Source organism: Somniosus microcephalus, chromosome 6 (assembly GCF_052327205.1).
Source record: "Somniosus microcephalus isolate GS21.2 chromosome 6, FLI_Smic_1.0, whole genome shotgun sequence".
NCBI classification, from domain to species: domain Eukaryota; kingdom Metazoa; phylum Chordata; class Chondrichthyes; order Squaliformes; family Somniosidae; genus Somniosus; species Somniosus microcephalus.
Window position 1 is genome coordinate 256,466,074 of NC_140992.1, and position 135,734 is coordinate 256,601,807.

The 135,734-nt window shown below is 45.2% G+C and overlaps 1 protein-coding gene across 2 annotated transcripts; it reads left to right on the forward strand.

Moving 5' to 3' along the window:
* The first annotated feature begins 58,492 nt into the window (after positions 1-58,492).
* On the forward strand, positions 58,493-119,963 carry LOC147116679 (hepatocyte nuclear factor 4-beta-like). Of its 2 annotated transcripts, none has more exons than XM_085991783.1 (10): positions 58,493-58,884; positions 74,588-74,762; positions 88,494-88,588; positions 95,137-95,243; positions 102,693-102,848; positions 104,578-104,665; positions 105,750-105,902; positions 107,564-107,800; positions 117,650-117,772; positions 118,108-119,963. In XM_085991783.1, the coding sequence occupies exons 1-10, from the start codon at positions 58,770-58,772 to the stop codon at positions 118,245-118,247; spliced, it is 1,389 nt and encodes a 462-aa protein (XP_085847909.1). In that variant the 5' UTR covers positions 58,493-58,769; the 3' UTR covers positions 118,248-119,963. The 2 variants fall into 2 exon arrangements, with proteins under 2 accessions (XP_085847909.1, XP_085847910.1); XM_085991784.1 differs by having other exon boundaries at positions 58,797-58,898.
* The last annotated feature ends 15,771 nt before the right edge of the window (positions 119,964-135,734 follow it).

The following is a 135,734-nucleotide window of genomic DNA, read 5'->3' on the forward strand; positions in this document are numbered from 1 at the left end:
TTGGATGCCATTTTTAGGTTTCAAGAGATCTCAATCCCTTGCCTCCACCAAGCATCCTGTTTCATATTTGCCTCATCCAAAAATATTTTTGTCAGGTTCTTGTTACACTTAATCACCTTAAAGCCTAGCTTTGAAGAGGTTCCAGGTTAGTCTAGCATGCAAACCTGCTTTCGATGCATGTAACTTTCCCTTGTCTATCTTGACTTATGATCAGTCAGTAAACCACCAGAAGAGAAGGCGGAAAGTAACATACTAAACCTGCAACACTAACCATGTTACTGCCAAGATGGTTTTTACCGGACTGTGCTCAAAGGAAACATGTTTTTTAGAATACAGTTACATCTTGTTGCTTGTTAGTGAAAAACAATCCTACTTATTTATAAGTTACGTATAAATATCCTTGTCTGTGAACTGGCTCCCACACATTTACAGTTTATTAATTTATAATTACAATGACTATACTTTTATGATGGCAAAGTATTTATAATAAGGTGTGTAAGACATTTATCTCAGTGGTGGAGGCATTTTTTGCAGCATTTTATTTTTTTGTTATCTTCTGGTGTGGCACTTTCCCAACAAGGGCATACGTGTTACTTGTCATTACCTAAGGAGGTTGGTGGACAAAGAGGTGAAAACTGAGGGGAAAAGTATTGGTAGTGCCTACGGTCTGCTTTAACACAATTATGAGTTTTCCGCCCTCTATTAAGAGCTATGCCAATTAAGAGCTTGTTATCAACGCCAATTAGTGCTGTTTACCATTGGATATAGTCAACTTTCCACTTAAAGCACAGTGAATGACAATGGGTGTATATAATTCTTGTCTGCACCATGTCACCATTTTTATTTCTTGAGGTTTACCTGCCTTTCTTAGTTAGTCTGTGCTTTCCTTACAAGTAATAGCCCAGCTGAGTTTTCCCAATCTGTGCAGTGCTGCACTATTTGGTCCATTTCCACGTTCATTTCAATTGTCAAATCATATGAGGCCCACATAATGATGCAACAGAATACTTAGATTGCAAGCAGCTTGCTATAGCTTGCCTCACAAACTTGTATATCATTCGGCTCTGCATTTGCTTATTAATATTGGCTTACCTTTGTGCTTCTATGTAAATAAGCTTTCTGAGTACATGGCTGAGGCAAAGTTGTCCCAGAATCGTGTTCTCTGCAGCTTGTTTAGCATTGACAGGTATTACATATACCGGCCACATAGCTGTTTGCTACTTCAGAATATGAACCAGCATTGTCGGAGGAAATGAGGAATGCCAATTTCCCCATGTTGCAGTAAAACATTGCTCCCAGAAGAAAACGTGAGGGATTTCACATGGAATAATGTGAGGGTGAATAAAACCAAAAAAATAGGGATACCCTGTACTAACTTTCCTAGAAGCAAAAGTGAAAACACACCCTAAAATACTTGCAGAGTTAGTGAGAGTAATTTATTTTTATATCAATATAGTGAGTGCATTTCTTGGTAGTGCTAGCAGAACCCTGGTACAATCAGGTAAAATCATACAGGAAAGGATGAATCATAGCATGTTTAGGGTAAGGAGAGCCTGTGCTTGCACAACATTGATTATAATTGCTGTGATAACCTTGATACATTTTTGATTCACAATTAGTTCACCATAGTTAGATGCAATGAAAGCCTCCCTTCTCCTCAAGAGTTTTGAGGTTGGTTTTTGAAATGAGTTTGGGTAGCAATCTCATTCCAGCTCCAAGTGGACGAATGGCGATCCAGCACCATCATCAATTCAATTCAAATTTTTTTTTTCATAAACTAAAGAGTGGGGGAAAGGGGAATTTAGAAAGTCAAAGAGAAAAGAAAAGGTAATAGTGCAGGGTAGCGATAGGGGTAATGAGAGGGGTAACCAGAGTGTGACAGGAAGAGACAGAGCATCCAAACTTAAGAGTGCACCAGCAAATAGAGTCAGAGTAGGGAAGAATGGTAAAAAGACAAAATTAAAGGCTCTTTATCTGAATGCATGCAGCATTTGTAACAAGATAGATGAATTGACGGCACAAATAGAAATAAATGGGTACGATCTGATTGCCATTACAGAGACATGGTTGCAAGGTGACCAAGGTTGAGAACTGAATATTCAGAGGTATTTGACATTTCAGAAGGCTAGACAGAAAGGAAAATCAGGTGGGGTAGCTCTGTTAATAAAGGATGAGATCAGTGCAGTGGTGAGAAGTGATATTGGCTCAGAAGATCAAGATGAAGAATCAGTTTGGGTGGAGATAAGAAATAGTATGGGAAAGAAGTCACTGGTGGGAGTCGTCTATAGACCCCCTAACAGCAGCTACACTGTTGGACAGAGTATAAATCAAGAAATAATGGGGGCTTGTAAGAAAGGTACTGCAATAATCATGGGCGATTTTAATCTTCATATAGATTGGACAAATCAAATTGGCAAGGGTAGCCTTGAGGACGAGTTCATAGAATGTATTTGGGATGGTTTCTTAGAACAACATGTTGTGGAACCAACCAGGGAGCAGGCTATTTTAGATCTGGTAACGTGTAATGAGACAGGATTAATTAATGATCTCATTGTAAAGGATCCTCTAGGGAAGAGTGATCATAGCATGATTGAATTTCAAATTCAGTTTGAGGGTGAGAAACTTGTATCTGAAACTAGTGTCCTAAACTTAAATAAAGGCAATTACAAAGGTCTGAAGACAGAGTTGGCTAAAGTGGACTGAGAAAATAGATTAAAGGATAAGCAGTGGCAGACATTTATGGAGATATTTCAGAACTCACAGCAAGTCCCTAGTGTATTAATTATTCTTTCATTTAAAGGAAGTAAAGGGAGTAAATTAAGGGTAGGACATGGCAGGGCAGCTCGGCTGCATGGAGTGCTCCTCCTGTGCTATGTGGGAAGTCAGGGATACTTTAGGTGTCCAGTGCAAACACATGTGCAGGAAGTGTCTCCAGCTGCAGATACTCGAAATCCACGTTTCAGAGCTGGAGCTGCAGCTGGAGTCACTATGGAGCATCCGCGAAGCTGAGATCTTCATGGATAGCACATTTAATGAGGTGGTCATACCGCGGGTAAAGAGTGCACAGGCAGACAGGAAATGGGTGACTGCCAGACAGTAAAAGAACTAGGAAGGTAGTGCAGGAGTCCTCTGGGTCCATCTACCTCTCCAACAGATTTTCCGTTTTGGATACTGCTGGGGGGCGATGGTTTCTCAGGGGAATGCAGCAAGAGCCAAGTCCGTGGCACTACAAGTGGCTCAGCTGCACAGGAGGGGAGGAAAAAGAGTGGGAGAGCAATAGTGATAGGGAATTCTATTGTAAGGGGAACAGATAGACGTTTCTGTGGCTGCAGACGTGACTCCAGGATGGTATTTTGCATCCCTGGTGCCAGGGTCAAGGATGCCAGTGAACGGCTGCGGGGCATTCTGAAGGGGGAGGGCGAACAGTCAGAGGTCATGATTCGCATTGGTACCAACAACATGGGTAGAAAGAGGGATGAGGTCCTGCAACAAGAATTTAGGGAGCTAGGTAGCAGATTAAAAAGCAGGACCTCAAAGGTTGTAATCTCTGGATTACTCCCAGTGCCACGTGCTAGTGAGTATAGGAATAGGAGGATAGATCAGATGAATGCGTTGCTAAAGAGTTGGTGCAGGAGGGAGGGCTTTAGTTTCCTGGATCACTGGGTCTGCTTCTGGGGAAGGTGGGACCTGTACAAGTTGGACGGGTTGCACCTGAACCGGAACAGGACCAACATCCTTGCGGGGAGGTTTGCTAGTACTGTTGGGGGGGGGTTTAAACTAACTTGGCAGAGGGATGGGATACGGAGTGGAGCTATAGTAGGGGGTGATGCACAGCCAAATATAGAAGAAAAAACAAGTCAGCCTGGAAGGCAGAGCAAATATGTAACGGCACAAGGGAGTATGGCAAGGCTGGATGGCATTTATTTTAATGCGAGGTGTATTGCGAGTAAGGCAGATGAATTGAAGGTGTTGATGAACACATGGGAGTATGATATTGTTGCTATCACAGAGACATGGTTGAGGGAGGGGCAGGACTGGCAGCTCAATATTCTGGGGCATAGAATCTTCAGACGAGACAGAGAGGGGTGTAATAGAGGAGGGGGTGTCGCAATATTAATCAAGGAGTCAATTACTGCTGTAAGGAGGGATGATATCTTAGCAGGTTCCTCTAATGAGGCCATGGGCAGCGGCATCGGCAGCGGCGGGAGGAATCTCGGAGCGGCAGAGCGACTACAAAAGGCCCCAGAGGCTCAGGTAGGCCTCAGTGTGGCATCGGCAGCGGAGGGAGGAATCTCGGAGCGGCAGAGCGACTACAAAAGGCCCCAGAGTCTCAGGTAGGCCTCAGTGCGGCATCGGCAGCGGCGGGAGGAATCTCGGAGCGGCAGAGCGACTACAAAAGGCCCCAGAGGCTCAGGTAGGCCTCAGTGTGGCATTGGCAGCGGCGGGAGGAATCTTGGAGCGGCAGAGTGACTACAAAAGGCCCCAGAGGCTCAGGTAGGCGTACCAATCTCCAATCTCAGGGAAGGAGAGAGGTAAAAAGTATCCGAGGTGTGACGTCACCACAAAACAGGTAGGTGGTTGGTTGGAGTATTTCTCTCTCTTTTAAAACTTTAAGTCCGTGGTTTATAGTTTTTAAGGTCTCTGTGGTGTAGCGGGGACAGTTTGTAAACCAGGGCCCTTAAATATATCATTTAACTGTAGTGAAATTGGTGGGATTCATTTAATTTTAATTAATTAGTTAAAGGGTAAGTCATGGCAGGACAGCCCAGCCCCGTAGTGTGCTCCTCCTGCTCTATGTGGGAAATCAGGGATGTTTCCTGCGTCCCTGACGACCATGTGTGTGGGAAGTGTGTCCAGCTGCAGCTACTGACAGACCGCATTGCGGCACTGGAGCTGCGGATGGATGCATACTGGACCATTCGCGATGCTGAGGACGTCGTGAATATCACATATAGTGAGTTGGTCACACCGCAGGTAAAGGGTGTACAGGCAGGAAGGGAATAGGTGACCAGCAGGCAGAGTAAGAGGCGCAGGCAGGTAGTGCAGAAATCCCCTGCGGCCATCCCCCTCTCCAACAGATATACCACTTTAAATACTGTTGGGGGGATGACTCATCAGGGGAAGGCAGCAGCAGCCAACTTCCTGGCACCATGGGTGGCTCTGCTGCACAGGCTGGGAGGAAAAAGAGTGGAAGAGCTATAGTGACAGGCGACTCAATTGTAAGGGGAATAGATAGGCGTTTTTGCGGCCGCAATCGAGACTCCAGGATGGTGTGTTGCCTCCCTGGTGCAAGGGTCAAGGATGTCTCAGAGCGGCTGCAGAACATTTTGGAGGGGGAGGGCGAACAGCCAGTTGTCGTGGTGCACATAGGCACCAACGATATAGGTAAAAAACGGGATGAGGTCCTAAAAGCAGAATATAGGGAGTTAGGAGGTAAATTAAAAAATAGGACCTCAAAGGTAGTAATCTCAGGATTGCTACCAGTGCCACGTGCTAGTCAGAGTAGAAATAGGAGGATATTTCAAATGAATACGTGGCTAGAGGAATGGTGCAAGGGGGAGGGATTCAAATTCCTTGGATATTGGAACCGGTTCTGGGAGAGACCAGTACAAACGGGATGGTTTGCACCTGGGCAGGGCTGGGACTGATGTCCTAGGGGGAGTGTTTGCTAGTGCTGTTGGGGAGGGTTTAAACTAAAGTGGCAGGTGTTATGTCCGTGAATGATTTAGGCACGGACTAGCAGGAGTGAAAACAAACAGATGTTTACTGGTGGAAGTCCATAACGAATCTAAACAACAGAGGCTCTCTAGCGCCTTTTATACAGGGGTGGTCACTGCCGGTACTGCAGTCTGAGACCAGTTATTCTCTTAAAGGTACATACACAACAATTCCTCCCCTTTTAGATAAACAGTACATAACATTCATTTAACAACTAATGATAACAAATTACAATCACAATTACTGTTGCTAGATACATTGGTTAAGTTTAAGCAATTATAAGTTCAGTCTTTGAGGAGGCTTCCTAATTCTGTCTGGATAACGCCTCTTTGGAGTATCAGGTTCTTCTGGCAATGTTGAGTCGGAATCAATGTCGTTGTTTGGTTCATCTGCTTCCAATATTACCGGTTCTGCGGTAGCTGCAATTGGAACGTCGATTTCATTCCCAGGTGTATCAGATCGTGGTGTGGAGTTGACGTTTTCCAGTGACTCTAGAATCTGGTCAGCATGGCGTCTTACAATGCTCTCCCCAACGTCCACGGTATACATGAGAGGTCCTTGTCGTGTACAAATCGTTCCTGGCTGCCATTTCTCAGTGCGGTAGTCCCGGGCCAAAACTGGTTGACCTATCTTAAAACTCCTGGTCGGCCTTTCATTCATATTCTGAAACTGCCTGTTCTCCACATCTCTTCGGACGTTTGGCTTAACCAAATCCAAGCGGCATCGTAGTCTTCGATTGAAGAACATCATGGCTGGAGTTTGGTTGGTAACCGCATGTGTCGCATTCCGGTAGGCAAACAAGAAGTTGTCCACCTTGTGTTGTAGGGGTATATCTTCATTACACATTGCCTTGATAGCCTTCTTGAATGTTTGGACAAACCTCTCGGCCAATCCATTAGTGGCTGGATGATATGGGGCAGATGTGTAATGCTTAACACCATTGTTCTTTAAGAACCTCCGGAACTCTTCAGACACAAACTGTGGTCCATTGTCAGAGCAAATCTGTTCAGGCAGCCCATTCCTGGCGAATATGGTTCGTAAAACTGCGATCGTTTTTTCGGTGGTGGTTGAGGACATTTTTATTACCTCTGGCCACTTTGAATGTGCATCCACTGCAATTAAAAACATTGAGTCCATGAAGGGACCAGCAAAATCAATGTGCACCCTTTGCCATGAAGATGAGGGCCACTCCCATGGATGCAGAGGAGCTTGTGGTGGGGCGTTTTGGACCTTCTGGCATCCTGCACGGCTTTTGGTCATCTCTTCAATTTCTCTATCGATTCCCGGCCACCACACAAATGCTCTGGCTAAGCTCTTCATTTTTACCCCACCCAGATGACCCTCATGAAGCTCATTGAGCACTCTATCCGTCAACTTAGGTGGAATTACTACTCTGGATCCACACATCAAGGTTCCTCTGCACACTGACAGCTGTTCTCTTCTTGATGAAAATGCTGGCAGCAGTGGTTCGCCATGTGCTGGCCATCCCTTCACCGTTAAATCATAGACCCGTGATAGTGTCGGGTCATTCCGTGTTTCCTTTTCTATGTTTGCATTCGTCACAGGGAGACATTCGACTATGGTCAAGTGGAATAACTCCATTGGATCCACTGCAAGGTCTTCTTCTTCCACCGTCGGCAACGGTAGACGTGACAATCCATCAGCATTTCCATGCTGTTTAGTTCCCCTGTACTCGATGCCATATTGGTGTGCCCCTAGGAAAAGGGACCATCTCTGCAGCCGTTGTGCTGTCATTATCGGTACGCCCTTCTGAGGGTTGAAAATGGAGACAAGAGATTGATGATCGGTTAGTAGAGTAAATTTCTGACCGTGCAGATAGTGATTGAACTTCTTCACCCCCCACACTAGGCTGAGGGCTTCTCTGTCAATCTGGGCGTAGTTACGCTCGGCAGAAGTTAACGAGCGTGACGCAAAAGCTATCGGCCTCTCCAAACCATCAAGGAATTTATGTGACAGTACCGCCCCAATGCCGTAGGGAGACGCATCACACGCCAGCCTGATTGGCAGTGCTGGGTTGTAGTGAGCCAATACTTCCTTCGAAGTGATTAAGTCCTTACTCTTCTGAAAAGCACGCTTACAATCATCGCTCCATTTCCATGCTACCCCCGTTCGTAGCAGGGCGTTCAGTGGATGCAGAATTGTCGACAAATTCGGCAAAAACTTATGATAGTAATTCACCAACCCGAGGAATGACCTCAGTTGCGACACATTTTCAGGCGCTGGGGCCTTAACAACTGCTTCAATTTTGTCAGGGGACTTATGTAACCCCTCTTCATCAATCACGTGGCCACAATACGATACCTGTTTCTTAAAAAATTCGCAATTGGGGTGGTTGGCTCGCAGCCCATGTTCCCGTAGTCTAGTGAGCACCTGTTCTAGATTGTTAAGGTGTTCACTGTCATCTTCACCTGTTACAAGGATGTTGTCCAAGTAACACTGAGTCCCCGGAATCCCTTGCAGGACTTGTTCCATCGCTCTTTGCCATATCGCCGGAGCCGATGCTACTCCGAATACCAATCGATGATATTGGTAAAGACCTTTGTGAGTGTTTATCGTGAGATACTTCCTAGAGGACTCTTCAACCTCCATCTGCAAATATGCTTGTGCTAGGTCAATTTTTGTAAAACGCTTCCCTCCAGACAGTGAGGCGAAGATGTCTTCTATCCTTGGAAGAGGATATTGTACTGTGTGAAGGACAGGGTTCACCGTCACCTTGAAATCCCCACAGATGCGAATCTTCCTTGGCTCTCCGGACTTATTGCTTAACGTTTTCTTCATGACAGGAACGATGGGTGTCGCCCACTCGCTCCAGTCGACCTTAGACAACACGCCCGCCTTCTCCAGATTCTCCAGCTCTGCCTCGACGGCTGGACGAATTGCATATGGTGCCGGTCTCGCTTTGAAAAACTTGGGAACTGCATTCTCTTCTATTTTTAACAAGGCGGTTACGCCTTTAAGTGTGCCCAGTTCTTGTTGAAATACCTCTTTGGCGTTAGCTAAGATTGTTGACAATCGTCCAGGAGTGACGTCTTCATCTTTTTTACCGTCCACCATCATTGCATGAATGGAATGCCAATCTAAATTTATCTTCCTGATCCATTCCCGTCCCAATAACGTTGGTCCACCATTTGGCAGTATGTAGAGATACAATTTCCGTATTTTCTTGCCATTGTATTCGACAGGCACCCTTATTTTTCCTCTGGGGTATACTTTTTGCCCCGTATACATCGTCAAGATGATGGATGTCTCTCTCAAGGGTATGTGTGAAAATAGCCGCTCATAGTCTCGTCGATTCATGACGGTTAGCGCTGATCCTGTATCCAATTCCATTTTAACTTGGGACCCTGCTATCGTGAGGGTGACCCAAATGGTTCGGTGATCCTCTTTTGCGATTACATTGTGAAGTTTGAGACAGCTTAATCTCCTGTTCTCGGATTCACTATCGCTCATCTGGTCTTCGGAACTACTGTCCGTCATCTTTTGTACTTTCTTGTACGGTTCCTTAGTAGCTTTTTTGTTGTCGCTCGTCTTCTTCCCAGACCTACAAACTTGTGCAATGTGTCCAATCTTCCCGCATTGTCTGCATATTTTGTCTTTGGACCAGCAGTCCTTCTGGTCATGGTTAGTTCTGCCACAGCGATAACATTTTGCAAATCCCCGTGTCATTTCGTGGGTGCCGTATTCCTGTGGTTTTTGTTGAATTTCTGCAGCTCCCCTGGCTGCTGCTTCATACAATACTGCCACGCTGAAAGCCTTATCTAGCGTCAGCTCTTTTTCTGCGAGTAACTTCTTCTGTGTTCCTTTACTCAGGAGTCCACAGACAAATTTGTCCCGTAGGGTATCTGCCAGTCCTGCTCCGAACTGGCAGTGCTTTGATAGCTTGTGTAGTTCCATAAGATACTCAGCATTGCTCTCATCTTTGTGCTGAGTTCTCCTGTGGAATTTAAATCTTTCTGCTATCAACAGCGGTGCAGGGTTTAAGTGCTCCTGTAGAACAGCAACAATTTCGTTAAAACTCTTCGCCTTCGGTTTGGCTGGAGTAATCAGATCCCGCAATAGGCCGTACGTTCTAGCGCCCATTAAGTTTAGTAATATTGATGCATTTTTCCCCTCCGCTATTTCATTTGCCTCGAAATATACCTCGACTCTTTCCACATACGTGGTCCAGTCCTCTAATGTATTATCAAAAGCAGTGATACAGCCAGTCTTCGGCATCTTGCAAATCTAAAATGGCGCCTCCCGCGCTTTGCCTTCTTCCCCGATTTAACAAAATGGCGCCTCCCGCGCTTTGTCTTCTTCCCCGCTGTTGTTAGCACTGCTTTCCACGGTTTCCTGCATGTTAAATATTAATTCATTTTCTATTATTATCTTCCCGTCGTGGAGCGGACCCTCTGGGACACTTCCCTCCCTCTTCTGAGGTCCGAACGCTGCCCAGCTTTGAAACACCGGCCGCGCCCTGTATGCTCCACCCTCTCTCTCTCTCCTTGCTTCCCGACTCGCTGCCCGGCCCCGTTGCAGCCCAGGAAGGATCAGAGCACTACCTGCCACCAGCCCGATTAGCTGGGAAACCACGGACCGAGGAACCCAGCCTGGCTCTGGAAAGTCACTCCTGCAAAGCCTTGAACCCGATGATTGATGGTCGACGCCCGTTTCTCGAGTTTCAATGGCCTCTATTTTTTTTTTTTCTGGCTCCGACCTTCAACAACGTCATCGGAGCTGCTGCTGAGTTGCAGGTAAGTTCGTTTCTTTACTCGTCGCCAGTGTTAAGTCCGTGAATGATTTAGACACAGACTAGCAATAGTGAAAACAAACAGATGTTTAATGGTGGAAGTCCATAACGAATCTAAACAACAGAGGCTCTCTAGCGCCTTTTATACAGGGGTGGTCACTGCCGGTACTGCAGTCTGAGACCAGTTATTCTCTTAAAGGTACATACACAACAGCAGGGAGTTGGGAACCTGAGCAGGGAGACAGAGGAAAGTGAAACAAGGAAAAAAGCAAAAGACAGGAAGGAGAAAAACAAAATTAGAAGGCAAAGAACTCAACGGTTTAAATCAAACATGGTCACAGTAAATAATTTGCTATCGTAAATAATAATTCATGTAGGTCTGAGAGTGTTATAAAAACAAGCCTGAAGGCATTGTGTCTTAATGCAAGGAGCATTCGGAACAAGGTGGAAGAATTAGCTACGCACATAGAGGTAAACAAATATGATTTGATTGGGATTACAGAAACATGGCTCCAGGATGGCCAAGGCTGGGAACTCAACATCCAGGGGTATTCAATATTTAGGAAGAATAGGCAAAAAAGAAAGGGAGGTGGGGTAGCATTGCTGGTTAAAGAGAGGATTAACACAATTGTAAGGAAGGATATTAACTCTGATGATGCGGAATCTGTATGGGTAGAACTGAGAAATATCAAGGGGCAGAAAACGTTAGTGGGAGTGGTATATAGACCTCCAAACAGTAATACGGAGGTTGGGGATGGCATTAAACGGGAAATTAGAGACGCGTGCAATAAGGGCACAGCAGTCATCATGGGTGATTTTAATTTACATATAGATTGGGCTAACCAAATTAGTAAAATTACTGTGGAGGAGGAATTCCTAGAATGTTTACGGGATGGTTTTCTGGAACAATATGTCGAGGAACCAACCAGAGATCAGGCCATCTTAGACTGGGTATTATGTAATGAGAGAGGATTAATTAGCAATCTTGTTGTATGAGGCCCCTTGGGTCAGAGCGATCATAATATGATAGAATTCTTCATTAGGATGGAGAATGAAGTAGTTGACTTGGAGACTAGGGTCCTGAATTTAAATAAAGGAAACTACGATGGTATGAGGTGCGAATTGGGTAGGATTGATTGGGGAATGTCACTCAAAGGGTTGACGGTGGATAGGCAATGGCAAACATTCAAAGACCGCATGGATGAACTACAGAAGTTGTTCATCCCAGTTTGGGATAAGAATAAAACAAAAAGGGTGACTCAACCGTGGCTAACAAGGGAAATTAGGGATAGCATAAGATCCAAGGAGAGGGCATATAAATAGGCCAGAAAAAGCAGTAACCCTGAGGATTGGGAGCAGTTTAGGATTCAACAAAGGAGGACAAAGGGATTAATTAAGAAGGGGAAAATAGAATATGAAAGTAAGCTTTCAGGGAACATAAAAACTGACTGTAAGAGCTTTTATAGATATGTGGAGAGAATAAGATTAGTGAAATCAAGTGTAGGTCCCTTGCAGTCAGAAGCAGGGGAAGTTATAATGGGGAACAAAGAAATGGCAGACCAATTAAATGCATATTTTGGTTCTGTTTTCACAAAGGAGGGCACAAATAACCTCCCAGAGATGTTGGAGAGCATAGGGTCTGATGAGAGGGAGGAACTGAAAGAAATCAGTATTTGTAGGGAAATGGTGTTGGGGAAATTGATGGGATTGAAGGCCAATAAATCCCCATGGCCTGATAATCTGCATCCTAGGGTACTTAAGGAAGTGGCCCTAGAAATAGTAGATGCATTGCTGATCATCTTCCAAAATTCGCTGGAATCTGGAACTGTACCCATGGATTGGAGGGTAGCTAATGATACCCCACTATTCAAAAAGGGTGGTAGAGAGAAAGCGGGGAATTACAGACCGGTAAGCCTGACATCGGTAGTGGGGAAAATGCTAGAGTCCATTATAAAGGATGTAATAGCTGAGCACTTGGAAAACAGTGACAGGATCGGACAAAGTCAACATGGATTTACAAAAGGTAAATCGTGCTTGACTAATCTACTGGAATTTTTTGAGGATGTAACTGGGAAAATAGATAAGGGAGAACCAGTAGATGTGGTGTATTTGGACTTTCAAAAGGCTTTCGATAAGGTCCCGCATAAGAGATTAGCGTGTAAAGTTAAGGCACATGGGATTGGGGGTGAGGTATTGACTTGGATAGAGAACTGGTTGGCAGACAGAAAGCAGAGAGTAGGAATTAATGGGTCTTTTTCCGAGTGGCAGGCAGTGACTAGTGGGGTACCGCAGGGATTGGTCCTTGGACCCCAGCTATTCACAATATACATTAATGATCTAGATAAGGGAACCAGATGTAATATCTCCAAGTTTGCAGACGACACAAAGCTGGGTGGGCGTGTGTGCTGCGAGGAGAATACCGAGAAACTCCAGGATGATTTGGACAGGTTGGGTGATTGGGCAGAAGCGTGGCAGATGCAATATAACGTGGATAAATGCGAGGTTATCCACTTTGGTGTCAAAAACAGAAAGGCAGACTATTATCTGAATGGCAATAGATTGGGAGAAGGGGAAGTGCAACGAGACCTGGGTGTCCTTGTGCACCAGTCGCTGAAGGTAAGCATGCAGGTGCAGCAGGCAGTGAAGAAGGCAAATGGTATGTTGGCCTTCATAGCAAAAGGCTTTGAGTACAGGAGCAAGGATGTCCTGCTGCAGTTGTACAGGGCCTTGTTGAGACCACACCTTGAGTACTGTGTGCAGTTTTGGTCACCTTATCTGAGGAAGGATGTTCTTGCCATGGAAGGAGTTCAGCGAAGATTCACAAGGCTGATCCCTGGGATGGCAGGAAAGACGTATGAGGAGAGATTGGGTCGATTGGGCTTATACTCGCTGGAGTTTAGAAGAATGAGAGGGGATTTCATCGAAACTTATAAAATTCTGACAGGTCTGGACAAACTAGATGCAGGTAGAATGTTCCCGATGGTCGGATAGTCCAGAACCAGGGGTCATAGTCTAAGGATAAGGGGTAAGCCATTTAGGACAGAGATGAGGAAGAATTTCTTCACCCAGAGAGTGGTGAACCTGTGGAATTCTCTACCACAGAAGGCGGTTGAGACCAAGGGCTAGATTTTCAGTTGCTAGCGCCAGCAGTTAGCGCCTTAAGAGAAGTGATTTTCGGGCGCTATGTGTGTAGCGCCCGTGCGCAGCGCAGTTTGCGCCCCGCCCCAAATTAAGCTGCCCGTTAGCGCCGGCGCAAAGTTTAGCGCCCGCCCGGATGCGCGCGCAGAAAATGACGTCACATCCTCGTGCAACGCCCTTTGGCCGCCCCGATTCCAAACTTCAGTCGGACCGCCCCATTGTGCGGCTGGCGGCTGGAGCGTTTGGAAAAAGGAACGCAACACAACCAGCGCGGGCCCCGGGGGGCGCAAGTTAAAGGGGACGTGCTCTCCAGTATAAAGGCCAGCATTTTTTCAGAAAACACTCTTGTGCAACGCATTTCTGGAGACACAACAAGGAGGATAGCTAACTGGTTTCAAGCAGCAAGAGCTCAGGTATTTTTGGACTCAGGCCAGAGCGCTGCAAGTGGCCTTTTGGAAATTTGAGTGTTTGCCAGGATTTGATGGGGGTTGCATGGGGTGCCAACGCGGAGCTGCAGCTCCATGTCCGTAGGGCTCGCAGACGCATTGTGAGAGGGGCAGCCCTGGCTAGAGGCAGAGGGGGCTACAGGCGTCGGCCACGTAGGCCTTACCCAGTCAGGCTATACCGCCAGCAGCGCTCCTACCTAAACATGAGTGCCGCGCGATGTGTTAAAAGGCTCCGATTCCGAAAGGAGGTGATTGCAGAGATCTGCCACCTGCTTCGCCGAGATCTGCGGCCAAAGCTCAGGTGCAGGGCGTCTCTGTCGGTGGAAGTGAAGGTGACGGTGGCATTGAACTTCTATGCCACCGGCTCCTTCAATACGCTGCTGGGGCCATAGCAAACATCTCCCAGTACGGCGCGCATCGCTGCATCCGCCAGGTGACCGAAGCACTGTTCAGAAGGAGAAGCCAATTCATCTCCTTCCCCATGGCCCTGGAGAGCCAGCATCAGCGCACATTGGGATTTTCCAGACTTGGGGAATTCCCCTTGGTGCAGGGCGCCATTGACTGTACGCATGTGGCTTTGCGGGCCCCTCTGGAGCATGGCGAGCAGTATCGCAACAGGAAGGGCTACCATTCTCTGAATGTGCAGCTGGTCTGTGACCACAAGCAGCGCATCATGGCAGTCAATGCCAGCTTCCCAGGCAGCAGCCACGATGCCTTTATCCTGCGGCAGAGTACTGTGCATGACATGTTCCAGGCACAGCCTCCCCCAAGAGGATGGCTACTCGGGGACAAAGGCTATCCTTTGTGCACCTGGCTCATGACCCCGCTCCACGCACCCAGGACCGCTGCTGAAGAGGCCTACAACGAGAGCCATCAAACCACCCGCAACATCATCAAGCAAACTATTGGGGTCCTCAAGCAGCGGTTCCGCTGCCTTGATCGCTCCGGAGGAGCTCTCCAGTATTCGCCGGACCGGGTCTCCCAATTTGTGGTGGTTTGCTGCATGCTACACGACCTGGCTATCCGCAGGACTCAGGCACTGCCACCTGACGTTGGACCAGCACCTCAGGAGGAGGAGCAGGAGGAGCATGAGGAGGAGGAGGAGGAGGAGCAGGAGTACGTTCCCAGGAGGGAGCGACCAGGGCCAAGGGCCGCACGACGCCACCTTATTACACGGTACTTCTAAGCCCCCTGTCAGGGAATGGCCAGGGGCCATGAGGGAAGATGAATGCAGCCGCTCCGCAAGCCCTCAGCCGGCGAAGCCAACAAACACTAAGAAGAACAACCATGGAGACTGCATGAATAAAGATAATTATTTATTACACAAAAATGAAAAGCCCTTCCCACATGAATCCCCAAAAACAATAAACGGGCCCCACAAAAAGCCCAACAAACGACTCACTCCCACAAACTGGGGAGGAGTCACTCCACATTTCTTCAAACCGGGCCTCAACGTCGGCCTAACGCAAAAAATAAGCCCTCCAACAACACAACCATGGGCAAAATAAAGATGGCCACCGCCATATAAAAGGAAAGCTGGCCACACCCTCTACTGAGTGGCCCGCGAGGGCGAGACCTTGCCCAGCCTTTTGCCTCCCCTGCCCGGCCTGCTGCTCCTTCGCAAGCTCTGCCCAGTGGCTGCTGCGAGGCTGGGGGAAGGCGCCTGAGGCTCAGATGCCCTTCCGCCAGATGCCGCTGGGGGGCGGCCTACACGGCATTTGGGCCTCGAGGGGCCGTCTGCTGAGTGGCGCACCTGAGCCTGGCCACCATCAGCTGCAGCCGCTTGCCCTTGACGCCCCAGTGGGGGAATGGCGGCGACGGATGGCGCAATGTGGGCCAGCTGGCGTCTGGGATGCGCTGGCTGGTGCTGTGGCGCGATGGCACTCGGCCAGGCCCGCACTGCAGGATCCGCAACAATCAGCCGAGGGGCGGCTTGCTGGGATGGTCCAGCGCGGCGGCTGCCCTGGCGATGCCTGCCTGAGACAGCGCGTGTGGCAGCAGTGAGTGCCCCTGTTGTCCTGGTGTGCGCCCGCATCACATCCGCCAGGGTCTTGACGGCATCAGTCAGCATGCCGCCACTCGCGGCAGTTGCTGCCCCGAACTCGCGCACACTGGTCGCCAGCGACTCGATGGCCTCAGGCATGCACCCCACCACGCTCATGAGCTCCGTGTGGCGCCGGTCCGAATCCTCGGCCATCTTATCCAGCTTCCGCACCTCCTCCGAGGTGAAGGTGTCCGGACTGGAGTCGCGACTCTCCCGCTGGGGAGGAGGGGGCCGAACTAGGGGACCCTTGCCACGTTGGTGGCGGCGAGTGTGCCGATCAGCAGCACTCCCCTCTGATCCTTCCCCCCTGGGTGGCTGGACGCCACTGGTCCCAGAAGCTGCATTGCCCTGCGACAGTTCCTCCAGGCACTCGTCCAGTGAGGAGGTGTCAAGCATTTCCTCCTCTCCTGCGGGACGTGACTGTTCCCCCGATGGTCCGGCTTGCTCCTCCTCCTCCTCCTGCTCGGAGGTGCTGTCACTGGCAGCTTCAGGGTCCTGGTCGCCACCAGCTGAAAGCAGGAATGCACAAGAGTAGCTTCAGAGTGAGGAGACGGCGTCAGCGAGGGAGTTAGGACTGGTGGCATTCAGCGCATTGGTGGGACAGTGGCAAAGGAGGTAGCTCGGATGGGCCAGTGCAACGCGAGAGGGCCAAAAGGCGAGGTCTTTACCATTGCCGGGCAGTGGAGGGTCGGATACTCCGCACGCTGTGGGGACAATCACACGGGCTCCCATGAGAACACACACGCGCTCCTCCAGCCAGTGAGCTTCTGCAGCTTGGCGCGGCCACCCCTGGCATGGGCCTGGCGATTAAAGGCTACTTTAGCCTGCAAGAGAAAGGACGGGCTGTAAGTGCGCAGTGTAGCCCTGATGTAGTGTGCACTGCCTCCCATGGTGGAATAGCTTGGACAGAGTGAAGCCCTGATGTAGTGTGCACTGCCTCCCATGGTGGAATAGCTTGGCCAGAGTGAAGCCCTGATGTAGTGTGCACTGCCTCCCATGGTGGAATAGCTTGGACAGAGTGAAGCCCTGATGTAGTGTGCACAGCCTCCCATGGTGGAATAGCTTGGCCAGAGTGTAGAGTGCCGAATGGCCAATTGATGCTCATGACTGTCCCAATGCTGCTGGCTGAGGGCTGGCCAATAGGACTTTCAGCTCCCTTTGCCCATCATGTTCATGTCAGGTGTACATGCAAGAATGAGGAGGAGACTGGAAAGGGTACTCACCCTGACAATCCTGGTCAGGTCGTTGTATTTTTTACGACATTGTTTGTGGGTCCTGGGGGCATCGCCGGTGAACGTCACCCTCTGGGCGATCTGCTTCCAGGCTTTGGTGTAGTCGTGGTGGGTTGGATTCCTCCCACTCTCTGGGAACAAGATCTTGCGCCTCACCTCCAGAGCTGTGACCATTATGTCCAGATCACCCTCTGAGAAGCGCAGGGCACGCTGACGGGCCTTCTCTGGCGTTGCCATGACTCCCTGGGGCTGAGCAGCAGTGTTGAGGCCTCTTTGCAAGGCAGCAGTGTGCAGGGCGTGGCAGCAGACCAATTCGTCCCTTCCCCCTTTAAGAGCTGGTCGGCGCCACGGGGTCTGCTGTCAGTCCAAAAATGACCGCACCCGCGCTGCGCCCCGCCTGGGCGCTATCCCTCTGGACCGCCGGCTTAGCGCCTAAAGATAGTAGTGGAACGCCTCTTTTAGCGCTCCACCAACCTCTTAGGGCGAAGCCACTGAATTTCCGGCAACGGGGCGCTACTTTGGGGTGGGCGCTAACTTCGGGCGGGCGCTAAGGTTAGCGCCCCAAAACTGCCTATACTGAAAATCTAGCCCCAAGTCTTTAAATATATTCAAGAAGGAGTTAGATATATTTCTTAAGGCTAAAGGTATCAAGGGATATGGAGAGAAGGCAGATACGGGGTACTGAGTTTGGATGATCAGCCATAATCTCATCAAATGGTGGAGCAGGCTCGAGGGGCCGAATGGCCTACTCCTGCTCCTATCTTCTACGTTTCTATGTTTCTATATGGGTAGAACTTAAAAACGAAAAAGGGGCAAGCACTTTGCTGGGAGTGTACTATAGGCCCTCAAACAATTAGGGGGAGATAGAGGAACAAATATGTAGGCAAATCTCAGAGAAGTATAGAAATAATAGAGTAATAATAGTAGGGGATTTCAACTTCCCCAATATTAACTGGGATAGTCAGAGTGTGAAAGGCTTAGAGGGTGCGGAATTCTTAAAGTGCATCCAGGAGAGCTTTTTGAGCCAGCATGTAGAAAGTCCTACAAGAGAGGGGGCGGTACTGGACCTAATTGTAGGGAATGCAGCCGGGCAAGTGGTAGAAGTGTCAGCATTTTGGTGACAGTGGCCATAATTTGGTGAGATTTAAGGTAGTCATGGAAAAGGACAAAGATGGACCGGAAATAAAGGTTCTAAATTGGGGGAAGGCCGATTTTAATATGATAAGGCAGGATCTGGCCAAAGTGGACTGGGATCAGCTACTTGTAGGAAAATCCACATCAGAGCAGTGGGGTCTTTCAGAAAGGAAATAGAGAGAGTACAACGCCAACATGTTCCCGTAAAGGTCAAGGGTGGGATCAACAAACCCATGGAACCCTGGATGCCAAGGGATATACAAGAATGGATTAGGAAAATAAGGAGGCTTTTGGCAGATACAAAGGACTAAAAACAGTGGAAGCCCTAGAGGAGTATAGAAAGTGCAGGGGGTTACTTAAAAAAGAAATTAGGAGAGCGAAGAGGGGGCATGAAAAAACACTGGCGGGCAAAATAAAGGAAAATCCCAAGGTGTTTTATAAGTATATTAAGGGCAAGAGGATAACCAGTGAAAGAGTAGGGCCCATTAGGGATCAAAGTGGCAATCTGTGTGTAGAGCCGGAAGATGTAGGTGAGGTTTTAAATGAATATTTTGCATCTGTCTTCACTATGGAGAAGGACGAAGTAGGCATAGAAATCAGGCAGGGGAATTGTGATATACTTGAACAAATTAGTATTGAGATGGAGGAGGTACTGGCGGTTTTAGCGGGCTTAAAAGTGGATAAATACCCAGGCCCTGACGGGATGTATCCCAGGCTGCTGTGTGAGGCAAGGGAGGAGATTGCAGGGGCTCTGACACAAATTTTCAGAACCTCTCTGGCCACAGGGAAGGTGCCAGAGGACTGGAGAACAGCTAATGTAGTACCATTGTTCAAGAAGGGTAGTAGGGATAAACCAGGGAATTAAAGGCCAGTGAGCCTAACATCAATGGTAGGGAAATTATTGGAAAAAATTCTGAGGGACAGAATTAGTCTCCACTTGGAGAGGCAGGGATTAATCAGGGATAGTCAGCATGGCTTTGTTAGGGGGAGATCATGTCTGACCAATTTGATTGAAGTTTTCGAGGGGGTGACTAGGTGTGTGGATGAGGGTACTGCAGTTGACGTAGTCTACATGGACTTCAGTGCGGCTTTTGACAAAGTCCCACATGGGAGACTGGTCAAGAAGGTAAGAGCCCATGGGATCCAGGGCAATTCGGCACATTGAATCCAAAATTGGCTTAGTGGCAGAGGGTGATGGTCGAAGGTTGCTTTTGTGACTGGAAGCCTGTGTCCAGTGGTGTACCGCAGGGATCGGTGCTGGGTCCTTTGCTGTTTGTAGTGTATATTAATGATTTAGATATGAAAGTAGGAGGTAGGATCAGTAAGTTCGCAGATGACACAAAAATTGGTGGAGTGATAAATAGTGAGGAGGGAAGCCTCAGGCTACAGGACGATATAGACGGGGTGGTTAGATGGGCAGAACAGTGGCAAATGGAATTTAAGCCTGAAAAGTGTGAGGTGATGCATTTTGGGAGGACTAACAAGGCAAGGGAACACACAATGAATGGTAGGACCCTAGAAAGGAGGGAGGAGCAGTGGGACCTTGGTGTGCATGTACATAGATCCCTGAAGGCAGCAGGACAGGTAGATAAGGTGGTTAAAAAGGCATATGGGATACTTGCCTTTATTAGCCGAGGCATAGAATATAAGGGCAGGGAGGATATGATGGAGCTGTACAAAACGCTAGTTAGGCCACAGCTGGAATACTGTGTGCAGTTCTGGTCGCCACACTGTAGGAGGGATGTGATTGCATTAGAGAGGGTGCAGCGGAGATTCATCAGGATGTTACCTGGGCTGGAGCGCTTCAGCTATGAAGAGAGACTGGACAGGCTGGGGTTGTTTTCCTTAGGGCAGAGAAGGCTGAGGGGGGACCTGATTGAGGTGTACAAAATTATATGGGGCATAGATAAGGTAGATAGAAAGGAACTTTTCCCCTTAGTAGAGGGATCAATAACCAGGGGGCACAGTTTCAAGGTAAGGGGCAGGAGGTTTAGAGGGGATTTGAGGGAAAACTTTTTCAGCCAGAGGGTGGTTGGAATCTGGATCTCACTGCCTGAAAGGGTGGTAGAGGCAGGAACCCTCACAACATTCAAGAAGCATTTAGATGAGAACTTGAAACGCCATTGCATTCAAGGCTACGGACCAAGTGCTGGAAAATGGGATTAGATTAGACAGGGCTTGATGGCCAGCATGGACACGATGGGCCGAAGGGCCTCTTTCTGTGCTGTATAACTCTATGACTCTATGACCCCCGCAGGATTGCGATGGCCTCAGGATCCAGGAGCGGACCCCCTCCACCCCCCACCCCGGGGATTGAGATACAGCCCCGGGGTCGGGGATCGGATCCTCCCCCCCGGGATTGAGCTCACCCCCCTCGGGTTTGGGGATCAGACCCCCCCTCGGGGCTTGGACACCCCCCACCCCCCCACCATCCTGTGCCCACACTCACCTGGTCCAGTGACCACCTGGTCCAAGTTCCCCGCATGACTGGAAGCCAGCTTGTCAATCAGGATGACTGCCGGGCAGACAACCCATCCCGGACGTCGCACGCACGTTGTGGAGTTAAAGTTCCATAGTGTGCCCGGAAACCCGAACTTCCAAGTTTCCTGCGGGTGGGACCCAGGAAAATCCAGCCCATGGTAATGCTCAATAAGCTACATTTTCATCACTGTGTCCGCTACCACATACCAACCAACACTCAGCACTTCATTTGTGATGCCAATTCTTACAAACGGCACTGGATTACCACTGCCAGAATCTAGCAACTCACTATGAGGTGCATGAACATGGGCATCAACCAAAAACAATAGCAGTGTTTAAACCCTACATGCCCACCACATGCATCTCCTGGTCCCTAGCACTACAGCAACAATGGCCCAGATTTTGCTGCCAAAATCACGGTGACTTTAATAGCGCTCGCTGTTATTAATGTGTAAATCGTCCAGCGACTTGTGTCAAGGAAGAGATACCCCACGTATTGCGAATCGCCACAATTCACTGGACAATTTTCGCCGCTCCGCCGTTAGCCTCGCGAAAACGGCAGCTCGACCTCAACTTCCCCGTGAGCTTCATGAAGTTGCTGCATTTGCACATTAATTGCCAATTAAACTTGCCTTAGAAAGTAAGGGCTGGTAATTAACAACTCAAGTATCTTTTTAATGAGATGATTTATGTTCCTGCAATGCCAATCAACCACTCTGGCCCAGAAAGGGAACAATTTAAAGTGTGGAGTCTGATTCCTACAGTTAGTAAATTGTTGTTAGAGATTTTTTAAAGTTAAAACTTACATGTTTTTCTTACTTTTCCTTTCTGTCTTTTTTCTCCCTCTCTTTCTGTACCTGATTTGACTCTAATTCATGCTGTTTCCTTCTCAGTTAGTCCTCTGTTTCTTTCTCAATCCTTAAATCTTATTGGTTAAGGAGATAGACTGTTGGTCCCATTGTTCACCAAGGTCCCAGATGCCCCATTGCCCTCGCTGTGCCCTTATCAGCTCGCACTTCCAGCAACTTATAGGGCAAAAAAGCTTCAGGCTGAAGGGCGCGGGTAAACGTCTAACTAACAGGGCACTCTGCGAAATGCCCCAGTCCCAGCAAAATCTAGGCCAATATTTTGCCATTCATAATGATTTGAGCCTGTGGCTGTGAGATCTAAGGGGAGATTTACTTGGGTCTGTGCCTGGGCACAATGAAGAAATTGGGCAGGTTCCTTTACAGGGGTATGCTCTGACTCACCCGATTTTCCGATATTCGCTGCGCCCAGACGATCCATATGCCTGGGTACAAAAATCTCCCATTAAAAGTGGATTTGAATTCCCTGGCTGCTACATGGTGATTTGTGTCAATCTCTTGTACCGTCACATCATCATGAAGTTCCAAGAGCGTATAGGGATGATTTTCCTGACCCTTGTCCGGAGCAATGCCAAGTTCACTGGGCACAAAGGTCAGGAAAAAGAAATGGAACCCTTTTATGTAGCACCAGGGTTTCTGGGGCTTTCTGTGGGCCTGAGCCCGCAGTAGGCAGAAGCTTATCTGAGCTATTCAAGAAAGGAGGGAGACAGAAAACAGGAAACTATAGGCCAGTTAGCCTAACATCTGTCATTGGGAAAATGCTGGAATCCATTATTAAGGAAGTAATAGCAGGACATTTAGAAAATCATAATACAATCAAGCAGAGTCAACATGGTTTTATGAAAGGGAAATCGTGTTTGACAAATTTACTAGAGTTCTTTGAGGATGTAACGAGCAGGGTGGATAAAGGGGAACCAGTAGATGTAGTGTATTTGGATTTCCAGAAGGCATTCGATAAGGTGTCGCATAAAAGGTTACTGCACAAGATAAGAGCTCACAGTGTTAGGGGTAATATATTAGATTGGATAGAGGATTGGCTAACTAACAGAAAACAGAGAGTCGAATAAATGGGTCATTTTCAGGTTGGCAAACTGTAACTAGTGGGGTGCCACCGGGATCAGTGCTGGGGCCTCAACTATTTACAATCTATATTAATGACTTGGATGAAGGGACCGAGTGTAATGTTGCCAAATTTGCTGACGATACAAAGATAGGTGGGAAAGCAAGTTGTGAGGAGGACACCGAGTCTGCAAAGGGATATGGATAGGTTCAGTGAGTGGGCAAAAATTTGGCAGATGAAGTATAATTTGGGAAAATGTGAGGTTATCCACTTTGGTAGGAAGAATAAAAAAGCAAAATATTATTTAAATGAAGAGATACTACAGAATGCTGTGGTACAGAAGGATCTGGGTGTCCTTGTACATGAAACACAAAAAATTAGCATGCAGGTACAGCAAGTAATTGGGAAGGCAAATGGAATATTGGCCTTTATTGCAAGGGGGATGGAGTATAAATGTAGGGAAGTCTTGCTACAACTGTACAGGGCATCGGTGAGACCACACCTGGAGTACTGCGTACAGTTTTGGTCACCTTATTTAAGGAAGGATATACTTGCATTGGAGGCAGTTCAGAGAAGGTTTACTAGGTTGATTCCTGAGTTGAAAGGGTTGTCTTATGAGGAAAGGTTGAGCAGGTTGGGCCTATACTCATTGGAGTTTGAAAGAATGAGAGGGGATTTTATTGAAACATATACAAGAACTTGCAAAGAAAATGAAAGTTACTTACAAATTAGAGACTGTTTCGTGTTGCCAGTCCACACCTAACCAAAACTAGGGTCCTGATAGCCAGCAGACAAAGGGGACCTTCAACCCATCAATCTGTGCGGGAATGAAATTGAATGCTGGGGCTGAAAGCACTGCATGCTAACCTGCTGCACGACCCAGTCTGTACCCCCATTTATTCTGCTGAAGCAGTTTTACACAAGAAAAATGAGAGACATAAGAACATAAGAAATAGGAGCAGGAGTCGGCCATTTGGCCCTTCGAGCCTGCTCCGCCATTCAATGAGATCATGGCTGATCTTCTGCCTCAACTCCATTCACCGGCCCTATCGCCATATCCCTTGATGCCCTTACTAGTCAGAAATCTATCGACTTCTGTTTTGAATATACCCAATGACTGAGCCTCCACAGCCCTCTGGGGTAGAGAATTCCATAGATTCACCACCTTCTGTGTGAAGAGATTTCTTCTCATCTCAGTCCTGAATGGCTTACCCTTTATCTTGAGGCTGTGGCCCCTGGTTCTAGACTCTCCAGCCAAGGGAAATATTCTCCCAGCATCCACCCTATCAAGCCCTGTAATAATTTTGTATGCTTCAATGAGATCCTCTCTCATTCTTCTGAATTCAAGAGAATACAGGCCTAGTTTAGTCAATCTCTTCTCATATGACAGTCCCGCCATCCCAGGAATCAATCTCGTGAACCTTCGTTGCTCTCCCTCTATGGCAAGTATATCCTTCCTTAGGTAAGGAATCCAAAATTGTACACAGTACTCCAGGTGTGGTCTCACCAAGGCCCTATATAATTGGAGTAAGACTTCTTTACTCCTATACTCAAATCCTCTTGTAATGAAAGCCAGCATACCATTTGCCTTCCTAATGGCTTGCTGCACCTGCACATTCACTTTCAGTGACTCATGTATAAGGACACCCAGGTCCATTTGAGCATCTGCATTCCCCAATCTTTCACCATTTAGGAAATACTCTGCCTTTCTGTTTTTTCTATCAAAGTGGAAACAGCTTTTCATATATTTCACACCAATGCAATGGGTACTGATCACATTGTTCATAGAAATTGTGGTTTGTGTGGAGTCTCATTTGATAAATAATTCCATTTACAAGATCACTGACTGACCTTAGGCTGGCCAAGATTGTCCTGGAGTCTCCAAGAATTAACGACTAATCTCCCGGACACCTATGCAATCAACCCAAGAACAAAATCATAGTGGCATTAAAAAAATGGTGTTTTCTTCATTTTCTTTGAATACAGGAAACTCTCTTATAACCGGCATCTAAATAACCGGAAATCTCTGTTAACCGGCAAAATTCAGGTAAGGTTCAGGTAAGTTTTACTTCATATTAGTGGCAGTTCCTGGATCTGTGGCTGTGTAACTGGGGTTCGTGCACTCGTTGCTAAGCAACGGGGACGCTTGGTCTGTGGCTGGAGTTCCTGCACATGTTGCTAAGCAACAGGGAAGCCTGGATTTGTTGCTGTGTATGGAGCTCTCGTACCTTTTAAACTATACCTCTCTGTAATCCGGACTTTTTGATAAACCGGCACCACGCCGGTCCCGTTGGTGCCGGATAATAAAGAGTTTCCTGTACCTTACGCGATGGGCCGAAGGGCCTCTTTCTGTGCTGTATAACTCTATAACTTTGTTTCTTAGTTATAAAAATATTGGCGATGGGGAAAAAACGGCTGTTTGATTGGTTGGAGGCGGGAGGTCATATGATGAAACTTCCAGGAATACATCCAACCAGAGTTGGCGACCCTCTTGGCTGTATTTATTTCTTCAGCTGCACATTTTCGAACTTGCCAAACCAACTACAATTCACCGAGGGATTCACCAAATGAGGAACAGCATTACCTCCGGGACTAGTTGGGTACATCTGGAATTACGCAATATAGCCTTGAGCACTATTATCCACTCAATATTGGATTCCATCATTTTATATCTACAAGCAGGTCTCCTACGGCATTGGGCTTGGTGAACTGGAGCCTTCACATTGGGAGTAATTTTCCATGCGTGTGTTGACATTGGCGAATGTCACCCCGCCAGCATTTATTGGGAATTTACATTATGTGCTGCCAAGTCCCTACTGCCAGTCCTCGAAAAATGACTCCACATGTGCTGTTTGACACGAAGAGGAGGATTGCATAGTGTAATGGAAAATGTGTTACTGTGCCAGTATATTTTAGATCTTGTTAGGAATAAAGTGAATGTTGGAGGGTAGGGATGATCTCTATTTCATGGGGGAGCCTGATCTGGGGGGGTTATGAGTGGAGTGGGGCGGGGGCGGTTGGGGTGGGTGTTGGCTCAATGCTGAAGTCTCAAGGCCAGTATTGGAATGATGAAAGATGTGACGATGCATCCATCTTTCGAAATTCCAGCTGTTGCCATTCCACTGGGATCTGGTCTCCACTGATTAGCAGGATGGCTAGTTTAATGGCATCTATCAGATTCTGACAGCACAGAGAGACAGCAGCATGCATCATGACTACCATGGTCTGGAAGCTGCTATGCAGGCTGCTCTTGTTCACTCCTCTACTGCCACCAGAGTAGCAGTCTGTGCTTCCATAGAGGTGGAGACACTGTCTAGTCTTGTAGGTGGATCTACAAGAAAGGAAGGTTAAAAGCTAACAGTGAGTGTGTGTTAACCCCTTGGGATTAAGGTGACAGAAAGAGGCTGGAAGATTGTGTGTATGTGGGGGGTGGGGAAGGGTAGGGGGGGTGGGGCAGCATAGGGCTGTATTTTATGCTCAGTGAGAATATAGAGGTACTGGGTCCGTTCTGTAGCTCAATGAGAGGTGGTGGGAGCTCACTGCTCGGTGGTGGTTGGAAATCATAGATTCACAGCTCAGTGGTTGTGGGGGGGGGTGGTGGTCATATGGGTAGTTGTCAAATGGGTAGTTCTGCTGTTTACTGGGGGGACAGTACAGCTGTGTTGGTTGTTCGGTGTTGGGGAAAGGAGGGCTTGTTTGTGTGCTCTATGGGGGTGGGGCTTTATGAAGATCATTGTCACAGAAATAGTGGTGTCTCACAAATGTTTCTCGATGCATATTGCTGACCTTCATTGACCTCTGGTGCTGCTCTGCACCTCTTGGGCTGAGAATCTCCACTGGGGAATTGGGCAGATCAGTTGAAATTCATCATTCCCATTAGCTAGCAGGTGCACATTGGGGGATTTAATGTTCCACTGTTACATTCCAGGTTTTTGGAATCCCTGATAATTTCTGTCACTCTTATCGCTTTCCATTTCATTGCCTGAAAATGTGCATCACTTTCGTGTTGACCGGGTTTGGTACCCGGGGCAGGGTGAACTGCTATTTTTTGCAGGTCCAATTGTTACATTTCACTGTGTTGGTAAGAAAGGAGGGACTATAAGTGCGGGGTAAAAATACTGACATGCGCTCATCAGCATGTAAGTTGCAGGGGAACTAAACTGAATTCAATTGAATGTAACACAAGATTCCATTGGGTCAGTACAGTAGGGCTGTCACAGAACGTTAGGTGAACCTCTGACGAAGAGTCATCAACCTGAAACGTTAACTCTGTTTCTCTCTCCACAGATTCTGCCCGACCTGCTGAGTATTTCCAGCATTTTCTGTTTTTATTTCGGATTTCCAGCATCCACAGTATTTTGTTTTTATGTTAGGTGAACCTCACTTTGTTTAGGGAGTCACACAACGTGATCCTCACATCACCACCTACAGACATAGTACCAATTGACTCTCCCATCATTTTTAATAGTATATTAACAGGAATGAAATATTAAACGAGGCTGCTACTTGAGTAGACATAACCATCATCGTTGAAACTCTGGTAAAATTAAATAACTATGCATTTGTTTTACTTTTGCCTGCCATCAGTGCACATGTACCTACATTAACATCTGTAAGAAGTCACATGACACCAGGTTATAGTCCAACAGCTTTATTTGAAATCACAAGCTTTCGGAGCGCTGCTCCTTCTTCAGGTGAAGTGGAGAAATGCATAAAGACACAGCTTATATAGTCAGAGAATCATGTCAGATGTTTACAGGTAACCTTTCCAACTGCCATTTATCACACCTCGGCAGAGAGATAATCACAGCAGTCAAAGGTGTGAATGGTGTCCAAACAGGTCAGTCAGGGAAACATTACATCAAAGAACAATGAGGTGGGGTCACAAGGGGTCAAGTATTGCAGATGCTGGGATCTGTATGAAAAACAAAAAAACAGACAAAAAACATTTTTTTTGGCTGGAAATCACAGCAGGTCCGGCCGCATCTGTGTAGAGAGAACAAGCCAATGTCGACTCGAGTCTGGATGACCCTGCATCAGGTGGGGTTACATGTAGCGTGACATGAACCCAAGATCTCGGTTAAGGCCGTCCTCATGGGTGCGGAACTTGGCTATCAGTTTCTGCTCGCCGATTTTGCGTTGTCGTGTGTCTCGAAGGCCACCTTGGAGAATGCTTACCCGAAGATCGGAGGCTGAATGTCCTTGACTGCTGAAGTTACATTAACATCAGTCACGATACTTTCGAATGCTTATTGTTTTTCTCCATCTGAAGTAGTGCTGGGTTATAGTTAATGTGTAACTGATTTTATTGCTTGTAAAATTACAGTGCAAGCAAAAAATAAACATTTCAAATCTTGTCTTATCTGTGTGGGTGGCTTACCGTTATCTGATACTGAAAATCAATACCAGTAATGCCAGTCTTATTAACCTTTTCTCCAACTATATAATGGCATTGTTTTTCTGCGATCTATTCCAAGGTTACAGCAGTAATTTAACACTGGCCTCACCAGCCTAAAACCATGGGATAGGTTCTCTTGGTCTTGTTCCTGGGTATATTGGATCAGCTGGGTGTCATGAAAGTAGGAAAATCAGGTGGGGAGGAGCAGGAAGTCGCTGCTCTCACACAATCCATTACATATAGGGGCAAGGTCAGGAAAATCTACCTCCATAATTTATAGCCAATCCATTTTAAACTGCTATGAATTTTATACAGATTGACTACCTCTAACGCCTTAGTATGTATAAGTATGTCAGTAAGCAAGTCTCATATTAGCATAGGCAGAAGGTCATGGGGTTAAGCCCCACTCCAAGGTGGTTTGGGCACGTAATCTGGGCTGACACTACAGTGTTGTGTATGTAACCTGTTCCACCTTAAGAGAGCTTAAGCCTGTTCCACCTTAAGAGATGTACTACTTTCTCAGGCTGCTGTAGACGTAATACCGGGGGTGAACACACCGGTATATAAGCACTGTGCAGTAATCTTGTATTCAGTATAGTCCCTACCTCCAACCAGTAAAGACCTGTTTTTATTGTTATTCATTAGTCTGTGTCTTAATTAACTAAATAATTCACAGACTTAACACTGGCGACGAGTCAGGTTCTTACCCTGCGGCAGTTATTCCACGGCGGTTGAAGAGAGGTTTCAAACCACACCGCCCCACTGGAAGCGACAGGCATTAGGACCCTGAAGCCTCCATCAGCTTGTGAACCGGAGTAGAAGACAGGGCTGGGGAAGACAGAGGTACAGGGCGATAGCGATCGGCAGATAAGGGCCGGGCCGCTTTGAAGTGAGGGGCGCAGCCGGGCCATCGATCGCAACCACCGATAAGGGCCGCACTCGGGCTGAAAGGGCAGTGGCTGCAGAAATTGAAGGCGCGAGAGCCGCGGTGCACAGCGCGGGCCATCGATCGCGATCGGGAGATAAGGGCTTTGGAGTGCGAGGCGCAGCCGGGCCATCGATCGCAAGCACTGATAAGGGCCGGGCCGCTTTCAAGTGCGAGGCGCAGCCGGGCCATCGATCGCATCCGCTGATAAGGGCCGCACTCGGGCGATCGCGGCGAAGCTAAGGGCCGCACTCGGGGGCTGAAGGGAGACGGCGTCGGGGGACGGGTGAAGACCGCCAAGCGCGGGAAAACTGCCATTTTGTGGGCGGAGGACGACGGCAAGAGCGGGAAGCCGCCATCTTTGATAACAAGTAAAGAAAATAAAATCTGAGAAATTGCAAATCTACAATGCCTAAACACGGGAATATTAGCACCTTTGATAGTGACCTCGAAGATTGGGCCATATATGTTGAAAGAGTAAAAAATTATTGTAAGGCCAATAAAATTCGTGACCAAGATAAAGCTCTAACATTATTAAATTTAATGGGTGCGAAGACATACGGGCAATTGAAACACCTGTTATCACCAGATGAACCGGCGGATAAGACGTTCGATGAGATTGTTACTGTCCTGAAAGATCATCTAAACCCCACGCCGCTGATGCTAGCGGAACGATTTAAATTTTACGACAGAAGGCAGCTACAGCATGAAAGCAATGCTGAATATTTGCTGGAATTGCGTAAATTAGCAAAATATTGCCAGTTTGGAACGGGACTGACAGATGCACTACGAGACAAATTTGTGTGTGGTTTATTTAAACAGGATACACAAAAGCGACTGCTCGAGGAGAATGAGCTGACGCTTGAGAAGGCGGTCACTACGGCAGCAGCACACAAAGCCGCAGCGAGAGGCACGGCAGTAATGCAGCTACGGTCACCGGAGCTCAGTGCACACAAATTGGGTGTGAGTTCTGGCAAATGTTATCGTTGTGGAAAGACAACGCATGATCAGAACCAGTGTTGGTTTAAAAACCAAGAATGTAGAACTTGTGGTAGGCTTGGACACATAGCTAGAGTATGCAGGTCAGGGAAGAAGACCAGCAACAAGAAGTCACCGCAAGGAAAATACGCAAAAGTACACAAGGTGGCCGAACAGGAGTCCGATTCAGACGCTAGCAGTAATGAACTGGCTGGCTTAAGCAGTATTGAACTGGCTAGCTTAAGGGTACTCAACGTTGGCAAGGGTGCAGACCTCCAGACAATTTGGGTTACTCTTCAGATAGAAGGAGTCCAAGTAAAAATGGAATTGGACACTGGATCGGCATTGTCGGTCATGAATAAGAAAGATTACAGAAGGTTATTCCAACATATTCCCCTACAGGATACGGAGATTATATTGACAACCTACACGGGGCAGAGAGTGTACCCCATCGGGACAATAAAGGTTGCAGTGGCCAACAAGGGCGAAGGAAGTCAAATAATGGACTTATATGTGCTACCGGAGGGAGGTCCACCACTACTAGGCCGGGAGTGGTTTAGAAACATAAATATGGACTGGCATTCGCTAAAAGCCATAAAGAGTGAGAACTCGGTGCAGATAATCAGCCCAGACTCTAGAACTGATGATGGTAAGACCAACCCATGTGCAAAAGACAAAGTTTCAGCACAGAATTCCACTGAGCAACAACAACATAGTTTAACAGAGAATTCTGAGTCTGTCAAGTCTACTGATATGCACATTTTTGTGGGACACTGGGCTCGAACTCAACTCCATTTCAAACTACAACAGCAATTAGAACAAATGATTCGCCGTTTTGAGCAAGAGATGAATGAAATAAAAAAGTTCTTTGTTACAGAGTGGGAGAATCTGGAAAGTCAACAGAAGCAACTGATGGAGAAAATGGAGCAGGAGCACACCAACCATCTGCGCGAGGAGGCCGAACGAATCAAAGCTGATTCAGGTTCTGAAGGTGCGTGCCATAATCTGGTGTCAGAAGAGTTAACGGTCAGCCAACTCCTTCATATGCTGAGGGACAAGACTCTGAAATGGGAAAAACTTGAACACAAGCTGCGATCTTCAAAGGAAAAGGGTTCGGAGCTCTCAAAAGTCATTGAGATGGCTGATGTGACGACACAGACTGAAACGACTGCAACAGAGCAGCCATTGGATGCCAAAAGTACGCTGACTCACGTCAATGTAGAACAACAGACCGCTGAAACAGCTGCTCCGGTAGAGGGATTGCATAGTCCGATCAATCAATCTCCAAAGGAAGTTGAAGTATTAAAATCACAAATGAGGTCACTAGTAAACGACTTGCTGAAAGCCCAGAAAAAGCTGGATGCAGAGGTACACATGAAGAAGTCTCTTCAGGAAAGATGTCTGGATTTGGAACAAGAGCTGGCTAACGTCCAGCTGGGTATGGAGGAAATAGACGACCCTCTCACTGGTCTAGCTCAGGACGACACCGAATATTACCATGACCTGGTGGACGACACCGAATATTACGATGTCCTGTCCTGCCCAGCTTGTAACTTCGACTCCCAAAGTGCAGAAATCATGGAGGAGCACCAAAAGTCTACGGAACATCGGGAGAAGCTGGCTCTACGACGGAAACAGGAGGAAGAGAAGGAGGAACTGCGCATGCAGCTGGCAGCTGTGGCAGCTGACAATGGAGCCCAGAGAGTCTCCAAGAAGCAGAAAAGGAAAAGGAAAAACAGAAGATGACCCATCTGAACCATTATCACCTCTACCAGATCACACACGTGGTCCCTCCGAACGGAGCCAAATCAGTTCGGAAGTTCAAGCTGTTAAATCCATGAAAGGACTATTGAATGAGTAACGTGAACCGACTACACCACAGAGATTGAATCTGTGAACTGTTTTCCGCAGAGACTGAATCTGTGATATGTTACGTTAAACATAAAGTTATATATGTATATATGTTATTACGTTATGTTAAATGGGGGGGATGACTATAAAGCTAAGAAGGGAGGAGTGTTGTGTATGTAACCTGTTCCACCTTAAGAGAGCTTAAGCCTGTTCCACCTTAAGAGATGTACTACTTTCTCAGGCTGCTGTAGACGTAATACCGGGGGTGAACACACCGGTATATAAGCACTGTGCAGTAATCTTGTATTCAGTATAGTCCCTACCTCCAACCAGTAAAGACCTGTTCTTATTGTTACTCATTAGTCTGTGTCTTAATTAACTAAATAATTCACAGACTTAACATACAGAGTAGTATTGAGGGTGTGTTGTATTGAGAGAGCTGCTGTCCGAGGTTGAGATATTGGTGGAATATTAACCCCAAAAAATGGGTGGGTTGGGGTCAGGTTAAAGAGTTAAAAAAACTGAATCCCGACCCCAACCCACCCACTTCCGGTTTTAATGGAGGCGGGACGGTGGGCAGGCAACCAATCAATCCCAAGCCCTCACGCCCCCCTCCGAAGCTTCCGATCCCCCCTCTGGCCTCTGACCTCACCCCTTCCGGACACCCCATCATCTCCCAGCCTCCCCTCTCCAACAACGATGCTCCTCTGGTCCCCCAATTGTCCTCTGGCTCCCGACCACCACCTACCCCCCAATGGTTCTCTGGCATTGATGCTCATCCGGCCTTGACCACGCCCCTCTCTGATGCTCCTCCAGCCTCAATTCACTCCCCCCACCCCCGATCCACCCCCTGTCCCCAACCACCGCCCCCGATCCTCCTTCAGCCCCAATTCACCACCCCCACGATCCTCCTTCAGCCCCAATTCACCACCCCCCCGATCCTCCTCCAGCCCCAATTCACCACCCCCCCCCCCAATCCTGCTTCAGCCCCAATTAACCCCCGATCCTCCCCCGGCCCCAATTCACCCCCAATCCTGCTTCAGCCCCAATTAACCCCCGATCCTCCCCCAGCCCCAATTCATCCCCGAACCTCCCCCAGCCCCAATTCATCCCCGAAACTCCTCCGGCCCCAATTCACCCCCGATCCTCCCCCGGCCCCAATTCACCCCCGATCCTCCTCCAGTCCCAATTCACACCCAATCCTCCCCCAGCCCCAATTCACACCCGATCCTCCCCCAGCTCCAATTCATCCCCGAAACTCCCCCGGCCCCAATTCACCCCCAATCCTCCTCCAGCCCCAATTCACCCCCGATCCTCCTCCAGCCCCAATTCACACCCGATCCTCCTCCAGCCCCAATTCACCATCCCCCCGATCCTCCTCCAGCCCCAATTCACCCCCGATCCTCCTCCAGCCTTCACCATCCTCCCGATCCTCCTCCAGCCCCAATTCACATCTGATCCTCCCCCGGCCCCAATTCACCCCCGATCCTCCTCCAGCCCCAATGCAGCCCCGATCCTCCTCCGGCCCCAATTCACCCCCGATCCTCCTCCGGCCCCAATTCACCCCTGATCCTCCTCCGGCCCCAATTCACCCCCGATCCTCCTCCGGCCCCAATTCACCCCCGATCCTCCCCCGGCTCCAATTCACCCTCAATCCTCCTCCAGCCCCAATTCACTCCCCGATCCTCCTCTGGCCATGATTCACTCCCTAATCCTCCTATGGCCTACGATCACCCCACCTCCCCACACCCTCCTCCCCCCATCCCTCCCTCCCTCCTCTCTGCGGCCTAGTGCCTCAGGCCTACCCATCTTGCTGGCTGCAGGATTTGGCTACATTCGGCAGGGCCTGCGGGAAACCCATTCTCCCGGGTTTACGGACCTCATTCTAGCCCCCCACCACTCCAGACCCGCCTCCAGATTAAAATTCAGGCCATTAAGTCAAGGATCTGTCTACCCGGTTCAGGTAGATTGTGGCTACTAAAGATCCCATGACACTATTTGAAGAAGAGCAGGGAGTCCTCCCTCAACCAAAAGCAAAATCACTAGTCATTCATCTTATTGACATTGGTGGGACTTTCCTGCATGAAAAATGGTAGCTTTGCTTGCCGAGAAAACAACAGTTATTGCACTTCAAAGTAATTAATATGATGTGAACTGCTGTGTGAACTGTTTCTGAAAGCTGTGATAAGGCATCATATAAATTGTAGCTAAATACATAGGCTGACCCATGTAGTTAAATCCTGAAGGCATATCTTTTTACTCTCAACAACAACTTGCATTTATATAGCGCCTTTAACATAGTAAAACGTCCCTAGGTGCTTCACAGGAGCATTATAAAACAAAATTTGACACCGAGACTCTTAAGAAGAAATTAAGGCAGATGACCAAAAGCTAGGTAAAAGAGGTAGGTTTTAAGGAGCGTCTTAAAGAAGGAAAGAGAGGTAGAGCGGCGGAGAGGTTTAGGAAGGGAATTCCAGAGCTTGGGGCCTAGGCAGCTGAAGGCACGGCCACCAGTGGTTGTGCGATTATAATCAGGGATGCTCAAGGGGGCAGAATTAGAGGAGCGCTGATATCTCAGGGGGTTGTGGGGCTGAAGGAGATTTCAGAGATAGGGAGGGGGCGAGGCCATGGAGGGATTTGAAAACAAGGATAGAATTTTGAAATCGAGGTGTTGCTTAACTGGGAGCCAGTGTAGGTCAGTGAGCACAAGGGTGATGGGTGAACGGGACTTGGTGCGAGTCAGGACACGGGCAGCCAAGTTTTGGATGACCTCAAGTTTACGTAGGGTAGAATGTGGGAGGCCAGCCAGGAGTGCGTTGGAAAAGTCAAGCCTAGAGATAAGAAAGGCATGGATGAGGGTTTCAGCAGCGGATGAGCTGAGGCGGGGCGGAGACGGGCGATGTTATGGAGGCGGAAATAGGCGGTCTTAGTTGTGGCGCTAAATCACTACGGTCAATTATTCAGAAACGCTAGGCCGAATATGGTGAATTTTCTCTCACTAGTTTATTCTTGATAAACCATTGAATCCTATGATGCATCTTTTAAAACACCAGCATTCTGCCTTGGGAACAACTGAGGAGGTACAAGAAGAACTGTGGTTTATCTGGATGCTTCCTTTGCCATCCGCTCTACCAAGTACAAGAAAAGGTTGCCCATCAAATTTCTATTTTCTTGAAGAGATTACATTATGACCTATATAAATGACTCTAAAGGTTATTAAAAGAATTTATTTGGGCAGAGATCAGACATTATACCATCTATTAATTTAACACTAGAAATGTCTTTCACTGTCTTGGCTTGATACCACTGATATCAATAGTTGCTTTATTTTTTTCCCGATGCTGAACAGACAGAGGTCACACTTTAATCATCCAAAGGTAGATCTTCACATCTTTCCATAAGAGGTATTAAAAGGTACTCAGTACTTTTTATTATGTAAAAATCTGGATAATACTCTTTTTCTCAGATAGGGTCTCGTTCAGCCTCCTGCATGTTATATCCAGGCACATATAGGTGGATGATGATGCACAGATTTTAGAGTTTTCCAGTCCTACAATTAACAAAAGAAACAATCCTGGCCATTGGATGGAATACACCAATCATTACCACAGATGAAGGGAGTCTTTGAATTAACATTCCCACCTCTGAGCAAGAAGGTGCAGGATTTAACCCCACTCCAAGCAGCTGGATGCCGCAGCTCCAGTTCTGAATTCTGCGTTAACAACCAGTGGGATACTCACATCAGGTGGATGTGGGTGCCCCCCCTCGCCCCGCTCATCGTATGGGTTGTAGGAGCCCGTACACCGTCCTGCGGTATAGGACTAACCACCCTATCGGCTGGTCTGAAGGTGGTACCGGCCAAGGAAGGAGTGTTCACAGCATGGCCCGTCAGACTGTTGATCAGCCCGCGAATCCTTCCACTACATCACCGAGGAAAGACTGTGAACGACACTGCGGCCGATGGGAGTGATGCTGCTGGCACTGACCTGCTCCGCCGCCTCTCCCCATGCATGCCGATTTATTTGTCTGCCACCTGAGGGAAAACAAGGCCTCCTTCGTGGCCCTGGCTTCATCAATAAGCAGCTCCAGGACCAGAAAATCGGGGTGCCCTGGTCATCAACGTTGTGCCTGCTGCTCCACAACGTGCTTTCCACACACCAGCAATGAAAGCTACAACTTCCCTTTAAGAAGGTAAGAATTAGGAGCAGGAGTAGGCCCTTCACGCCTGCCCCGCCATTCAATAAGAATATGGCTGATCTTCTACCTCAACTGCACCTTCCCGCATTATCCCCATATCCCTTGATTCCCATTGTATCCATTAAGAGGTGCAGGCCAGCTTTAAGAAGCAGCAGGGCTGCCGGATTTCCCACCCTCCCAAATGGCGAGCTGCCTATAAGCAGTGCAATTAGCGCTGGCAGCTCGCTACATATTTAAATGAGACTTAAGCACCAAAATCAATTGGGTCTTGCCTTGACGTCATCGGGCTAGCAGAGTGGGTGCCCCGCCCACCACCCGCTTGATCTGCGGACGAAACAAATATCGAGCCTCAGGGGTTCAAATTCCACCACGGCAAGTTGTGACGTTGAATTCAATACGCTTGGTCATTTATGGGCTAGCGTCAGAAAAAAATCACTTTTAAAACTGCCAGATTGTTGTAAGTACCCCAAGAACCAGTCGGTGACCCTACATATGACGCTCGTCCACATGTGGTTGTCTACTAGTGCCCACTGAACGGGCCTAGCAAGCCACTCAGTTGTGCAAGCAACCGCTATGAAAAGGAAGTCACCCAAGAACAAATAAACTATTTACATTAGTGAGGTGTTTAAAATCATGAAGGGTTTAGATAGAGTAAATAAAGAGAAACTGTTTCCAATGGCTGAAGGGTCGATAACCAGAGGGCACTGATTTAAGGTGATTGGCAAAAGAACCAGAAGCGACATGAGGAAAAACTTTTTTATGCAACGAGTGGTTAGGATTTGGAATGCACTGCCTGCTAGGGTGGTGGATACAGATTCAATAGTAGCCTTCAAAAGGGAATTGGATAAATACTTGAAGGGGGAAAGATTGCAGGGATATGGGGAAAAAGTGGGAGAGTGGGACTAACTGGATTGCTCTTCGAAAGAGCCAGTGCAGACTAGATGGGCCGAATGGCCTCCTTCTGTGCTGTACTATTCTATGATTCTATGATTAGGACACCATACAATCACCATCAGAAATAGTTTCATTCTATTCCCAGTCTGAAATGCTTTAATTTGGGTGGGGTGGGGGGGGGCTGTGTGGAAGCAGGGGGGTTGGCTGTGTGGGGAGGTGAGGTGAGGGGTGTAAGAAGATTCAGGTATTTCATAATCTTTGTGATGTTACCTACAAAATAAAAACAGAAAATGCTGGAAATATACAGCAGGTCAGGCAGCATCCGTGGAGAGAGAAACAGAGTTAACATTTCAGGTCGATGACCCTTCGTCAGAACTGGAAAATGTTGGAGAAAGTGGGGAGTGGTGGAAAGAACAAAAGGGAAGATCTGTGATATGGGGGAAGGCAGGAGCGATTAAATGGCAAAAGGAAATGGGACAAGTAAAGAAACACAAGATGGGTCTAGAGGAGGTGTAAATGGCAACAGCAGAATCATTACCAGCGCCTGCTGTCCGAGAAAATGAAAGCAGTGTTTATGAAATGAAATTGTTGGACTCGATGTTGAGTCCGGAAGGTTGTAAAGTGCCTGATCAATTAGCACTAATTACCATAATAGAAACAGAAAATGCTGGAAATACTCAGCAAGTCAGGCAGCATCTGTGGAGAGAGAAACAGAGTTAGCGTTTCAGGTCTGTGACCTTTCGTCAGAACTGATATTAGATTCTCTTAAAGGGGAACCGTGCTCATAAATATAAACAGAATATGCTGGAAATACCAATGTAGCACCAATTACCACCCCCTTTTACCTTGCACCATCATCCCTTTTGTCTTTTAATCACTCCTGCCTTCCACTTTATCACAGACCTTCCCTTTTGTTCTTTCCTCCCCTCCACCTCTTTGACTGCCTCTGTACTTGCTTAAAACCTGTTACCTCTCTAACATTTTCCAGTTCTGATGAAAGGTCATTGAGCTGAAATGTTAACTCTGTTTCTGTCTCCACAGGTGCTGCCTGACTTGCTGAGTATTTCCAGAATTTTCTATTTATATTTATGAGCATGGTTCCCCTTTAAGAGGATCTAATATTGGATAATAGGAATATAGGAACAGGAATAGACCATTCAGTCCCTCGAGCATGCTCCACCATTCAATTAGATGATGGCTGATCTGTATCTTAACTCCATCTACCCGCCTTGGTTCCGTAACCCTTAATACCCTTGCTGTTGTGTATGTACCTTTAAGGGAATAAATGGTCTTAGACTGCAGTACCGGCAGTGACCACCCCTGTATAAAAGGCCCTAGCAGGCTTCTGTATTTTTAGTCTGACGCTGCCTCCTGTTCAGTAAAGTACCTGTTAAACTGTTCTCCCGAAGTCCGTGTATTATTGAGGCGCGGACTTTACAGTGGCGACGAGTAAGTTCGAACTCACCTGCAGTGTGGCATCATCTCACGGGGATCTCGCCTGAAAGGAAGGTCCTGGAAGGTCGTAGTCTGAGCAACGGGCGCCGACCGAGGGCAACTGCCCAAAGAATCCATCGGTGTTCGGAGAATTGCGGGAGAGACTGTGGTTCCAGCGAATCGTGCTGGTAGCAGGTAGCGCGCTGACCCTTCCGGAATGCGGCGGGCTCAAGCTCGATCGAGCGGCTCTACAAAACGGGCCGCGCAGCGTCGCTGGGAAAAGAAAACAAGAGAGAGAGGGTGGAGCGCACAGGGTGCGGTCGGTGCTCGAGAACAGGACAGCGGAGAGAAACTAAACGGGGGGAGGAAGGAAAGCGAGACGCGCCGAAGCTGTGGGTCGCCGCCATTACCCCGTAGAATGCTAGGAGCAGCGTGGCAGTAAGAGGAAGAAGCAAAAGCACGGGAGGCGCCATTTTAAATCGCCCAAGATGCCGAAAAGTGGCAGTATCACTGCTTTCGACAACGAGGTAGAAGACTGGACCACGTATGTGGAAAGAAATGAAGTGTACTGCAAGGCAAATGAGGTGGCCGATGGAAAGAGGGCGTCGGTATTATTAAATCTGATGCGTGCGAGTACGTACGGCCTATTGCGGAATTTAATAACCCCAGCTAAACCAATGGAGAAAAGTTTTGAGGAGATTGTTCATATCTTACAGGAACATCTAAGCCCTACACCACTGCTGATAGCAGAAAGATTCAAGTTCCATAAAAGAAACCAACACAAAGATGAGAGCAATGCTGACTATCTTACGGAACTACGCAAGTTATCGAAGCACTGCCAGTTTGGAGCAGGACTGGCAGACACCTTACGGGATAAGTTTGTCTGCGGGCTCCAGAGTGAAGGAACCCAGAAACGACTACTTTCAAAAAAGGACCTGACGCTAGAACAGGCTTTCAGCGTGGCAGTATCCTACGAAGCAGCAGCACGGGGAGCTGCGGAAATACAACAGAAACCACAAGAATACAGCGCTAACGAAATGGCGTATGGAGCCGAAAAGTGCTATCGCTGCGGCAGAACAGCCCATGAGCAGAAGAACTGCTGGTTTAAAGACAAAATATGCAGGCAATGTGGGAAAATGGGACATATAGCAAGAGTCTGCAGGTCGGGAAAGAAGACCAACATGACAAGAACTACTAAGGAACAGTACAGGAAAGTAAAGAAACTGACAGATAGTAGTTCAGAAGATCAGGAGAGTGATAAGGACTCCGGGAGCAGGCGACTAAGTTGCTTAAAGTTACACAACGTGATGGCAAAGGAAGATCACCGAACCATTTGGGTCACCCTCATGATAGCAGGGTCCCCAGTAAAGATGGAATTGGACACAGGATCAGCCCTAACTGTCATGAATCGACGAGACTATGAGCGGCTATTCTCACACATACCCTTAAAGGACACGTCCATTGTATTGAAGACATACACAGGGCAAAAGGTCTACCCCAGAGGAAAAATAAGGGTGCCAGTTGAATATAATGGAAAGGAAACACAGAAACTATACATGTATATACTACGAGATGGAGGACGACCATTATTGGGACGTGAATGGATCCGAAAACTACAATTGGATTGGCATTCCATTCTGACACTAACTGTGACTGACAAAAAAGATGAAGATGTCGCACGTGGACGTCTGTCACAAATTCTATCTGACGCAGGAGAGGTGTTCCAACAAGGACTTGGGACTCTAAAAGGAGTAAAGGCAACCATAAAGATTGAGGATATCGCAACCCCAAAATTTTTCAAGGCCAGACCGGTGCCATACATGATACGCCCAGCTGTGGAAGCTGAACTGGAGAGTCTGGAGCGTTCGGGGGTGCTGTCTAAGGTGGACTGGAGCGAGTGGGCCACACCCATCGTTCCTGTAATGAAGAAAGCATTGAGCAGCACGCCTGGGGAGCCAAGGAAGGTTCGCATCTGTGGCGACTTCAAGGTGACTGTGAACCCAGTCCTGCACACAGTACAGTATCCGCTTCCGCGGATAGAAGATATTTTCGCCTCACTATCTGGAGGGAAATGTTTTACAAAGATTGACCTGGCTCAAGCGTATCTACAAATGGAGGTGGAAGAAGCATCTAGGAAATACCTCACGATAAACACTCACAAAGGCCTTTACCAGTACAATCGACTGGTATTTGGGGTAGCATCGGCCCCGGCTATTTGGCAGAGGGCAATGGAACAAGTCCTGCAAGGGATCCCGGGGACCCAGTGTTATTTGGACGACATCCTGGTTACGGGCGAAAATGACAATGAACACCTTGCCAACCTGGAACAGGTGCTCACGAAATTGCAGGAATATGGGCTATGAGCCAACCGTCCCAAATGCGAGTTCTTCAGGAGACAAATCTCGTATTGTGGCCACATGATTGATGAGGAAGGGTTGCATAAGTCGCCGGACAAGATTGAGGCTGTAGTCAAGGCTCCAGCACCAGAAAATGTGTCGCAACTGAGGTCGTTCCTCGGATTGGTGAACTACTACCATAAGTTCTTGCCGAATTTATCTACAATTCTGCACCCACTGAATGCCCTGCTTCAAACTGGTGTAACATGGAAATGGAGTGATGAGTGTAAGCGTGCATTTCAGGAATGTAAATGCCAAATCACTTCAAAAGAAGTATTGACCCACTACAACCCAACACTACCGATTCGGTTGGCATGTGATGCGTCACCTTACGGCATTGGATCGGTGCTGTCACACAAATTCCGTGACGGTTCAGAGAGGCCAATAGCCTTTGCATCGCGCTCGTTAACCTCAGCCGAGCGTAACTATGCCCAGATTGACAGGAAGGCCCTCAGCCTGGTGTGGGGGGTGAAGAAGTTCAATCACTATCTGTACGGGCAGAAATTCACCCTACTGACTGATCATCAACCCCTGGTCTCAATTTTTAACCCAAAGAAGGGCGTTCCGGTGATGACGGCGCAACGGCTGCAAAGATGTTCACTTTTTCTAGGGGCACATCAGTATGACATAGAGTGCAAAGGTACGAAACAACATGGAAACGCTGATGGGCTGTCGCGCCTACCATTGCCTACGGCAGAAGAAGCACCTGCAGTGGACCCTGTGGAGATATTCCATGCGACCATAGTCGAATGTTTGCCTGTTTGCCTGTTACAAACGCAAGTATTGAGAAGGAAACCCGAAATGACCCGACACTCTCTCGGGTCTATGATTTGACGGTGAAGGGATGGCCAGCATATGGCGACTGACTGTTGCCAGCATTCTCGCCAAGGAGAGAATAGCTGTCAGTGTGCCGGGGAACCTTAATGTGTGGATCCCGAGTGTTAATTCCACCCAAGTTGAGAGATAGAGTACTCAATGAGCTTCACGAGGGTCATCTGGGAGGGGTAAAAATGAGAAATCAACCAGGAGCTTCAAGATAGGGCAACCAGTCTTGGCCCGCGACTACCGAACAGAAAAATGGCAGCCAGGAACGATATGCACACAGCAGGGACCACTAATGTACACAGTGGACGTTGGAGAGAGCATCGTGAGATGCCATGCTGACCAGATTCTAGAGTCACATGAACAAGCCAAACCTGTACCACAAGCATGTGCACCTGGTAATGAGCCCAAAGTACAGATTGCGTCTACCTCAGAAGCAGGGGTATTGGAAGCTGATGAACCAACCAATGACAATGAGCCAGAATTGACTCCACCGCCAGAACAGGATACTCGAGAAAGGCGCTATCCAGTCCAGATCAGGAAGCCGCCTCAAAGACTGAACTTATAAATGACTATTTCAGTTGATGTATATATTACTGAGAAAATTGTAATTGTAATTAGTTATTATTTAGTTGTTAAATGAATGTTATGTACTGTTTATCTAAAAGGGGAGGAATTGTTGTGTATGTACCTTTAAGGGAATAACTGGTCTTAGACTGCAGTACCGGCAGTGACCACCCCTGTGTAAAAGGCCCTAGCAGGCTTCTGTATTTTTAGTCTGACGCTGCCTCCTGTTCAGTAAAGTACCTGTTAGACTGTTCTCCCGAAGTCCGTGTATTATTGAGGCGCAGACTTTACCCTTGCCTAACAAAAACCTATCAATCTCAGTTTTGAAATTTTCAATTGACCCCCGGCCGCAACAGCATTTTGGGGGAGAGAGTTGCTGATTCCCACTACCCTTTATGTGAAGAATTTTTTCCTGACATCACCCCTGAATAGCCTAGCTCTAAATTTAAGGTAATGCCCCCTTATTCTGGGCTCCCCCCACCAGAGGAACTAGTTTCTCTCTATCCACCCTATCAAATCCTTTAATCATCTTAAACACCTCAATTAGATCACCACTTAATCTTCTGTACTCAAGGGAATACAAGCCTAGTCTATACAACCTGTCCTCATAATTTAACTCTTTTAGCCCTGGTGTCATCCTAGTGAATCTGCGCTGCACCCCCTCCGAGGCCAATATATCCTTTCTGAGGTGTGATGCCCAGAACTGAACCCAGTGCTCTAAATGGGTCTAACCAGAGCTTTGTACAACTGTAACATAACTTTCACCCTGTTGTATTCCAGATAAAGGCCAACATTCAATTAATGCAATTGTATTGGCGAAAAATTGTTGATGCGTTGTCTGCTGAATTGTAATTTGACTGGAAAACCAAACCACATTCAACGCTGCTTTCAAATAACCTACTTTATATAATGTGAACCCACCAGTGACCTGCTGACGTGCTGGGACACTGCAGATTCAGTCTAAGATAAGTTACTCTGACATGTTCCATATATAGCTCTACTTCACCGACACATTTGATCAGGAGCGCCTACCAGTACAAAATCACAATCTAACAACCTTATTGTGTAAGAAGGTATGGCTTGCAATCAGATAGAGAGCTCTCTGAGATTGACATTGCAGTCAGAAGCTGAGCAGAGTCCAAGGTTATGGTTTCCTTGGGTTATGACACTTACAAGGTACCAGTCATGTTTTTAAGTTGGCAATTTTGAATAAAGGGTCAAATATTCAGCTACTTTAGCAACAAAACAATGGAGTATTTGAATTGTTTTAAAATGTGTCCCACAGGGTTACTAATTCACCCTGCACTGTAAAAAATAGTACTGTGCTTGCACTGATGTTATGTTATCTTATAGCATAAGCTCTCTGTTTTTAAGTACATTTCCAGGGGTGGAGTACTGGACACAGTTGGATACAAACAAATGCAGTTTACACAAGAAAACAGGTCATCACTTAGTGCAGCCTCACCCACAGGCAACATGCCAGTCCAATAGAGCATTCTGGAACCAATCAAAATAACACAAAAGTAGGCCTGCTACAGCAGGCTTCACTTTGAATAGACTGAAGCGAGACAATTTGAATCAAACTAATATGTCTCATATGGCACATCCTAAGGTTGTGACACGTTTGTCGGAATGCTATGTAAAAGTGAAGAATTATCATTTCACTTGTCACCATGGACCAAATTCAAATAACGAATGCCAAAAGCTGAAGCATCAAAACTATCGACTCTATCCAATGGCTGAAGTACAAAAGAAGAAGGACGTATCTTGGAATCTTTTCCTTACATTCAGGATTGTCTCATGTGGCACCGCTGGAAACAGAGACTGTCTCTGTACTTAGTCGGCCAATGATTCCTTTCCAATGAGCAACTCCCCAGTGATTAGTCCATTATGTCATCAGTACCAGGCTACACCGTCCTCTTTCAATGCCTCTCCTCTGCAGTTCACCCCATGATTCTGCTTATATTTCTCACAATGAAGACATTATAGGGCAGATATTATTCTTCTGGTGGTTGGGCGCAAAAAGATCGACCGGGCACACTGAAGAGGTGGAAATCAGGCAGACTCAGCCCCAGGTATAGAACCTTCTCTGCCCAATTTTCCTTTGCTGTACCTAGGTTATGCTTTAAACCCAAATGTAAGAAGATGAAACTCTGCCCCTACATTGCCTCTAATAGCTTCTCCTCCTCTGTCTGAATGGTCAGTATACCCAAATTCTCAATCATTGGTTGCCTCGTCTTTATCATTTATATATGCTAACTCTTAGGGGGCGATTTTGTCAATGGGGCCGCGTTGGAGGCAGGTCTGCTGCTTGTCGGGTTTTAGTCCCATCTCCAATGACTTGTGGCCATCCCACGCTATTTTCCCTTGATTGACCTTGTTAAGCCCGCCCAGCGGGCTTAGTAGGACAATTAAGGGGAAGCCGGTTACAGAGAACATCAGCGTATGATGTTTCATCTGTCAAAACTTTTTGACAGATGAATTGTCATCATTTGACAGCTCTGTGAAGCTGTCAAACACTGACATTCTCTGTTGTTTGATGAGTTCTTGTATTCAAGGCTCATCAAACCTCTTTTGTGAGCAGAAATTAGATGGATGTTGCATGGAGAATGCAGCAGCCATCTGTCATCTCTGCCAGTGAGATGCGAGAATCTCCACCTCACCAACTGTTGAAGCCTGCAGGAAGAAACAAAAGTAAACATTTTCTATCACTTTTCACTCACCTCACACACTTACCTCTCCACACTTGCACCCATCACTTACCTTCACAGCACACTTTTGCACCCCTCCGACCTCCGCAGACCCACTGCTCGCCTCGGTGACCCTGGCGGGTTTTCCCGACGTCGGGAAGCCCGCGCCTCTGCTGGAAAAATGGGGATAATTCTCTTAACTGCCTGTTAACTACCTCTTAACAGGCAGTTAAGTGGCTGTAATCCCCTTCCCGCCTCCAGGAGGCGGGTCCCGGCGCGGGTCGGGTACCCGCCTCCTGGGAAGATGGCACGGAGGTGGATTGGGGGCGGGATGGGCACCCGCCCCCAGATTCTGCCATTTTCCCGGCAGTCCCGCCTCCGTACCCGCCTCCCCAGGGCTGGCAAGATCGTGCCCTAAGTGATATCAGCCAGCAGTATAGATGGAGTACATTGAGGGAACCCAGCTCGACCACTCTGCCAACTCCATTGAGTTAAAAACTGCTGCTACATTCAACATTAAGACCTGGATAAACCAAAATGTCCTCCAGCTTAATGTTGGTGTAATTCAAACCATCCTCTTTAGCTCCTATCAGCAGCTACATTACTTCTGGCATTGATTCCATCTACCTTCCCTATGTCACCTTTTTTTATTCATTCACGGGATGTGGGCGTCGCTGGCAAGGCCAGCATTTATTTCCCATCCCTAATTGCCCTTGAGAAGGTGGTGGTGAGCCACCTTCTTGAACTGCTGCAGTCCGTGTGGTGAAGGTGATCTCACAGTGCTGTTAGGTAGGGAGGTCCATATTTTGACCCAGTGACGATGAAGTGCTGCTTCACCACCGAGTTGAGCTTCCTTTCACCACATCTATTCTGTTATAAGACTACTTTCTTCCAGCTTTGCAATACTGCCCACCTCCATCCCGATCTCTCCCCCTTCACCACTGAAACCCTGATCCATGGCTTTATCACCTCTTACCTCATCCACCAAGTTAAACATTCACTCCCTCCACCACCGGCATATCGTGGCCGCAGTGTGTACCATCAGCAAGAGACACTGCAGCAACTCGCCAAGGCTTCTTCGACAGCACCTCCCAAACCTGCGACCTCTACCACCCAGAAGGGCAGCAGGCACATGGGAACCTCCAAGTCCCCTTCCAAGTCACACCATCCTGATTTGGAAATATATCGCTGTTCCTTCATCGTTACTGGGTCAAAATATGGACCTCCCTACCTAACAGCACTGTGAGATCACCTTCACCACACGGACTGCAGCAGTTCAAGAAGGCGGCTCACCACCACCTTCTCAAGGGCAATTAGGGATGGGCAATAAATGTTGGCCTTGCCAGCGACGCCCACATCCCATGAATGAATAAAAAAAGGTGTGTCCTTTTGAATGCTCTCCCCTGCTAGCTGGCATCCCAGCCTCAACCATCTACAAATTACAATTCATTCAAAATGCTGCAGCCCATGTCTTCTCCATTCTCAAAGTTCCACACGCTTATCACTTGAAGTTCTTCAAGCTCCATTGGCTCGCTATGTCCTGGTGAAGTGATTTCAAGATTCTTATGCTCACTTTCAAAACTGAAAATCACTTTATTCTACGCTACATTAACAACTTGTCTTAACCTCATCACCAACTCCCCAGCCAGAGGAAATGATCTTTCTAAACACATTCTATCATTATGGTATCACAAAGACAAAAACTTGAATATCAATTATTAAAGACAAGTACCACTTGTTATAAATCTCATCATTCATCAAGAAACTACTCGTGAAATAACGCTGGACGGCCAGCTGGTGGCGCCATCCAAGGAGTATAAATACTCGGGCGTGGACCCAGCTTGCCCAGGGACCTTTTGTAAGACAAGGAACTAGTGAAGTACAACTAGACCTCCATGTTCTGAAACAAGTTGATTAAAGCCTTGCTTTATACTCAAACCAAGTGTGTAGTGAGTTTTATTACGTCACCACTAAAGTTATTAAAAGCTGAATGTTGAACTCCTGGGTAACAGCCTTAATTACTGAAACAATAGAGTGATTTCAATCAATACAGCCTAAATTCATTAGTGCCCAAAATCAGGAGGGATCCATGGGCATGCAGCCAAGGCATGCCAATCAAACACCCCGGCACAGCTCGCCAATCCTGGCCTTTTGAATTACAGCCGGCTCAGACACTGGCCATGGCACACAGGTGATATCTGGGGTTGGGGGGGGGGTGGTGAGGGGGAGAGGGGGGCAGTCTAAGCTAATAGCGCACAGATACTCTGATCTGAGGTTTCTTAACTTACCTGCATTGGTACAATAAGCCTCCCAGTCATTGAATATCAGTAATAATCAGTTCATTACAAGAACAAATCAGGAACAAGAGGCATAAGCCCCATGAGTAATAACGCCATCAGCAGAGCTGATTGAAAATGGAGAAATATTCAGGAATCTCAGGTTCATTGATCAGAAAGTATGTCTTCTGAAGAAGAAAACAACAGGTAGGACAGCATTCATTTTTGTGACAGGAATAAATCCAATCAATCCTTGTATGAGGAGGGAGGTCTGAACTGGACACTTGAACACAACCTTAAAGAATAGGCGCAACAGTCATAAGGAGGAGCTGATAGAGCAGTGGTACCACATTTCAGCCTTGTATGGCTGAAGAGTCTGTGGGTGGGCCATAACTGAGCCCCAGCTGTATAGTGTCATGGAAGCTGGAGTGCTTCGTGGTGATGATATAACTCTTCAAAGCTTGGTGCACAAGTTAAAATTTTCTCCGGAAATTCCTTCGGGTTTTCCTCCCAATCGATCGGTGTACCTTTGGCGGAGAGCCCATTTACGCAGTTTATCCGTGGCTTCTGCCGATCTTCCACCGAAGTTATGGCGGCCGAGGAAATTCCCAGCGACTGTCAACTCTTACTCATATCCATAATGTAGGTGCGATTATTTTTAAACTTCTGGAATGGTTCTACAGGTAAGTAATTGTTGCCATTTTCATTTGCAAACTGGGACTTTAAAATTGACAGTTTGGTTTAGGAAGATCCAAAGTTGAATCCTGCTAACAATAGCCAGCAAAAGATTTGAACAGATTTATTCATAACAAACTGAAAACAAATTCATACAGAAAGGAGCACTTTGAACTCTGTCACATTAAAATCCATTAACCTTGTTAAGTGCCGGCTATGTACAAGAAAGTATTCTATAGGTACTGGTTAACACATTATTTTCACATCTGTTTAAATTCTAATCCCATAAATAGCACCGTGGTGATAAAACACCCATATTAAACACATCTTAAGATTCTCACTACTCGTTTGCTTTCTTCATCAGGCTTTCAAGGTAACATTGTTAACTAAAGTTTATCTTCAAGTTGATGTGCATCATAACGTCGCTGTAAAACTTCTACTAAGTTCTTGTGTAAAGGCAATAGTGTGCTCCGAAATTGAGTTTGTGATAAGATAGCTGGAACTTCAGTAGAGTTTTTTTTTAGCCCTGATACACCTTGAACTGATATCAATTGGTGAGGTCATTCTGGGAAAAAATCCTTTTGTAAAATATATTACACCAATGCCAATAATTAGCGCATGCAGTTCAAGTGAATAATAACTCCACATTCATCTCATTGGTGTTATGCACACAGTTTGCAGTTAGAGGTTAGGGCTGTGAGCATGGGATTTCATCTTCTGATTTACGTTCACTGAGCAAAGCTTAAACCAGGCTCAAGATTTTAAATCGCATCGTTCATTCCTTCAGTCATGTACCTCAGTGGGTCCAATTTGCAAATGTAAAAGTTATTAAACTCAGTAAATGGGCAGAACAGCTGCAGGTGAATTCAATGCCAATAAGTAAAAGGAATTGGGCGATGGAAGAAAGATTGGGAGATTGGGTCAAAAAGTAGCCAGAGGTAAAAGCTGGATAAGATCTCAGGGTGTTAGAAGACTCGATTGTCAACCTATCAGGGGAGATTTTAACTGCCGTAAAATAAGGATGGACCGGAATTAAAATCAAGGTGGTCGAGTTACCACCCCTTTCCCGCTCTGCCGTCAATTTTCCTGGGACTTCCACTGGGCGGCCCATGCGACTGCCTGAATCAGGAAGAAGCCTCACTAATCTATGAAAACTGGAGCCCTATGACAGGTGCCCAAAATACTCTGCCAGCCATGGAGCTAGCGAGCTGCAGCAGGGTGCCCGTTCGGGCGCGCAGCTTGCTGGTGGCATATTAAAGAGGCTCAGCCTTCGCTATGGACCAGGCCTCTCACCAGAGGAATTTGGCAAATGACCCGTCCCTGGAGTGGCTTCCACCCAATAGTTAAAATCTGCACTAATAAGTCACTGCTTTTTCTTCCTGTTTTTGTGCTCATCAAGGTGAGGGATATTACTGCTGGGGAATAGAACTCTTCAAGTGTATTTTGAGTATCAGCCTCATGCACCCTTCTCTTAGGCAGTCCCTCGGAACTGAGGATGACTTGCTTCCACACTGAAAATGAGTTCTCAGGTGACTGATGAGTCCAATGTGGGACCTACAGGGCTGTATTTTCCAAGCCCAGAGGAGGCGGGCATGGAGGCGAGACTGCCGGTAAAGTAGCAGAAAGTGGGAGCAGATGGCAAACCCACCCCCATCCCGCCTCCGTGCCCTTTTGCCAGGAGGTGGGAAGATGTGCTGCTTCGGGTCCCATCTCCTGGAGTTGGGAAAGGGATTAAATCCTTTTAACTGCCTGTTAACAGGTAATTAACAGGCAGAAAAAAGGATTAGTGCCATTTTACCTTCACAGGTGAAGGCTTCCCGACCTTGGAGAACCCCGCCGGGTTGGAGGAAACGTGGAGGAGGTCTGCAGGGGTCGGAGGCACCTGGAAGTAAGATGTAGAGGTGAGTGATGGGTGCAAGTGTGGAGTGGTAAGTATGTAAGGTGAGTGGTAAGTGTTAAAAAATGTTCACTTACCTTGTTTTCTTCCGACAGCCTTCATCCACCCTGGATCGGGAGACCTGACATCTTCCTTGTCGATTTCACAGGCTGGCTGTTGGATCCTCCGAACCAACAGCCAACTGAAATTGACAAAGTTGAAATGTTTGATGAGTCCTGAACACAAAGTCTCATCAAACTTAAGAGAATGTCAGTGTTTGACAGCTTCAAAAACTGTCAAACGCTGACATTTCTTCTTTCAAGAAGTCTTGACAGATAGCACATCAGACATTGACATGCTCGGTCAGCGACTTCCTCCCTAATTGGCCTGCTGAGCCCACAGGGCGGGCTTAACAAGGTCAATCAGGGGAAAATCCCTCTGGTTGGTCAGACGATGATGGGGGCAGGACATTGATACGACAAGCAGCAGTCCCGCCTCCAACTCGTCTCCATTGAGAAAATCCAGCCCACAGTCTCTGTCACAGGTGGGGCAGATGGTGGTTGAAGGGGCGGGTGGGTGGGGTGCTTGGGTTGACGTGCGCTCCTTCCTCTGTTTGCGCTTGGCTTCCGTTTGCTCCCAGCGAAGAGACTCGAAGTGTTCAGCACCTTCCCGGATGCTTCTCCTCCACTTTGTGCGGTCTTGGGCCAGGGATTCCCAGGTGTCGGTGGGGATGTTGCACTTTTTCAAGGAGGCTTTGAGGGTGTCCTTGAAGCATTTCCTCTGCCCACCTGGGGCTCTCTTGCCGTGTTGGAGCTCTGAGTAGAGCACTTGTTTTGGGAGTCTCGTATCGGGCATGCGGACGATGTGACCCATCCACCGGAGCTGATCGAGCACGGTCAAAGCTTCGATGCTGGGGATATTGGCCTGAGCGAGAACACTGACGTTGGTGCGCCTATCCTGCCAATGGATTTGCAGGATCTTGGTCCTGTACCTCTCCAGTGCTTTGAGGTGCCTGCTGTACACGGTCCATGTCTCTGAAGCATACAGGAGGGCGGGTATCACTGCTGCTCTGTAGACCATGAGCTTGGTGCTGAGTTTGAGGTCCTGGTCTTCAAACACTCTCTTTCTCATGTGACCGAAGGCTGCACTGGCACACTGAGGGCAGTGTTGGACTTGTCATCGACGTCTGCCCTTGTTGACAGCAGGCTCCCGAGGTATGGAAAGTGATCCACATTGTCCAAGGCTTCGTCCTGGATTTTGATAACCGGGGAGCAGTAATGTGTGGCAGGGGCAGGTTGGTAGAGGACCTTTGTCTTACGGATGTTTCGTGTAAGGCCCATGCTCTTGTACGTTTCGGTGATGGTGTTGATGATGGTTTGGAGTTCGACCTCAAAGTGTGTGCAAACGCATTCATCGTCTGCATACTGTAATTCAATGACAGAGGATGGGACGACCTTGGATCTGGACTGGTGGCGACGGAGGTTGAACAGTTTCCCGTTTGTTCTATAGATTAGCTCCACTCCAGCGGGGAGCTTACTTAGGGTGAGATGGAGCATTGCAGCCAGGAAGATCGAGAAGAGCGTTGGTGTGATGACACAGCCTTGCTTGACCTCGGTCCATACGTGAATTGGGTCTGTGGTGTATCCGTTGGTCAGGATCACGGCTTGCATGAAGCAGGCGGAGGATGGTGACAAACTTTTGAGGGCAGCCAAATTTGAGGAGGACACTCCATAATCCCTCACGGTTGACAGTGTCGATGGCTTTGTGAGGTCAAAGAAGGCCATGTACAGTGGTTGGTGCTGTTCCCTGCATTTCTCTTGTAGTTTACGCGTGGTGAAGATCATGTCCATTGTGCCCAATAGTTAAAATCTACCCTAACAAGTCACTGCTTTTTCTTCCAGTTTTTGTGCTTATCAAGGTGAGGGATATTAGTGCCGGGGAATAGAACTCTTCAAGTGTATCTTGAGTATCAGCCTCATGCAGATGCATATTATATGTAAAATGAATGAACCTGCTGGTTTATTATTATTGGGCTTGCCTTACGAGAATGCTTATCAGCCCTTGGGTCATGCAGCTGTACCACTAGCTATTGGTCAGTAAAGGTATCCTCCTGATCGTAAGGGATGTACGGTCAGCTTACCGGACAGACTGGTGACAATGAACCCAAGAGAACATCAATTGCAGATCAGAAGTTGTAACAGTGACTTTGGTCCTGCACTCAGTTTTGATCACTGAGACACAAAGCAGACATTCAGACCCTGAAGACCGTGCAGAGAAGAGCCATGGGTCTAGAAATTTGTTGACACTGCACTCGTTTTACAGGCGTAAATTGGGCGCCTAAGTATCCAATATGGATGGCGATATGCGCGCGTGCATTCCGCACTAGAAGTGCACCGCCCGCCATATTGGTAAAGGCTAAAGCATAGGTGTAAAGGGCCGGTGATTGAAACAGGGGTAAACCCTTTGCATATGCAAATAGGAGGCCTAACCACTGTTTCAGGACCCCTTCCTGAAATTGGGCTGTCCTGAATATTGCTGGCGTCAGGCCACAAGTGTTCAGGATAACCAAGTGTATATACAGCCTAACCGGCGCTCCTGAAAGGGACCACTGGAGGCAGTCACGAAATAGGTAAGTTTTTTAAAACAGAGGAGTGCTCCTCCCATCTCCACAGCAGTCCTGAAGACCAGTCCTTCCCAATTCCCTCCTCCCCCTTCCAGATCACATCTGAGGCCTGAAATTTAAATCCGCTCTGCCCGTCTAATTTAAATGAGGCCCAAGTCACAATATCGAGAGGGCCTCAGGCCTACCCCTTCAGGCGCAGGGATTGTTCAGGGATTGGCAGGCGTTAACTAAATTCACCTCCTTGATCTCCAGACTCAAAGCAATGAGTCATGGAAAAAGAATTTTGAAACTTGAGATCTTCAGCCTTGAAATCGAAAGGCAACTTCATAGATGTATATAAGACAGTAAACTGTAGAAAAGAGAGGATATAGGCTCAAAGATTTGAGATAAGGACTCTCCAATCTTTATCATCCTCCATAGACCTCTGTTTACACATAACTCATGGGTTAGCATCACTCGTTGCAGCATGCCAGCTCCCTGGGTTATTGTGAAGCAAAAATGGAGGCTACTTAACCTTCTCCCAAAGTGCGTTGAGGTTATCTGGATTTGGGGAATGGCCGATACCTGCATATTTAAACAATAATACTGTTCACAACAGAAAAACTTATAGTAACCTAGCAAACATCATCAGTACTGTATTAAAACAGGTTTCTGAAGCACCCAGGATACTGTTAGCCCATGAAGAGGTAAGATCTAGTTGTGCATTCAGACTCCTTATCATAGAGGCAGTATATGCTCCATTCTTCCAAGCCTGCCAATATGACAGCTAATAAAAACCCCAGGTAAGGTATTAGTGAGCTATGTGTCTTTAAACAGAAGGCATGGCTGCATTAATAAATAATCATTTCAAATATCAGCTATAACATAGCAAGGTTTTTTTTATCTACTTTAAGAATTGTACTATTTAATTTTATAACAACATTTGTTTCCAAATGCAAAACAAAAAGGAGTGCAAATGTTTGCTGGGCAAATAAGGCCCAGATAAGGAATGCTATATTTAAACATTGCCTGTCCGATAAACATTCTGGCCTGAGATTTTGTGGAGGTTCGACCAGTCTCCTGCTGTAACTCCAGTGGGAAACCGACAGAGCCCCCAGGAAAACCTGGCTCTTCCAGGTTACCACTATTTCTGAGAGTCCCCTCGCTGTTTTGTAAGGGGCAAATCTCCGTCCGCCCATCACAAAGCAAATGGAAGCAAAGCAGAGGGCAGAGCTTGGGCAGTGAACTCCCTAAACCAGGCATTCCCTCTCCTGAGCTTCAGTTGGGTCCTGACATTGTAGCGGTGGTCAGTATCTCAAGTGAGGCCTCCACAAAGACATATGTGGAGCCCACCAGCCAGACCCAGGCCAGGTAATAACCCTGCCCACCCCCAAAGACTGCAATTTATTTTGAAAAAACTGAGGTGGTCAGCCTCCTTCCCCAGGAGTTCGAGAGGAACATTGCCAGGGTTAGAGAGGGCCTAGACAATGCCATCCCCATCCACCCCCATAATGGAGTAACAAAACTGGAGTTTCCATGGGCATTGGCCAGAGATGTTCCCGTAGTGGCGCTTGTGTCTTCCTGTCTCATGCTAATGAGGTGCCCTCCAATTGACCCCCTAACCTCTGGTGGAGTCAATGCAGGAAGGCACAATCAGGCGTGATCCCAGTGTAACTATTCAGATCTTAATCCAAGGAATTTTGAAGCCTTTGGGCTTAACGTCTTTACTATTCAGGATGTAAGAATAAGCTTATCATTCTTATAGGTGACCCATCTCTCACGTGTTGTCTCCAATATTTCTCTAGTTCAATCCAAACTTTCTTGTCTTAATCAATCCTTCTTCTCTGAACTTTCCTCTCGTGTTCCTTCTGAGCTCAAAATCTGCCATCCTACAGGCTGTTTCTCTCCCCTGCATCCTCCCCATATTGATATCATGATTCATTACACATTCTCTTTCTCTAACACATTGGGGTTGAAATTCAACTTTGCCGGGGGCGCAAAATTGACGGTAGGGGATTGGCCACCTGTTATACATCCCGCTCGATTTTGCTTTCCGTTGACCCTCAAGATCCACAACTGCTTGAGGTCATCCATCACAACCAATGGAAGCTCGGCAGCCTTCCACCTCCCAAGATACAGCCACTGGGGGAAGCACTTCATAGGAGCACTACGATAGGGAAATGAGCACACAATACAGGCACAAAAAGCTTGCACAATGGTGATTTATAATTATTTCTTTCAATTAATATACAGCGATGGAAGAGCTGTTTGTTAAATTTGTTTTTTGTTCTGCATTTGCAGTTGATGTTTATATTTGTAGTGAAGTGGGGCAAGACCCATAATCTTGAATGGGAGGAAGGCAATTGGATGATGGTACAGGAAACTTTCGTTTAAACGGAGGTTAAATCTCCGGAATGCTCTATCTACCGGCAAAATTCAGGAGTCGGTTCAGATAACTTTTTTTACTTTTTGTTGCTTTTTTTCTCCATTCCTGGCTCTGCAAGCATCTAGCTGAAGCTGTTGCTTAGCTACAGAGACGCTTGCAAGCTGCGTCGACTGTTTTGAAGCTGTTGCTAAGCAACAGGGTTTGTTGCTAGATAAGGAGCTCAGAAGCTCCGTATGTTTTAACATTAGCGCTGGTTTCTCCGGCAGTGTTGATCGACCGGCACCAGCTCGGTCCCGTCAGTGCCGGATACCAGAAAGTTTCCTGTAGTAAGGACCGTGGTAAAGATTGTGGGACTGTTGGTGTATTGTAAATGGGAGAGATGGTTTAGGTGAAGCGCTCTTCAATGAATTGCTCTCTGACAACTCTGAGAGTTCTGGCAGCTAGGGCACTGGTGATCAATGCCTCTCCTGCTCTTCCTCCTCATGCTCCTCCTCCTCCTCCTGCTCCTACTTCACTTCTTGCTGCCCAGGTGGTGGTGAGGGCATTTATCACCAGGTGGTGGTAAGGGCATTGATCACCGGATGGTGGTAAAGGCATTGATCACCAGGCGGTGGTAAGGGCATTGATCACCAGGTGGTGGTAAGGGCATTGATCACCAGGTGGTGGTAAGGGCATTGATCACCAGATGGTGGTAAGGGCATTGCTCACCAGGTGGTGGTAAGGGCATTGATCACCGGATGGTGGTAAAGGCATTGATCACCAGGTGGTGGTACGGGCATTGATCACCGGATGGTGGTAAAGGCATTGATCACCAGGTGGTGGTAAGGGCATTGATCACCAGATGGTGGTAAAGGCATTGCTCACCAGGTGGTGGTAAGGGCATTGATCACCAGGTGGTGGTAAGGGCATTGATCACCAGGTGGTGGTAAGGGCATTGATCACCAGGTGGCAGTAAGGGCATTGATCACCAGATGGTGGTAAAGGCATTGCTCACCAGGTGGTGGTAAGGGCATTGCTCACCAGGTGGTGGTAAGGGCATTGATCACCGGGTGGTGGTAAGGGCATTGATCACCGGATGGTGGTAAAGGCATTGATCACCAGGTGGTGGTAAGGGCATTGATCAACAGGTGGTGGTAAGGGCATTGATCACCGGGTGGAGGTAAGGGCATTGATCACCGGATGGTGGTAAAGGGCATTGATCACCGGGTGGTGGTAAGGGCATTGATCACCAGGTGGTGGTAAGGGCATTGATCACCAGGTGGTGGTAAGGGCATTGATCACCAGGTGGTGGTAAGGGCATTGATCACCGGATGGTGGTAAGGGCATTGCTCACCAGGTGGTGGTAAAGGCATTGATCACCAGGTGGTGGTAAGGGCATTGATCACCAGGTGGTGGTAAGGGCATTGATCACCAGATGGTGGTAAAGGGCATCGATCACCAGGTGGTGGTAAGGGCATTGCTCACCAGGTGGTGGTAAGGGCATTGATCACCGGATGGTGGTAAAGGCATTGCTCACCAGGTGGTGGTAAAGGCATTGATCACCAGGTGGTGGTAAAGGCATTGATCACCAGGTGGTGGTAAGGGCATTGATCACCAGGTGGTGGTAAGGGCATTGATCACCAGATGGTGGTAAAGGGCATTGATCACCAGGTGGTGGTAAGGGCATTGATCACCAGGTGGTGGTAAGGGCATTGCTCACCAGGTGGTGGTAAGGGCATTGATCACCAGGTGGTGGTAAGGGCATTGATCACTGGATGGTGGTAAGGGCATTGATCACCAGGTGGTGGTAAGGACATTGATCACCGGATGGTGGTAAAGGCATTGATCACTGGATGGTGGTAAGGGCATTGCTCACCAGGCGGTGGTAAGGGCATTGATCACCGGATGGTGGTAAGGGCATTGCTCACCAGGCGGTGGTAAGGGCATTGATCACCAGGTGGTGGTAAGGGCATTGATCACCAGGTGGCGGTAAGGGCCTTGATCACCAGGTGGCGGTAAGGACATTGATCACCAGGTGGTGGTAAGGACATTGATCACCAGGTGGTGGTAAGGGCATTGATCACTGGATGGTGGTAAGGGCATTGAACACCGGATGGTGGTAAAGGCATTGATCACCAGATGGTGGTAAAGGGCATTGCTCACCAGGTGGTGGTAAGGGCATTGATCACCAGGTGGTGGTAAGGGCATTGATCACTGGATGGTGGTAAGGGCATTGCTCACCAGGTGGTGGTAAAGGGCATTGCTCACCAGGTGGTGGTAAGGGCATTGCTCACCAGGTGGTGGTAAAGGCATTGATCACCAGGTGGTGGTAAAGGGCATTGCTCACCAGGTGGTGGTAAGGGCATTGATCACTGGATGGTGGTAAGGGCATTGCTCACCAGGTGGTGGTAAAGGGCATTGCTCACCAGGTGGTGGTAAGGGCATTGCTCACCAGGTGGTAGTAAGGGCATTGATCACCAGATGGTGGTAAAGGCATTTATCACCAGGTGGTGGTAAGGGCATTGATCACCAGGCGGTGGTAAGGGCATTGATCACCAGGTGGTGGTAAGGGCATTGATCACCGGATGGTGGTAAAGGCATTGCTCACCAGGTGGTGGTAAGGGCATCGATCACCAGGTGGTAGTAAAGGCATTTATCACCAGGTGGTGGTAAGGGCATTGATCACCAGGCGGTGGTAAGGGCATTGATCACCAGGCGGTGGTAAGGGCATTGATCACCAGGTGGTGGTAAGGGCATTGATCACCGGATGGTGGTAAAGGCATTGCTCACCAGGTGGTGGTAAGGGCATCGATCACCAGGTGGTGTTAAGGGCTGGTCCCACATGATGGCAAAGTGTTGGAGCTTTTAGCAGGCAATCACAAATCTGGATACCCGCTCAGGGGTGTACAGCAAAGCTCCTCCGGAACAGTCCAGGCAGCGGAAGCGTAGCTTGGACTCGTCAATCGTTTGTTCGATAACATTTCTTGTCACAACATGGCTCTCGTTGTAGGCCAGCTCTGCAGCGGTCCTTGGGTTCCTGAGAGGAGTCATGAGCCATGTCGGGAGGGGATAACAACCCCTGCTGCCCGGTAGCCAGCCTGTAACTTGACGGCCTGACTGGAATAAAGGAGTCACAGAAGACTGGCACAAGACGATGAGTCGTGACTGCTGCCAGGATACTGGGCACAAACCTATATGATGTGCTACCTGTGGTGGCAAACTAGCGGTACGTTGAGGGAGCGGAATCTTTATGAATGATAAAGATTTTCTGACTGAGAGGACAGGCAGTTTTTCATATGACCGGCCACTTGAACCAACTATTGGGCAGTCCATCACACTGAAGCGGGTTGAATCACTGTCTGATTTTCTTTTCTCCTCATGGGGAATGTACCTTACCCCACACCCTGATCTGTACCTCACACAAATGGCTCCTTCGAGACCTAGAATTCACTGTGCAGAAAATCCTGCCCTGCCATCATTTTATTCCACCAAGGGACTGTTCCGCAGAAGCACCCAACATTGCAAATGAGTGTACCTGCACTTAAAAATATGTATGTTCCATCGAATTGCCTTATGCTAAAATCTTACTGGTTGTTTAGGAATAAATTGCATGGGTGGCGCTGCAAAAACCAATAAGTTATTACACCTTTTTATATTGTGTACACAGTAGCACAGATAAGCGGATTGCATGAAAACAAGGATGTTGGGTATCTAAATACATTCAAGGCTTTATCAGTGTCATATGCTCACATTATGAGAAAGACGGTATCGGGAGTGCCGGTACAAAACTAGGGTCAGGCTTCCAGAACTTGTATGTTCAACCTTAAGATGTAGGTTTTTTTTAGGGGGGGGGCAACTTCTGCAGTTGGTGAGGAGTGGACAGGCTTGTCATTCCTTCCATAATTATTTGAAGCTGGAACAGCTGGCCTATTACTTTGTTGTCAGCTCATAATTATGAAGCTTTGTGAACCCATGATGGATATGGATATGCCTGATTACACTGAAACACTGGATTCATCCTATACCATGCTTGAGTTTGACAGCCTGAGGATACTGCCACCAAATAACGGTGAGTTTTGATGGGTAAGTGAATTTGCTTGTTCAACTGGAGAGTTCTGATGTGTTTACGATTGCCCGTTAACTAGAAATAATAACTTAAGCTCTAATAATTCTGCTGCTTTAAAGTAAACCACAAAATGAGGAAAACTCTATCGCACGCACAAATTCAAAATCCAATTGGAAAGACAGCAACAAAATGAAAACTGAATTACGAAACACTGAGATTTTTCAATTTTACAACTCAATCTTAGTAAGTAAATTTAAAATTCGCAATTCTGTCTATCAATTTATACAGAGCACATGAAAAACTTTTCATTGTGTTCATTAAAAAAGTAGCCAAAAGTAAGCCTCTAACAAACCTTTAGCTGTCATCGAGTTGTCATAAGGTTTGCACTTATGCTGGTCTATTGATTATGAGATAACAGAAAACGGCTCGGTTAAAAAAAAGATTGTATTAGTGCACCCAACATACCGAAAACATGTTTCATTTCTGCATTTGCTTTTCATGTAAAACAAGGGAAACATAAAAAATACTAAAGCATTTTGAATAAAGTATCACATTTATAGGAATTTGCAGCCTGGCTTTAAAGGCTAATGGTATCTAGGTCACCAGAAGACTATTTGTTTTGTAGCTAAAGTTTAACTAGGTTACAGCTACAGTACCTGTGTTGAAACCAGATTGTTAGATGTGTCGTTTCATACTCTAACATCATACCATGACTATGAATAACTGGAAGACTGTCAAAATAGTAAAGGAACATTTATTACTCAACTGTTTTTCCTTTATAGGCTAATGATTAAAAAAAAACTACTTTTTTGCTGAAACTAAGCAAATTATCAATAAACAAAGGGTTGTGCTTTATTTTAAATGAGATTACAAACATTTGCAGGAGACTGATTTAAATGGTTTTTTTGAGTGTTAAATATTATTCTAAACTGAACTTTAATATGCCACACGTTTTAACTGGAACAAATAAATCTGATAGGCTCTGTGAATCCATTTTCTTTTCCTTGGGTGAACTATACTGTTGCCAAAGCTCAATCCTGTAACTGTGGCTCCAATCATTGCCATTATCATAAAAGAACATATCTCCTGTGTAAAGTGCACCATAAAATCTGTGCAATCAAATTGCTTCATTCTTTATATGACTTTCTGCTCCAGTCTGGTCCGACCTACAGGATATTTATGGAAAATTTAGAGATTTTTAAAAAAAATTTTTACAAGTACTGTTTTATGTTCGAGAAAAAAAAATTCAACCGGCATAAATTGACAATACAAAGGGGCATTATACAATGAGTGTCCCAATCACCAGAGAGATACATTGGGTTGTTAACAAGTCTTCCCTGGTCACAAAAGCCGAGGAATTCAAAATGGGCACGAGGTTGGCGGCATGACGTTTTCCGCCCCTGGTTACCTGAGGCCCGAGTGAAATTTGGTTTCAGGCCTCATTTATATTCCGCCAGCAAGCTGCAAGCGCAAGATGGGTGCCCCCGCTGCAGCTCACCAGTTGGGAAGGGCGGGAAAGCGGCCAGCTCCTATGCTATGCCGGTCAGGTGGTTGAGTCTGGTGGGAGGGATGAGGTGGTGGGTTGGGGGGGGGGGGGGGAAAGACGTGATCTGGGTGGGCCTCAAATGCACCAGCAGGAATTCCTGGGCCATTTTTTGAGCGGCCTCCAGCAGTCCCTTTATGGATCGCTGGTTAGGCAGCTCCATGTCTGGCTCAACTAGGCAGAGCATACCTGAAAATTAATTGAATGAGGATAGGTGGATCTCATGATCCCAAATGATCTTGCTGTTTTTTGGCAAGATTCTGCTTCAAAATGAGAGTGCCCAGCAGTTTATTGTAGGTAGATTTTGGAGCAGGGCCCCATTTTGATGGGTTTCTGCCCTATAATGGCTATGCTGTAGTTGCAAGGCAATCTGGGGCCTTATCTGTGTGCACTTAGCAATGCAGCTGCGAGCTCATTAGCATTTATTAAAATTGTAGCAATGGCGTTGGAGTCAACAGATCCTGTGACTTGCCATTTCAATGATCAAGGTAACTTAGATTGAAATACGTGAGGCGTACCTGATGCCAGTATCAGCTGATAGCAGTGGAAGTGCTTTACTCCGAAGCCTGCGGCCTGAGAGATTGCCAGAGTTATAGAAGAGCTTTTAATGGATATATTGGCCTTGAAAGGCGTGCAGCACAGATTCAGAATGTTACCAGGGCTCCAAGGGTTAAATTAGGAGAGATTACATAATCTAGGCTTGTATTCCCCCGAATATAGAAGGTTAAGGGGTGATGTGATTGAGGTTTTTAGGATTTTGAAAGGAATTGATAGAGAGAAACATTTTCCGCTGGTTGGAGAGTCTAGGACAAAGGGACATGACCTTAAAATCAGAGCCAGGCCATTCAGGAGAGAAGTTAGGAAACACTTCTTCATGCAAAGGGTGGTAGAAGTGTGGAACCCTCTCCGACAAAAAGCAGTAGATGCCAGCTCAATTAATCATTTTAAATCTGATATTGATACATTGTTGCCAGCCAAGGGTATTGGCGATGTGGAGCTAAGGAGGGTGGATGGAGTTGTGATACAGATCAGCCATGATCTCATTGAATGGTGAATCAGGCTCGAGGGGCCTACTCCTGTTCCTATGGTCCTATGTTCCTATGTTTTTCGCCTTATACCTGGATTGAGCAGGTCTCTGAGATCACCAGGAAATGTTTCCCGCCCCACACAGTAAAAGGTTCGATATAACGGTTAGGGCATTCCCAGAGGGCACGTCCTTGTATTTAGTCTTAATGGAGGACAAGGAGCAGCGCTCGATGCCATGGACTGCCTTCTCCTCGGTCTCAACTAGGAAGGTGGCACAAGTCCACATACTCCCCACTCCTCCAGCCCCTTTGTGCTCTGTGAATCATCTGGTGGCACATCCTCATTGACAATATCTAATTTCCCCGGGTGAAAGTTTCTGAACTGGTGGGTGGGAGTCAGAAAACAGGTGATGCGGGGGTGATATGGAGCAGGCTGGGGCATAGGAGCAAGGGGCAGGATCTTGAAAGCTAGGTCTCCTGTTTGGCCTTGTCCTCAATATCCTCATGGTCATCCAATTGCCCTCTTGCTCCTCATCATCATCTTTTGAATTCATCATCCTCTGTCTTCCATTGTTGTAATTGATCTGCAAAAGGAGAGTGGAAGCTGAGAATGGCTGAGGATAACTCCCTTTGAAGTAAGGAGACAGAGAAGGCTATGGAAGCTTCTGGCTGTCTGTTGCTTCACATGGATGCCTTGGTGGCTGTAAGTCTGCACCTACTAACCTGCTGCCTGCACTGTCTCACCAATCTCACCATCTCCCACGACGAGCACCAAGTGCCTCCCCTGCAGTTCCATGCCTGTCCTCATGGGGGGTCTCTCTGATCTCCAGAAAGCCCCCTCCAGTCTCCTTCTTTTCACAGGTTTCTCCAGTAACGAGGGAATTAGATGAGGGCTAGCGTTTGAGGGGTGTCCCCAAGATGGCATCAAACATCTGATGTAATAGGTGTGCTGATATCACCCTGTTAAAGTGGGGGACGAGGTTGTAAAATTCTGAATGCAAGTAATTACTGTTCACACATGGGGAGGTGGTGACACATATTGTAAGGTCCAGAATTAGTGACACTCTTAACCACAGTGCAATGTGAAGGGCAACTTTTAATTTTAGAGAGTGAACAGAGTAATGGTGCTCATACTGCCCAGGGTAGAAAAGAGACAGCGGCCAGTCTGGGGTTGAGGGAGGTGGCATTCAGACCCACTGCCACCTCCTTCCACCTGGCACGCAAGACATTTTTCTGAGGTTTTCACCCATGGGCACCCAAGTCTTTCTCTCCTTTCTTGCATTTAATCCAAGAGTGCCTGAAGGTTGGTCTTATTGAAATCCTTTCTGCCTCCTGGTAATGCCATGCTCCCCTCTTTGGATGCCTCTGCTGGGTCCTCCACTTGAAGACCTGCTTTGTAGTGTCACAAAAATCACACATGAGCCATCCATTACTGAGACCTGAGTCAACTCACTGTGCCAAACACTTTCCTACTTACCCGCTGTTCCTCCAGCTTGCTACTGCAATCTTCAGCTATTCTTGGCTTTTTAGAAACGGCACTCCTATTTCCAAGCCGCCCAGTACAATACTTCCACGTTACATGGGGTTTGCACTACCGAAGTGCCAATGAATGAGCTAACTCTGTAATTTACAGCAGGGTCAGTACTGGATAGGATCGGTGGATTGAAGTCTCACGTCCAGGGTGCAACAGCAGTGCAAATGGCCCAATGGATTTTCAGGGCCTATGTGTTTTCAGGGGCCTCTACCCCCTCCTCCCCCACCCCCGGCCATAACTTGCCGATTTTAAATGGTCGTAACAGTAACCCTGGGACCTGGCCAACCTCAAGTCTTCTTCTTTCGTATGGTAGTAGCAAGGCAAATCAAATGTCAATATCTAAGTCAGATATCCAGGCCAAAGCTTCCAGTGTAACAGTGTGAATATCTTGTAGGCTGCCTGTGAATTTCCTCTGAGGGCAGTCCTCAATGATGTGCTCCAGGGTCTGATAGGAGTTCCACAGTCGCATCATGGTTCTTAAGGGGAGATTATTGTTCCACAGTCATTCATTTTTTTAACGATTTTTTGCTGCATTTTGTTCCCTATGTTAGTCCTTTCGCTGGGTAGTCCACCATTTATACATTTTGGGGGGAATTTTCCTGCCAACACTTTTCTCCATTAATCTTGGTAAATGCTGCCATTTAAATTGCACCATCAAGGTGATGAAGATGGGAATTGATTTTGGAGCTTCCCGATATGCTACATGACTTATACGAGAAAGCTGAGCTCACCAGGGATGAGCAAATACCCGTGCAATGAACTTGAAACCAATGCTTGTGGGCCCCTCCACACATACCTGGACATGTCAAAGGAGACCAGCCTTCAGTGTCTCCACCTCACAAGAGAAGCTGTCACAGAGCTGTACCACCCGTTGAAGGATGACTTGCAGAAAACACCTAAGATAAGTCTGGCTCTTCACTCTGTAGAAGTGAAGGTTTCCATGGCTTGAAGCTTTCATACTATAAGATCATGCCAAGCCACCACAGGGACCATCTGCCAGATCAGACAGTCAGCAGTGCACACCTATAACAATCAAGTAACAAATACCATGTTTGTAAGTGTCAACACCTTCATCACTTTTCATGTGGAAAGAAGGTTTCAGAGTGGCAGGGTTTTCTTGAGGTCAGGTACCTATTGTGAACATCAGGGCTCCTTATATCAACTCCATGGCCTCCATGAGCACAAAGGGTTTGCACTCAGTGTTTAAGTGGCCCTTATCCAGGAAGCAGCATTGATGTCTTCATTATGTGGCGGTCCACTGTCCCTACACTAGAGGAATATTTCTTAGGAGACTTCTGCATCTCTGTAAGGAGCTTGCCCCTTAGAACACAAATATCAGTGGGGAGAGTTCCCTCTTTTCTGGTTCATTCAGGACCTGGCATAGTACTGGAGACTTGTACACCCAATGAAATGAGAGGTACCAGCTTCTAGATGGATTCAAGTGGGCCCCACTGGAGGGAGCCAGGCCATTCCACTTGCTTTCACCCACACAGAATGGATTTTTTTTAAATTCCTTGAGCACCCCACTTACACAGGGGACATGGCTGGGTCCTAGGCAACCCCCCAGCTGCCAGATTTTCCAGTTCCATGCTGCGGACAGGTGCTGGAGATGGCAGCTGTAGTGGTGCAAGCACCCATCAGCTGCATACAAATGAGGTGCCCGCCCACTTACCCTGCCAATCCAGCGGGGTCAGCGCTGAAGGACACTGGTAGCTGTGAACCAAGGCATAAGCTCTGGGGTCGTGGCCCGTTGATTTTTGGTCCCAATATTTACCTACTTCCCAGTATACAAACTCACAAGCATCATTTGCCAGCAATAACAACCAATGCTAATATTTCATTACAAATAGTCGTTCCGGGACCACTAATTCAATTATCGCAGTGAGTATTGACACCACTGTGTCAGCCAATGAGTTGGAGGCGGGCAGAGAGTTACGGCGGGACTTAGAGCAAACAGAGCCTATTTTACAGCTGAGTCTATTTTCTCAGCAAACAGCAAACAGAGTCTATTTAAACAGACTCTACGCACTACAGCAAACAGAACTCATGATGAAACTATAGTTAAGTCTCCCGATAAAGCAGAATTATTTCTCCAGAAAAATGCAATGAGTGGAGGATAGTTACATAATACAAATTATGCATGTGAAATCAATCCCAGTCACTTACAGCAGACATGATTGATGGGTGAATTATCTAATCCTCTCCATTCTGGCCGGGACTTGTGGTGTCACTATGTGCAGTCTTCAATTATCACCATAACAAAGCTTGCGCATCCTGACTGATTTACGTATTAAACAAACTGCCCGTGCTCAAGTACGTAACCCATGTGACCTCGTATGCACAAGACAACTGCAGGCGACTCTTACCCCCCTCTCAATAATCTCTCCCTTCTCCCGGACATACCTCTGGGCCTCAGCACAGGCTGAAAGTCTTAAGACCCTGATTGGCGCCTGATTGGTGTCCTACAGCTCGCCAGATTTATTCTGATGAGGCACGAGGGCGATTCTTGACCGTCTCCGTTCTGCCATCACTGTGCGTCTCTGGAATCGTGCAAAGTTTGGGGCGCCAATAGATTTAGGCCTCAAAGGAATTTAGCCCCCAAAGGAACTCTTCCTAGTTACAAATAGCTAAGGTCAATATTTTATTTCACATATATACCCTATCTATTTAAATTGCCACAGAAAAAATATAATACAGATACTTCATGATTTGACACAGGGCACAAATATTGTGTTTATCACACTGCACCGTTTTACTATTTAGTGTTAAAATGAGCACTGTATTTATAAATGGGGCTGTATTACATATCAAAAGGCAGATATGTGCTTAATGTTTCTCTCTTGTACCCCATTCCTCTCTCCATCAAGATCAGATGGAGTTCGGGGCACATTTGCACTAAAAAGTAAGCATTTTATTCAGGTAAACACAAATACGTGGCATTTTGATCAACCAAATACTTCACTTTCAGACACGGTACAGCATGTACTGCTCTGCAAGTAAGCCACTTTGTTACGTCAGTCACAGATTGCTTAATAGGGTATCAGCACACCTGCTCAGGCCTGTAGCGCTATATCTAATTATGGCTGCACAGAACAGAAAGAGGAGTTTTGGAGATATTGAGGGGCAGGAGTAATAGACAGGGGAGCAGAAAGGGAATGAGGGTGTTGCTGTGTTGTTGTTAATTGTCTGTCGGGGAAGACCTGAAAGTTCTCGGGGGGGGGGGGGGGGAAACCCTTCTCCTTTGTGCAACCAGGACAGGGGGAGGCTTCCTAGGTCCAGCTCTGCTTCTAAAGAACCCATTACAGACAACAATTAGAACTCATTGATCCATCAAATCTCCTCTTCTCTTCCCTACACTCCCTCCCTCCATGCAGACTGCAATTAGGACCATCAATTCTTCTCTATTCCTCCCACCCAATACACACAGCCTGTCTCTGTTTCTCTCTACAGTTTGTATATTGTACTATCCAGTTTTTATGGATGAGGCTAACATGGTGGACGGAGCCTCACCAAAACTTATGAAATTTGGCTGGGGACCTTCATCTAAATGGGGCTCATTGCCAGCTCCCATCCCTCTCAAAATTGCTCCTCACAAATTGGGTGCACTGAGAATTGGCCGCGCAACCGCACGTGTCTGATTTCTGGACTTGCATCAGCTACCGGCAGAGCCTCACAAAATCCGGACATATATTTTCACGCTTTATTTGGTTTCCTAATCTCATTACCTATCATTTGTCCACATTAAATACCATTTGTTGCTCAACAACCCACCTTCCCAACCTATCCGAATCCCTTTTATATTCGGTTTTGCTCTTCTCTATTGTTAGAACCCCCAAGCTTGGTATCATCTGCAAGCACAGACTTGTTTCTGTCCCTAATTCCAAATCATTTAAATACACTGTAAACAGCAATGGCTCCAGCACCGACTCTTGTGGTACCCCACTGGTGATCCCTTGCCAGGGTATAACTAGCATTTATACCCATCTAAGTTGCTATAAAATAACTGTAAAATCTTTCACCACCAACACAACTTATCTTTGTGTCAAATTGTATCAGATCTTCTGCAACAGTAGACCATACAACTTACCCTGGGCTATCAGATAAGGTGAATTTTGCATTTATAAAACATCGGATAGAAGCTCTACCAGGACCAGTTTTTCTAGAGAAAAAGATTAAATGGCAGGGGTTGGGTTGAGGGAAGGAGACAAAACATTCTTCCTCCAATTGGCATTTAAAAACAAAAGATAAAGCTATGTGAAATAGCCCTTTAACCTATTGCCCGGTGATTGGAAGCTGGCAGAATGCTAGAGCCATGTCAGTTTGCAGGAGAGTGCGTGCGAGGTTGCATACCGGCAAAATATAAATTCTGAATTGGTATGTTGTCTGAAGGTTCTCAGTAAAATACTGAGTTCTAATTGATGAGTGGCTTAATTTTGAAGCTTTGACCAGAAAGATTGGCAGGTGGAAGAACTAGCTCAGAGTTTCGATAAACTAGATGAATAACTGAACTATTTCAAGCAAAGTTTTTATCCAGAATCATTCACAACCAGTGAAATTAGGTCTCGATATTTTCTAGAAACATTTGCTGTTTGTGATTAAATAGGGAATATTTTGTGCTTCATTCTTCATTATCGTTAATTGGATCATTGGAACCATTAAGTTATTTTGATAAAATGAATGACATAAATCGTAAACCCAATTATTTTTAGACGCAAAGAGAAAAAACAAATGAATCATTTGAAATATGCAAGACATTTCTGGCTGCAAAAAAAGGATATTTTTATGGGTCAAAAACATAGCGATTTTATAGCAATTAAGTACTCTTTTAGAGCTGCCCTGACAGCTCAGTGAATAAATGTATTCTGTGGTAAGTGTGAGGATCTTGGTTGAGCCTGCAATAGGAGATCTAAAATTTGCCTCAGAATTCTTAGTCAGGGCAAGAGAAAAATTGGTGATATTCCTCTTTGATCGCTATTCAGTGATCTCCGATAAAAGCGCAAAGAGGTGAAGGTCAGGCGAGTATCGGATCAGGCTCAGTCATGATAGTATCCACATTGAACAGTCTGCTAACATTCACTGTCTAAACTCACACTCATGTAGAATGACCACTTGGGTAATGTACCATACGATATGATGGGGAAAAAGATTGGGGGACTGGTCCTTGGTTTTAGATCTATCGTGACAGTAACAGGAAGATCATCTGGCACTTAGCAGATGCACATCCCAAGCTCCAGCCCTCCTAGGCCTCGTCTCTCTGCCCCCTCAGTTTCTTTCTCAGCCATGGGTGGCATGGCACATCCAAGATAGCTTCTCCTTTCTGGGGTCTAGTACCAAGTCTCCTCCCTTAAAGACCTATTCCAATAGTAAGAAAACACCCCAGATGGAAAATTCTGTGACAAGTCAAGCTCATATTTTCATTTATCTCTGCTCCAAGCCTCGGGATGCCAGTTCTGAGACATATGGCTCCAAATTAATACATACCTCACTGAATATTAATGTGCCAAATCACTTCCTGTTCACTCCAATTATCTGGAGCTACTCATCCAAAAAACACAATTAATGATGATGTTCTGATCCAAGCATAAAGTGTTCCCCAATGATTAATTGTTCAGTGTTCAACTTTCTATAGTGAAATCTACTATCAATCCAATCTATAGGAGACAAGGCATTTTGATAATCTAATCATTATGGTGTGGGGTGCATGTTTCTGTTTAGTGATGTGTGTTTTTTTTTGCTTAAGCTGAATTGATCATTAAATGATTTATATGGGCTGTGGTGGTAGAAAATTGCTCAATTTTATTTGCAATGTATAGAACTGCTGATTCAAGTATAACATTTGTTGGCAAACTAGTTAAATGTTTATCAGGATTAAGCCAGACTACTCGTGCAGGTGTTTGTGTGTCTGTGCGCACTGTCCACTTAATCTCTTAGAGATCCAATACGGAGCAAAATGAATTGCATACGTGTTTTTGTAATATCTTAAGTTAACATGGATCAAACAAAGCTTTCATTATCTGCTGAGGTAAAAACAGAAAATCCACTGGAGTTCTTTGGCAAGTAACAACAACGTATGGAAAAAGAGCAGCAAGCTTATTTTAGTTTAGAAATAAATGGCCATAAATTTATATCTGAAACTATTGGTTTAGGTTTAAAAAAATCTTGGAAAAACTCTAGCACTCTAGCTTATGAATCAGAAGGTTGTGGGCAATGGTCCTCCTAATTTTTTGGGGGATGTGCGGTTCCTTTAACAAGCTGCACGACCCATTCAAAATTTTGCGCATACGCGCAATCTCCCATTGAAAAGCCGGTGAGCGGCCTGCGCGGAACCTCCAGCTGGTTGCGTGGCCGCGCTGCTTAACGGGAATGTTGGTTGTGGGTTCAAGCTCAAGACTCAAACACGTGATCTAGGTTGATATTTCAGTAACATAATGAGGGAGTGCTACACTGTCAGAGGTGCTGTCTTTTGGATGAGATGTCAAACTGAGACCCCATCTGTCCTGCCAGGTGGAAGTAAAAGATCCCATCGCACTATTTGATGAAGAAAAGGGGGCGGGAGAGTGTCCTAGCCAACATTTATCCCTCAATCAACCCCACTAAAACAGATTATCTGGTTATTATCTCATTTCTGCATGCAAATTGGCAGCCATGTTTGCAACAGTTACTACACCAGAAAAGTACTTAACTGACTGTGAAGTTCTTGTCCTGAGGATGTAAAAGGTGCTTATATAAATGTAAGTTATTTTTTTTAAATGAATGACCAGTTAATCTGTTTTTTGACTGAGGAAAGAATTTTTGGCCAGAATATCTCTATTCTTCCAATGGTGTCATGGGATCTTTAATATTCACCTGAACCACAGGAACAGGTAGACGATGTCTGATCTGATGGACGGCACCTTTATTTAAAATTAATTCCTGGTATCTGGGCGTTGCTGGCAAGGCCAGCATTTATTGCCCATCCCTAATTGCCCTCGAGAAGGTGGCGGTGAGCCGTCTTCTTGAACCACTGCAGTCCGTGTGGTGATGATACTCCCACAGTGCTGTTAGGGAAGGAGTTCCAGAATTTTGACCCAGCAACGATGAAGAACGGCAAAATATTCCCAAGTCAGGATGGTGTGTGACTTGGAGGGGAACATGGAGGTGGTAGTGATCCCATGTATCTTGCTGCCCTTGTCCTTCTAGGTGGAAGAGGTCATGGGTTTGGGAGATGCTGTCAAAGAAGCCATGGCGAGTTGCTGCAGTGCATCTTGTAGATGGTACACACTGCAGCCACGGTACGCCGGTGGTGGAGGGACTAAAAAACGTTTAAGGTGGTGGATGGGGTGCCAATCAAGTGGGCTGCTTTGTCCTGGATGGTGTCGAGCTTCTTGAGTGTTGTTGGAGCTGCACGCGTCCAGGCAACAATGCTCCACTGAAGAGCGAGCCCAGTTTGATATGTTATAGGTCTGGATTAGGGCTTGAATCCATAACCTTCTGAGTTAAGAATGCCACCAACTGAGCCAAAGCCCAAATGTCACACGAACAGTAATTTCTACATTTTGGCATCTGATTTACACTTACCAAACCAAGAACACTTTTCGAGAAATGAGATGCGGAGATCAACAGGATGCTCCACCCAATACTATCAGTATAACGGAGTCATAAGAAGCCAAACAAAAAGGACCTAAGAATCAAGTAACATACTTTTGATTAGTTCTTAAATTCAGCAGTTCTTGTCCCGATTTTGCAATTGTTTGTAGAAGTTTTCTGTAGTCTGGAAAATGTTCTGGGGTTTTCCACACTTCATTACCATTAAATAATATTTTGTTCCCTGTGTGAACATAACTACATTTGGTAGTGCCGATTAAATACAATGATAAAGCTGACATTGAAGTGTCATCTGCAATTATTTAGAGCCGGCCGTGTGTTATCAATAAAACACTAATTTAATACGAGTTATGCTGAGAATTTAACAGCAGTGTCATTTTCATACAGTTTTTTTTAGTCCCAATCCTATTAAATTACAAGCTTAACATCTTAACACAGCCCCAAACATGTGTATGAAATTAAATGTGTGCGCTCATTGAGTGTTTATACAAAAATATTATTTGGATATGCATAATATATATCAAAAACACACAGTACGAACTGGTGGAGCCTCTGTACTATTTGAATCTTCCTCTATAGCAGAATTGCATTGTTTGCCAGCACTTAATGAAATATATTTTTATATCAAAGCATATTTAGGTATCTTGTGGCTGCCACGATACATTGGTACTTAGCTTCTCCATGTTATGGAAGGGTAAGGCCTGGGTTTGCACCGAGCATTCTCAATCTCACCCATGTCAGGAATTGCCCAACAGTGAGAAGGGGCAATTGGCAAGGGGAGTGTCACCCTGGCCCACTCTCACAAACTTTCTTGTAATTGCCCCAAGAATAACATTAATAGAGCCCTGGAACCTGGTTGGTTGCCCAGCTTCTCAGCAGCGAGAGGATGCATAGTGAATGTTATTCAATGAAAGGAAAAGGGTGAAAAATATAATGCACGATCACAAGATAATTACAGATGAGGAAGGCCATTCAGCCCATCTTAATTCATCTGTTCATCTGCTCAGAGAGTAACATCTAATTGTTTCTTAAATTATTCCAGGCTTTTTGCCTACACTACTCTATCTGGAAGTTTATTCCACATATTGATCATTCTGTGTGTGAAGAATTTCCTGCTTTCAGTCCTAAAATGACCTATTGCTAGTTTGAACCGATGTCCCTAGTTTTACACCCACAATCTAATTTAAAGCAATATTCCAGGATAACTCTTTCTATATATTTAACAATCTTATATACCTCAATAAGATCACCCCACAGATGCCTCCTTTCCAAGCTAAATTGTCCCAGTCTAACCTCATAACTCAGACTTTTGACACTGGGGATCAGTCTTGTGGCTCTTCTTTGTGCGGTCTCCTGTGCCTGACAGTCTCTCTTGTTTATTGGCAACCAGCATTCAAGGCGCGGTCTGACCAGAGCCCTGTACAGTTTGATCATTACCTCCTCTGACTTGTATTCTACTGTTTTGGCTATTTGGTTCATCCCATTAGCTTTGTTTATTGCTGCTCTGCATTGGTTGGACATATCTAGCATCAAGTCTACTAAGACTCCTTCTTTCAACTTCATTGAGGGTTATGCTGATAGGGTTAGCGGGATAGATGAAGAGGGATGGGAGGAGGCTCGTGTGGAGCATAAACATACATAAAGCTGTTGCATTCACCTGTTGGGCTGGATGGCCGGTTTGTGTGCTGTACATTCTATGTAAATCTTAGCTATTTGAACACCATTCATAGAGTATGCATGTAGTCGATGAAAATTGAATCTTTCTAAATCTATACTGTACTTATTTCTGTACTGAGATGACCATTTCTATATTAGTTTGAAGTTTTTAAACTAATTAAAGCCATCATTTTATAAGAACGTGCAATTCGCCCCAGTCTATCCTCATAACTCAGACCTTTGACACAGGGAATCAGTTGATTGTAGTAGATTGGTTCTAGTACATTTGTGTCGAGAGTTGGAAATTAATTTCCCTTCTACTTCCAGTAGTGTTAAGAAATAATTGCAAGTGCATAGGACTTCTGATTTTCAGGTTTTATTTTTTTTCAGAATGTTGATCAGAAAACCCGGTTAAAATCAGCTGCAAGCAAACGTGTGTCTTTCAGCTCAAAAATAAACCAAATCAAAATGTTTTTTAGTCAGAAAATTTGGAGTTATAGTCAGATTTAATCAGCAAAGCAACTTTGAGGGAACAAGTGCAAGACTTAGTAAGCAATAGATTTCTGTCTGTCTTCACAGTCAGAACGTAAAAGGAGTGTGTGCGCACCATTAACCTCATCCTTGACACCTCCACCCCGGTGGCACTTTGCACAGCCATCCAAGTGTGTCGCAGGTCACTGAAGGTGCATTCTGCGTCAATGCTGCCTGTCAGTGCAAAGAGAAATGAAATGCTCCCTTTGCCCAACAAGGAAAGCTGCTGTGTGCTTTAACCAGAACTGCGGAGTGCCAACTTTAATTTTTTTTGGGTTTGCCCTAATTTTCAACGTTATTTTTTTGGAGGGCAACTACTGAGTTTAACCAGGTTTTATCAAAACAAAAATCAGAAGACTTACAAATGCACTGCCTGAATATGTCCATATAGTTTGAATTATACAATGTATACAATGTAAGTTATGCAAACCTCCCTTTCATGTCAAATAATTTCAATAATTGGTTGCTAAACCTCAAACGGTTTATAGTTTCCCATCTTAGAACACTGTCAAAACCTGTTACAGGCATAAGAGGTATGACCCATGAAAAGAAATGTCTACCGGCCATGTAATCATTTTTGGCACACATCCTGGGATTGAATAAGCCAGGTATCATGTTGGTAGTGCACCCTTCTTGCAACCAGTTTCCTGAACAAGTGTATCTTGTTAAGGAGTTTCTGAAATTAGAAGTATGATTAAAAACTAATGAAAACGAGTAGAAATAGGACTGTAAAAGAAACAGAAATGAGAAGAGACATAATATTGTAAGAAAGTAAATGAGATATGAGGAAGAAAGAGTTGTACAAATGTAACAAAAACAAGTGTGAAAGGATTAAGTAATTAGCTGAATTGCTAGGGCTTTTCATGTGAGAATGTACTTGCAAGGCAAGTGCAGCTCTCAATACATGTATAGAGGCTTCACAAATATGCAACATGTCCAATGCAGATTCGAAAATGCTCAGGCAGAAAAATTGACACAGCAAGCCAGCTTTAAGAGAAGCTTCAAAGCAAGCCAGTGTCAGCTGTGACTCAGTGGGTAGCACTTCCACCTCTGAGTCAGAAGGTTGTGGGTTGATGTCTCATGCCAGAGACTTGAGCACGCAGTCTTCGCTGTCACTCCAGTGCAGTACTGAGGGAGTGCTGCACTGTCGAAGGTGCTGTCTTTCGGATGAGACGTTAAACCCAGTCCCTGTCTCCCCTCTCGTGAATGTGAAGGATCCCATGACATTATTTTGAAGAAGAGCAGGGGAGTTTTCCCTGCCCAATATTTATCCCTCAACCAACATCACTGAACAGATTTTCTGGTCATTATCTCATTGCTGTTTATGGGACCTTGCTGTGCGCAAATTGGCTGCCACGTTTCCTACATTACAACAGTGACTACACTTCAAAAGTACTTCCTTGGCTGTAAAGCGCTTTGGGGCATCCTGACGTCATGAAAGGTGCTATATAAATGCAAGTTCTTTCTTCTTTACTTTCAAATAGATACAGCTATTTTATATGGGCAAGCAGCTTGCTGTGAGTGGGGCTTTGTCTGAATTCAAAAAATCAAGCGTGAGACCTTATTCCCATCATTAACATGTGCTGGCAGTGGGCGAGGTTCCTTGTCCTGACCCACATTCATAAAACTCAGTCTCTGTGTCAACTTTTCTGGATTGATGCAGGATATTAAGATGCAGCTGCAGCAGGTCTTATGTTCTGGGCTCAAGTGTGAGTAAGTTTTATGATGCTGCTCTAGATTAATCTTGTAGAGGATTGGCAGTCTGGTGTGACCTCCCTAATATTGGAGAAGATGGGTCTAATGTCTGTACTGTATTTATTTTTTGTTTCATAGAGACCATTCCATCAGAAGCTAGTAATATCAATGTGTTGATGGGTAATGGTGTCACTGCCATGTGCTCAATCTGCGGTGATCGTGCAACAGGGAAACACTACGGCGCTTCCAGCTGCGATGGATGCAAAGGTTTCTTCAGGAGAAGCGTTCGGAAAAATCATGTCTACTCCTGCAGGTAGGCTTCAAATTGGACTTTGAGCTATGTTTAAGATGGACGATGCTTAAGCGCTACAGTCCAGAGAGAAGAAGGTTGAGTAGATGCTTACTATGGTATATAAAGCATTATTACCTCAAGGTCAATAAGGCCAGAGGATATAAATTTAAATTAACTTAAGACAGATCTTAGAAAAAAAATCCCTTACTCAAAAGTTGCTAAATATTTGGAGCAGTTTATCATGTAAGATAGCACAGGGAAAGATAGTGGAAGAGTTCTAAATGCAATTGGATGTTAGGCTGGGCGAGTTGGAGTACTGGATGGATGTTGGACTGGGTGAGTTTGAGTACTGGGTGGATGCTAGACTGGGTGAGTTGGAGTACTGGATGGATGCTAGGCTGGGCGAGTTAGAATACTGGGTGGATGCTAGACTGGGTGAGTTGGAGTACTGGATGGATGCTAGGCTGGGCGAGTTAGAGTACTGGGTGGATGCTAGACTGGATGAGTTGTAGTACTGGATGGATGCTAGACTGGGTGAGTTGGAGTACTGGATGGATGCTAGACTGGGTGAGTTTGAGTACTGGATGGATGCTAGACTGGGTGAGTTGGAGTACTGGATGGATGCTAGACTGGGTGAGTTGGAGTAATGGATGGATGCTAGACTGGGTGAGTTGGAGTACTGGATGGATGCTAGGCTGGGTGAGTTAGAGTACTGGATGGATGCTAGACTGGGTGAGTGGGAGTACTGGATGGATGCTAGGCTGGGCGAGTTAGAGTACTGGGTGGATGCTAGACTGGATGAGTTGTAGTACTGGGTGGATGCTAGACTGGGTGAGTTGGAGTAATGGATGGATGCTAGACTGGGTGAGTTAGAGTACTGGATGGATGCTAGACTGGGTGAGTTTGAGTACTGGATGGATGCTAGACTGGGTGAGTTGGAGTACTGGATGGATGCTAGACTGGGTGAGTTGGAGTACTGGATGGATGCTAGACTGGGTGAGTTAGAGTACTGGGTGGATGCTAGACTGGGTGAGTGGGAGTACTGGATGGATGCTAGACTGGGCGAGTTAGAGTACTGGGTGGATGCTAGACTGGGTGAGTTGGAGTACTGGATGGATGCTAGGCTGGGCGAGTTAGAGTACTGGGTGGATGCTAGACTGGATGAGTTGTAGTACTGGATGGATGCTAGACTGGGTGAGTTAGAGTACTGGATGGATGCTAGACTGGGTGAGTTGAAGTGCTGGATGGATGCTAGACTGGGTGAGTTGGAGTAATGGATGGATGCTAGACTGGGTGAGTTGGAGTACTGGATGGATGCTAGACTGGGCGAGTTAGAGTACTGGGTGGATGCTAGACTGGGTGAGTTGGAGTACTGGATGGATGCTAGGCTGGGCGAGTTAGAGTACTGGGTGGATGCTAGACTGGATGAGTTGTAGTACTGGATGGATGCTAGACTGGGTGAGTTAGAGTACTGGATGGATGCTAGACTGGGTGAGTTGAAGTGCTGGATGGATGCTAGACTGGGTGAGTTGGAGTAATGGATGGATGCTAGACTGGGTGAGTTGGAGTACTGGATGGATGCTAGACTGGGTGAGTTGGAGTACTGGGTGGATGCTAGACTGGGTGAGTTGGAGTACTGGACGGATGCTAGACTGGGTGAGTTGGAGTACTGGATGGATGCTAGACTGGGTGAGTTGGAGTACTGGGTGGATGCTAGACTGGATACGTTAGAGTACTGGATGGATGCTAGACTGGGTGAGTTGGAATAATGGATGGATGTTAGACTGGGTGAGTTGGAGTAATGGATGGATGCTAGACTGGGTGAGTTGGAGTAATGGATGGATGCTAGACTGGGTGAGTTGGAGTACTGGATGGATGCTAGACTGGGTGAGTTGGAGTACTGGATGGATGCTAGACTGGATGAGTTAGAGTACTGGATGGATGCTAGACTGGGTGAGTTGGAGTACTGGATGGATGCTAGACTGGGTGAGTTGGAGTACTGGATGGATGCTAGACTGGGTGAGTTGGAGGACTGGATGGATGCTAGACTGGGTGAGTTGGAGTACTGGATGGATGCTAGACTGGGTGAGTTGGAGTACTGGGTGGATGCTAGACTGGGTGAGTTGGAGTACTGGATGGATGCTAGACTGGGTGAATTGGAGTACTGGATGGATGCTAGACTGGGTGAGTTGGAGTACTGGATGGATGCTAGACTGGGTGAGTTGGAGTACTGGATGGATGCTAGACTGGGTGAGTTGGAGTACTGGATGGATGCTAGACTGGGTGAGTTGGAGTACTGGATGAATGCTAGACTGGGTGAGTTGGAGTACTGGATGGATGCTAGACTGGGTGAGTTGGAGTACTGGATGGATGCTAGACTGAGTGAGTTGGAGTACTGGATGGATGCTAGACTGGGTGAGTTGGAGTACTGGATGGATGCTAGACTGGGTGAGTTGGAGTACTGGATGGATGCTAGACTGGGTGAGTTGGAGTACTGGGTGGATGCTAGACTGGGTGAGTTGGAGTACTGGATGAATGCTAGACTGGGTGAGTTGGAGTACTGGATGGATGCTAGACTGGGTGAGTTGGAGTACTGGATGGATGCTAGACTGAGTGAGTTGGAGTACTGGATGGATGCTAGACTGGGTGAGTTGGAGTACTGGATGGATGCTAGACTGGGTGAGTTGGAGTACTGGATGGATGCTAGACTGGGTGAGTTGGAGTACTGGGTGGATGCTAGACTGGGTGAGTTGGAGTACTGGATGGATGCTAGACTGGGTGAGTTGGAGTACTGGATGGATGCTACACTGGGTGAGTTGGAGTACTGGATGGATGCTACACTGGGTGAGTTGGAGTACTGGATGGATGCTAGACTGGGTGAGTTGGAGTAATGGATGGATGCTAGACTGGGTGAGTTGGAGTACTGGAGGAATACTAGTCTGAGTAAGTTAGAACACTGGAGGGATCAACTTAATCGGCTGAATTGCCTTTTCTTTTTCTGTGTGGTACAATAATGATTTATGCAAATGGTTAAGTCACTGAACTATGTTTTGCACTATTTTCAAAACAGATCACTTGAAAAATTATATCATGTTTAAGCAATTTTTCCCAGCAAATACAATCATTATTCCTGTTGGTACCTTTCATTTTCATTGATATGCATTACAAACATGACACTGTAAATGAATGCCCTGAGTGTACAAGAGAGAACTTACCTGTGTCACATTATGACCCATTAGTGCACTGATTTGTAAAAGTGCTATGATAGACTGATAAGACTGAAATATATGAAGTACAGTAAAGTTCAAATATTATGATCATGTTTAGGAATGTTTGTGATGATCACTACAGACAAGTTATTTCCTGTGAGACTCAAAGAATTAAACTTGTTTTCATTCGAGAAGGGATTGAGCGGTATGATGAGAAGTAGATAGGTGACTTTGATCAAAAAGGTGACCCGCTGGTTGGGTCTAAAGGCTTCCTCTTGTTCCTAAAAGTTGTTTCGTACTCATGAGAAAAGAAGACTAAGAGGGGACATGATCTGGGCCCTTAGTATCATGTAGACACAGTGGCCTCGAATTTTTACGGTGGGGGTGGAGGGCGGGAAGAGTGCGCGCAAACCTGGACAGGTCGGATCGCAGAGGCCTTGCTGACCTTAACTGTAGGGCTGTGGCGTTGCCACATTGGGGAAACACTGTGTGTATGTAGATAAACCTGTATAATCCCCTTTTAACTGCTGTATTCCCCTCCCCCCACAAGACAGTTGCAAGCTGAGAGGAATAAGGCATGTTCAGACTTGCCTGCTGCTGAGAGAAGGAAAACCAATCAGGTTCCAGCAGGTGACCAATCCGTGAGTCATCACAGGCTCGTGGGCTTTACGAATTCAGTACTGTATTGTGAGAGTTGGAGTAAAGACCTATTTCTTGTAGCTCGCTGTGTTGCCTATTTCTTTACGCAGGAGACTGTAGTCTCCCACATTGGTGACCCCGACGTGATCTTATCGACGTCGGCGGGAAGCCGGACCTTATTTCAGTAGACCGCCTCAAACCGGCGCACCTGGACCTTAGCTTCCCGGTTCGTCCGGCTCTTCCCCCATGGCGGGGCAGACCTCCCGCATTGGCGGCGGCCCCACAAGAGGACCAAGACACGCCAGAACCTTACTTCCCGGCCGCCGCCCCACCTTCGCCGGCAGCCCGTCCAGCCAGCCCACCGGCAGACCAGCCGCCAGACCAGCCGACGAACCAACCTGCCGACCTCCCAGACAGCCCTCCTCACACGCCAGATGGCTACTACAGCCGCTACGGCCGTTTGGTCAAACCTCCGCAGAGACTGACTTTTACAGTTAACGAGGATTCTGGGGGGGCGTATGTGGCGTTGCCACATTGGGGAAACACTGTGTGTATGTAGATAAACCTGTATAATCCCCTTTTAACTGCTGTATTCCCCTCCCCCCGCAAGACAGTTGCGAGTTGAGAGGAATAAGGCATGTTCAGGCTTGCCTGCTGCTGAGAGAAGGAAAACCAATCAGGTTCCAGCAGGTGACCAATCCGTGAGTCATCACAGGCTCGCGGGCTTTACGAATTCAGTACTGTATTGTGAGAGTTGGAGTAAAGACCTATTTCTTGTAGCTCGCTGTGTTGCCTATTTCTTTATGCGGGAGACTGTAGTCTCCCACAAGGCCTCATTTAAATAAAATTTCCCAGATTCCCACCCGACACCCGGTCAGATTCACTACCTGGTGCAGAAGCGGGAGCAGGAATTTGGCCGCAGGAGGCCACAACAGGGCACTCGTGGGAATGGTCCCAGTCAGTCATTAAGCTGGGGGATGCCCTCAATAAACATGTAGGGAGGGCTGGGGATTCCCTTTGCTCAATCGGGGGGAGGCTGGGACTGGAGTGGCCTAAGGACTCCTTGCGGGGCCCCCTGAGGGGAAGCACTCCGGCTCCTCCATGGCCCACAAGGAGTTCAAAGCAACGGCCAGTTTAAAAAACTTACCGTGGCCTCTTCTGGGCAGTCGGCTCCTCCCGCCATGTTTCTGCTGCCAAGCAGCAGATAGTGTGGGACTCTTGCTCCTCCTGGCCCACAAGGAGTGCTATTACCTTCTGTAAACGGCAGCTCCCACCTCCATTTCACTGCCGGGTTTCCCGAGCCTTGCGAAACCCGAGTGGCAGCAGTTAAATTTACATTAGGCTCCCAGTTGCACTGCGGGAGCCTGATTTATGTGTCCCAGACGGGACACTTGCACTGCACGCGACCTGCTGCCATGAAAAGGTGACACGCTGGTTGGGTCTAAAGACTTCCTCTTGTTTCTAAAAGTTGTTTCGTACCCATGAGAAAAGAAGACTAAGAGGGGACATGATCTGGGCCCTTAGTATCATGTAGACACAGTGGCCTCGAATTTTTCGAGAATGGCAGCCGGCACTTACGCATCAGGTTAAGGTCACGTTTCGTATTTTTAAACATTTAACCAACCGCAACCCCCCCCCCCTCCCAGATCTCCTCCCGCCCATCGTGGGGGTTAATATTGAGATCATGGATACTGGGTGACAAAGCCTACGTTCAGCTCCCAGGGATAATAAGCCCCAAAAAAGTGTTCCACACAGCCCGCAGGGGCGTGCTACAATGAGACATATGCCTCCACTAGACTGGTCATTGGGACAACCATCAGGGTGTTAAACGCACAGTATTTGCCTGGATAAATTACACCGCAGTAGGCTTCAGGTCGGGAGTCAAGCGTGCTGTTCTCTTCACAACTTTGCACTTCAGGAAAGTCTAGACTTTGCCAAGACTGGCGAAGAGGCCCTTGCTTAGCTGGAACCAAAACTACATGAAGCAGGCTATCAAGAAAATCAGCACTCGGATGCAAGGGCCATCAGAACACAGATCATCTCTCCTGTGTGACACAGTGCTCCACTGCCTTACCTACTTCGCTCCCGCTTGCAAATAAAGGAATAGTCACTCAAATCACTACCCATCCTATCACATGGCCATGCATCAGCTCTCTTTGCCCCTGCATAACCATACCAGTATACACCACCGTTTAAAAAACTCATTCTCGTGATGTGAGCGTCACTGGCAATGCTGGCATTTATTGCCCATCCCTAGTTGCCCTGAATTCTTTGTAGTGGTTTGATAGAATGGAGAGACTTGCTAGGCCACTTCAGAGGGCAATTGAGAGTCAACCACATTGCTGTGGATCTAGAGTCACAAATAAGCCAGACTGGGTAAGAACAGCAGGTTTCCTTCCCTAAAGAACAATTAGTGAACCAGTTGGGATTCAACAACAATCTGACAGCTTCATGGTCACTTTTACTGATACCAGTTTTTAATTTCCAGATTTATATTAAACTGAATTCAAATTCTGAAACTGCCATGGTGAGATTTGAACTCTCGTTTTCCTGGATTACCATACGACAGGATCTCTTAGATGAGACCTTTAGCTGAGTGCCACTCATTTCATTAGCAGCCTTCTTCACATGAGCACAATGCAGTGGCCCAGTATGATTTGGACAGGTTGGGTGATTGGGCAGATGCATGGCAGATGCAGTATAATGTGGATAAATGCGAGGTCCACTTTGGTGGCAAAAACAGCAAGGCAGATTATTATCTGAACGGCAATAGATTGGGAGAAGGGGAAGTGCAACGAGACCTGGGTGTCCTTGTGCACCAGTCGCTGAAGGTAAGCATGCAGGTGCAGCAGGCGGTTAAGAAGGCAAATGGTATGTTGGCCTTCGTAGCGAGAGGATTCGAGTACAGGAACAAGGATGTCTTGCTGCAGTTGTACAGGGCCTTGGTGAAACCACACCTTGAGTATTGTGTGCAGTTTTGGTTGCCTTATCTGAGGAAGGATGTTCTTGCCATGGAGGAAGTGCAGCGAAGATTCACCAGACTGATACCTGGGATGGCAGGAATGATGTATGAGGAGAGATTGTGTCGATTGGGCTTATACTCGCTGGAGTTTAGAAGAATGAGAGGGGATCTCATTGAAACTTATAAAATTCTAACAGGACTAGACAGACTAGATGCAGGAAGGATGTTCCCGATGGCGGGGGAGTCCAGAACCAGGTCACAGTCTAAAGATAAGGGGTAAGCCATTTAGGGCAGAGATGAGTAGTGAATCTGTGGAATTCTCTACCACAGAAGACAGTTGCGGCCAATTCATTAAATATATTCAAGAAGGAGTTAGATATATTTCTTAAGGCTAAAGGGATCAAGAGATATGGGGAGAAGGCGGGGACAGGGTACTGAATTTGGATGATCAGCCATGATCTCACTGAATGGCGGAGCAGGCTCGAGGGGCTGAATGGCCTACTCCTGCTCCTATCTTCTATGTTTCTATGGCCCAATAGACCTTCAACAACCATATTCTTTACACCAACTATGGAGGCCAGTTCTTTCCTTCTTAAAGGGGTGTTTGACTGTTTCTTTCATGGGTACGATAGTGTAGTGGTTATGGACAGGAAAAGGATAGCATTAGCTCTGAACTTTGGGGGGGACTTCCAGATTCACCCTAATCTATTCCCTCTCTGTTATCAGTTCCCAGGATATTGAGTTCAAATTGACTCATTGTAGATGTTTTGTAAAGGTACGGTTTTATGGATTAGAACTCTCAGAAGGACAGCCAAATACCATATATTAATGAGATTGCAAACAGTTGAAAAGAGCCTTTCAGTTCAGGTTTGCTTCCCCCATTTCAGTTTATCAATTCCTAATCAACCATATACTTAGGTCTCTATCTAGTAACTTGCCAGAGAATGATCTCTGGATTTGATGCCGGGGAACCGACAAATATTAAAGCAACAGGAGGCCTGTTGCATTCATACATGATTCAGAATTGGAGCCATTTTAACATTGGGTAGATAAGGTGGTTAAGACGGCTTACGGGATACTTTCCTTTATTAACAGAGGCATAGAATATAAGAGCAGGGAGGTTATGCTTGAACTGTATAAAACACTAGTTAGGCCTCAGCTAGAGTACTGTGTACCATTCTGGTCACCACATTACAGGAAAGATGTGATTGCACTAGAGAGGGTACAGAGGAGATTTACGAGGATGTTGCCAGGACTGGAGAATTTTAGCTATGAGGAAAGATTGGATAGGCTGGGGTTGTTTTCTTTGGAACAGAGGAGGCTGAGGGGAGACTTGATTGAGGTGTATAAAATCATGAGGGGCCTAGACAGAGTGAATAGGAAGGACCTATTTCCCCCAACAGAGAGGTCAATAGCCAGGGGGCATAGATTTAAAGTAATTGGTAGCAGGATTAGAGGGGAGTTGAGAACAACATTTTTCACCCAGAGGGTGATGGGGTCTGGAACTCACTGCCTGAAAGGGTGGTGGAAGCAAAAACCCTCATCGCATTTAAAAGGTACTTGGATATACCCTTGAAGTGCCGTAACCTACAAGGCTACGGACCAGGAACTGGAAAGTGGGTAGCTGTTTTTTGGCCGGCACAGACACAATGGGTTGAATGGCCTCCTTCTGTGCTGTAAATTTCTTTCACAGCCTCTGGTCATCCCAAAGCCCTTCACAACCAATTATTTTTGAAGTGTAGTCACTGCTGTTTTGTAGACAAATGTGACTGCCAGTTACAAGCAGCTACATCCCACAAACAAGAGTGAGATAACTGACCAGCTAATTTGTTTTAGGTTGTGTTGCTTGCAGTTTGAATTTTGGCTCGGACATTTGGAGAACTCCCTGATCTTTGCCATGGGATCTTTACTTGAACAGGGGCCTTGGTTTAATATCTTATCTGAAAGATGGCACTTCAATCAATGCAGTACTCTCTTAGTACTGCCTAATTTATGCACTCTAGTCCTTGAATGGGGCTTGAGCCCACAATCTACTGATTTAAAAGCAAGAGTGCTACCATTGAGCCAAGCTGACACATTAACCTCCAAATCTTAATATGTTTGTCCTGCTCTTTTATTTTCCTAGTTTCCTCTTCTTTCCTGGTAGTTTTAACACATGCTGGACTATGGTAGTTCTTTGATACCTTGCCCAATTGGCTTTTCTTCATCTGTGAACCTGTACATGGAGTGTTTGGAGGCTCTTTGATAATTGGGGGACATCACAAGCCTGATTATGTCCTCACCTAATATCCACATATCTACTTTCCTGTAGGAGTGATTAGGTATAGATCAGAGACAGGATTCTGGGGTAACATTTCTCCCCTTGGCCCAGTGGTGTTGGGAGCAATTCTGGTATCCTTGGCACCACACCAGTTTAGATCAACTAACTCAGCATAAACTAGGAATTGAACTTGGGACTTCCTGGTCTCTATGGCTTAGTACCCCACTAGGCCATACATTTACACAACAAGCCATTGGGAAGCTATTGTTCCACTCTTTATATTGATGCATGTTCTGATCACTTCAAAAAGAATTCGACATTCCCATTAGCTCCCTGTCATTATTGCTACAGTGAGCAGGGCAGGTAAGCGCCGCCATTGTTTGATCAAGTTGGCTGACATCCATCCTAACCTATTTTACTCCTTAGCATCCAGTATTGCTCAAAAAGTGCCACGTTACACTTCAGTAACTTCATAATCTGATCGTGTGATAATAAAATTGCTGTGATTCATACAAATGAAATTACCATTGCTACACACCAGCATTATCAGTTAAAGGCATGATTAACAGTTATCACACTTGTTTATTCCTGTACAGTGATGCATTCAGGTAATAAAATTATAAAAGTGTTTGAGGAATATCCTTTCTACATAGAAAGGGGCCTTTGTTGCCTGGTAAAGTCTGCATCCTGCAAGGAAGACTCGACAAGACTCACCAATAAAAGTCTATGTAATGACGTAATGAGCGTTATGATATCATCGACTGCATGTGTAGCGACAATCTGTTTTAAACTTCGAGACAATTTTCAAAAACTCAATGTAAAAGATCAGATCGCCGAGATGGGTCAGAGAGGAATTCCCAGATTTTTCCCCCCCCAAAATTGGCCTGGGTTTTTTATCTGGTTTTTCACCTCTCCCAGGAGATCACATGGTCTTTGGGTGGGGTGGGGAGTGTATATATTGTGATACATAAGGTATCGCAATTGTGTGACATGGGTTGGATGGACCAGAGGGCCTGTACCTGTCTGCCATTGTTCATATGTTCGTATGTAACAGGTGGAAGTGCTTTAATTTTGGGAGGAGGCCCAGAGTGTGCAGTCATATCAGACAGGCTGAGATATAACCCTATCTTCCCCCTGGAGTGCAGGGTGGAGATAGGGCTGTATCACTATAGGACTGATTCTGCGACACATGTTCCCATCTAGTGAGGCTCCATAATAAAAACAGAAAATGCTGGAAATACTCAGCAGGTCAGGCAGCATCTGTGGAGAGAGAAACAGAGTTAACATTTCAGGTTGATGACCCTTCGTCAGATTTCCAGCATCTGCAGTACAGGAAACTTTCTGGTATCCGGCACTGACGGGACCGAGCTGGTGCCGGTCGATCAACACTGCCGGAAAAACGACGCTAATGTTAAAACATATGGAGCTTCTGAGCTCCGTGTGAAGCAACAAACCCTGTTGCTTAGCAACAGCTTCAAAACAGTCGGCGCAGCTTGCAAGCGTCTCTGTAGCTAAGCAACAGCTTCAGCTAGACGCTTGCAGAGCCAGGACTGGAGAAAAAAAGCAACGAAAAGTAAAAAAAGTTATCTGAACCAACTCCTGAATTTTGCCGGTGGATAGAGCATTCCGGATATTTAACCTCCGGTTAAACGAAAGTTTCCTGTATTTTACTTTTGTATTAGTGAGGCTCCATGCTAGGTACAGAATTAATCCTGCTACATAAGCTTTCTTTTAAGGAATTTTGTGCTCATCAAGGTTATGAATATTAGTTCTGGGGAAGGAAACGCTCCTGTTTCACGTACCCAGTGTCCCCATAAAAAATGACTCTTGCTCCTTCAAGTTTAGGAGTGCAATAAAAACAAAAAGGAATTCCCATCCTGTCCAATCTGGTTGCAGCAAGTGTAATAGCAGCTGGATGCAAGACTGATGTAAGAAACAGAGTTGGGAATACAATCATTGCAATACAAAGACAAAACAGCAACATAATTTAGTGCCTCAATAAAAATGCATTATGCAATATAGTAAGGCAAAAAAAAATATATATGACTTTACAACTAATAATAAAAAGTGATACCCCTTGAAGAAACCAACTTCTCCAGGCCAGGCCATCAACACACTGCTATGCTTGTTTCAGCATAACCCTATTTCCACCCTGTGCCCTAGGACTAGGGGTATAGTCTCAGGATAAGGGGTATAGTCTCAGGATAAGGGGTGGGCCATTTAAGCCTGAGATGAGGAGGAATTTCTTCACAGAGGGTTGTGAATCTTTGGAATTCTCTATCCCAAAGTACTGTGGATGCTGAATTGTTGAGTATATTTGAGGCTGAGGTAGATAGATTTTGGACTCATGGGGAATCAAGGGATATGGGGATAGGGCAGGAAAGTGGAGTTGAGGTCAAAGATCAGCCATGATCTTATTGAATGGCCGACTCCTGCTCCTGTTTCTCATGCACTTAGATTCTTAAGTTGTTACGTTGAGGTGGATGAGTAGCCTTAGCAGCGAGGAGGTGGTGAGAGAGTCATTGGCCGCGATTTTGCTGGCGCTCAGAGAGGCGGGTCAGAGGTTAAAGTGCTATTGATTGACGACGGGTCCTGAACCCCCCCGTCAACCTACCTCCAAACAGCTTTCCCAAGTGTCGAGTCCCCGATTTGCGAATGGACCCGGCCCCTAGTGGCGGGAAACAGATTAAAGGCAATTACCTGCCTATTAACAGGTACTTGTCAATAGTTTTCAGCCTGTTTTTCAATTTTTCCTGCTTCTGGGTCGGGTTTCCTGACATCTGGACACCAGGCCGGGTAAGTGTGGAGTGTTGTGAGTCTGGTGTAATGTTTGTGAAAAGATGACAGCTGCAGAAGTGGTGTGGAGGATCCAATGTTGCACATGGTGACTTTCAGAGCAAAGAAAATGTTGGTTACTGCATTTTTAAAACATATACAGGTTTCTTTAGCTTACAAGTTTTTAAATTCAACTATATGTCCAGTGCAACCTCATTGGAAGAACCTCTCTCACCAGTGACAGATCACTTCTGTCATCTCACCTGCAGCTGCCATCTATTACAGCATATGGAGGGAGTCATTGGAGAGCCTGGGTGCAAGAGTTCACCTTTGTGCAGTGATTGTGTGTTTTCAGCACCTCAATGCGGTCAAATACTGAGAAATCAGCTGTCAAAATAAAATTGTGCATGGTCCCTTTAAGGAAACTGGCAGATGACGTGACATCAAATTACGCCATCAGACCCGCATCCTGTTAATTGGCCGCAAGGTCAATCAAGGGAAAATCACGTCTGTGGAGCGGAGGCAGCTGGGAGCAGGACTGGAACCTGGAAACCAGCTGTCCCGCACCCATCCCGACACCGATCACAAAATCACGGCTATTGAATCCAGTATGGGACCCATTTTAATAATATTGAAGGTTTAATGGGGTAAATTTAAATTTTAAATGGATTTAAAATTGTAGGAGGTGTGCATCTGAATCTCTGTATTACACTCCTAGGGGTAGATCTTGACTGTGCGAATAGTGTAAAATGGATGATAGTGAATAGGCAGCCCGTTTTACATCTCTTCCAATTTTTATTTCCATTTCCATCAGGCTATCTGTGTTATTTTTACAGTAAATAACCAGTTTAAAATGTCGCAGACAGGAATTTAACCGGCTAATCATGCATTAAAGATGCCACACAGGGAAAAAGAAATGCTGTCAGATCTTTTACGTTGGCCCTCTCATTTGGGAGTAAAAGATCCCATGGCACTATTCGAAGAAAAGCTGGGGCATTCTTCTGGTTTCCTGGGCAACATTTATCCCTCAACCAACACCACTGAAAACAGATTATCTGGTCATTTTATTTCATTGCTGTCTGTGGGAGCTTGCTGTGCACAAAATGGCTGCCACGTTTCCCTACATTGCAGCAGTGACTGCTCTTCAAAACTACTTCATTGACTGTGAAGCACTTTGGGACGTTCTTAGATCATGAATAACATTATATAAATACAAGTTTGTTTGTTCAAAATCCTTTTGTGTTCACCCTAATTTTTTTTTTGCTCTTCAGTATCTAACACTTTTTATTTTCTTATCTCAACATGATCACAACAAATCAGAGCAATACTCATCTTCTGTACATGATGATTATATCATTCAGTGGAACAGTTCAACCCAGAGTAGGCTAGGTGCGGATAGTTGATAGTAACATTTGCGATGTGGCTATCATTTTGGAAAGGAGTGTGAATATCCTGTGTCATGTGACCTTCATGATCCTCATGTGAGGAAAGGAACATAGGAATATCGGAACAGGAGTAGGCCATTCAGCCCCTCGAGCTGGTTCCGCCAAGCAGCGTCTCCCAGTTCGATCTGTTACATTGCAGAGTCCCCACCTGTTGCTCTCATCTTAATACATTATTTTCAGATTCGCTCTAAAATATAGCTCATCACGAGCATGAGGTCCCCAGCTCATGTACACGGCATTCACAAGTGGAAATGGCTGGCCTGTAGGTCTTTCCTGCAAGAAATTATTTCCTGGATTTGAATCCTTTGGGCTTTATTTAATCGTTATTTCTCAGTGTGTACAGCACATTGCTAGTCTGAGGCGCCATTTCAAAACTTTGGCTCCGCTTGGAAAATGGTGCTGCAGATAACAATTTAAAAGGCCATTTTGACAAATAATCAATATTATCTTCCCTGTCCAAAGGTTTAGCAGGCAGTGTGTGGTCGACAAGGACAAAAGGAACCAGTGCAGGTACTGCCGACTCAAGAAGTGCTTCAGAGCTGGGATGAGAAAGGAAGGTAAGGGTATTCATCCGATCTGCTGCATTCTCCAGTCAGGTCTGCTTATAAAGTTGACACTTTCCTCTCCTGGTATGTAGGATCAGACACCGTACCTATAGATTACCACCACTGTCATTCATAAAAGATTAATGTCACGATAATTCCTTTCCTTCTAACATTGGCCCAGAATTTGCAACCAGCGGTGAAGCGAAGGTGTCTGCTGCTGGCCCCGAGGTACGCCCCGCACAGAGCTCTCGTAATCCGTGTGTCGAGAACTTCGGGTTTTCCAACCTTGAATTCAATTCAATGGAACTTAATGGGGATCCCCTTGTGCGAAGTGCTGTGACTTCAACAGGCTGTCGAAGCAGCCAACCAAAAGGCAGGATTCTCGTAGACAGCCGACGAGGAAGTGGCTAAGCCCTTAAAATTCGAACTTTTTAAAATAGTTAGAGTGAGCAAAAGAAAGACTGGTGTTCTCACATGGGGAAAAGGCAATTCTAAAATAAAGATGCACAAACTTAGAAAAAAATTGTTAATTTTCTTTGGAAAAGTTTCTTAAAAATGTTAGTTATATTAAAATAGATACATTTCACACTGCACATAGTTTTCCAGGCCCTTAACATTTGTTAACAATGCGCTGTTAAAACCCAGTTACACCTAATCCCTTTGGCTCTAACTTTTAGTGGGGAATTTAACAGCGTAATTACTGCGGAAGAGCCGAAGTTTTTGTTAATTTCAATGATTTATGAGATTTCACTGATTGCCGGCTCTGCGGGGGGAGGGGGGGGAGGGGGGGGAAGGGGGCGGGGCACAGCGCAGCCAGTTTCGGAGCTGTCACTGACAGACTGACAGAATACGCCGTCATACCAACCGCAAATTCAGGGCCATTGTTTTTAGTGAGAAGGTTATATTTACTTCTGCACCCTGGCACATAAATCTCACATCTGGTCAATTCTTACCTAGATTACAGATGTTACCGTTAATCCTTTTTATTGAAAAGACACAATGAAATCTCACTGGGAACTACAAACCTGACAATTACAGCTTAACTACCGCTTCCTTGCTCATGTGTCTTGTTGTCAAAGCTTGGAGTTACAAAAATGTGGTCATACGCCTGTAACTCATCTATTAACCTGCAAATAAATGTTGTGCAGTACAAAGTGTTTAATAAACGAATTCTGTGCCGAGATGAATTAGCACACATCTGGGATTTTGCTAAGTACATAAAACAGGTAAATCGGGTGAATTCAAACTCATCTTCTCTCAATCTCTCTCTCACTTTCAAAAACATGCACAGCCCTGTAAAAAATTAACTTACACTTGCTATATTTTTATGCCATCTACATTGGCAGATTTTTCATATCAGTGTCATTGTATTGCTCAAAATGACTTGTAAATGCAACAGTCTTGAAGAGGACGAATTTGAAGGGTTATGGGGAAAAAGCTGGGGTTTTGTTGTGACAGGACACTATCTAAACACCTCAGTGCCACAGACTATGTACAGTAACATCTACCCACCTATTGGAGGTTCCACTACTGAGGCTGATCATTTGGTCAGTTGCATCCCATGTGCTCACGTCATTGTACAGCACTTGTGATATTGCTGCCATTTAATTCACACCTAGATATACCCATTAGAATCTGGATGCATTGTATCTAAGTGGCTTGATATGGGCCTTTGTACTGAGGTTTGCACAGTGGCGGCAGATTTTTAAAAGTCAGGCCACCACCATCTGTTCTCAGGAACATAGTTAATGAGAGAATTAATAGGATTTCAGTCCAAATTAATGGAACAAGTTGGACCATGAATATTCTGATTAATCCTGTGAGTGACTGACGCTGATTTCTACAAATTGAAACTGAGGCAGCCACTGAAAGCCCATTTCAAGGAAAATATACAACCAAAACCAGCCTTAAAACGGAATAAGAAAACATAGCAAAGGACGACCCATTACAAAAAAGTGATTACAATAATTTATGTTGGCCAAATACAGTTCTGTCTAAATGTAAAATCTCTTTAAAATCTATTTAAATATTTTGTCACGACAGCTGATAACCTCTTGGGTATTGTTGGGTCTGCATCATTGAATCACAGTTGCACAACTCAATACAGTTGCCAAACTGCCTGACGTAAGAAAACTACTAAGCACTTCATTTGAGTATAAAACAAGGCTTTAATCAACTGTTTCACAACCATGAGATTCTAGTTACATCACTAGTTCCTGGTTACAAAAACATCCTGGGCAAGCTGGGCCCACGCCCAAGTATTTATACTCCTTGGACAACGCCACCAGCTGGCCACCCAGTGTTACTTCATGAGTCATTTCTTCATGAATGATAAGATTCACGACACTGCCCATATACTGGCCTAAAATATACACGCCATATTGCAAATCATGGGGCAAACACATATTGAAAGCTCGTAGTGGGAATCTGGTCACAAGCTGCTGTTATTAAAATTAATGGATGGAAGATTGTGGGAAACGCATCCTCAAATTCCCACTTTTGGCAAGATGAGAATGTTTTCCCATGTGTTATCCTATACAATGTGAATCCCCTCATTACAACAATCATACAACTTCAGATGAGGTAAATACTGTACTGTTATGAAACTACTTGCAGGCACAAAGGATAAAAGAGAAAATTAAACTTGATGTAAAATACAGAAGCTTAACTGTTCAGCAAATAATAGAATGGTTTTAGAATCACCTACTGCTCTTTTCCCCTCATCTCTTGGAGTACTGGGGTAAGGTTCCAATGGGACAGCAGCTCTCTGCTACCTTACCCAAGTGATCAATCTTCATGTGTAAGCCTAGACAAGACGTATTGGTAGGCTATTCAAACATGGAGGGCATTACAGCCAACCCAACTAAATCCTATTCTTATTTGATGTCCAAACTGACCAGCAGAAATCACTGGATAACAATCAGGAGCAGGGACCCTGGCTGGTTTTCTCTTCCCCAGCCCATAGATACTGAGGCCAACTCTAGCACTCCAACTGCTTCCGGAGCAGGGATCAAATAACTCAGCACAAACTGGGTATTGAACCTCAACCATATAGTCTGTATGGAATAGTGTGACATTGAGTGCCACATTTACATGGCCATCAGAAGGTTTGCATCTCGTTACCTTACTAACCAATGTACTAGCAGCTCAGTGGGGCAGATCTTGACTTTGTGAGATAGTGTAAAATGGCTGATAGTGAGTTGGCAGCCCGCTTTACATCTTTCCCAGTTTGTACTTTCATTGAGTGTCTTTCAGCTTCAAAACAGCTCAAAATGCCAAGTTCCTTTCTGTAGGCAGATATAAGCAGGAAGGTTGGCATTTAAAACTATCAATATTAGACGTTCACTTTTCACTTAGTAAAGCCTTGTCAAGTAGATTGCGGGACTCAAAACCCTTTTATATTATAGCGCTGCCACTGACGATAGCCCTGACCATCTCATGATTGCTATCCAGTGACCTCTACTGGTCGTGTTCACCTGCTTCTCCAGCGATTGCACTACCATTGAACACATACCACCAATGTTTCTAGCCATTTATTCAGGCCAGTCACACGTGCCAGTGATAAAAAAAAATGTATCAGTATGGACCTTCCCTAGCCAGCAGGCAGAAATGAAAGATGGAATAACAACTTGCAAACAGTTTTTATGCTTCCACTTGTGCTGTGGAAGCTACCCCACGGTAAATGGATAGATTCCATAGCGCCAGCTATCAACTAGCAACTAGTTTTGCTATTCTGGACCTATTGCGTACAACAGAGGTTCACCAATCACCAGTGGTTTCGCTTTCTCTCATTCATTCTCTTCTTACATTGGTCTTCTGCCTTTGATGACTCAGCCCATTTTTTTCCTGGCCCCCTCATTGCAGGCCAATTTCCCTGAGGGATCCTAAAAGAGGCATTAGGCTCTGCATTAGTATCTGCAAGGAGACTAACCCCTGTTGTAGGCAGCCATGCCAGACGCCTGAAAAATGCCGTACCCAATTTCAGGTCGGATGTTTTTCAGGCATCCTTGGGGGGGGGGGGGGGCGGGGAGGGCAGGACTTTTGTCCAGGAAATTGGGCCTCATTGCACCTGTTTTATGCCCGTAAACCAGGGGTAACGAGATCCACTTTCTACCTCAACCTGTCTTGTGCATTTTCTTTCTACTAACCTAGCATAAGTAAATTTAAATAAAATGAAAGTCATCATAAGTACAGAACCTGGAGCTTGACACACTAAACAATTCTAGAACAGTCACAGAGAAAATAATCTTTGTTAATGCCTGGAATTCTAACAAAAAGATAGCAGGTTATCATCCTTAGTGTGCTGAACTATTGGATGTACGTTCTGCAAGTCTGAAGTTTCTAAATTTACCGATTCATACTGCTCTTGCAGTATGCCCCCATTAAGATATACTGAAAATGGAGGAAGATTTCCTGTGTATTTGATGTAGACAAATCATAAATGCGCTTCTAAAGAACGAGTTTCTGACTTTGCTACAGCTAGTACACACAGGAAGTCCGCCCCATTGTAAAATATATCACGATTGGTGCATTATGTATAAGTCTTGTGTCATAACCTTGAAATTCATTTCATTTAAACCAATAGAAAGAACAGAAGATACTATAAATAAATCAAGCACGCATAATATTTAATACGATTCACATTTATTTGTAAGACAAATCCAGTTCTTTCTAGCAATTGTAAATGATAATAAATATACCAAAGAAAATGTAACAGCAGATTGCCATCTGCTGGTAAATTCATATAATATAGTACTACCCAGAATACTTAAGGGCAAATTTTAGAAATCGTGCTCTCAGTGGGAAGTTTAGCCCTCCAGCAGTGTCTTTATGGTTTGTTCCATCCATTACCTTGGGGAAAGAACAGCTTGCATATGGTGAAATGAGGTGTCAGCTTTGGCTCAGTGAAAGGTGATATATAAATGCAAGCCTTTCTTTCTTGTTTCTTTCTAACTCAGAGGCAGGAGTACTTGCATATATATATAGCACCCTTCATGACCCAAGGATGTTCCAAATGAAGTACTCTTAAAGTGGAGTCACTGTTGTAATGTAAGAAATGCAGCAGCCGATTTGCGCACAGCAAGGTCCCACAAACAGCAATGTGATAATGAACAGATAATTTGTTTTAGTGAAACAACAACAGAAAATGCTGGAAAAACTCAGCAGGCCCGGCAACATCCGCGGGGAGAGAAACAGAGTCAACGTTTCAGGTCGAAACCCTTCGTCAGGACTGAAAATACACAGGAAATGAAACAGATTAAAAGGCCAGTTTGGGGGCCGGGAAATGGGGATGAAAGAACAAAAGAGAAGTGAAGAGACATTAAGAGGTATTCAAAACGAGACGAGATGGTGATAGGACTAGTGGAGACAAAAGTCGGCTCTAGATGAGGTGTGACATGCGCTGGCAGAATGAGAGACAGCTGCCATGTGGGAGAGAAAAAAAGGGGGAAGGGCACAAAACAAAGGTGTGGATAAAAAATATATATAAAAATGTAATAGGGGCCGAGGTTATGATCTGAAATTGTTGAACTCGATATTGAGTCCGGAAGGCTGTAAAGTGCCTAATTGGAAGATGAGGTGCTGTTCCTCGAGCTTACGCTGGGTTTCTGTGGAACAATGCAAGAGCCTGAGACGGTGAGGTTTGAGTGGGAATGGAGCGGTGAATTAAAATGACAGGCGACCGGAAGCTCGGGGTCACCCTTACGGATTGAACAGAGATGTTCTGCAAAGCGGTCACCCAGTCTGCCTTTGGTCTCCCCACATTTATTTTAGTGATGTTGGTTGAGGGATAAATATTTGCCAGGGCACCAGAAAGAACTGCTCTGCTTCGACATAGTGCCATGGGATCTTTTACATCCAGCCGAGTGGGCAAACGGGGACTCAGTTTAACATCACCTCTGAAAGACGGCACCTCCGACAGTGCAACACTCCCTCAGTACTGCGAAGGGAGTGTTGGCCTGAATTCTGTACTGAAGTCTCTGGAGTGGGGCTTGAACCCCAACCTTCTGACTCAGAGGGGAGAGTGCTACCCACTGAGCCACAGCAGACACGCTTGAAGTTTGTGGCTTCAAGCCCCACTCCAGAGATTAGAGCACATAATCCAGGCTGACACTTCAGTGCAGTATTTTTTGTGCTACTGTCTTTTGGATGAGATATTAAACTGAGGTCCTGGCTGCCCTCTCAGGTGGATGTAAAAGATCTCATGGCACTATTCAAAGAAGAACAGGGGAATTCTCCTAGTGTCGTGACTAACATTTATCCCTCAACCAACACTACTTAAGACAAACCATCTGGTCATATATCTCATTACGGTTTGTTGGATCTTGTGTGCGAATTGGTTGGCATGTTTTCTACATTACAACAGTGACTACATTTCAAAAACACTTCATTGGATGTGAAATAATTTGGGACGTCCTGATGTTGTGAAAGGTGCTATATAAATGCAAGTTCTTTCTCGTCACTAACTTATTGAAAACAAAAAGTTTCAGGGAGAGATGCACAATCCGAATTTTGAGCATTGAATACTGGTGGTTTAACGTTGAATTTTATATTTTGCAAAGCTGTGCAGAATGAAAGGGACAGGATCAGCATTCGCAGAACCAGCTATGAAGATGTTGGCTCTCTTTCCATTACTACACTGGTACAAGCAGAAGCAATGGCTTGGCAGGTAATTTTACCAAAACAAATGAACATAGTGATGCTCAAAGCTGTTTAATGAAATCATTTATCAATGCAAAATGTCATTCAATAATTATTTTCAATACTATTATGTCCAGAAAGAACAGTCTGTGTGACAAAGCTAATTAGGTCACGTGGCTTCATAAACTGTGCCAATGGAGCCCATGCAGTTTGTGAACATCATATTGCCTCTGAATCAGAAAGTTGTGGGTTCAAGTCCCACTCCAGAGACTCGAGCACAATAATCCAGGCTGACACCAATGTTTCCTGCTTTGCCTGTCAGCAGCATTACGGCCGGTTACCCTCCCTGGTTAACGTTTTATTTGAACGTTTTGTTTTGCGTGGCCTGTTTCTTTCAATGCGCCGTCCCTTTAAATTTCTGTACACGTGCGGTATTTCCAATATAAAAACTTGGGCGTGGCCTGCTTGGGACCTTGCAGATTACTGTGCAGCCATAGCCTCGCACTCGGCAACTTAGAAGGACCTTTGGCTGACACTCCAGTGCAGTGCTGAGGGAGTGCTGCACTGTCGGAGGTGCCGTCTTTAGTGTGAGATGTTAAACCGAGGCCCCGTCTGCTCTCTCAGGTGGGCGTAAAAGATCCCATGGCACATAAAAGATCCCAGGGCACTATTTCGAAGAAGAGCAGCGGAGTTATCCCCGGTGTCCTGGCCAATATTTACACCTCAATCAGCACCACTAAAAATAACACATTATCTGGTCAATATCACATTGTTGTTTGTGGTACCTTGCTGTGCGCAAATTGGCCGCCGTGTTTCCTACATTACAACAGTGACTGCACTTCAAAAAGTACTTCATTGCTGTAAAACACTTTGGGACGTCCTGAGGTTGTGAAAGACGCTATAGAAATGCAAGTCTTTTTTTTTCATCTGAATCTTCAAATTGTGTCATAACCTTCTAGCTCAGTCCAACACAACTGTTATATTTATGATATATCTAGCAGTTGGGTTGTGTTTGTATTTACAAGTGGTTAGGGTGCTGTAAAGGTTGCTGCAGTCGTGGAGTTATTTAGTTACCAACAACCTGCCTCAATGGATTGCTGAAGATCTTGTATGGAGTGACAGGTTGTTGGATGGTACAATAGCCACAATGCTTAAAGGCATGGAGTAAATCATGTCATGGTAGGAGGAGTTCCACTGATGCAGAAGTAGATCTAATTGCATAATACTGGAAAGTAACACATCTTGTGATAGAGGTTAAATTCCAATTCCAAACTGATCAGAACCATCAATAAACGGAAAGGTCACTTACCCTTATTGTCAGTTTCAGCAAAGCTGCTAGTTTCAGAAATTGCATGCTGCTCATCTGGGCAGTGCCAACATCATTTCGATAAATACTGTTCCAATTTTGGGCAATTTCTCTTGCGACTCTATCAGCCGTTCCCATTAACAGAGCTAGTCCCCTGTGAGTTGCAATCTGTACCTTTCCAGTAATTGGCCCTTGCAGAGTTTCATGACGCCCAGCATTAACAATTCTTCTACTTGCAGTTATCTTTTCGCCCTCATTGCGTGTTATCTCATGCTGCACTCTTCAGAATTAGTAGATTGCTAAATACGGACGTGTTATTATAGAGTAAAGTGAGAATAGGTATTCGGGATTCAATGGAAATGTGAAGTGCAAAAGTAATTCAGCAAATAGCACCGAGTACAAATATTAAATGCCAAAATAATGAGGACATTTCATGTAATCCTGGATAGGCAAATTCTGCCCAAAGTTTTCTCTTTCATTCTTGGTGTCAATTGGGATTTAATTATGATGTACACAACACAAGCCTCCTGTTACACAGACCCCTAGTTCCCCAGAATTAAGAATGAAATACTGAACTGAAAAATCTTGTTGTTTTTAACCTGTTGGTGGGTCAGCCATCGTTCGCAGAAATCTCCAACATTTCCTTTGCCAGCAAGACCAAATAATGGCTCATGATTAGTATATGAGGCTGCTTTTGGATGCTTGTCGGTAGGTTCATGGGCAAACAAACAATGCTCAACAATATTAATCTTAAAAATACAAACAGCTTCCTACAACATTTTATTAAACAGAGAAGCTAAAATACATTTTCATCTGCATAGCTTTGCTCAATTCATTTTAGCAGAAATATACAATTGACCTCCCCCAACAGCACCCCATTCAGGAAATAGGAAATAGGACATTCTGATGGTTCTGATCAGTTTGGAATTGGCCTTTAACCGCTGTCACAAGATGTGTTACTTTCCAGTATTATACAATTAGATCTACTTCTGCATCAGTGGCACACCTCCTCCCATGACATGATTTACTCCATGCCTTTCAGCATTATGACTATTTGTTACTTGTCATATAGTAATGTCACAAGTAACTTGGCTATATTTTGGTAATGGCACAGTGATACTCACCTGTATTCTCTGTGATTAGTTCCCTGTGTTTCTTTTTGATAAACTGTCAGGAATTTATTAGCTACGTGACAATAACGGACTTTAATTGGTCCATAGTATAGTACTGTACTGTTATCCAGCCATCTCCTCAGTTTCTGCCTACCCACCCTTCTTCCCTAGTTTCTCTGAAGCTCTCAGTTCTTCCCCAACTTCTCCCTATCTCTCTCTCCTTAGACACACTCTCTCACATAGTACAGGACAGCAGTAAAGAAATCCATCACAAGATTGCAGCTATTAAGGAGGACTCTATCATGCTATATTTCAATATAGTTTTCCATTAACCTGATTACAGATTTTTCCACTTCTCCCTGTCTGCTTTAATCTTCCGAGCTTGTGCATCTCCAGAAGATTACTGTTAGAACATAAGAACATAAGAAATAGAAGCAGGAGTCGGCCATTCAGCCCTTCGAGCCTGCTCCGCCATTCAATGAGATCATGGCTGATCTTCTGCCTCAACTCCATTCACCGGCCCTATCGCCATATCCCTTGATGCCCTTACTAGTCAGAAATCTATCGACTTCTGTTCTGAATATACCCAATGACTGAGCCTCCACCACCCTCTGAGGTAGAGAATTCCAAAGATTCACCACCCTCTGTGTGAAGAAATGTTTTGACCTGTTTCATAACAGCTGGAAAGCCCTTTTGTTTTATATAAAAGAGTGCAACCAACAACCACAAGTAATAATTTATTACTTAGGATTATTAATATCTGCTCTGGTCAGAATGTGTTTACTGTGATGCCACCTACTGGAATTGTTCAGTACATACTGCTGTTAAACAAACTGAATTGCTTAAAGGGGCATAGAAGCAGACAGATCAGGAGAATTAACACGTGGCTAAAGGGCTGGTGTGGGAAAGAGGGGTTCCTTTTCAAGGGACACTGGCACCAGTTCTGGGACAGGAAGGAGCTGTACCAATGTCCTAGCGGAAAGGGTAAATAGGGAGGTGGCAAAGGCTTTAAACTAGTAAGAAGGGGGGAGGGATCTACAAGAAACATAAGCAGCCTAAATATAAACAAAATAGGAAAAGTGAACATAGGAAAGAATAAAGTAAGGGAGGACATTGATGGCAAGGGAGCAAATAGAGTTATAGAACAGGAGTCTAAAAAGATGGTTAAACAAAGTGAGAGGAAATCCGATGAAAAATGAGTTAAACTGTCTGTACAGCAATGCACACAGTGTCTGTAATAAAACAGGGGAGCATGATGCAATCATGCGTTGGGAGGAACCAGTCATAGTAGGGATTACTGAGACATGGCTACAGAAAAATCAGGACTGGGAATTAAACATTGTAGGGTATAACATATTTAGAAAAGATAGAGAGGGAAAAAGGGGAGGTGGAGTAGCTGTAATATTAGGGATAACATAATGGCAGTAGGAAAAAGGGATGTAGATATCAGCAAGACAAAAATAGAATCCATATGGATAGAGATAAAAGATAATAAAGGATCAATCACACTAATAGGCATAGTCTACAGACCACCTAATAGTGGAAGGGAGGTGAGGAAGAAATATGCAGACAAATTAGAGAAATGAGTAAAAAACATAGAATAATAATCATGGGGGATTTCAACTACCCTGATATTAATTGGACAGAAGAGGTAGGTAAAGGGGATAAGGGAATGGAGTTCCTACAATGTCTACAGGATTCCTTTCCAACCCAATATGTAAAAAGCCCAACAAGGGAGGATTCACTATTGGATCTAGTTATGGGGAATGAGCCAGAGCAGATAAGAGAAGTAAAAGTAGGGGAACATATAGGCAATAGTGACCATAATATAATACGCTTTAAGATGATAACAGAGAAGGACATAAATATGAGAAAAACCAGGTTAATAGATTGGAGAAAAGCTGATTTTGAGGGGCTGAGAATAGAACTTGGAAGATAAAATGGGCAACAATATTGGCAAACAACAATGTAGAATGACAATGGGAAACATTTAAAACGGTGTTCAAAAGAGTGCAGGAAAAATATATTCCGCTAAGAGGAAAGAACAAACTAAACACTAATGAGACTCCATAGATGAATAAAGTCATAAGGGAACAATTGAGGGTAAGGAAAGAGGCATACCTTAAGTACATAAACAGCAGAGGAGTGCATGATAAGAGAGAATATGAAGGGATTAGGAGAGAAGTCAAAAAACAATTAGGAAGGCAAAGAGGAACTATGAAATTAAATTATCAAGGAACATAAAACAAAATAGTAAAATATTTTACAGGCACAACAATAAAAAAGGTTGGGATGGGAATAGGGCCATTAAGGGATAGACAGGACAATACCACAGGTAACAATAGGGAGATGGCAGAAATATTAAATCATTATTTCGCTTCAATATTTACCAGGGCGACAAAACAGGTGCACATGACATTGGATGATGAAATGAGTAATGAGATAAGTGCATTTAAAATAAAAAAGGGGATATATTAAACAAACTAATCAAACTCAGAGGATAAAACCCCTGGTCCGGATGGATTGCATCCACACAATTTAAAAGAATCTAGGGAAGAGATAGCAGAGGCATTACTACACATATTTAATAATATTTTAGAAAAAGTTGTAGTGCCAGAGGACTGGTGTACAGCTAACGTAATACTTATATTTAAGAAGGGGTCTAGAACATGTCCAGCAAATTATATACAGTCAGCTTAACATCGGTGGTAGGAAAAATAATGGAATCCCTATTAAAGGAGAGAATAGAAGAACTAGAAATGAAAAGTATAATAATCAATAGTCAGCATGGATTTCAAAAGGGAAAATCTTGCTTGACCAACCTTATTGAATTTTTTGAAGAGGTAACAGAGAGAGTAGACAATGGTAATTCAGTAGATGTAATTTATCTAGATTTTCAAAAGGCCTTCAATAAGGTGCCCCATAATAGACTAATGAACAAGGTCAGAGAATGCGGAGTCAGGAGACAAGTAGCAGAATGGACTGCTAGCTGGCTTCAAGGTAGAAAGCAGAGAGTGGGAGTAAAGGGTAGCTATTCACAGTGGCAGAAGGTGGGTAGTGGTGTTCCACAAGGATCAGTGCTGGGATCACTGCTGTTCACAATTTACATTAACGATTTAGACTTTGGAATCAAAAACACAATTTCTAAATTTGCGGATGATACCAAATTGGGGGGATAGTCAATACTGAGGAGGACTGCAACAAATTACAGGAGGACATTAATAAATTTGCAGAATGGGCAAATAATTGGCAAATGAAGTTCAACACAGATAAATGTGAGGTATTACATTTTGGTAGGAAGAATAGGGAGGTCACTTATCACTTGGAGGGTGAGAGTCTAGGTGGGGTAGAGGAACAAAGGGATCTCGGAGTACAAATACACAAATCATTAAACGCTGCACCACAAGTTAGCAAGACCATAAAAAAAGCAAACCAAGCACAAGGGTTTATTTCTAGAGGGATAGAAATGAAAAGTAGGGACGTTATGCTAAACCCGTATTGAACCTTGGTTAGACCACACTTAGAGTACTGCATGCAGTTCTGGTCACCATTTTATAAAAAGGATATAGAGGCACTGGAGAGGGTGCAGAGAAGATTTACAAGGATGATATCAGAAATGCGAGGGTATACATATCAGGAAAGGATGAACAGGCTGGGTCTCTTTTCTCTTGAAAAAAGGCGGCTGAGGGGTGAACTAATAGAGGTCTTTACAATTATGAAAGCTTTTGATAGAATGAATACAGAGATAATATTTCCACTTATGGGGAGGAGCATAACTAAAGGCCATCAATATAAGATAGCCACCAACAAAGCCAATAAGGAATTCAGAAGAAACTTCTTCACCCAAAAAGTGGTGAGAATGTGGAACTCGCTACCACAGGGAGTGGTTGAGGCGAATAGTATAGATGCATTTAAGGGGAGGCTGGACAAGCATATGAGAGAGAAGGAAATAGAGGGTTACGCTGATAGAGTGAGATGAGGAAAGACGGGAGGAGGCTCGAGTGGAGCATAAACGCTGGCATGCGCTGGTTGGGCCGAATGGCCTGTTTCTGTGCCATATAACCTATGTAATCCAATGTAATAATTTATTACTTAGGATTATTAATATCTGCTCTGGTCAGAATGTGTTTACTGTGATGCCACCTACTGGAATTGTTCAGTACATACTGTTGTTAAACAAACTGAATTGCTTAAAGGGGCTTCAGCGTTTTTAAGTTCTTCACAAATACCAATCATGTTGAAATATATTATTGCGCCATTTGCTTGTGACATTATTATGACTAAAATGCTGTATATTTCTTCTTTTCATCCCCAAACAATGTTCCTGAAAATTATTACATGAGGATATTTGTATTCTTTAAGAAAGACTTGTATTTATATAGCGCCTTTCACGACCACCAGACGCCCCAAAGCGCTTTACAGCCAATGAAGTACTTTTTTAAAGTGCAGTCACTGTTGTAATGTAGGAAACGTGGCAGCCAATATATGCACAGCAAGCTCCCACAAACAGCAATGTGATAATGACCAGATAATCTGTTTTTTAGTGATGTTGATTGAGGGATAAATATTGGCCAGGACACCGGGGATAACTCCCCTGCTCTTCTTTGAAATAGTGCCATGGGATCTTTTACTTCCACCTGAGAGAGCAGACGGGGCCTCGGTTTAACGTCTCACCTGAAAGACGGCACCTCCGATAGTGCAGCACTCCCTCAGCACTGCACTGGAGTGTCAGCCTAGATTTTTGTGCTCAAGTCTCTGCTAAATCAGTTCTAATTTAATTCTATTTTAATCTTTAAAACAAAAACTCCCCTTGCCACTGAAAATTCTCCAATGACCTGACCTAATTAATTCTCCCTGGTGGTGGAGAAATGCCCTTACCATTCCTTGACACCTCACCCCAGTAGCCTGGCTGAAATCATCCAAGGATATGGCAGGTATAAAATGGTGTCAGGCCACTTTCATATGTGTCAAATAAAAAATGAATCAAATCTCATTATCACAGCTCCTCAAGTGCTTGTATATCACCTTGTATAATTTTTACAATTTTCTCTATCGGTAGATTTCTGCTTTAAATCCTGTGCATCACGCGGATATTGCAATGAAGAAGATCGCAACTATCAATGATGTCAGTGAGTCCATGAAGCAGCAGCTGCTTGTGCTGGTAGAATGGGCGAAATATATCCCGGCATTCTGTGAATTGCTACTGGATGACCAGGTCAGTGAAAGGCACAGGAAATGGGAAGCAAATTGCTCTTGTGAAAAATTCACAGGGACATTATTTTTGTGTTACTCTATGTAGTGTGATGAGTTGACACAGTTGATGTACTGTATGGGTCCAGTTCACTTTTGATATCTGACCTTAGCACAGTCTGTTCACCGCAGGTCAGAAGTAAGAAAGTATTAGCCAGGAGCCAGATAGTACAAGGTATTTTGTGTGCGTTGTTTTAAGCAATGCATTTGAAATGTTTTAAACAATGGCCCAGAAATTCGGGTCGAGGGCTTCCCGCGGGTGCAGGCCTCCGACCTGCACTTACCTAGCGCGCCGGCCGTTGAGCTGTAGGCCCGCACATGGGATTCCGATCCTGGGCCTCCTCCAACTGCCGGCGCGCAGTGCTTGCGTATCCCAGGGGCGCAGTTAGTTCGATGCGTCCCCTGGGATCACGTGGGCCATGGGGAGCCAATCGGAGCAGGGAATGCTTCATTCATAAGTTTGACAGGAAGTGCTGTCAAACTTAGAAATACTACGAGCCCCAAAACATCACTAAATCTTCAAATACATTTTTTAAAAACCATCACATTTTTTAAATAAACTATAAATTACATGAAATAACTATTTTAAACAATAATTTAAATTTTTGAAAATTTTTTTTATTTTCTAACGGGGCTAAAAATAAACTTACCTTTCTTTACCGAAGTTCTGGGCCAATTGTGTGTATTGAGTCTCTACACAATAAAGTAACAGCTTTGATAAAGACGATTGCAGATAGCAGGATGTGGGGTTGCAATAAGTACACCATCAGATGACACTAAGTTAGGAGGCACAGTAAGTTGCGTAGATGGGGGCAGGAAGTTACAAAGGGACGTAGAGAAATTTTGTGAGTAAGCAAAACTGTGGCAGATGGAGTCATTGTGAGGAAGTGCGAGGTCATCCACTTTGGCTCCTGGAAAGACAAATCAAAATATTTTCTTAATGGCGGAGAGACTAAGAACTGTGCCGGAGCAAATAGATTTAGGTGTCCAGGTACATAAATCATTAAAGGCCATTGCACAAGTTCAAGAAGTAAATCAAGAAGGCTAATGGAATGTTGGCCTTCATCTCAAGGGGACTGGAATACAAAAAGGAAGTTAGTTATGCTTCAGTTCTAGAGCCTTGGTCAGACCCCATCTGGAGTAGTGCGTTGAGTTTTGGGCACTGCATTTCAGGAGGGATATATTGGCCTTGGAGTGGATCCAGTGTAGATTCACCAAAATGATACCAGGGCTTAAAGGGTTAAATTATGAGGACAGGTTGCATAAACTTGGCTTGTATTCTCTTGAATTTAGATGGTTGAGGGGGGGATCTAATTGATGTGTTTAAGATAATAAAAGGATTCAATCGAGTAGCTACGGGGAAGCTATTACTTCTGGTGGGGGAATCCATAGCAAGAGGGCACAATCCTAAAATAGAGCTAGGCCATTTAGGAGTGAAATCAGGAAGCACTTTTTCTATACAAAGGATATTGGAAATCAGGAATTCTCGCCCCCAGAAGATTGCGAAGGCTGGGTCAATTGAAATTTTCAAGACTGAGATCAACATATTTTTATTAGGTAAGGGTATTAAGAGATATGGAACAACGGCGAGCCAATTAAGTTGAAGTACAGATTGGCCATGATGTAACTGAATGTCAGAATAGGCTCAAGGGGCTGAATGGCATACTCATATTCCTGTGATCCTCTCTCTATAGGTTGCATTGCTTCGAGCTCATGCAGGGGAACACTTGCTGCTGGGGCTGGCCAGACGTTCAATTCCCTACAAGGACATCCTCTTGCTAGGTATGAATTGTCATCTTTAATGTAGTGAGTAGGATCACAATATTCAAGCTGCTTTGATTTGCTGTTTTTCTGGCAATGCAAGACCACCCAAAGAGGTGGTCAAGATACCTGCTTTGTAAGAAGTTCACAAGTCTGCTCCGACTATCTTAATGATTGGCCAGAGATCCTCTAACCATTGTTCAAGATTCCCTGAGTCTGTGTGCATTTGTGTGTGACGATCTCGCCCTGAATGTTAGGGCTGTCAGAAATGGGCCAACTGTTCAGTACAGTACTATGCAGTTACTGGGAAGGAAGGAGCATAGGATATGCAACAATGCATGCTTGGTTTTCAAAATGTAAACATGGAGTCAACGTCACAGTGCCACAGCCAATCATCTCTTTCTCCATAAGGCACTTCAAGGAGTTATTGATTGTCATAGTCCTTGAATAAACTAGAGAGATAAAATGAAGCTGGTGTGCTATTTTCTGTGAATGGGTCTACAAGGGTTTGGTGAGAGAGAAAAGAAAACATTTCTGGTGCTACTTCTTGAGCGTTTTAATTAGAGACTCATCACAATGCCGGCCAATACTTTAAACACAATACTCCTGATGGTGCAAAATAATACAGAATGCAAGTATGTAATCCATGTGCTATTTTATCTAGACTCTTCTAGATATATGCAGTGAAAAATGGAGAATGTATATTAAATGTCTGCAATAAGCCTTTATTTTTAAAAGTACAGTTGTTTAATATATTGTTCTAGACAGAAGATTGAAAAATCCAGAGACGTTACCGTGAAGTAAAGTCACTACTAGGTACACATGACATCATAAACCACAATGGTTTATAAATACTACTCTAAACCCTGGCATCGCTGCCTGCATGTTGCTCCTATATTTCCATTCATACTTAATAATACTTCCTAAAATTTCTAGAAAAATGGAAAGATTATTAAGCTTGATGCTAAATTGGAATATTTGCTTATATAAATATAAACTATATTTTGAGTTTTTAATGACTTTCAGGGATTTTAGAAGATGTTCACCTATGTCAGTTTTGTGACCTGGAGGTACAACTCTAACAAAGTACATCCTTTTTCAACAGGAAATGATTTCATCATTCCCAGGCACTGCCCAGAGTTAGAGATCATGCGCGTAGCAAACAGGATCCTTGATGAGCTGGTGAAGCCATTGCTTGAACTTCAGATAGACGAAAATGAATTTGCTTGCCTCAAAGCTGTGGTATTCTTTGATCCAGGCAAGTGTCTTTATTGATTGGAGTAGTTTGTTCAGGTATCAACATAGCTCAATGTCTGTGAAAGGTTGAAACTTAAGACATTGATGGTGAAAGTTCCAGATTTCAGAGAGAAACAAAATTAAAATGAGGAGGATAGGGGTAAGAAGGGCAGTCAGACAGAATTTTTTTCATCCGATGAGGCTCATTCAAATAGACAATCTAAATCGGCTCAAGATGTGTAGCTAGCAATCTTGTGGCAAAGGGTCTTCTATACTTGCTGATGATGATGAACAACGCAGCTACTTGGGCTCACTATTTCTGGAGTGAGAACAGATAGGACATGGTGAGAAAGCGGGTAGGTAAGGTTGATTTATGAAAGAGTAAAAGGGCTCGTTAAGCCTATGGACATTTTTATGCCTAAAAGTTCCTACATTATAATGATTGTTGATTTATTGCCCCATCGTCTACAAGCTGGAATATGAAGTGCATTCATGTAATGTGGATAGGGACAGAATTTATGGTGTAACATTTTAAAAATGAATTAAATGAGCACGCTAGAAAATTATATGGTACGTTAGTGGGAATAAAAGTTGTCATTTAATGGTTATGTCATAGCATTTTTGTTTAAAAACCTAAATGAGAAATAGAACACTACAGCATTGATGCTTTACAAAATATTGAATGGTCATTTGTAGTTAGCAATCCAGTGACAATGGGTCTTTTACACTTTCTGATGATAACGCTCAATGTATCTACTTGTGCTCACTAATTTTGTAATTTCACCACTTCCCATTTTCAGATCTCCCTGCACCAGCAATCATTCCCTACCTAAGCGGGTAAACAGGGATTTCCCTGCTCATGTGTATGCTTAGCAATCCACTAGATTGGGTTAGACCAAATGATCCTTTGACCATTCAACCCTCTGGATTGCGCTTGGCACCTCCCCGATAGTGTAGAGACATGGAGAACTCAGCATGTGGATGATGAAGCCGAGAGGTTGTGCAGATGGAGGCCCTCACAAGCAGTTAGATGAGGTCCGCCATGGGCCCCATCAGCTGAGCACTAGGATTAGTTCAGTAGTGTCGATCTTCTTTTGCTCTTAGCTTCCAATGCAAAGCACTGTACTGGATAAATCATGCAGGGGCAAACTTTGCTGTTTCTGCAACTGTTTAGGAGCATCTGGACGTAGCAAACAGAGGGGAGGACTGCACACCTATAAGGGAGCCAGCCCGATTTTCCACTCAAATGGATTGAAAACCAGGCTGGGTCCCTTATGGGTGTTCAATCTCCCCACCCAATTTTCATCTATTCACTGCTCCAATACACCCTGTCTAAACACAAAAATATACCTTACTGTCACCAGTAAATTTAAATCAGATATTCAGAATGAATTTCTTCATACAAAAATGTGCTAAGTATCTAGAATGATCTGCCAGGCAGTGTAGTAAAGATGCAAACTTTAGGTTCATACTGCAGCTGAACGCTAGGCTGGGAGTGTTAGGGTACTAGAGGGATAAACTTAGTGCGGCAATTGGCTTTTTCTCATCTTTAATTATGACCCTCATCTGATTTAATTTTGTTTGTATCTGTGCATTTTTGTTTTTCCATCAAAAGATATAGATACCTCTAAGGTGTTACGTTTTATACAGAAATGTTAACTTACTGTGAATTTTCTATCATAGATTGCAGGGGCGTAAGTGATTCAGCAAAAATCAAGAACATGCGATTCCAAGTGCAGGTCAACCTGGAGGATTATATCAATGATCGACAGTATGATTCACGTGGACGATTCGGTGATATTCTCCTGCTTCTTCCATCGCTGCAGAGCATCACGTGGCAGATGATTGAGCAGATTCAGTTTGCCAGACTCTTCGGAGTGGCACGAATTGATAGTCTTTTGCAGGAAATGCTCCTGGGAGGTGAGAAACAGGTTTTATTTTTATACACACACCATTAGTCAGAGGAGCTACAGTGCCACCTAATGGCTGTGGCCCGCAGTTACAGGGTCACAGGGATCTGTTTACATAGGGAATTTCCATTATAACTGGTTGGATAGACCTTTTCAAATGCTAAATGTTGATATAAAAAGTATGAGCGAAAATTGTGACAACAGAAGTGAAATTTGTGAACAGGAAATGGGCGCATACACAAGCGCTTTAAGATACTAAATAGATATCAATATGATTAAAAAGAAATCGATGGGGACTGCATGCCTTGATAGATTAGACACTGGCTTTTCATGACTGAGGCCTAAGTTTAAATCTGGCCTAGTCTGGTGGAATGAGAGCCTCCTGTCTTCAAAGATTTTATAGTGGAAAGGAGCTTACACAGACAGACAAATAAATATATATATTTAATTCCACTAGTATTCTTTTAAGGAATTTATTCCAAAATTATGAATTTTAAAGAGTATGTGGGGGGCTGGAAATAGAGGTATTTACCAGATTCTGTTAAATGTAACCCTAATTTCTGGGTGAATTCATATCCACACTGCTTCCTGTACAAGGCGAGTAATAGGATGAACTTTGGTCAAAGACCATCTGTTGGATATAATTGAAATAAAATTATAATCTGGAACAGCTTTGAAAAGTTTTTCTTAAGGTGGATATGATTTTGAGAGAATGAATCTTAAAGAGGACTTCACTGTGCAATATGAATTGATACTGTTGTAAAATGTATTTCAAATTTCAAACCTAATGGCCTAGAAATTCAGTTCTTTGCGCCAGCCGCTAGCGCCTTAGGAGGAGGAGAAGTGGGATGCTAAGCAGCTAGCGCCCGGGCGCAGCGCGATCTGCGCCTCTCGCGAACTTCAGTTAAGATTTAGCGGTGGCGCAAAACCTTTGCGCGCGCTCAGCTGCGCGCGCAGATCCTGACGTCATTTCATGGTGCAACGCCCTTTGTGCGCCCCAAACCGGAAATTCAGTGGCGCCGGCCTATTGTGCGCCTGGCGCCCCTAGCGACTGGTAGAGGGGAACGGTTCCCAGTCACTGCGGGGCGCGGGGGGGCGCTAATTAAAGGGGACTCCTCCTGCAGTATAAATGGCAGCCATTTTGCACCACTCCTTCTTTGTGAGACACGGATCTTTGGAGAGAGACAAAGGTAGAGAGCTTTCTGGTTTGGCTCAACACTCGCACAAGTACTTGTGGCTTCAGGCCACAGCTTTGCACTTGTCTTTAACTTCAGAGTCATAGCATTGATTGAAACATATAATGGGGGCTGCAATGGGTGGAAACGTTGGGCTTCTCCATTGCATTCAAAGGGCTCAGAGACGCTGTGAGAGAGTGCCAGTCATGGCCAGACGGAGAAGGGGCAACAGGCGTCGGCAAAGGAGGCCTTACCCACCCAGGGTATACCGCCAGCAGTTCTCATATCTGAACATGTCTGAGGAGCAGTGTGTTCGGAGGCTGCGATTCAGAAGGGCGGTGGTCACTGAGATCTGCCACCTGCTTTGCGGAGATCTGCAGCCACAGCTGAGGAGCAGGACGTCTCTGTTGGTGGCAGTGAAGGTGACGGTGGCTCTCAACTTCTATGCCACTGGCTCCTTCCAATCCGCTACTAGGGACATTTCCAACATCTCCCAGTTTGCGGTACATTGCTGCATCCGCCAGGTGACCAATGCCCTTTTCAGAAGGAGGCGTCAGTTCATCTCCTTCCCCATGACCGTTGACAAGCAGCAACAGCGTGCAATGGGCTTTGCAGCATTAGCGGGCTTCCCCATGGTGCAGGGCACCATTGACTGCACGCATGTGGCTTTGCAGGCACCTCTAGAGAATGCCGAGGATTACCGCAACCGGAAGGGCTACCATTCGCTCAACGTGCAGTTGGTGTGTGACCACAGGCAGCTCATCCTAGCTGTCAATGCCCGCTTTCCAGGCAGCAGCCACAATGCCTTCATCCTGCGCCAGACTTCTGTGGCAGACATGTTCGAGGCCCAGCCTCACCCACGAGGATGGCTTCTCAGGGACAAAGGCTATCCTTTGTGCACCTGGCTGATGACCCCACTCCGTGCACCCAGCACCCCTGCTGAAGAGGGATACAATGACAGCCATCAAGCAACCAGGAACATCATTGAGCAAACAATCGGCATGCTGAAGCAACGGTTCCGCTGTCTGGATCATTCCGGAGGAGCCCTACAGTACTCGCCTGAGCGAGTCTCCCATTTCGTTGTCGTGTGCTGCATGCTGCACAACCTGGCTATCCGCAGGACTCAGCCACTGCCAGCAGACATTGGAGGACCACCAGAGGAGGAGGAGGAGGAGGAGGACCAGCACAGGAGGGAGGCAGAAAGTGCAAGGGCCGCCCGTCGGTGGCTTATTGCAAGTCGGTTCTAGGCCCCCTCTCAGGGAATGGCTTGTGCCAATGGCAGAAGATGAATGTAGCCACTCCACAAGCCCTCAGCCGAGCAGGGCAACCAGGACTTACAAAAGAAAGCATGGACAGTGCGATTTAAGAAAATTTTTTACTATGATACCTCTGTGCCCTTCCCACATGACAAACTAATGGAGAGAAACCACCCCCAAAAACACAAATACACCAGTCTTGGCCTTTACAAGTAAAACAAATAGATCAGTCTCGGCCTTTAAATGTGAAACAAATACACCAGTCTCGGCTTTTATAAGTAAAACAAAACATTTGGCCACACCTTCTACTTTTTCCCCTGCGAGTGTGATCCGTTTCGCTTCCGTGACTGGCCCCTACCCGCCCTGCAGCTCCTCCTCAATGAGACCCCAGTGGCTGCAGCAAGGCTGGGGGAAGGCTGCTGAGGGTCAGATGGTGAGACGGCAAATGCCCTTGGTGGTCGGCCTGGACCAGCTCTGGGCCTGGAGGGGCCGGCTGCTGACTGCTCCAACTCTGCTTGAGCGGCAGCAGTCTGTCCAACAGCTGGTGGCAGCTGCAATGGAGGAGTGACAGTGTTGGCTGCAGGAATGCTGCCAACCTGACAGATCACAGGCACTCCTTGGTCGGCTGATACATTGGCACGCGCACGGGCCAGCACTGCAGCATGCGCAGCAATCTGCTGAGGCACAGACTGCTGGGCTGCTGCGGCACAGCGAGTGCCCCGGCGATGCCTGGCCGATCCAGCGAGTGTGGCAGCAGTTAGTGCCCGTGTAGCCCTGGTCTGTGTCTGCATGACAGCAGCCAGTGAATGCACGGCACGACTGAGCACTTGGCTAGAAGCCGCCTGTGAAGCAGCGAAGTCCTGCTGACTCCTAGCCTGTGCTGCCGCGACATCCTGCAGACTCCTGGCCTGTGCTGCACTGAATTGTTGCAGACTCCTGGCCTGTGCTGCACTGAATTGTTGCAGACTCCTGGCCTGTGCTGCCCTGAATTCCTGCACACTCCTTGCCAGTGACTCTATGGAGTCAGGCATCCTTGCCACTGCAGCCATGAGCTCAGTGTGCCTGCGCTCAGCCTGGGCGCCCATTTCCGCTAGGAGCCGCACCTCCTCTGCGCTCACCGTAGCAGGACTGGAGGCCGCACTCACCCTCCGGGGAGAAGGCCGCCGAGCTTCCCCACCCCTCCCGCGTTGCTGCAGCCCGCTGGTCCCCGGAGCTTCGCTATCCTCCGACCCTTCCCCCCTGCTCCCCTCCAGGGAAGACGTGTCACCATCATGGCCATGGGCTGCCTCGGCTGAGGGTGTCCCTGATGGGCTGGCTTCCTCTTCCTCCTCCTCTATGTCTGACTCGGACACAGTGCCAGCTTGAGGGGCCACCTCCTCACCTGGCGAGTCACCATCTGAAAGCAGGGAGGCACAAGAGTTGCTTTAGAGTGAGGACAGGGCGGCAGCGAGGGAGGCATGAGTGCTGCTGTGCACTGCATTGGTTCGATAGTGGCAAAGGATGCTGGTGTGAGGCGCAAGTGGAAAGGGAGAGGTCAAAAAGGTGATGACCTTACCATTGGTGCCCAGAACAGGGTCAGCATCTCCAGTGGCGACGGGGCCACTCAGCCGGCCTGCCATGATCCGCTCCACTCGCTGCTCGAGGTCGCTCAGCTGTTTCAGGTCAGGACGACCTCCCCCGGTCTGTCGCTGCTGTCTTCTGTTATGTGCCAGCTTGGCCTGCAAGAGAAAGGACCGCCTCTAAGTGCAGTGTCAAGCCCTGATCTTGCCCGCACTGCCTCCCATGTTCGATTAGCCCTGACAGTGTCAAGCCCTGATCTTGCCCGCACTGCCTCCCATGTTCGATTAGCCCGGACAGTGTCTAAAGTCCTGATTGCACAAGTGCTTTTCATGACAGTCCCATAGCTGCTGGATGAGGGCTGGCCATTACGGCTTTCAGACCTGTTTGGCCATAAAGTGAGGTGCACATGCAGGGATGAGGAGGATACTGGAAAGGGTACTCACCCTGACAACCCGAGTGAGGTCGTTGAATTTTTTCCGGCACTGGGTTGGTGTCCTGCCAACCACGCTGTTGGACATGACCCGGTTTGCCACATCCCTCCATGCTTTCCGATATTCGGTGGGCAGCGGCCTCCTGCCACCCTCAGGGAAGAGGATATGGCGCCTGCGGTCCACTGCGCCAACCAGCAGCCTCAGGTCACCCTCGCTGAAGCGCTGCGCTCTCTCCCTGGCCTTCTCCATTCTCCTGGGCGTGGAGCTGTTCCAGAAGCAGTGTTCAGGCCTTGCCTTAGGGCTGCAGTGTGCAGGGCATGGCAGCCAAGCAATTCCACCCTCCCCCTTTAAGTGCTGACCGGCGCCTGACTGTCTGCCCTCAATGAGCAACTCGCCGCACCTGCGCTGCGCCCGCCTTCGGTGTTTGCGCCCCGGATCGCCGGCTTAGCGCCTAATGATAGTCGTGCATCGCCTGCTTTAGCGCAGCAGCAACCTCTTGGGGCGATGCAACTGAATATCGGCGAAGGTGGCGCTAAGTTGCGCCGGGCGCAAAAGTTAGCGAACGACATGCTGTAGTGCCCCAAACATGGCTATACTGAATTTCTAGGCCAATATCGCTAACGCATTCCTCAGTGCAATTAACTGATCTTTGCTATACGATTATTTCGGTCACACTATATTGAGTACAGTATCAAAATAAGAGTGAAAAATAAATCTTATACAACAGGATGATCAATTCCGTGTCATACGTAAATGAATGAAAATCAGATCTGTGAAGAAATAGTATATATTTTCCGTACAGATAGAGCATTGTACAGTACCAAAACTCAAAATGAAAAAGAAGCAAAGCAGAAATTCAAGGACAGAGTAAGATCCACACGATTTTCTGTGAATTACATCACATAATAGAGGCTACATTTTCACTTATTCATACGATTTGAATACTTAAGCAGAGAAAAAATACATATTAAAGCACATCAAGATCAATATATTTCTTATTTTATCTTCATTGATTTATAGCATAAACCCAATTATTTTTTACAAGTGTTATGCAGTACTATCACTATTATTTTATATTATGTGCTGTGAATGATTCCTAATTACCAGTCTTACCGAAGTTCTATTTTGCCACATTTGTTAGCTTGCTTATTTAGCAAGTGAATACTGAAGCAGGATTTCTATCATAAAGGTTAAAGTCAGACGTGAATGACTTCTTATTAACACTGTGAAATAAACAACATCTGCTGCATTTACCAGCACATGAATTCCCAGCAGGCATTACTGCAAACACTGCATCACATTAATACAAGCAACTGTGATAGTTTGGGTATTTTTGCTTGAGTGAATCCAATAGCTGTACAATTTGAAGGTTTGGCAAAGTGGGAAACAAAATAAAACTGTGGTTTTAATTTGAAAGGTTTATGGGGGAGAAATTTGGTTGCTTTGCACCTCCCGTTAACACCCTAAGAGGGCACTAACAGGGCACAAAGCAACTACTGCCCAGGTGCGGCACCGCCAACGAAATTCAGCGGGAGGTTAGCGGCGGCGGTAACCGTTAGCGCCCCCCGTTAGCGCCCCGTGGCGATGTGCCGCCGGCGATGACGTCATCGGTGTGCGCAGCGCCCCGGCTGCAATCTTCGGTAGCGCCCTCTGACTTACCGCCGGACGCAATGTCCGACGGGGTCAGGGGGGCCTACCTGTGGCCAGGGTGGTGCTATTTAAAGGCGAGGTGCCGGGCGGCCATTTTTGTTGCTGGCCGCTTGCCAGCACCTGCCTCCGCTCCAGTCCCGCCCCCCGCGGAGTGCCGGCTGCGCTCCATGAGCCCGGCACTTCTCGAGTGCCGGGCTCTTTTGCCGGCACTCCGATCCCCGGTGGCCCAGCTGGGCCCCGGCTCGTGCTGCACAAGGCCCCTCCCCTTTAAGAAGTGGAGGAAGGCCTGCAATACCTCGGCGCGACGTGCCGCGATATTCCCTCACAGCACCCCAAGAGGGAAGCGGGGCGCTACTGGAAGCGCCCCGCTTCCCTCTTGGGGCGCTACCACTCAATTTCAGCCGCGGGGGCGCTAATTTTTCCGGGAGGCTAAAAGTAGCGCCCCAGCAAAGTTAGTGCCCCAAAGGGGGCGCGACTCAATTTCTCCCCCTATATCTGGAATATATTAACAATCTTATATCTGCATGCACTTCCCGTCTACAAAACCTTACTTCCTGATAGCAACTCATAATGAGAAAAGTTAGCATGTCCACATTCAGATTGAAAACTGCCTATGTAAACTTGTCACATTGTAATTACACCCTCCCATCAGTTGTGGTGCCATCGCACCTCAGATTTGCAGCTCCTAGCACTTCTAGCTGTTCTGCAAAGACGCTCCTATGGTTCAACCAATCCTATTTCTCTAATTCCCAAATTATTGTTGTTTTGTAATTTAACTATAAATGATCATATAAAATCAAAGACTTGTATAAAGCGCCAGCCTTGGCTCAGTGGTAGCACTCTCGTCCCCGAGTCAGAAGGTTGTGGGTTCAAGCCCCACTATAGACCACATAATCTATGTAAGACTTTATTGCAGTACTACAGGAGTGCTGCATTGATAGAGGTGTTGTCTTTTGGATGAGAAGTTAAGCTGGGGCCCATTTGCCCTTGGTGGATGTAAAAGATCCTAAGGTACTATTCTAAAGAGTTGTCCCAGTGTCCTGGTCAACATTTACCCCTCAAATAAAACCACCAGAAAATAGAATAACTGATCATTTACCTCATTCCTGTTTGTGGCACCTTGCTGTGCACACATTGGCTGCCATGTTTGCCTACACAACAACAATAACTACACGGCAAAAGTAATTCATCGGCTGTAAGGTGCTTTGGGACAGTCTGAGAATGTCAAAGTCACTATATAAATGCAAGCTCTTTCTTTCAAAATAAGGACAGAATGTATGACTTTAAAATGGGAACTGAATTGTGTCTGTGCGCACTGACCCAATTATCTCCCACCCCACTTCACCTGAAGGCGACACTTGGTCTTAACTCACCGTGTGAAACACCACAGGAGATCAATTAATGTTATTTTTTCATTATTTGAAATTGTGAACATATTTAAAAGAGACTCAGCTCAGAATGGAGACTGATTTATTGGTCTAATTTCACAACATTATGATGTTCAAGCAAGTTTTCAAGAAAGTGATTCAGTTTTATTCAATAACTAATTCAAGGAAAAAATACATGTAACATTTATTATAGGATTTAAATTTTCTTACCTTTAGTCGCTTTTGTGGCCTCCTGAATTTACTATTCACAACCTCGTCAATAAAGTGTTCATACAACGCTTGCTTTAGGGAACTAAATGGACTTACTTATATTCAAACTGTGCACATTTGGAAATTAAAATGACAACTGATGTGTGTATGTCTCGAAGGACAGAGAAAAGAATTCCCTTCATAGTTTTCCAGGAATACGAAAGACATCAGGTTGGCCAATTTCTATCCTCCACAGCTAATCACATTATCTCAATGCAATTGTTTTCAGATACTTTTATTTATAGTTTGCATTATTGAATTGAGATGCACACCTTTCAGACAGTAGAATCAATCTGAAAGATTGCTCAATGCGTCACTGCATCACACCTGATGTGTGGGTGCTTGATGCTAAGACTGTGTGATGAAAGTTAAAATAAAAGTTCTACTTCTCAACACTGACATCTTTTAAACTTGATGTGCGCAAAATTCGCTACCCACATTTAAAAAAAAACTATTTGTACAAGTACTATAAAACAAACTATGTCCATTTAGTTAATCCATACTTGTATTAATCAATCCAAGTACCTGCAGCAGACCTAAAGAGCTGAGCAATACAGGCACACAAGAAGAATATCAATGCAGTGACATTAAGTCACTATCTTACCCTCCTTATTGAATTGATGTATATATAAAGCTGCTGTTCAAAGGCACATTCTATAGTCACTCTAGAACCAAGATTAGAGTTTCCTAACTCCAGATTCAAGGCAAAGAGAAACCTCGGGCAGACAACGTTACTTGATTTGAATCCAGGTTTTATTGGAGAGTAACTGCAATGTGGGTTCAACTGAAGAAAGAATAAACCCAAACAATCTGCTCGGCCATGCTGCTGGCCCAGAACGTGCTTCAGGACATGACAGGTGCACTGCCCACGGTTTCCTGGTGCATATCACCAGCGAGTAAGGCTTCCTGCTGGCAGCACAAACCTGGAAAATTGCCCCTAAAATCTCATTTCTCCATGCAATAAGTTGTTCCATATTGATATATGAGCAACAGTAGTGTTAAACGGGTGGCTGAAGTTACTCCAGGTCCTTTATCCTACCGTATCTTACAGGGCCCAGAGACATTATCCGGGTACATCTCAGATTTTGGAATCCTTTCCCTTCTCCAATTTTCTTTTCTCCTCTCTTCACTGACTAGGGACAAGTATGGTTCCATTGATACCAGTCACTCTCTGATACCTCACCACATTGGTGGCCACACATTTTCAGCATGCTAATCAGCTGTGGAGGACATTACAGCCAAGCTTGATCCAATAGCCACCTGACATCCACACACACTCACTTTCTAACAGGTGCTACCAGGGAAGAGTCAGGAACGCAAATCCTGCCTAATTGATCCCCTTTTCTAACTCAGGTCTACTCAATTACAATAGTTGCATCTCACCCGCAGTTGAGATCAAACTAACTCAGTATTGATTAGAAATCCAACCCGAGATGTTCCTGGTCTGTCTGACTCGGTTACACGCACTCTATTAACCCATTGAGCCATCAGATGGCTCTTTCCACCATCTATTGAAACTGGCCCACTCTGGTGGTACGTGACAGCTCAGGTAATTACACCTAATGCTACTCAGAGTAAGCTCAAGCACTGTGTCTAGGGTCAGGGCGATACACTTGTTAATTGTTTTTCTTAAATTCGTCATGGGTGAATACTTTAAAATAAAGTAAAGCAAATGTAGTCACCCTATTGATGTCTTAGGAACTTTAACAGCGACTTTTATTGTGTCTCATTACGTTACCTAAGCCTATATTGTAGCTCTTTAATAAAGATTTTGCTATGTCACGGTCCATCATCAAAGACCCTACCCACCCCAGCCACAGTCTGTTCGCCCTCCTGCCATCTGGGAGACGCTACAGATGCATTCGCACCCGTACGACCAGATTCAGGAACAGCTTCTTTCCCAGGGCTGTCATCCTACTGAACTCCACAAATAAACTCTAAAGCCTGCACATCTGCCAATGCACTTTATTATGGTTATGTTTATGTTAATGTATTACAAGCCAAATGTATGTTGAATGTTTAAATGTCTTAATCTAAATGTACACTCTCGGGAGCCGCAAGCCTACATTTCGTTGTACTGCACTTGTGCACTAACAATGACAATAAAAGTTGATTTGATTTGATTTGATGTAACCTTCATCTCGTCACAGGATCCACAACCGAGGTAGCGCAGTACCCGCACTCTGGACATTCTGGTCTAGTTCAGGATCCTTTGGGTGGCCATGCATTGATACCAGCTGGTATGTCCTCAGCAATCCATCATGCTCAAATCTGTAAGTTCCCTAACCCACACTTTACAAAAAGTTGCTTTGAAAGTCATTGTTTTAAAGCAGCTAGAGCACTTTCCTGTAGCACTAGTGCATATTTTGAATTCGGTTGTAGTTCAATGTTATTGATAACTAGGGGTAGATATTGTTAGTATTTTTATATGGAGTGCACATGATACTACATGAGGCAATCAAAGGTTTTCAATATCTGAACACTTGTGTTTTTTTTTTGAGTTTGCAGGAAGTTTTCTGAGTTAGCTTATACTGGAGCAAGTAGTCAAGTGTTTTGAAGGTTTCTGCAAGATAAGCCTGTAACCTGGAAATGTCCATGTTTCTTGCAGCATCGCCGGAGACACCGCTTCCATCCCCATCTTCTGGCTCTGGAAATGAGGAATATAAACTGCATCCTGTTGCCCAAATCCAGGCTCCCTCCACACGTATGCTGCCTCAAACCATCATTCCCAAGCAGGAAATATTGTAAAAGAAAAATTGGATGTCATTCCACTTAGCCTCGGTGCACAAAAAATACCAACTTACTGCAAGCACGTCTGCAAAACACGACTGCCATTTAATATGTCGAAGTGAAATAGGAATATGTGTTTGCACTGTCATTTACAGTGGCTGCAAACAGAATGATCAAGGGCCAAGTATTAATATCACTTTATACATCAGTAATATGTATAGAAGTCAAAAATATGCAACAAAATTAAATAAGTTTATACATCATTCACCTTGAATTTCCTCTGTACTTGCAGCCAGAGGCACACGTAACCTGGGCGCAAACCAATTATGTGGCTTCAATGATCACAGAAATTCAGCCGTGAGTTACGCTCATAACTACAATACGCCCAGATCTCCTCTCTTTTTTTACGGCTGTCTTTCGATCCCTCCGCCTGAACGCATCTCCGCCCATAAAACTGGCCCCGCCCCCAAGTTAGAGAGCCTGGTATCTGAGTTTCCTGCGTTTGCACCTGCTCAGCGGTGCTCTCAAAATTACGATGCGATTTTCAGGTGCAGCAGGAAACAGTAATATTTCTAATGTTTTATTGCAATTGTTGGAGCATTTAAAAAAAAAAATCATCACTGAGATCTGCTCTATATTTTCTCTTTCTTGTAATACATTTTTATTGCATAAGTATGTCACATTGAAACGCTTCCCTGCTTGCAGGTTCCTAAACATGTGCGCCTAATGTGCATGAATGATGGTTAAATGAGCTGTAACTTTAATTTTCATACATAGAAGGAATATGAGTGTGAGATCTGCGCTTTCCTTGGGCCCTGATTGTTTACACTGTTTACACTGATTTACGCCCATTTTTATGTCCGGGCATCTTCTAATGAGATTGGCAGGAAATTTGAGGGTAACTTGACATCGGCAGAATGGGCACAGGAATGGGTGCCTTCCGGATTGTGCCCATGGAGTAACTTCCAGGTCATTATACTGTACTGTTTAGGAAATATGAAAATTGAGATTTTGTAAAAATTTGTTTAGAGAAAGTTTTGTGCATCGGGTCACTGACATTGCTCAGTTTGCTAAACAGAGCTTGTCCCTGACTCAGTATGTTCAAGGCAATGCAACAGCGATATATAAAAAAGTAGTTGAAGGAGGACTCAGCATTTCTGGCAATCTTATTTCTCATCAATAATACACTTCAGTGATTTGTTAATTAAAATGAAAATTGAAAAGCATTTTGTACATATGTCTTGTAGAATCATCCAGTGTTATAGCACTGTATTACAGAGCACGCAACCTGTAGTTAACAATTTCATTAAGGACTTCCTTGGGCTCTCTGAATGGCTCAGCTACTTAAGGGTGTGAGTGGCACAGATATACAGACCAGGGACATCTTGTGATCAATTGGCCTTGCTTCACTCACTGGTTAGACTCTCAGGTGAAACAAGTCAGGCAAGTTATTGGAGAGTGAAGAGCATCCATGGATCTTTACCCCAGCAAGGACTCGGAGCTTACAGGAAAAGTGCAGAGACAAAAGGGCAGGAAAAGGAGAAAGAGAAATAAAACAGGAAGAGAAAAAACCCTCCCCGATTAGTAAATTGAATTGCCTAGTTAAAAGGCAACTTTCACAATAGAGCCAATTTTGTATTGCTCCTAAAGAAAGAGAATATGACATACCCGGAACCATGCTATTTTCCAGCAAGCAACTGTAATTTATTTCTCAATAAACTTGCAGTGACTGTATCACAATCTTTTAGTGTGGATATTATCAGCGACAAAGAAGAATGCCTTGTGAAAGACACAGAGAATGTCCATCATCAAACAAATAAATACATACACCCCTGATTGAATTTGAGATCATAATCTCATTTTGGGGTTCCAATGACATTATACACTATGCTCTCGCAGTTTATATCACCTAAAACCCTAGATGAGATTAGTGCCTTGGATTCACTCCATTGTTCTCTATTTAAGTTACAGTCTCACTTCTCCACTACTTCCCCAAATATTGCTATAAAAACAAAACTATAAAATAGTGCAAGGGTGGCAATGGGAAATACATTTGACATAAATTATTTAGTTAGATCTTTACCTAAACCTGTCAGAAAGATATTACAAACAACCAACCAGTCTAACATATCACATAGGCTTCTTCAACAGCACGTCCCAAACCCACGATCTCTTCCACCTAGAAGGAAAAGGGCAGCAGGCGCATGGGAACACCACCACCTCCAAGCTCCCCTCCAAGTCACACACCATCCTGACTTGGAAATATATCGCCTTCCTTCATCGTCGCTGGGTCAAAATCCTGGAACTCTCTCCCTAACAGCACTGTGGGAGCACCTTCACCTCTCAGACTGCAGCGGTTCAAGGCGGCGGCTCACCACCACCTTCTCAAGGGCAATTAGGGATGGGCAATAAATGCCAGCGACGCCCAACATCCCGTGAATGAATAAAAAAAGGAGCCATCTTTACTAAGTACGCTTCACCCTCATTACATAATATTCTTAATTTTAATGTCATCTCTTTTATGAGTTTACTGGGTCTTGGCTCCCAACCTTATTACTGATGGTACTATAGTTTGCCCATCTTTGAACATGCAAGCTCTCCTCTCCGAGGGACTGTGGTTTAATGAAGGCAGAATGTGTCCATTTATCCAGAACTTCAAGTTAGAAACATAAAATTATTTCCAAAAATGTAAAAAAAAGTTCAAAGTAAAAACTATTTTAAATGCTTAATGAATTATTCAACATCACTATTAAAATTTAAAAGCTTTCAATGGAGTTTACACTGTAGATCTGACAGTGAAGTATAAGTATCCTATATTTCCCTCTATAAACCTTAACTTAGCCTTCACGCTGAAACACTTTGCAGGGTATAAATATAAATATAATAAATATTCTTACGATGCTATATTTCCGGGTGCTTACATTTCCATATTAATACAGTTTATTGAAAATTCCTCCCTCCCCCAAAACCTTGTGGAAGCAGTTTAGGATTCACGTGCAGCAAACTCCAAATTAAAACATTCATGATTAGAAAATGCATACACTGAAACCTTATTAGGAACTTTAAGTTTCAAGCTGCTCCTCCATCTACAATAGAACATCATCTGACACCAGCTGAAAAGTTTAGACAAAAAAAGGTTTGTGTATTGAAGTTCTTTTATTTTGAAAGCAATTTGATTTTCATGTAAACATTCTATGGATATGATCACTTACACTGAAAACGTGAAGCTGTTTCTACATAAATCCAAACAACTCAAGTGTCTTAACTCGCACAAACCTACACTTAGATTTAATCACACCACACTCCAAATCACAGTAATCTAGATTTACATTTGCGTTAATAGCTGTGGCTTAAACAATAAAATGTTTTGAATGGTTTAACCATTACAACGTAAAATTATAAAGTAATTATCAGTAATCAACAGAAGAAAGTAAAAGGAGTCAGACCATCACACTGTACTGGCAACAGCTGCATAATTAAAACTAGTCGCTGATGGGTTAAAAGGCAAATGGGAAGGCAGCACGGTGGCAAGAACTAATGGAGGGTTCTGTTGTTACAATGTGATGGTAATGTCTGCTAGCTATCAATCGCAACCTTGAATATTAACTGCTCAGTATCAAAAATAAGAATGAAATGGAAAAATTAGGTCACTATTTTTGAAAATATTTGTCATAAGCATACACAATAAAGACCACACATTTGAAATCACCTCAAACCAAATCATTAAACAATACTGAGTGATGCAATAAATAGGTTGGACAGCGACCTTTCACCTCCGGCACAGTATGGATTCCTACAATCTGATCTGATCGATTGATGGCATGGAAGTCTCTTCTGTCAGTTATAAAAAGTTTTATGTGAAAGGAGTTTGGGCAATCTCAACTCCATTACTAGTGGTCAGGGAGTCTCAGCGCAAAACTGGCACTAACTGACAACCCCAATCAGAGCAACGATATGAAGGGTTCGTATTTGAAGTGGAATATTTCACACTGGCGCAGCAGAGGGCGCTCTTACGAAGTTGGGCTAAGTTGTTTTGTTGGGACTGATTAAAGGGAGCTTTACTCTGTACCTGAACCAGCTTTACCTTACCACGAAAAGCCTGATGCCGATTCTGGCCGACAGAATGGAAAAGGTGCTCCACTTCCCACATTGACATTCATCATATTAATGAGCACAACCTTCAGATCAAGAAGAAAATTAATGAGGGAAAATTTGCATTAACTGCATTGTTTGACTTATCTACTCTCACAGTAGCAGTGTTACAAAGGTATCGTCATGACGGAGACAGAAGGTTGTGTAAACAGCTCCTTTAATCATAGTATACTGAACAGTTACTGCAGGCACCATTATCAACAAAAAAATAATAATTAGGATTATAATTAAGGTTGTAAGTCAATTTAAAACTGTAACAGATTTTAAATTCTTAGTATCTATGCCAATGGTAGTAAAATGCAACAGATTTAGTTTACAATGTAAATGTAATTAGAAACAATTGCAAGTAAATTTAGCGTAATTACTGATATTTACGAGCAATTTATTATTGCACTTCTGTGTGATTTAACATTAAAGTAAGAAAGTGAAGTGCAGTAATTCAAAATTGAAAAACAGTGCAGCCTCCTCTCATTAAAATCCTCTCTTCTCCCATCCCCAAAAATATTCTATTGTAAATAACTGATATTAAAATATCAAAACCCAAACCGGCCATATGGCTGAAAGACTGGCTATCTAATTTTCCATCAGAATAAAAGTTATTTAAGGAATTGCACCATCTAGAAGGCAATAGAATAAATTCTGATTCCCACACTCATCCCTATGCTGGAGAGCAGTATTTATACAATACATTGGCTCCTGAGATTACCACATTTGTGCTAATTTGTGGGGATCATGTGTTGTATACTGCACCTACATCTCCTAATGATTTTGTACAGTTAAGTGACATCATGATCAATGTTCCTGCTAAGCTGCATGACCAGGCAGGTCTCGCGCAGCCCGGGACCTAATTTTCAAATGTGAAATTTCACACATGCCTATTAAAGGGGCCGTGCACCCCAAAAAAAATTAGGGCAAACATCGATCATGATACATGCTTGATGCAGAACTGAGCAATACAGACGAAGGTCTTAGATTTATTCACTGGCCTTTTAAAGGGGTTTTTGGGGGGGGGGGGGGGGGGGGGAGAGACAGTGTGCACGAGCCCCAAAGTGAAGATTGAACAGCAGGGCCTCATTTAAATAAGAGTTCCCGGAGCTTCGCCTGACCAGATTCACTATCTGGCTGGCAGGCGGGAGCTGAAATTTGGTGGTATGATGATGCAGCCGGGGGCTCAAGGGAACAGTCCCCAACAGTTAGTGGGAGAAGGGGTCTGAAGGCGCTCGGCGATCAGGGGCGGCGGGGTCAAGCATGATCGGAGATATGCCGGGGCTGGGAAGTCCCAAGGACTCCTTGCAGGGCCCGAGGGGAGCACTCCTGCTCCTTAGAACATAAGAAGTAGGAGCAGGAGTAGGCCATACGGCACCTCGGGCCTGCTCCGCCATTCAATAGGATCATGGCCGATCCGAATCTAGACTCACGTCCACTTCCCTGCCCGCATCCCCTAATTCCCTTATCTGCTAGGACAATGTCTATTTCCATTTTAAATTTATTTAATGTTGCAGCTTCCACAGCTCTCTGGGGTAGCAAATTCCATAGATTTACTACCCTCTGACTGAAGAAGTTTCTCCTCATCTCAGTTTTGAAAGGGCAGCCCCTTATTCTAAGATTATGCCCCCTAGTTCTAGTCTCACCCATCAGTGGAAACATCCTCACCGCATCCACCCGATCAATCCCCTCACAATCTTATATGTTTCGATAAGATCGCCTCTCATTCTTCTGAACTCCAATGAGTAGAGTTCCAACCTATTCAAACTTTCCTCATACGTCAACCCCCTCATCTCTGGAATCAACCGAGTGAACCTTCTCTGAACTGCCTCGAGAGCAAGTATATCTTTTCTTAAATATGGAAACCAAAACTGCACGCAGTATTCTAGGTGTGGCCTCACCAATACCCTGTATAACTGCAGCAAGACTTCCCTGTTTTTATACTCCATCCCCCTTGCAATAAAAGCCAAGATTCCATTGGCCTTCCTGATCACCTGCTGCACCTGCATACTAACTTTTTGTGTTTCATGTACCAGGACCCCCAGATCCCTTTGTACTGTAGCACTTTGCAGTTTCTCTTCATTTAGATAATAACTTGCTCTTTGATTTTTTTCTGCCAAAGTGCATAACTTCACACTTTCCAACATTATATTGCATCTGCCAAATCTCTGCCCACTCACTTAGCCTGTCTATGTCCTTTTGCAGGTTTTTTATGTCCTCCTCACTCACTGCTTTCCCTCCCATCTTTGTATCGTCGGCAAACTTGGATATGTTGCACTCGGTCCCTTCCTCCAAATCGTTAATATAGATTGTAAAGAGTTGGGGTCCCAGCACTGATCCCTGTGGGACACCACTAGTTACTGATTGCCAGCCCGAGAATGAACCATTTATCCCAACTCTTTGTTTTCTGTTAGATAGCCAATCTTCCACCTATGCCAGTATATTACCCCCAATCCCGTGATTTTTTATCTTGATCAGTAATCTTTTGTGTGGAACCTGGTCAAATGCCTTTTGGAAGTCCAAATACACTACATCCGCTGGTTCCCCTTTATCCACCCTGTATGTTACATCCTCAAAGAAGTCGAGCAAATTTGTCAAACATGACTTCCCCTTCATAAAACCATGCTGACTCTGTCCTATTAAATTATGTTTATCCAAATGCTCTGTTACTGTTTCCTTAATAATGGATTCCAACATTTTGCCAACCACAGATGTTAGGCTAACTGGTCTATAGTTTCCAGCTTTTTGTCTACTTCCCTTCTTAAATAAGGGTGTTACATTAGCAGTTTTCCAATCTGCCGGGTCTTTCCTGAGTCCAGGGAGTTCTGGAAAATGATCACCAATGCATCCACAATCCCTACCGCCACTTCTCTCAAGACCCTAGGATGTAGGCCATCAGGTCTGGGGGATTTATCCGCCTTAAGTCCCATTATTTTACTGAGTACCATCTCCTTAGTGATTTTAATCGTGTTTAGCTCCTCCCCCCCCAATTGCCCCGTTTGTCCAGTGTTGGGATATTTTTAGTGTCCTCTACTGTAAAAGACTGATACAAAAATATTTGTTCAGCTTCTTTGCCATCTCCATGTTCCCCACCACTAGTTTCCCAGTCCCCATCCTCTAAGGGACCAACGTTCACTTTAGCCACCCTTTTTCTTTTATATAGCTGTAGAAACTCCTCCTGGTTCACAAGGAGTTCTAAAAAGCACATTTTTTTTAAACGTACCATGGCCTCTTCTGGCCAGTCAGTGCCTCCCACCAGGATTCTGCTGCCATGCTGGAGACAGTGCTGCACTTCCCCTGATGTGAAGTTAATATTACATTGTTATGAGTTTTTAATGTTAAGTCAGCCCCCGCCTGTCTTTAGCAGGAGCCTCGTCGATAACATGATTGGCTGTCATAAAATTTATGATGGCCGGGAGACTGTCGTGTTGGCGCAGAGTGCTAGAATTTTCAAGTTTTAAACCCCTCCTGCACACCATTCTCGCTGGGCAAGGGCAAGGTCGGGGGGGGGGGGGATGTTTAAACTCACGGTCATGGTAACTTCATCCTTCATTAGAGACTCTAAAATGTTCCCTACCACAGATATTAAAATAACTGGCCTGTACTGGCAGCACGGTGGCATAGTGGTTAGCACTGTTGCCTCACAGCGCCAGGGACCCGGGTTCGAATCCGGCCTCGGGTGACTGTCTGTGTGGAGTTTGCACATTCTCCCCGTGTTTGCGTGGGTTTCTTCCGGGTGCTCCGGTTTCCTCCCACAGTCCAAAGATGTGCGGGTTAGGTTGATTGGCTATGATAAATTGACCCTTAGTGTTAGGGGGATTAAATACATGGGGTTACGGGGATCGGGTGGGATATGTGTCGGTGCAGGCTCGATGGGCCGAAATGGCCTCTATCTGCACTGTGGGGGTTTCTGTGGTACTTAGCCAAACTATTTGTTTCCCTTTTTAAACACGGGTGGTTCATTGGCCATTCTCCAGCACACATCCACATTCAATGAAACCCTGAAACTGAATTTCTCAGGCCATGGCAATTTGCATCCCCAGGATCCTAGGATGTATCCCATTGGGCCATAGTGCTTTGTCTTCCTTTAGTCTAATTAACCTATCTAAAATATTCCATTTATCTATCATAGTATCACTCATCTCAGTCTCCACCACTTCAAGTATTGGCAAAGACTGATGCGAAATACTGCATCATGGATGGGGAGGGAAGAGTGAGGGGGATCTAGGGTTTCTCACTTTTGATTGCTATTCAGTGACTTCTGGAAAGTGCATGAGTGCGGATGATCAGATGAAGCAGAATTGGGCTTGGCTGTGATTCCCCAGCCGTCACACGGGCAAATAACTTGCAAGGCCCACTTCCTACACTTGCACATGAAGAATGGCCACTTGGATGAGGTATTAGAGGGCACCCGACACCAGGGGCCTATACCCCAGAGACACTAGGAGAAAATATATTATGACAACAAAGTCAGTCGGCTGACTGAATATTTTGAAGCTAGGAAGGGTGAGTATTGTCAGCAAAGCTCTTACACAATATGTTGTCCTTTGTTTACTTTTTGAGACTTTTCTCCAGGAAGGTTGGAAAGTAGATCTGGTAACTCTAAACATAGTACCCATTTGCCGAGTACCAAAAATCAGTGAAGAACAGGAAGAGGGCAATGCAGTCTACGTTTCACTTACAATGCATTTTAACAAAAATGTGCAATGCAGTCAGAATCTAGTTATGATTAGACCTTAAGGTTAACATTCAGAAGGATAATAAAAATTACAGCATTGGGTAGTTTCCCTTCAGACAGTTTTCTACATTTGCCAACTTCAGACAGAGCATTAAAGAAGAAGGAAAACACTGAGGCTTCTTACATCAGTCAAGCAGATCAAAAAAGCAGCATGCTAGTCCAGTATAACACACCTGGGCTCTTGGCCAAAGAGAATAATATCGCTGCAAAAGCACTAACTTCACTAACTTGAAAACATTGAGGAACAAAAAAAAAGTAAAATAAAAATCTCAAGACTATTACTGATTTAGCAATTATAAGCAAAGGCTTTTCTCATGTTCGTAAATGGTAGAGTGACATTATCAATACGCACTGTATTTTCCCTTCAGCCGATCTGCTAATTCTGCATGCAGAGTTATTGGGCCAGAATTTGCTGCCAAACTAATGCTGAGGCTAATGGCGCACGCCATTATTAATGTGTAAATGGTACAGCAACTTCAGGCGAGTGTCAGGTGCGCGGTAAAATACCAATATGCAAAAGTTGTTGTCCGAGTTGCGCTGCTCCACTGTAAGCTTCGCGTAAGCAGCACCTCGCTGTCTGTTTCACCATTGAAATGCATTTTATGGCGTGATGTTGCTATACTTGCATAGTAGATGCAAACTAAACTCGTCACAGAAAGTTAAATCTTGCCATTTCAAGTCTAAGCACCCTTTTAATGATGTGATAAATATTAATTACTGCTAATCAATTACTGGCACTGAAAATTAACTATTACAAGTATGAAGTCTCATTCCTTTTGGTATTCATTGTTGTTGGAGATTTTACAAATGTAAAATTTATTTTTTCTTTCGGTCTCTATCTTAATCAACCTTCCTTTAGTTCTTTCTGTACTGATTCGGCATTCACTCTAATTTATACTTCCTTCTCAGTCCTTGCACTGTTAATTTCACAATCTTTCAATCTGATTGGTTAAGGAGATACACAGTTGGTTTCCCTGTCACTCAGGTTCCAGATGTTCTGTTTCCCTCACTGCGACGCTATCAGCTCGCACTTTCAGCCATGCAAAAAAATTAAAACCTAAACACGCAAAGTCAAATCTAACTAATGGCAGACACTGTTAGATGCCCTGCAACTGCAAAATCTAGGCCCTAATTTCCCAACACCCCCAATTATTCAAATAGGAAGTGGGGTTAATATCAAGGCCTAGAAATTCGGTGGAGGCCCAAATGGGGCGCCAAGCTCGCCTGGGCGCCGGAATTACCGCTGCGATCGGAGCAGTTGCGCACGCCGGAAATTCAGCTTGAGCACCCCAAGAGGGACTCGGGGCGCTGCTCGAGGCGCCCCGCGTCCCTCTTAGGGCGCTGAAACTGAATATCGCAGCGCAAAGTGCCGCAGCGCCACATGCTGCGGCACGGCGCACTGCGGTACTGCAGGCCTTCCTGCCCTTGAGGGGGAGGGGCCTGCACCAGCGCGATGAGCGATCGCGAGTGCCGGCAAAAGAGCCCGGCACCGAGGAGAAGTGCCGGGCTCTCGGGACAAGCCGGCACTGCCCGGGGGGGGGGGGGAATCAGGAGGCCGGGGATGGAGGTGCTGGCAGGCGGCCACCGAAAAATGGCCGCCCCGCACCGCCACCTTAATTTGCGCCACTGCAGCCACAGGTAGGCCCCGTGAACTGGGCACAATTTGCGACCGGCGTTACAGAGGCGGGCGCTAACAAATATCGCGATTGGGGCAGTAGCGGGGTGCTGCGCACACCGATGACATCATCGGTGGTGGCGCAGCGCAACAGGCTAACGCCGCCATTAGCGCCCCGCTAAATATCGCGGGAGGCGTGGCCAGTGGCGCTAAAGCCACTGAGTGCCCTCTTTAGGTGCTAACTGGTGGCGCAGCCCACCAAATTTCTGGGCCCAAGTCTTTAACTGGTTTTGCTTAAAATAATTTCATGGTCAAGATTCATTTCAGGGACAGTCTCTGAGGTGTATAGTGCAATGGATAACAGAATGATTGAACTAGAGTCTATGGCCATGATTCACGTAGCAGGATCCTCAATGATTTAAGAACTAAACAACATAGAGCTCAATTGCACACTGCCCTGACTGGCTGCATTGGAAATAGGATCAACTCTGAGTGGATTGGAGCCCAGGATTAGCTAATACTGGAACAGCAGTCACTACTAAGGGAGGGTTTGGCAGAGGTAAGGGATATCTTTCAGTATGTATGTAAGAATGTACAAAGCCAGGTCAGCTATTTGATTGTGATGACATAAAGCCCCACCAATATAGCATTGCTCTCTAGACTTGGCTTCCCACCATCTCCTCCCCCCCCCCCCCCCCAAAGACATCAGCCGCCACTGAGGCAACTTAAGCCCTACAACCAGATATCACGTGTGCTGCTTATCCTTCCTTCATTTCAACCCAAATGACATATTCCCATTTGGTTGAAAGTCCTTCTATTGGTGCCGCTGCCACAGGAAAATCACTAGGATATTCGAATAGGGCAGGCAGTACTCTGCTCCAGCAAAGAGCCGGTACAGATATGATGGGCCGAATGGTGCCATTCTGTGCTGTAAATTTCTGTGCTTCTACTCCATTCACGAACATACAAGCATTTGGTGAATACTATTACAAGGGTTTTGTAGAATAAAAAACACAAATTTAAATAAGGGCATGTACAAATTGTAATGGTTGACAAATTGTTTGGCAGTTACAACTGTGTGTTTATGTTATAATGGGTATTTTTCTTTTAACATGAAAACCAATAGTGATTAGTTGTATGGATGATGCACAGAATTAGGGACACATTGGGTCATTCTTATTATTCTAACGTACATGCAGACTCTTGGACATTTGATGCATTGCTTTACAAAATGTGATCATAGACAGTCGGCACAATTGATGAAGGTCACATTAGCAGAACTCAGTATATTTCCCTACTTTGTCTTACCAATGGTAGTAAATACTCAAGTTTCCTGACACAGACAGTAAAAGTGGATTTTCAGTATGATGCCAAGATTACGCAGCATACAATGAAAAAAATCAATAGCCTCACATCATAGGCAGCTAATTGCTGCTTCAGTAACTAAGGCTTGCTGATAAAATTAAGGTAGATGGTATTAACCTGTGGTTAGAAAGTTGGCTAAAGTGCAGAAGACAGTAGTGGTTAATGGATGGTATTCAGGGATGTAAACAATGGTATCCTTCAGGTGTGTGTTGGAACTATTGCTCTTCTCAATATATTAGGGCATGGTTAACTGAAAAGGACTGTACATGACCAGGAGGACACAGGCAAGTTGGTAGATTGGGGTAGAGTGAGCCTCCATTTATATATAGATAGTTGTCAGATGAAATTTAATAAAAATGTGAGGTGAGCAATTTTGGGAGGAAGAATAAAGAGAACATATATACTAAATAGCAAAACTTTAAAAAAGAGTAGAGCAAAGAGACTTAGGGGTTCAAATACAGAAGCCTTTAAAAGCAGAAGGATAAGTTGACAAAGCTGTAAAAACAGAAGTACATAGAGATTCTAGGTCTTATAAATAGGGGTATAGAGTAGACAAGCAAAGAGATAATGCTAAATGTATACAAATCATTGGTTCGGCCACAGTGTAAATATTGGGCCGGATATTCCGATCTCTGCGGGTGAGTACGTGCTGTGTACCCACCCGTAGGGACATCAGAAATGCCGGTTTCAGGCATGCACAGCACATGCGCTTAAAACCGGCATTTCCGAATGCTCTTGACAGATCGGACGCCTGCCCTGGTGAAGGGCTTCTGCGGGCGGATAGTTCCGCTTTCTGGAGAACCTCCGCCCGCAGAAAACCCTTAGAAATCTTACGCCTGGTAAAAGCATAAGGCCTGCTTTTACCAGCATAAGAGTTGAAAAAAGTAAAAAAAAAAAAATTTCCACTCATTTATCATTTAAAAATACTTTAAAAAAGGTAAGTTTATTTTTAGCCCCGTAAAAAACTTTCAAAAAATTTAATTTTTGTTTAAAATATTTAATTTATTGTAATTTCAACTAATTTTAAAAATGTGATTTAAAAAAAAAATGTATTTAATGTTTCAAAGTGTTTTTGGGGTGATCTCCATTCATATATTTGACAGGTCTATCCGTCAAGTGTATGAAGGGAGATTCCCTTCTTTGATTGGCTCCCCATGGCCCACGTGATCCCAGGGACACTTGCAAACCGCCTGCGCCTCTGGGATACGTGGGCCCTGCACACTTGGAGTTTGGAGAGGCCCAGCATCGCAACTATACGCACCTCAGGAGCCCTCAGGTAAGTGCGTAGATTTTTTCCCAGATCGGAGGCCTCCGCACGCCGGAAGCCTCCGATCGGAAAATACGGCCATGATGACCAACGTTGGCACCTAACTGTAGGAAAGATGTCCTGGCCATGGAAAGGGTGCAGAAGAGATTCATTAAGGTGGTATCAGGGACGAGAGGCTTTAGTTAATAGCAGAGACTAGAGACACTCGGGCTCTTGTCATTATAAAGATTACGAAATCTGATAGAGGTGTACAAAATTATGAGTTTTGATGAGGCACATTGGGAAAAATTATTTTTACTAGTCAGTGAGTTGGTAACTAGAGGGCATAAATTTAAGATAAAAAAAACAAAGGGAGAGGATGGGATAAAAAAAATAAAAGCAAAAGGCTTGGAGGAACTTGGAATTCCCTACTCTGCCAGAAAGTGGTGGAAGCAGATTCCATAAATGGGAAGTGGATAAATATTTGAAAGAGAACATTTTTAAAGGATATGAGTAAACAGTAGGCGAATAGGCAAAGAGCTAGCAGAGGCGCGATGAGTGTGCTGTAACATTCTATGATTTATATGCCTGGTTGACATTAGGAAATTGATTAACAGTGTAATTAGATGCCTGGTTGACATTAGGAAATTGATTAACAGTGTAATGAATGACAACTTTAATGAGCAACCAATGGTCCCTCAAGCACCAGTTTTGCAATTGGTTGCCCTGGTAAACAGGCAGCAAGTCATACATGGGTTTTTGGCAATCATATGAGGATTTCTTCTGGGCATCATAGACCATCTGTATATTGAGGGAATGGACCTCTTCACAATTCAGGTTGCAACTGGGTTGACCAGCAGTATCCACATCTCACCACATTTTATACCCTGGCAAAAAATCAGCCAGATTATAAAATCTTTGCCATGTTCCTGTGCATTCTTGAAAAATGAATGAACTTGCCAAACTTCTGGGGCAGTGGTCATCTCCTGATTACTGGTCATCATTCTGCCCTGGCAAATATCAGAGGATCGCCTCTTTGCACCTGGAAGCAAATGGTTACTCTGGAGTAATGGCTGCTGTGACTTTAAGAGCCATAGGCAGAGCAGCTAGAATTCCCAAGGTTCTCTCCAGATCACATCACATCACAGCATTTAGCATAGTTTCAACGTGAGCTTGGACCTCGCATCATCCTTTGGCACATCCAAGAAATTCAGCCATGGTTTGCAAAAATTCTCTCCAGGATGACATCTGATCCTCTTTGTCCTCCTGCATGAATACATTTGCTTTTCCTTATCTTCTACCTCTGAAAGTACAAACCACTACTACTGTGAAATCATCCACATCTCAGCCTTCACACAGACAAACTTTAGTCTGATAGTGCCATGAAGTCCTCATTGCACTGACGCTTGTGGGATAGGTAGTATCAATATTTTTATAACAAATGAAAATTATATTCTTACTAAACTGGATTGCAGCAAAACCCCAATAACTGTCTTAACTGGTGGCTCTAGATCACTAAACAGTAAGCATTTATTGCTAAGTTAAACACACACTAGAAAAGGGAAACAGGTGGTACTAATCCTGTCAAAATGCTTTCATGGCAAGAGCGCTTTTACTGCCTGGCAGTAAATTGGCATGGCATTAAGTGACACAATTAGGACCATAACTTTTAAAACTGTTTTGACATGATTAAAACATTATTGTTTTCACAATTTCTAACCCAGTTTCAGAAAGTATAATCTATTCTTCCATATTTAGAAATCTTTAAAATGCTATTAATTGACCACACAAATTGCCTACATTCAGTTTTAAAAGTGCCACTCCAATTATACTGATGTGTTGCTATTAACAAACTGCACTAAATCAACTCTGAAATCATTAACTGATTAACTCAAATTGCTGACTGATTAGAACCACAATATCCAGCTGTGTAATTCAATCGGTAAATTTGGAAACCTTAAAACATTGTGTATTAACCATTCCAAGGCTAATCCCATCAATGAGTGATATAGAACCATTGGTTGGTTCATCAAATTTCTTACAACATTTTTACTCAATATTTTTCAAATGCGAGGGAGGTTGGAATTTGGAAAGGTTAGAAACATAGAAGATAGGAGCAGGAGTAGGCCATTCGGCCCCTCGAGCCTGCTCCGCCATTCAATGCGATCATGGCTGATCATCCAAATTCAGTACCCGGTCCCTGCTTTCTCCCCATACCCCTTGATCCCTTTAGCCTTAAGAAATATATCCAACTCCTTCTTGAATATATTTAATGAACTGGCCTCCACCGCCTTCTGTGGTAGAGAGTTCCACAGGTTCACCACTCTCTGGGTGAAGAAATTCCTCCTCATTTCTGTCCTAAATGGCCTACCCTTTATCCTTAGACTGTGTCCCCTGGTTCTGGACTCCCCGACCATCAGGAACATCCTTCCTGCATCTAGTCTGTCCAGTCCTGTCAGAATTTTATAAGTTTCAATGAGATCACCTTTCATTCTTCTAAACTCCAGCGAGTACAAGTCCAATCAACCCAATCTCTCCTCACACATCATTCCTGCCATCCCAGGTATCAGCCTGGTGAATCTTCGCTGAACTCCTTCCATGGCAAGAACATCCTTCCTCAGATAAGGCGACCAAAACTGCACACAATACTCGAGATGTGGCCTCACCAAGGCCCTGTACAACTGCAGCAAGACATCCTTGTTCCTGTACTCAAACCCTCTCGCTACAAAGACCAACATACCATTTGCCTTCTTAACCGCCTGCTGCACCTACATGCTTACCTTCAGCGACTTGTGGACAAGGGCACCCAGGTCTCGATGCACTTCCCCTTCTCCCAATCTATTGCCATTTAGATAATAATCTGCCTTCCTGTTTTTGCCACCAAAGTGGATAACCTCACATTTATCCACATTATATTGCATCTGCCATGTTTCTGCCCAATCACCCAACGTGTCCAAATCATCCTGGAGTTTCTCGACATCCTCCTCACAGCACACACGCCCACCCAGCTTTGTGTCGTCTGCAAAAAGATAAGGTCTTCCTCATTCTTTGATTTGTTATTTTAACATTAAATATTTTACTGTATATTTATCTAACAGAACAAGTCCCGTCTTATTTTGTTGTGTGTGACAGTTGGTGTATGAGAGGCTGAAATCACACCATGAGATACTTGCATGCAAATGTTGAATAAGTTCATCCAAAGTTGCACTCTCCATTGTGTTTCTTTATTCAGAGGCACTAATACTTTTTAATTTTATCCTACAGTGTAATTTCAGGGCTGCAATAATCATTACCGTGTACTGTAAACAGAGTTAATCCTCTACAAAAGGCAATGGCCCAGGAATTCGGGTCCCCACGCGTGAGTACGCACCGGGTACTCACGCGTAGGCCCAACGAAAGTGCCGGTTTCGTGCATGCGTGGGAAACTGGCACGTCCGTTCCCCTGAAAGAAGGGGTTCAGAAGTCGAACGCGTGCGCCGGTGAGGCAGCGCGTGCGCATTGAACTTACGTTTTTTTTGCAGGTTTCTCCGGGAGGGTAAGTCGCCAGGAGTTACACTTTTAAAAAGCAGTCGCAAGGCCTGCTTTTAACAAGGTAAGTGGTGAATTAATTAAAATTAAAACATTTTTCCCACAGGTTTATTATTTTTAAATACTTTAAAGAAAGGTAAGTTTATTTTTAGCCCCGTTAGAAAATTTAATTAATTTTTTCAAAAATTTAAATTATTGTTTAAAATAGTTATTTCATGTAATTTATAGTTTATTTTACAAAATGTGATTTAAATTTTTTTTATTTGAGGTATTAGTGATGTTTTGGGGCTTATAGTATTTATAGGTTTGACAGCTCTTCCTGTCAAACTTATGAATGAGGCATTCCCTGCTACCATTGGCTCTCCATGGCCGTGATCCCAGGGGACGCATCGAACTAACTGCGCCCCTGGGATATGCAAGCACTGCGCACCGGCAGTTGGAGGAGGCCCAGGATCTGAATCCCACGCGGGCCCACAGCTCAACTGCCGGTGCGCTAGTTAAGTGCAGGTCGGGGGCTTGTACCTGCGGGAAGCCCCCGACCCGAATTTCTGGGCCAATATTTAAATACCCAACAGTGGGGGGGGGCGCTAGTTAGCTCAGTTGGTTAAAGCCTGGTGCGGATAACACCAAGATCATGGGTTCATTCCCCATGCTAGCACGTGTTTTATGTGGGGTTCAAACCTCCCTCCAAGACTTGAGCATGCAATCTCAACTATCACTACAGTGCAGTACTGCGGGAGTACTGCACAGTCGAAGGTGTCGTCTTTCATAAGGTGTTCTCGTCTGCCCTCTCAGGTGGATGTAAAAGATCCCTGGGCACTATTCAAAGAGTTCTCCCGGTGTCCTGGTCAACATTTATTCCTGAATCAGCACCAC

Excerpts from the sequence above, each read along its gene's own strand:
- LOC147116679 (XM_085991783.1), top strand. The coding sequence starts at position 58,770 with ATGAAGCTTTGTGAACCCATGATGGATATGGATATGCCTGATTACACT. Across the intron at positions 58,885-74,587 it reads GATACTGCCACCAAATAACG|AGACCATTCCATCAGAAGCT; the intron begins GTGAGTTTTGAT and ends TTTGTTTCATAG. Across the intron at positions 95,244-102,692 it reads CAGAAGCAATGGCTTGGCAG|ATTTCTGCTTTAAATCCTGT; the intron begins GTAATTTTACCA and ends CTCTATCGGTAG.